Source organism: Erpetoichthys calabaricus, chromosome 5, assembly GCF_900747795.2.
Source record: "Erpetoichthys calabaricus chromosome 5, fErpCal1.3, whole genome shotgun sequence".
NCBI lineage: Eukaryota > Metazoa > Chordata > Cladistia > Polypteriformes > Polypteridae > Erpetoichthys > Erpetoichthys calabaricus.
Window position 1 is genome coordinate 251,368,524 of NC_041398.2, and position 144,179 is coordinate 251,512,702.

Here is a 144,179-nt window from a genome sequence, read left to right on the forward strand (position 1 = left end):
AGGAAGACACGCCCACCTGCCTGAGGACTGTCAAAGGAGGCCACGCCCAGGAAGTGTCCCACTCCAGAGGGCGGGCAGGATGAGGGGCTCCTGGGCTCACTATCTGATCTTCATTACGTCTGATGATTTACACTCGAGTCCTTCACTTTGCCACATTTTAAGGTCTAATTGTTTGTCACATTGGCAAAGTGAGGACCCCATGATGACTCCTAGGTGCTCTTCATGTCTTTCCGTGTGTGCTTTGTGCTGCTCAGGCCCCCCGGAGTGGCCATTTCCAGCTGGGGGGTATAAGTGGGGGCAAGTGGGCAGGTGTTGGGGGCCGCAATGTGATAAGAACGTAGGAAAGCAGCTCCTTGATGTGTCACCTGAATGGGGCACAAGAAGACCACCCAGACTGACTCAGACATCGGCCTTTATTGTCCGTTGCTTGCTCCACAACGTTGAATCCCAACACATTACATTTGACTTTGAATCACAGAAAGTGACAGCAGACCACTCAAAGTGGCCAAATGACAAATCAAAAGCACAAAAGGAACAAAAGTCTGCAGCCCCCTTAACATGACGCATCTCTGGTGCAGCCCACTGCCTCTAGAAGTCGCATCATTAGCTCAATGCACATCACCTGCCAGACCTGAGGGTCCAAGGGTCCTGTGGTGGCCTCAAGTGCACAATGAAGTGAGAAGGACAGGCCAAGGAAGTCAGTGAAGAGCACCAGCCAGGGGGCTTGCTGTTATTTACTGTAACAACCCAATGAGCAAGAATGAGAGGAGCCCCCTGTCACCTAGATCAAAGTCCTCCTCGCAGGTGAACGTCCACAAACCACCACTGAAGCTCCAAGGCCGCAGTGCCAGCCAGACCTCCCAAGACGAGGAGGTGGTGGGCACACCTCGGGGCTCCATGTCCCTTGGCCAGGCTGCTGCATTGGCCTGGTCAGACGGGTTTCATTCTAGAAGGTGCCGGATGTCACCTGTGGCCCTGGAGTGTGAGCTGTGGACCCCGGTGGTCCACAGTAGCATCCCACTGAATGACATAAAGGGAGGGTGCGAGGAGGTGACTCTGTAACCGCAATGAGGCCAGCAGTGCCACCTCTCAGGGGACGCCCCCTTAAATGTCCCACATGCCTGAGTCTCATCGAGGTCCTTGTCACTTAGCGTGTCACTCCTTGACGGCCTGCTGATTTATGGGACGCGTTCTCCAGGTGTAGCCGCGCGTTCTCGTTATCTGTTTAGGGAGGACATGCTAATGCTGACCTTTACCTATGCAGGATGACATTTTAACTGTCGAATAATAGAAACCAAAGTCTGTTACCGGCGGCGATGACCTTTGCTGGCGGGCGAGTGTCACCTGTGATGGCGACTGTCACTCATGGGCTCGTTTCACGGAGATAAGCGGAGAATTACTGCCTGTGATTTACTCCTCACCCCCAATCCACACTCGTTATCGGGGAGGACAACGCACCTCCACGCTGGATGCAGACACAATTTGGGCTCTTAGAGGGATTACTGGAGATTATGAAATGCCAACAGGATGGCAAAATCCGTCTCAGGAGATAAAGAAAGGACTCACCCCACTGACACGTCCACAGGCCGGCGCTGGTACCACCAGTCGTCATCGTTTGTCACATAAGGAGATGAATGGAGTGTAGCGGTGTGCCGAGGACAACTGAGATGTTCACCTCCACAGCCTCTCAAACTGGGCCTTACCAGCCAGCGAGGGAAAAAACGAGCAAACGCCTTGAGAGTCGTTATTGTCATCTGCTAGGAGTGCAGAAGGTCACAACAGCAACAAGACATGCACGACAGGAGGAAGACGAAGAGCAGCCCACACCGAAGAGTGCAAGGAACACAAAGGGACACTCAGGACCCCCAAGAGCCAACAGGCTGCTTTTATTCAGAGTGACCAGCAGGGGGGGCAATGCTGCGACTCAAGAGAGACAATGTAAGAAAAACATGAAATCAGAGGGCAAAGGTCAAAAGTGGGAGTAAACACCTCGGAGCGCCAACACCAAAATGGGAATTGGAAATCAGGAGCAGAGATTCAGTAACCGAGAAGGGCAAAAATAAAGTTCAGCCCACCCAAACTGGGACCTCCTGTAAGCCAATGCTCTGACAATGTCACGCACTAGTGCACCGCAGAGCATTCTGGGAACAGCGGTGCTCATCACGGTGAAATGTAAAAGAATAATGAACTTTCAAAATGGGAACCGATAATAAAGGCGGAGCTCGGAGGGAGACCACAGGTGACAACAGGTGACACCGAGTCACAAACATGAAGCCCCCAAAAGACACCTCAAGTAGGCCTGGACCTTCACTGGCCCACCCCAAAGAGGCTCACTCCACCTCAGTCTGCCCTCAACTGCAACCAGCAGGCTGCGGCCTACAGAGGCCTAGAAAAGGGGAGCTGCCTTTAGAAATTCAAACTACGCACTGAAGTCCTGGACTGTTGTTGTGTTTTAGCTGGAGACCCTCACCTAGATAGATAGATAGATAGATAGATAGATAGATAGAAGTGAAAGGCGCTATATAATAGATCAGATTGCTCGGAGAAAGTGGACACACACACACACAGTGGTGTCGTATTTTAGTGCAGGCGGAGTTTGTGTCCCCCGCCCCCCCTTATGTTCTCCTGTGGTCCTTGTATTTTGTTAGTAGATGCCCAAGGGGCGGGACCACTCATTGCATCACTCCTAGTGACCGCCCACCAGCCCATAAAAGGGCGTCGACTTGCTTGTGGGTCTTTTGAGTGTTTTGGAGGTTTCCTGACTTTCTGCTTTGCTTATTGGTTGTTGTGTTTTTTTGCGACTTGTTCTGCTCAGGTCTGCCTTCTTCTTCTTCCTCTTCTTCTTCTTCTTCGTCTTCTTCCTCTTCTACTTCTTCTTCTTCTTCTTGTATTTCTTCATTCCTTCTTTTATAAAGATTCTCCTTGTGGTTTTCAGGGCTCTCCCTCTCATGAGAACAGATGTTGTTTAAAGGCCTGCTCTCCATCTCGGGGGCCGAGTCTGCCCGAAGCCCCCCAGTGGCCAAGGGTGAGGCCTACACCGGAGCCGGGGGTCTTTTAGAAGGCCTCACTCCTTTTTGTTCTTCTGTGATGTCAGAATTAAAACACAAACTGACAGGGGAGAGAAACTGCGAGAGCTCTGGCTTGTGCTGAACTTTATGAAGGAAGAAACAGAAAAAGTGCAAAGTGAGCACAAAGGGATTTGGCAGAAAGTTCCACCTGCGGCAAAGTAATCGCAAAACACAAAGCACACGAGAACTCAAAGAACTGAAACAATAAAACACATAAACCGTAAAGCAGAAATGACCCAAAAGTCACCGAAAGACACCAAAGAAACTCGGCAATCCACTGCTGTGCCTGCATTCTTGGAGGGGGAGGAGCCTGCATGCTTGATGTGATGGTGGCCCCGCCCCCTCAGCCCCACCCACATATGTAAAGGCACAACACACGACACCACAGACGGACATAACAGACGTGACATAAACACAAAGTCTGAATGTGACGCCATGGTGGGCGAGCAGCAGCTCCTCTGCATCTGCGTCCGTCTGTAAAGACACCCCAAGGTCTGCGGCCATTTCAATGACAATGAGAGATGAAGGTTAAAGACCCAACGTGACGTCACCAAGTGTGCAACTGCAATGGAAAGTGCAGGTGACACCAACAGGAGGGGACAAATGAAAAGGGGAAGGTGACTGGAGTGAGAGAGCAGCAGCAGAGACGTGAAACAGGAATTGGGGTGACATGGAAGAAAAGCCACAACATCTCCGCCTGAGCAGGGGACCTTCAGGGGTCTTCTACTGCCCACCGACCAGGCCGAGTTGAGACCTCGTGGGCCTTCGCGGTTCCTTCTGAGATTTGCTCTTTTGAGGGTTCATTTAGAATGGCGGAGTACATAAAGCTGGCCGGGGGTTTTCATGGCTCCCCTCTCCTCTTTTGAAGTTGACTGAATCAGGACACACGTGGGGGGCTCAGGCCACGAAACCTGCTTCTTGAGTTTCTGGAGGTCCGCTTTGTGTTCTTCAGGCCTGTTTTATAAAAGTGACACCCAGCGGTGGAGGTGACGACTGCTGTCACAGCTCCGGCTGGACCTTCCCTTTGCTGCTCTTAGTGAGCGCCGGTCACTCGCCCTGTGATGTCACAGCGGTCTCAAGTTTGAGTCAGTGTTGCCTTTATCGTGTTAGCTGTGATGGCTCTACAGTTGGGGGGCTTGTCACTTTCTCCCGTGTGATTCCTTTTCAGTGCTCAGTAACTAGAAGTGAAGCCAACGGGGCTCACCTCACTCCTTGGTTCTCCTTTCAGGTCTCTGAGCCCCAAGCCACAGCAGCCATCTTGGCAACGCCTTTGATCGTCCCTCCCCTTCAGGTCTCCCCATGTTGTTCCCCTTTGTGTCATTTTGGGGGCTGTCAGTGAAGACGTGTCGTGGCTGCAGCACATTTACTTACTTCATCCAAAGCGACTTACAGCATTTATGACACAATTGGTTTCATTTCATTTGGTTCTCCAATTGGAGCCCAATCAACTTGCTCAGGGTCACACTGGTGTCAGCGGTGGGATTGGAGCCCACAACCTCAGGGTCTGCAGTCCAAGGCCTTACCCTCTACGACACCGTGTCTTCAGTAGGAGGGCTCCACATTATTGTGCCCTCCTGCTGATACCTACTAGCGGCTCACTGGCTGGGCGCTACAGATGCCCTCCTGGAGGCTGGCAGACGCTCTGCAGCTCCTTCACGTCCCAGAGACGCACCCCGTGTGCTCGTTTGAAGCCCCTCCGGTCCTCTGCGTGTAGCTACAAAGCCCTTAAGCGTTCTTTTATCTCCTGATAACATCTTGTTAGGAGGAATCAGACGCCCCGGAGCTCGAGAAGGCTGAGGGCATCGGAGCCTGACAGCCCGTGAATAACAAATGAGTGACACCCGGCCTTCTCTGGGGCTTTGCTAACAAGAAACGCGAGGCGGAGGGGAGCGAAACAAACAAAGCGTCTCCGAAGGCTCGTTAGGAGGCAGCCAGACAGATCAATTGTGTTCGGCGGCACGTTTGGAATTCGCCTTCATTAGAGAAGGCAGCGCAAAACGACGAAAATAAAGCAGAGAACTGGACCCGCTCTGTGCCCGTCCGTCTTGACGCAGCCTCTGAGGAACCCTTCCCCCTCCCCAATTCAGGACCCCAATTATCCACCCGAACCCTGACACTTAGACCCTGTGCAGGACACAGACCTGAATTCACATCGATGGAGGGACACAATGGAGGTGCACTGTGAGGGTCCGCGGCTCCAAAGAGACCCAATGTGTGAACTCAGCATCTCCTTCTGCACAATCTCAGGCTCGAGTCTTCACTCCATTTCTTTTCTCTTTCTTGCTAGCTGGACTCTGATGCTGCCAACGTGTCTTCAGCGCCCAGATGCTGTGCTCTTTGTCTCCTAATCACTGCTTATCTTCATTCCTGCCACCACCGGGTCAGCCAAGAATCACCATCTGTGTCTCCAAGTGTGCCCAGCTGCACCCATCAGAGATGTCCCACAAATGTCAAGGCCTGAGAGGTTGACACGGACGGCCTGGCTGTGTGTGGAGCCTCATCAGCACAAGTTCATCCGAAATGATCTTCTGGAATGAAGTCAAGTATTTTTGTTTTATTGCAAAATGCATTTCTTACATTATTTATGTTGATTGTTATTTAAATATTAAAATACATTTTAGAATATAAGAGCAGTAGCCGTGTCTGTCTGTCTGTCTGTCCACAGGTCTCTCCCAGTCTGCCTGAGGTCTGACTCTCTGAGGACATTGCGGCTCGTCATTGTCATCACTGTGTCCCCCATACAGCCAGTTGTAGAAATTGTGGAAATCTCCCTGGGAATCTCAAAACGGACAAACATTCCGGCAGATTAGTGGGCTCTAAGGTCAAGTTCGCCTCAGCTGGTGTGATTCACAGATTTAGCTCTTTAAATTGTCTGATGGCCACCCAGAGGTCCACAGGAGACGTCATTTCAGAACGGGGTGGTGGCAGACGGGCGCAAGCCACTTGACGTGTGTCACCAGGAGTGAGTGGAAGATGACGGGAATTCTGTGAGGGCCCTGAGTGAGCCCACGTGTACTCCGCGTGTATCTCAGGGCCGCCTGGTGTGCACATTACTGTCACCGACCTGCAGCTCAATGGCGTTTGAAAGCCACAGCCACCCTGAGTGACATGAGGATAGGGTGGCATCAGAAATGGAGAATGTCAAAGAAATGGAAGACGCCGTCAATCAGTCCTCCTAAGGCAGATGCCATTGAGAGACGAGAAGCACTGGAGGGCTCAAAACCTGCAAATGTGACCTCGGGATTCAAGAAGGGAGACAATCTAGAGCTGTAAGTCCAACAAAATGATGAAAACTATCATAAGAAATAAATTAGAAAATAAGACGATAAGTGGCAGCCATCTTAGGCTTACGAGATGAAGCGTCTCATGGTGACAAAGCAAACAAAAGCTGCGACACAATGGGCTTGGACTTCTGAAAGCCTCTGACGCCATTGACCACCACTGAAGCTGCAGCCACTAGAGGGCGATGTAGTCATTAGCCAAGTGTGTCATCAGCAGCAATAGAGACATTCGAGAGCAATGCAGACTTCAGACACTAGAGGGCGATCAGTCCGAGAGTCCATCAGTGCCACCAGAGGGTGGCAACGTGTTACATGTTGGTCAGAAATGCAAGTAAGAATTTCACTGCCAAATCGACCTTAGGGCTTGTAATAGAAATTATATAGCGCCTTTCAAATCTATCTTTTATATAGTGCCTTTCACTCTATCTATCTATCTATCTATCTATCTATCTATCTATCTATCTATCTATCTATCTATCTATCTATCTATTATATAGTGCCTTTCACACTATCTATCTATCTATCTATCTATCTATCTATCTATCTATCTATCTATCTATCTATCTATCTGTCTATCTATCTATCTATTATATAGTGCCTTTCACTCTATCTATCTATCTATCTATCTATCTATCTATCTATCTATCTATCTATCTATCTATCTATCTATTACATAGTGGACTGAAGTGGAGTGGCTCTGCTGTCACACATGGATGGCAGAGAAGGCCACAGAATGGAGACCACCCCCACATGGACCACCTGCTCCCACCTGACATTTTTTTCCCTCTTTGCTCCATTCAAGGGGTGGTTGGCGCTCCATTTGGGTAGAATTTGGGCAGACAGACAAGTGCTGTAGACTCCTTGTACAAGTCTGGAGACCCCCGTAGCCTACAGCTGACGTTTGTAGGTTGCTTTGGATATAAAGCCCTGCAGTTATCAGTTAACACCAGCAGACTCCGCACATCATGGGGCTGACCGGGGAGCGAGCCTTGAAATTGGTCAGCAGTGACATCACCTCGTGGGACTCGTGTGCTCCTCATTGCTAGATGTGACCCGCTGTGCCACCCTACATTTCTTCCTTGTGCCACCTGTTAGGTTGTCAGGGATGGACCGGCACCCCTTACTGCTTTGTGCCTCTTTGTCGCCGGCCAATGTGGGTCTGCTGTTTTTTCTTCTGTATTGGTCAGTGGCGCCCCCTACAGGCCTAGTGGTCACAGCCCACCATTCTGCCACCCTCTCCTTTTAAGGACTTGCTGATACGCTAAAGGGTGGCGTCCATGTAGAAGGATTTGACTTTTGGTTTTAAATCGTCTCAATGCCAACAGCACGAAACAAGCGAGAAGGTGTGAAGACAAAGGTGGGGCTTCTGCAGAGGCCGATGTTCTCCTTCGTGTGTAAAACTCAGCGTTCCTCTCTGTGACGTCTCGCTGGCTGCACATCTAACCAAATTGAAATTCTGCCCACATTTAGCCGATGCAAAGCTTTCTGCTAAGCCCCTCCATCTGGAGTCCTCAGCTTCTTCCTCTTCATACATCTCAAAATCCCTCCATCCACTTTCTGAATGTTGAGTCCAGCATGGAGCGAGCCTGACCTGGGGACTCGGGCACAACAGCTGGACTGTGCCTGTAGGGTGCGCCAGGCCGTCACTCACAATGGGGGTCACAAGTTAGTGCAATACGGACATGTTTGGGACCCAAGGAGAAGGTGCCAATGTCACAAAGCTAGGAGTTGAACCCATATTCTCACTGCCTTGCCTGCTCCTGTGCCATCAGTGGTGACCTCTTGTGTGGTTCCTCTGCCCACTCCAAACCGGGGTCTTCAGGAAGCTCACTCTGCATGTGAGGAGTCGACCAGCAGCAGAGACGCTCGCTCAACGCAATGCCAAAGGGCACAGCATTCCAGGATGTCTCCATGTCAGACACCGAAGGATCCTTCTCCTCCTGGTTTTGCTCAGTTGTACCGCAGACAAGTCATCAGCAGGACCCGTCATCCTGAAGACCACCAGATTGGCAGGAAAAGTGGAAAAATCAAGAAGTGGCTCACTTTATAGGGCTCAGGGGCCCAATAAGGGGCAGAGAAGCTGAGGGCACACCTGAGTAAAAGTTCGGAGGGAACACAGCGGGTCCGAGGGTAAACTGGCAGCAGACGAGCAGAGCCGGGCACAAACAAACGCTCAGAAAAAGTCCAAAGTGACGGATTGCAGTGTGCAGATCCCAGGAAGGTGTGAGTCACGAGGACTCAGTTGGGGTGGCGCTGCATGCTGTACCCGCATGTTAGGCTGGCAAGGTGCGGGCACAAGTGGCTTAATGACCGTACTACAGTGCCACCTGCTGGTAAATGGGGTGAAGTGCCACACCAGCACACTGATACATACGGAGCGTAATAAACGGTGTCACTGCCTGAAGAGCCATTGGGACCGAGTTGTGCGGTTTGGATTTCGACAAAGGCGCCTTATTCCACATGGGACTCTCAGCAGGCTGCTGTGTTAAAGTGGTGGTCCCGGGTGCTCGAGAGTTAAACCTAACAAACGAATGGAGCGCCCGTCTCCTAAAGCAGCAGCAGGTCAGCCAGGGACTCGCGACATTCCTGGACTTTAAATCTCGGCCTCGTTTCGTCATTCCATAAAAAATGAATGAAGGACGTGTGAACGGCTCCCCCTGGTGGTCCTGTCACACTGACCCCCTCTGTCCCAACACCACCCCATACGCCATGTGCAGCACAACAGGCACCAGTGGCACCACCTACTGGACACCTCGGGGGGAGGTGAGCTGTCACAGGAGGACTTGAGCTTTGAGGTCAGGAAGGACAGACGGGCATCATGTCACCCCAGGAAATGTGACAGTGGGCTTCACTGGGACTGCGGAGTGTGAAGTGAGTGAAAGGGAGGATGTGACAAAGACCCAGCGAAAGGCGCTTGATTAACCCTGAGACTCAGGGCTTATGGCAGTCGAGGTGAGCATAACAATAATGACAGTGCCAATCAACCTCCTGGCATTTGAAAGCCAAGTGCCCACAAGGCCATTCCATCCTTATCATCGAACTTCATCTCCAGCTTGGCACAGCTACGCCCTCTTTAAAGGGATGAATCCCTTTGGATTTCACTGGCCTTTCATTACAGGTGTGGCCTTTATCACACAAAGGAGACGTGGCGCGCCTGGTCCTGTGCCAGGACCTCTCTGAAGGCACACGTGCTGATGGCACTCTGCTCCTGTACCTGATGACATGACAGACAAAGAAAGGCTTTCATTTATAGGAGCCTGCTGGGGATGGCACTGATACAATAAACACTAGAGCCTGCCAGGCATGGTGCCCCAAGAAGGGCAACAGACTGTGGAGTCAATGATAAAGAAAGTGGGCCAAGTGGCATCAGCGGCCACCTGTGCCAGTTGTCACCCTGAGCACCAATCTGTCCTGCTCTACAGCAACGGGGTCAGCAGCCCACCCTAGAGGCAATACCAGCCCATTACAGGGCATGAAGATGAAGGACACCTGTGGTGACCAAAGACTGTGTAGGCTAACAGGGCAGCTGTCACACTGTCACAAAGGAGCCACACCTCCTGACAAGTGGAGGGCCATCGCTTGAGCGTACAATGGGTGTGTCTGCTGCATGTCATCTTTTCTTTGTGTATGACACTGGTGTGACACCACTGTCACCATCCCGTGGGAGTCATACAAGTGAGAATGTCACTGCACTGTGACGCATGACAGAAAACTTAACATCTGCCTGGGAGAACAAACACTACGGAAGTGACGAGCAAAGCCAAGACAATGCTGGAGTGGTACTGGGACAAGTCTGTGGTGGTCCTTGAGTGGCACAGCCTTAAACCCTACAGAACATGTCTGGAGACACCTGAAGATGGCACATCACAGACACTTCCCGTTCAATCTAAAAGGGATTGAGAGGACAAAATGCCAAGAAAAAAAATGGGATAAGCTGCCCAAATCAGGACGTGCCAAGCAGGTAGAGACGTCTGAACTCCTTCTGAATCCACCATAAGCATTTGTGGAGATCGAAGTGAGGACGTCACGCAGGGAGGTGGCAGCTTTGGTCACTATGTCACCTTGGCCTTCACTTCTTAACACAGGACGTGAGTTGAAATCTATCTATCTATCTATCTATCTATCTATCTATCTATCTATCTATTATATAGTGCCTTTCATATCTATCTATCTATCTATCTATCTATCTATCTATCTATCTATCTATCTATCTAGTGCCTTTCACATCTATCTATCTATCTATCTATCTATCTATCTATCTATCTATCTATCTATCTATCTATCTATCTATCTATCTATCTATCTATTATATAGTGCCTTTCATATCTATCTATCTATCTATCTATCTATCTATCTATCTATCTATCTATCTATCTATCTATCTATCTATCTATGTATTATATAGTGCCTTTCATATCTATCTATCTATCTATCTATCTATCTATCTATCTATCTATCTATCTAGTGCCTTTCATATCTATCTATCTATCTATCTATCTATCTATCTATCTATTATATAGTGCCTTTCATATCTATCTATCTATCTATCTATCTATCTATCTATCTATCTATCTATCTATCTATCTATCATATAGTGCCTTTCATATCTATCTATCTATCTATCTATCTATCTATCTATCTATCTATCTATCTATCTATCTATCTAGTGCCTTTCATATCTATCTATCTATCTATCTATCTATCTATCTATCTATCTATCTATCTATCTATCTATCTATCTATCTATCTATCTATCTATCTATCTATCTATTATATAGTGCCTTTCATATCTATCTATCTATCTATCTATCTATCTATCTATCTATCTATCTATCTATCTATCTATCTATCTATCTAGTGCCTTTCATATCTATCTATCTATCTATCTATCTATCTATCTATCTATCTATCTATCTATCTATCTATCTATCTATCATATAGTGCCTTTCATATCTATCTATCTATCTATCTATCTATCTATCTATCTATCTATCTATCTATCTATCTATCTATCTATCTATCTAGTGCCTTTCATATCTATCTATCTATCTATCTATCTATCTATCTATCTATCTATCTATCTATCTATCTATCTATCTATCTATCTATCTATCTATCATATAGTGCCTTTCATATCTATCTATCTATCTATCTATCTATCTATCTATCTATCTATCTATCTATCTATCTATCTATCTATCTATCTATCATATAGTGCCTTTCATATCTATCTATCTATCTATCTATCTATCTATCTATCTATCTATCTATCTATCTATCTATCTATCTATCTATCTATCTATCTATCTATCTATCTATCTATCTAGTGTCTTTCACCTGTCTAGCTATCCATTACATAGCGCCTTTTCCAGGTGTCTGTTGCGTATGTTAGGACTTCTGGAGACGCGAGCAGAGACCGACCCTCAGCTGATGTTGCTCCTGTTGCTCTTGAGAACTTTCCAGAGCGCCTGACTGACGAAGCCCCAGCCCCCGCCCGACAAGGTCATCGCTTCAATGACTGAGATCACCGAGAGCGCGGTCTCCGTTGACCCGCACTCGAGCTGACCAGCGGCGCGGCACTTTGGGGGATTACAGGCGGAATTTTGCAGCTCTGTGGGACCCCGCCGAGGGCTGAGCGAGAGAGCGAGCGCCGCTTTCACAGATACGAGGCAGCGGATCTTCTCCTTGGTAAGCGCCTGATAAAAAGTGCGTGACAAATCAGTTGAGCGATTTATTCATACAGTGCCTTTCATCACAAAATCGCAGGGCACTTGGCGGAAAACAAAATACCCGCGAGATACGCGAGAACGCGTCGACTTGGGGACTGGAAATCTTCAAGGATTTTATTACAGAGACTCAACTAAACAGCGCAAATGAAGGCCCGGGAGGGTAAAAATAAAAGAGGAAGAAACAAATCTATTTTTAGAGTTGACACCCAAAGGTGCAGTTAATCTCCCCGCTTCACGGCCGTCCATTTACCGCTCCACGAGTGCGCGCCTGTCGGGCGTCCGCTCGCAGCTCTTTTGTGCGCTTGCGCGTTCGGCCTTTCGGCTGAGTGAGTGCTCGCTTTGCTTGGCTGGCGTCCAGTCCGCCCAGTGCGGGTTCGAACAATTCCACCCGATTGTACGTGACGGTAGCCTCCGTTTAAGGTTAATTTGGATTCAACGGGCCAGAAAATAGATTTTTTATTGGTTTATTTTTCTTATCTTTCGCCACGTAATATTTACAAAGAGTTTAATAACTTCACCGGCACTTGAAGAATTTATTAACGGACTGACATTGCTGGGCTACGCTTATGTAAATTTCAAACCACTTCGCTTCCCTGTCTGTTTTGAGCCAATCTGTCTTTATGTGAACTTCTTTTTTTATTTAGTCGTTTGTATCTGCGCCTGCGCTCAGTGAAGGGCGCTATACAAAAATAAATTCAATGGAACGATAACGGCAACAAAGGTACGCTAAAGAAACACCTAATGCTGTGAAAGGTGACAAACAGCTGGCATCGGGCGCAAGGGAGAACAAACCGCGTACAGATTTTAATTTCACAGGCAGATAACGATCGAATAATATAAGTATGTGTGTGTGTGGGGGGGGGGGGGGGAGGGGGGGGGGGGGTCTCTAACGGGACCATATGGGGTCTGCATCTCTAAATGTCTCGAAAAGAGTTTGATAAAAAGCAGACTACACTGTGCTGGGGGTCCGTGTCACATCTTACTGAACATGTGCTGATCAGCCACACATCTGCGGGAGACACCGCGAGTCACGTCACGAGAGGAATAAAGGAAGACGTTAGACATGCAGCATCATAGGTGAGACATACATGGAGAGCAGACATGATGGAGCTGGAGAGCAGAGCGACAAGAAAAGCGACATAGATAGATAGATAGATAGATAGATAGATAGATAGATAGATAGATAGATAGATAGATAGATAGATAGATAGATAGATAGAGTGAAAGGCACTATATAATAGATAGATAGATAGATAGATAGATAGATAGATAGATAGATAGATAGATGTGAAAGGCACTATATAGATAGATAGATAGATAGATAGATAGATAGATAGATAGATAGATAGACAGACAGATAGATAGATAGATAGATAGATAGATAGATAGATAGATAGATAGATAGATAGATAGATGTGAAAGGCACTATATAGATAGATAGATAGATAGATAGATAGATAGATAGATAGATAGATAGATAGATAGATAGATAGATAGATAGATAGATAGATGTGAAAGGCACTATATAGATAGATAGATAGATAGATAGATAGATAGATAGATAGATAGATAGATAGATAGATAGATAGATAGATAGATAGATAGATGTGTCACTGTGATTAGCGGTGGACTACAGTTCATGATGATAACCTGTAATATTGTTAGATGGCACGATTTGGACGTGTTGTGAGACGCAGTGAGCCTCCATGAATCCTTGCACTTGATGACATCCTCCCTTCAGACCCCAGTTAGGACTGAATATTGTGCTTCTACCACATGGGTCTTACGTGTTGAGTCTCAGTCCAGCACCTGCTATCCTCGTGATGTTTGCATGTTCTCCCTGTACTGGTGATGGTGTTCTTAAGGGTGATCGGTCACCCAAAGACGTGTATGGTAGCCTGATTATTTATCCTGAATTGAACCCGCGGGTAGCCAGAGGCTTGGAACCCTAACCCAGCTACATGCGGCCAGGAGCCCACCTTTGAATCCCAAAACCCACAAATTCACACAGTAGAAATATGAAGACTTCCACACTCACACACATGCAACAGCCATGTTATCTGAAAGAAAGAAAGAAAGAAAGAAAGAAAGAAAGAAAGAAAGAAAGAAAGAAAGAAAGAAAGAAAGAAAGAAAGAAAGAAAGAAAGAAAACATTAAAGAAGATCATCAGTTGCCGTGTGTCCCATGGCCGTTAGCACAGACTCCAGCTGCCCCGCGATCCTGCCCTGGAAGGACCGGCCGATCAGAAGATGGCTGGCTGGCTGGGGGGGCTTTTAATGAAGAATGGACGTGAGACGTGCAGATGCTGCGATAGTCCAAGTACCGAGTGAGCCCCCTGTGCCCTCTAAAACGGACGGAGAGCGCCATTGACTTTCAAACGCGAATAGAAACGCAGGAGATCTCGAGCCAATTAATATAATCTGACGTGTTAATTGACTGAAAACAACGTAATAGTTAAGGAATTATTATGTTTACATTTTACTACTTAAAAACTGCCCAGAATTACTTTAAAATACATTTTACTATTTCATAAATGAAAATCCGTTGGGGAATATTAAAACTCGCAATAAATGTTGCTTCATTCATTTACTGCTCAATACAAGAAACAATAATTAGGATGGTGATACGTTTGGGGTTCCGTTATAATCACTTATATTAGGCTACATATTAAGTACAGTTTATCATTCACAAAGAATAATACATAAATTCATATAAATTAATAAATGGCACCAGGTTTCTGTCATTTCTGGGGGGCCTTGAGGGTCCACAAACGGATGGGCCTCAATGTCCGGCCCTCCGGAGAGCTCATCGGGGTGCGAACGGGGGTCTTCGTCGGTCCCACTAATAGACTCGCGTGTCGCAGACTCTTCCTTCTGCTAAAAGTGACAACGCGCTTATTGTGCAAAAGATCCGCTCGGCGATAGACGCTCCCCCCTGCGTCCGGCCACATTGTCACTTCGTGTGCCGTTTGAATTTGACCAGAGAACATCCACTCGATTGCAGTCACGCCGCGCTCTTTGTCATATCGCCGGGCTGCTCCTCGCTTAGTGTGTCGCACCGTCCTCGGGGGGAGAAAGCAAACCATCAGCAGCCACTCCGTTCTTCAGACGAGCCCAAATATTGCCGCCTGGCTTGCTGTCCTTTCATTTGCTCTTCCATTGCGTCCCCTGTGAAGGCAGCTGAGTGGCCGCGCTCCCGAAGGCGGTCTGCTCCGTAATGGGATCAGTGAGCTTTTGTTAAAGGTGCTTGTAGTGAGCTGATGAGTGGCACACGCGGTGTGTGGCTGTGGCACCGCAGATGGGAGGTGTGACGAATGGAGAGAGAGAGAGAGAGAGAGAGAGAGAGAGAGAGAGAGAGAGAGAGAGCGAGAGAGCGAGCGCAGGTTACCGAGCCCAAACCGGCAAACGGCGCTCTCGCTCTCTCCGTGTCGCACACCGAGTCTTTCAGACGGACTCTGCCGTCTCGGTGTGCGCTTCGGTGCTCCGAGAATAACAAGAAGGAAACGGAAATCCGGGCTGCGAGCGCATCCCCCGAGCTGAAGGCGCTATGCCGAATGTGCAGAATGCGCTGTGCCCGATGAAAAGCCCGCGATGCTGCTGACATGATGCCCGCCAAGCTCAACAGTAAGTAAGTGAAGGGAGCGCGCGTGGCGCGTCGGCTCACCTGAGGTGCTCGCCGGTGTCCTCGTGCCCAGGTGGCTGCCCTCTACGCTCCCCGGGCTGGGCACGTTCATACCTGCACGTGCCTTGCCCAAGTGGCTCCGCGCGGTGGTGAGGCGCAGGTGTGGGAGTCACGCCTCGTGTGTGCCCCCCGATGAATTGTGCATAGAGGGCACCCGTACATTCCCGGGCTTAATACGAGAAGGGCCCGCGGGGCGCGCTCCATTTGTCAGCAAGTCGCCGTTGCTCCTGCGGACCGACAAGGACACGCGTGGCTGGCCATCTGACCCGTTCTCCTGTTTGTTGACAGGTACAAGTTGTCCCGTAGTTCTCGGAGAAAGTGGACCCCTGCAGCGGCGATGGACCTCGCTCCGGGTCGCTCCAAGTCGGGGAGCGCGCTGCACCGCTGGGTCTGCTGTACTATGAAGAGGAGGCAGAAGCGGGTGCTGCAGATGACTTTCGTGTTCATGGTGGCCTTAGTCTTCCTTCCCAATATCGGCCTGTGGTCCCTTTACAAAGAGAGGCATCTGATGAAGTCTCCGGACGTCGAGGATCAGGTAGGAGTTGCCATTTAAGTTCAGGTGGCGCCTGGTGCTGGAGGGAAGTGGGCTCGTGGGATCGTTTTGCTATGGCAGGGGGTCTGCTAGATCTGCACTGAGAGGTTTTTTTAGGAGGGGAGCGAAGGACTTGGGAACTTCTGGACAGGCTGCGATCCAAAGTAAAGCGCGTGCACGTGAATTCTCGTCGGCGGGATCGCAAAGGCAGCGGCAGAAAGGCAAACGGCAAAGGGCAGCGAAACGAAGGGGTTAACGCGACCCCAGTGCTCGGGATATTCAGGGAGGGGGCGATGTCAGCGGTACGTCTGACGAGGGGGTCATGGGGGGATGTTGGTAGTTGGGGGCTTGTGCTGTAAATATTGAAGTTTCATTCATCTACACTGCGGACAGCAAACTGATGCTCCAGTGGGGAATGAGCTCCATCACAGTAAGGACAGACACGAACACACAAACAAACAAACACAGACACGAACACACAAACAAACAAACACACAAACAAACAAACAAACAAACAAACACACAAACAGACAAACAAACATATAAACGAATAAACAAAAAAATAAACACATACATAACGCGCGGGATCAAGGGCTCGACACCAATTCCGTTCCCATAACCCAACATGAAGGTTACATCCACTTACAGTTTTCTATGTGTCATCCTACGACTTCAACTCCATCAGTGTCACTTTGGGGGCTCCTCGGATTTTCCGTGTCATCTTCAAGTGTTTTATGGGTGGGTGGTAAGTAATACTGAGACCGTCAAACATAACATTAAAGGCGTAACGGACACTCTTACCGTATAGTGGGTGCAATGCCGGCCGGGTGTGCTTCAGACGAAGGCGCGCAGTGACCGCAACAAAGTTGTGGCGGGGCCTGAGGTGACCCGCCGATGACATAGAACCGCGAGCTTCGTGCCATGCCAGTTTAGGGCTCGTGTCCCCCGGTGATTGTCCCAGTAAGAGGCCCGGTAATGTGCGAGATTCACAAGTTCGCAGACAAGCTTTAAGCAGGCGCCTGTCCTCGTGACAAATGCAGCAAGCTGAACGTGAGGACATCCCATTTGGGGGTTGTCGGGTCACTCGCCTGTAGAGGGTCTTTAGGTCTGAGTGCTGAGGGTCTCGGTCGTTTTTTTTTTTTTTTTTTTTTTTTTGCAAGTCCCGCCAGTCACTCACGGCTGTCCCGTTCCTCGCAGGTTTGATTCGCGTTTGTGCGTCAACTTCTAAACATGTCCTCCCACTGCACTTAATGTCGCTATGAATTGAGTCCCGTGCGCCCCGAGAGTCCATGGCGAGTGCTTCCGGTTGGTTCCTGCTGGCTTAGAGTCCAAAACCCCGCTTCCCGACACTAAACGAAGAAGCTGCAGGTTCAGAAGATGGAAGAGTACCGCGCTGACACAGAAGAACGTCCTGCAGAGACGTCTGGACGAGAACATGGCAGGCAGTTCGGCTCATTAAGGCTTTCGGCTGAAGACTCTGAGAAGGTCAAGTCGAGACCAGGAGTCCCTCCGAGGTAGACTTGTGACAGGCAGGTCTGGGGATGAAGACGTGACACTCAGCTTCTCACTGCGATCCCCGTCTCCTCGAAGAAGAAAGGCAATGCGAAATGAAGCTCGCAGCCAACATTGTCGTCCATGCTGAGAGGCCAATGAAAGCCCCTTCTGCACACAGAGACCCTCCACAAAAGAGGCCAACGACGTGAAGCGACCACATCGGCTTTAACTGTCCCTAGAACCGCTGAGGGCCGTTGGAGAAACTCGTGTCACTGCGCGGATGAGCTTTTGATGAGGGCGCCCGACTGCCTCTGTTAAGACCACCCTTGTCCCCGAGTGACAATTAAAGGTAACGGCGTAATCCCTTATGTGCCACCTGCTGCTTTTGTGGCTCGCGATGTGTTGGCATTTTAAAAATGTCCTGAGTGTGAGGTCACCAATTGGGACGCCAAGCTGAAGTCTGTCGGCTGTCACCCGTTAGCAGTCCAGAGAACGTTTGTACTGAACTGGCGTCCCTTCCACTAGAGCTGCTGGGGTCGGCGGTGACCCCCCAAGAGACCTTTTAGACCGTCACCTCTCGCCCCAAAGCTGTGCACCAACCCCACAGAGCCGCTTCGTGTTTTGGCGTCCTTTATAAAATTCAGCTTTTCATTAAAAATCGTGGAACTGAAGATGCTGATGGGGGTCTTCGATGAGCTGCAGGCATCTTTATCTGCTCGTGGAGGGTCGGCGGCCGCGTGCTCGGATTTCTCTGTTGTTTTTGATGCTTTGACGCCGTCTGCTACTTCGCGGATGTGCTGTAACTCGATTTGCAAGTCGTCTTGGATTAAGGAGTCTGCTTAATAATAATAATAATAATAATAATAATAATAATAATAATAATAATGGATAGGAGGACATGTACATATTTACTTATACAGAAGAGGCTATCAGAACTGCAGAGGAGCTCAGAGTGTCCACAAACTTTGGACACCGTCTTGTCACGGGCATGGTGCTCGTCACCAAGATCAGAAATCTTTGGGCAGAACATTTGGACTTTAAACAGAATGTCCAAGCAATATGATTATTATTATTATTATTATTATTATTATTATTATTATTATTATTATTATCTGCGCTATAGTTTATTGCTTACGACGCAGCAGTGAGGCAGAGGCGACAGAAGAGTGTCGCTCAAAGAATGAAGGCACATCGGGGACTACAGTGGCGCTGCGCAATAAAATGACGGGAAATGAAACATCGCGGAGACGTGAAGGACACCTCGGCCTGCTCCCCTCTCAGTTTGATTCGTAGGGGGTCGTGTGCTGGGGTCGACTATCAAATGCATTTCTATTCACTTCTATATTTTATTTGTGCAGCACCGCCATTTCTCATCACAGTTTCTCGGTCTGTTCTGTACATTTTAACCGACTGCTGCTCTCCTGGACATGTTAGTGAAGGGGGGTAGATTGGGGGGTCTCTCCTAAGCCCCAAACCTTCATTTCTGAAGAAACCCGGTAGCGCTACTTCTTCAACCACCTGCTGTGTATATATGAAAGAGCATTGACAGAACACACACACACACACACACACACACGTCACGTGTGTCTGAAAGTCGCACCATTGGACACGCGGCTGTTAACGGGACTGCGCTACGTCCACCTTACCGTAGAGCGCGCGGTCGCGTGTCTGTTGGCTTCTCAGAGACCTCCGTGAGCTCGCAGTCGAGTCTTCGATTGTAGAAGTGCAACCACAGGTGGTCGCCCCGCCATCGGTGGGTTGCTTGCCAAATTATTTTAATAAGACAGCCAGTAAGTTAGCGCGCAAAGATTTACCAGCTACTTCAAGTGGCGACCCCTCTCCTCTCTGGTGGTCCTTCCTTATTTTCTAAATTAACAGTACAATCTGTCGGACTCTTTGTTCGTGTCTTTTTCCAGCTATCCCCCCCACGTTCTAAAGTCCTTCACGTGCGGCTGAGGAGAGCCTCTAAATGTGTAATGGACAGGAGCTCCTGCACTGTTGCTTATTATTTATTTATTTATTTATTGATTGATTTATTTTTTAATCCTTATCAATAGTGAAATTACGTGCTGTTTTGTTCCCCGTGTGGTTCCTGCACCCCTTGTTTGTTCTTAATGACTCCTCCAGGCCGCTCGATGATGTCGACCTCCTCTCTAAGTTGTTTTAACTTAAAGCCTCTGCTAAGAGAATACGTGCAGATGACGCGAGAAGAGGAGAACGAAGTCGTCGCACACAAAGTGTCCTTGTCCTCACAGGTGGCTCAGTGGTATAGCTGCTGCTTTGCAGTAAGGAGACTGTGAAAGATTGTGGGTCCGGTTCCTCCCTGTGTGGATAGCGCTTTGAGTACTGAGAAAAGCGCTATATAAATGTAATGAATTATTATTATTATTATTACAGTGAACTTTCAGCCTTCTGTTGGACCGCCCAGAATGTGCGGTCCGGTGGTGCAGCGCTTGGATCACGTGGCCCGGGCTCCGCCTCTTTGATTTCGTCTCCTCCTCCGAGTTCGGTTAATTGGCTGCGTTAAACGGGTGTCACGTGAGTGGGCGTGGCGTCAGGTCAGGTGACGGTAATCCTCGTGTCTGCTCAATGCAATGAAAATTCGTGTTCCCAGTGGATTTAATTTTTGCTTCTTTTGACACAGTGACCAACCGAAAAAAGAGTCTTTAATATCAAAGTGAGAGCAGATTTCTGCATGAAATACAAAGATAAAACTCAAACTGTGATTGATGACATGTTACGTTTTTACACAATTTAATTCGACCACACTAAATCATCTGCTCTTTTTAAATCAGTTGTGTCTGACTCCGGTCCTGGGGCCACAGTGGCTGCAGGTCTTCATTCTGACCCTTATACCTTAGCAGTTTGTTGCTAATTAACTCTTTTACTTTCATTACAATTAACTTCTTATTTTGGACCCGGACCCTTTAATTGTTCTTTTCTCATAAACAACAATGAGATACAAAACGAGACAACAGATGACCAGCTGCCTGGTGTCCATCAGACCATATCTGATCAAACCACGCACTTGAACCCATCAAGTCTCCCGGGACTGCGGCAGGAGACAGCGGGCCGGCCGAGCGATTTCAGAAGGACCTGCTGATTTGGTGGAATTGGGCTTGAAGGCGCGCACAGGACTCGCTTTTCTGTTTAAACTCACAACGAATCGAGCAACCAGCAACCCGACGTGGTCAGCGCCGAAGTGCAGTTTTAGTGTCGTCACTCAGAGTCCCCTCGTTACTGGTGACGCCAAATCGTCGTTTTCCCTTGCAGCTCGTGTCAGGTGTAGCTGACATCCCAACGCTATCATTGCGACAACTCGCCATATTCGCGTACAATACGTGCGTCAGATTAAGTAAAGTCGGAGCGAAGCCTCACGGAATGACCTGCCTGTAAAATCACAAGACCTGGGGGTCGCGCTGTAATTAAAATAACACAATCGCGTGCCCATTTCAGTAGGGGGCGCCAGGCCCAATCAAACGGGAACGGGAACATGAGAGCCGCAGCGCGAGTTCAGAGTGGCGAAGCCCTTGGACTTCAATCCGTAAAGACATGGGTTCAAATCCCGGTAATGTCGCTGTGTGACCGCGAGCCTGCAGTCACTTCGCCTGTCTGTGCTAGAAGAACACATTCTGCCTTGATGGGCATCGGCTAAGTAATAATTCCTTTGATTTTTGTATAGCGCCCTTCACTGGGTGACATCGAGTTCAAGAGCGGAAGCAGATGTAAACTTTACGAATTATAGAAGGAGTTCACGTAAAGTCGCGGATTTGCTTAAACAGAAAGGCAAATAAAGAGCTCAGAAACTGATTAACGTCAGTGGAGCCCAGCGATGTTTGTCCATTCATTAACTGGCCAGCTGGCATCGAAGGAGAGGAAAGCAGAAACTCAACAAGCAGCTTCAGTGGCAAAAGTACACCTCTGGTGGGGTTTGGCACGGTCAGTTAAAATAGACCCTGAGACCTGCACTGCCTCCAACCTGCTGGGCTGACTAAGACGAGGACAGAGGCGATCGTTCTGCGCGAGCGAACTGGCAGCGCCATTCATCATCGAGAAATCCCGCTCTCCATAACTTTATAACCCACTTCAAGTAACAATAGACAGCCGGAGTCCTGGCCGGCCGCCCCCTGCTGGCCGTTCTACAGTATAAGTCAGCGCCCGGCCTACTAATCTAAAGACAGAATCTTTCTACCCGCAAGGCCTGCAGCATCTCCGCATATTTGAGCGGATTGGTTTGGACTTCGGCGGAGGGGCTGATGCCTGATATAAAAAAACTAACATTCAATAAAGCGCCTTACTCGTCTTATGCGCGCGCTCGATGTCTGCAAGATAGCAGCTTAGTGCTTCACGGAGAAATCCTCAAAGAGGCAAACTAAACGGTGTAACGGACAAGCGTTCAAAAAGTGCGTAGTGTGCGCGAGTTTGACACAACCCAATGGCACTGCCCATGCTGATATAGCGCCTGGCATGATCGCAATTCTGAAAACCGAGTCGGCTCCACATGACGTGAGGTGGGCGTGGGCGGTGGCCCGCCGCGCGCGTGCACGTGCTTGAGGGATGCTAAACTGGCATTTGTGGAGCGGAGGCGCGCTCTCGCGTGAGCTCGCGTCGTTTGTAATTGCGAATATTTTTAAAGTTCACGAAATTAAACAGACTGAAAGACCACCAGCCTTCTGACCGGAGCCTCACTGCGCAGGGTTCAATGGGTCCTGGTGTTGTGTTGTTGTTCGATTTGCCACTTGTCGTCCTGCTGAAACGCATCATTGAGGTTCGATCAAAGACGGGGTCTCTCACGACCACTCTGTTTAACTTCCTTTCAAGTAACCCCGAGGCCAGCAGCACTGGGCACACTTGAATGACGGGACCATCTGCAAGAACGGGAGCAAAGTGACAGTGCAGAGGCGACAGGGTGACATCGAGGAAAAGCTGAACAAGACAGCAGAAGGTGGAGAGACGAGCAGCGGCTGAAGAGCCACAAGACAACGACAAGGCCAGGGGAAGATGGCGAAGGTGCCAACACTTTTGGAGGGATACAGTAAAAGCTTTGGCACAATTACACCAGGAATACGTGCAAAGGAATCTCGAAGAGAATAGGATGGTGGCTAAGATTGAGACTTCTAATCCACTGTGACAAATCTACAAAGGCGGATTTCCAGATGAAATGCAAACTCTCACGTCCATTCGGTCTTCTCGGTTAACTCCGGTAACAGAGCGCCACGACATTTTGGTTTGGTATTTTCGTTCGATTCACGATAAACAAATTCAGAAAAAGGAAAGAAAAGAAAAGAAAAGAAAAAGAAAAGTTAAAGCAAAGCGTGTTGTTGTGTGCCGGCGTGTCGGACTCTCGTCCCGTCCGAGCGGTAACTAAACACAGCAGGAGCCGCAGGAGCGCGAGCGCGCATTTGGGCGGGGCCACTGGCAGGGGGCGGGGCTTAGAATGTGTCGGAACTCGCGGGGTCTTCACTCTCTGAAACTCATGGGTGGTCAACATGGGTGTTAGGGGGCCCGCCATGCAGTGTCCTTTAGAAACCCAGATAACTGATGCGACTTGTTAACAATTGAAAGATCTGATGGCGGTGACAGGCGCGTCTTACACCCGACATCGATACAAGCAGTGAAAGGGACATCCAGCGACAGCCATCCAAGTCAACCAGAGTCTGGGGCCATTTTTAAAACCCATCCCGTTGTACCCAAGAGACCCGCTGATCGGTGACACTGATCAACAATTTGAGACCCGAAGTGCCTCTGGTTAGGGGGCGCCTTCTGAAAGATCAGTGAACGCGTCATCGGACACACGGCAGGGACAACAACTGCAACTGATGACCTTCATCTTTAATGTGTTTCTTCATCTTTCTTTCTTTCTTTCTTTCTTTCTTTCTTTTTTTCTTTCTTTCTTTCTTTCTTTTGATTTTATATAGCGCTTTTCACCTTAAAATATCATGAACTACTCAAACCTTTCATTCTTTCTTTACAAACAAATCCAAATCGACAATGCCACATAAAGCACTCCTAAATTTTATCTTCTGCCCGCCTCTATTAGTCCAGTGCCCATGGAGTTTCTTGAACATTCCTGGCACATAATGTGCGTGTAACGCGTGGGGTTCATGAGATGCAGAGCTCAGCTTGCCCGAGTGACACTTCGCCGTCAATCACCCATCCAGCCCCGCCCTCTTCAGGGTGATGCACACCCACTACCACGTCAAATTAATTTGCATATTTATTGTTTAATTTTGTCACATGGCAGTGCGGACGGGAAAGCGCAGCTTTTGGAAATCGCTGACGTATGAGTGTCACGTGACAAGGCTCTATCTGCAGCTTGATGACGTTAATGCCATTTGTGACCACTGGGGACAGCCGTGTTGTAAGTTCCCCACATTGGTGACGGTCCCGAGCCTCGAATGCCTCTTTTGTGTTGCCATAGTCATGCCCGTGTTTTGCCCGCTCTTTGCGGGTTTTCTCTCCTGCTTGTTAACTTCATGTTTTCCCTACAAACGCGCACCGCACGGACTCAGTAGGTAAAGTTGGCACATTTTTTGGCATTTCATTGACACCAGCGGGAGCTGAAAACTTTTGAAACAAAATCATCGTTTTCAAAAGTAGCTGTGCCAGTATGCAATTTTGCTAAGATGCCAAGCTGGCACTCAATTGCTGAAGAAGCAGAACTCTCAGATGCAGGGATGACACTTTGGGCGCCAGGAGTGCCAACTTCCTATGTGTTGTTGTGATTTGTAAGTTGCTTTGGATGAACGGCTAATATCCGAATTAAAACATCTCACCAAAGTCGTCTTCTGGGTTGGATTTCACTTCCAGTTATTTCAGTTTGAGATGGAAGTGGCATCATTACTGATGTGCCAGAGCTGACGATGCCAATGCAAGCCAGGCTCTTCAAGTGTGTGCTGGCAAGTGGAGAGACCGCTGGCTAAAGCAGCTGGCATGGGCTTTGCTGCTGCTTCTTAGTGCCGCTCCTTCCAGCCAAGTGCTATTGGGAGCCGATTCAAGTTACTTCTGAGTCTCGTAGCATAAAATTAAAATGTCAAAAATAAAACTAAAAATCTACCCACTTATGGCAAACACACACAGGGGTGGCAAAAGTGTGCAGTGTGCCTTCTTCACCCATCATGCTTGTTTTGGTGCCACCCTGTGCCATTTTGAGTCAGAGCAGAGCTCTTGTGCCCACAAGTTTAACGGAGCAGGCAGGTAGAGTGGCACAGCAGTTACGGCCTTGAACTGCCTGCCCAGATGCCACTACTGGCATTGTGTGACCCTGAGGAAGCCACCTCAGCTGCCAGCGCTCCACAAACAGACAAAGTGAAACAAGTGGAACATCAAATGTTAGATGAAAGTGTCAGCCACTTAACTAAACATACGTGGCAAAGGCCTTGGACCACCCTGACACTCACCTGGGGGTCTTCCGTCCCAGGATGGACAAGGGGACTTGTGACAAAGGAGGAGACATGGCCAAGTCCTTCCCTCACTGACACCTGATTGGAGCTTTTGGGCTGAGGGGCTGTTGGATTGGAAAAACTCCACCATTGAGCCTAGGGGGTCTCCGCAGGACACAGGAATGGTGACAGTTTGATCACATCTCACTGAGTGCTGCCATCTGCTGGCTGACTCAACAGACCAATACGCCCGAGGTGGCCCATCCATGACGCTGACCCCTCGGCTTTCTAAACTGAGTCCACAATCACCCGTTGGTCTCCTGCAGACCCCCGGCCGACACAAGGAAACTCTAAAGGCAATATATTGGGGAGCCCCTCAAGCCCCCTCGTTCTCAGAAGTAGCGGTGCCCCCTGACTCAGATGTGGTCCACCTCATTGACTGATAGTTTATTCTTCATCCTGTCTGTGACCCCCGCCTCCCACGTTCACATCACGGTGCACATCTGTCACTGTGTACATGAGGGCAGCGTCACCAGGAGGGCCCCTCGTCCCATGACAGATCCATTAAAGTTGACATATGAATATGTGGAAGCCACTTGAGGTTGGTGTCGGTGTGACTTGTCTCACTCTTGGTGGTCAAAGACTCCAGCAGGCAGCACTCAGGATGAAGTGGGCTTAGAAAATGGACGGCTGGTGGGTCAGTGTGGCTTTCTGGGTGCAACTTAAGCTGATGTCACATTACGTGACCGCAGTGGCCGATCTCCTCACTGGACCGTATCACATGTACTGACTGGTGACGTCTTTCCTGCACAGTTATGCTCGTCCCTTTTTGTGACACCCAGTAGCGTGACGGTGCCAGTGCCATATGGAGGTTTAGCGGATATGCCATCTCTGCCCTTTTTCTGCTCTTTTTAGGACATAACACAGGAGCCATCATGGAGATTGTGAGTGTCAGACCCCCCCGTGTTCCTTATTCCCTGTTACGTCATTCCAGGCATTGGTGGTCAGCACACAAGCCCACCCCACAGCTAAAGGCAAAAAGAAAATCTGTTTGAGGGGCGAGTCGCAGAGTAGTGGGACGTCACCTTAGGTGACTGACCTTCACAGGAGTGTGACACCCGCTGACACCCACTCACTAAGATTGGACCCCAAATTGCTGGACAGGACACATCAAGTGACGTGGCCTTCAGCCAAAGTGCTCTGAAATCCTCTTGACTAGAGATAAGTTCAGATGAATGGGTGACGCCACCTCAGCCAGCCCCCCCAGACCCCCTCTTCAGATGAATGGGTGACGCCGCCGGCTCCCCATCATGCCAGTGGGCTCATTTTAAAAGGTGCTGTCCAAGGTGGCGATGCATTGAGATGACTACACTGCTCTTCTTCACTTTGCCAGGCTTGCTGATTGACTCAGAGCAGCAGGAAGGTGAGACCCCCAGCTGAAGCCTCCCACCATGTCATGTGAATTTGAGTGCTGGGGGCTGGAGGAGAACTTTCTTTCTGGAGGTGAAAAGACATCAACAAAACCAAGGACCTGATTATGGACGCTCTGGGCCTGGTCACTCTAATCAGAGAACGGCTGTGGAGGTGGTCCACTCCTACTGGTACTTGGGGGTCCACATCAATAACAGGCTGGACTGGTCTCATAATACGGAGGGACTAGAGAAGAAAGGCCAGAGAAGACTCTTGGGACACTGAGGTCCTTCACTGTGGTGGTGACATCTTTCCCATCTTCTACAACTCTGTGATGGCCAGTGTGGTGGGCTTTGCTGGTGGGTGAGAGGACCACCGAATCATCAAGCTCATTAAAAGGGCAGGCTCAGTTATGGGACACAGTAATGGAAGAGAGAATGAAGATAAAAGACGGACATCATGTGTCTGGAGCTCCTTCATACCAGTGGTGCTACGCTTTTATAGCGCCTCGCAGGGACCACTCACTTAGCTTTAGTCAAGGTGGAGCTCCATTACTGAACTGGAGATTTCAGGTTGGACATGCCCACCAAACGAAGGGTACAAAGAACACTGCAGGGCCAATTGGCAGCACCTGGCCTCAGGAAAGTGTCAGCCCCCTCATCAGAGTCTCTGGGGTCCTCTCCCCCACCTGGTACTCGCACCGCTGAGCATTCTGGGATCGGAGCTCCTTCACTGACCTTTGTGTTAGGAGTTTGCAGGCCTCCTCCCAAACTCAAGAAGCAGGCTTCGAGGCCTAGGCAGACCAAAAGGGGGGCGAGACTCAAAAAGGGAGGGGGGGCCGTTAAAAACCCCGGAGCAATTGATAGTTTAAATGTAAATTAAAACAAAAAACAAGATGGTGGTAGGAAAGGTAAAGCAGAAGGCACACGACATCCACTAAGCCAACCAAAGAGGAGGGCAAAGAAAGCCCAAAAACTCCAAGAGTGCAAACGTGGTGACGCCAACACCTGAGCCCCCAAGTGAGGCGGTGCAGTACACCAGGGGGCGGTCCTTCAGCTGCAGTGTCAGCAGGCCACACCCCCTTAGGCCCAGCCCTCTGAATAAAGAAATTGATTCAAAGTCACAAACGTCACCTTAAAGGCACAGGGGAGAAGACAGAGACGTCATTAGAAACATGCAGTCGATTCCAGAAGTGCCCAAGGCAGCGGAGCCCTGGCAATGCCATGTCAATTTGGACATGCTGCTCAGCAGAGGGTGGGCACTTCATCTGGTGCCCTTTCCCTTGTGCCAGGCTCCACCCCTGGCTCCTCCTCTTACCAGCAGCCCACTTTGTTGCTTAGCAGTTTTCATTGGGCTGCGGTCACATGCTGGCAGGGGCGGAGCTTTATCTCTGTACCCGCCCCTGTGTTGTGTTGCCAGCCTTTACAAGTCGGATGTTCTGAACTTTTGTTCGCCCGCCTTGTTCCTCACTTTTGTGTCGCTGACTCTCAGTTAGATTTTAATTCTTAGCTGCTGCTGTCTGCTCATCTTCATCGGCGCCCGCTCCATGGCACACATCATAGGGCGACACCTACTCTGCTGATCGCTGGGATTCAAAGTCCGCCTTCTCACTGGAGGGGTCTGTGGCCGCAGTGGGAACTTCATGTGGTATCATCCTATTGCCTGTGCCAGGCTTCACCTCTGGCCCCTCCTCTTACGAATAGGGATTTCCCCAAGCCCCGCCCATCCTAATCTGTCATATGATGGTGGTGGGATGGGCAGGAGAAATGAAAGGCGGAGCTGAACCCGCCAGCTTTTGGGATGTCTTCAGATTTGAACCTTTGGCCGCCTCCTTGGCATGTTCCTCTTGCGGAGTGCTTTGGATTTCTCGACTTTACCCAAACGCAGTTTGATTTTCTTCATCCCTGCTGCCTGCTCTTCCTGATCTTCATCCCCTCCTTGTGATTTTGGCGTCCTTGGGGGTCCTGCTGGGTAGGTGGGGACTTCACATGCCTTCTTGAGGTATCTGCTGGACGTGCAGCATTCAAGGCTGTAGGCCGGTGTGACGTTTGGGGTGGCTCTCTCCTTCAAGAATCATCAGGAAGGGTGAAATGCCAACCTCAAGAAGCCAATAAAGTCCAGGAGGGGATTATGGGGAGCAGGAGTCCACTTTAATAAGATTTATGAGCGTTCAGTCTGAATCTGAATGAGGGCATCCAAAGAACAAAAGACAAGAATCTGAAAAGCAGCAGCACCCCCACCCCAGCAGGGGGCAGCACAGCGTGGCACTCTCACCTGCCTGGACTTCTCGTTTAACTCCAACTGCTGCTCTATGGGCCCCCTCAGCCCCCCAGGGACGCGCTCTCCTTGTGTGCCCGTGGATCTTCTCTTACATGTGCTGGCGCCCCACTATGGCTCAGGCGGCACCCTGTGCCCAAAGCCCATTGACCCCCCCACCGCTCTGGCAAGGCCGCCCTGTTCAGAGCTGAGGATTCTCCAAGGGACTTGGGTGACTCGCTCGAGTCGATGAAGACGTAAAGGTGTGAGGCTCACCAGCAGATCACGGTGTATTACACGGCGGGCCGCCTCCGTTAATTTCCACGTTTTGTCTTCGCCGCCGGCTTACCATTGTGACAAAGGTCCTCGCCGCACAGGAGAATCTCATTATTGCGCTTCACAAGTAGGTCTCCGCCGCCTCACCCGCTCCATTAGGGGGGATTAGGCCTACATTCCAGTTACCGTGGAAACCCGATGAAGCCAGTGGCGCTGATCTCTCCTGCCTGGTGGCTTCATTCGGAGGCTCATGGCATCCTAGTCAAGGCTCAGTCACCCACAGCCAGCAAATCTCCTGCATCAAAAATGTGCTTCAGTTTATAGCGCCTTTCTGCTGCGTTAACAACACCCTGAGGGATCGAGCGGGTGGTCTCGTGGTTTACAGCCCAGGGTCTTCACTCCCCAAACATGAGGCGTCCTCATTTTGGCGTAACGTCGTCCTGCAGATCCTCCTGAGCTGACCACTGGGGTCCCCTGATGGGGTCTTCTTGAGCCTGAAGCCACCTCACCTTTCACCTCCGAGCTCAAACAGGCACAGATCGAGGTGGTCCTCTGTAGAGGAGCGCCCCCCAGGGGTTTTGCTTTTTCTGTCTTCTCATCAGGTGGCCTGTCGATTACGTGACAGTCTGAGGGGGCCGAGCGTCTCCTTAGCTTGGTGATGTACATGTGGTGAACACGCGTGCCCATTCGTCTCATTATGGTCGTTCTGATGCCATCTTGGGGGATCTTCTGCTCTTTGTGCTGTCACGTTTCCTGGTGGTCACAGCCACATTGTGTCACGGGGGGGGAGGTGTCCCTCAGACGTGACATCACAGTGACCTCACCCCACAGGAAGCACACAATGCGCACATACTGAACAACAAATCAACAAAACAAGAGGAACGAAAGTGACGTCAAACCAATAAGCAGAGGAACAATAAGGTGACAAGCGGAATGAAGTCACTTGTAGGACATGAAAAGAAAAAAGCAACAAAAAAACTAAAGAAAAGGAGAAGAGAAAAGAAACAGAAGCAACACAAGGAAACACAACAGACAAAGCTGAGTCCCCCACAATGACAGAATGGTGTGCGGCCCCCCAAAGCTTCTCCTCAAGCAGGCCAAGATCTTCACTGGTCTGTCCAGCTGAGACCCCCCCACCCACCTTAACTCAGCCAGGTCCCCTACAGTCACCTAATAAAGCAAAAGTCCCCAAAGAGTAGGGATCACCGTAAACCCACAGCTTGGATTAAAAGAGCAAATGGAACTTCGACGCTTCATTCACAAGAAACTAAAGAAAAGGAGAGCAGCAGGGGCACGAGGGGTCTTCAGAACGGCAATCCAGAGTCCCAAAGCGTAATCCAAAAAAGCGGGACCCTTCAAACTGAAAACACCCTGGTCACCTGACTCCTGGTATCAGTGGCGTCACCTTTTCAGTTTTTTTGTAGGGTTTGTCACTCGTTTAGGGGGCTCTTGTGACCTCGACTCGGAATCGGACTTTTATTCATTTTTGGATGTTTTCACCACCATTTTTATTTGTGGACAGTTTCCATTAATGTGACATGCTGTTGCTAGGGCAGCCTCTTCTGTTGTTAGGGGCGTGTCTTGAGAAGCTAACAATGGGTTCAAAGGTCACCGCACTGCCATTACTCTCCGGCCTTTTTAGTGTTTTGAGGTCACAGCCTTTTGCTCTTTAGGAGCTTCATACGTGTAGGCAGGCACTTCACAATAGTTAAGGCGAAAGGCGATAGATAGATAGATAGATAGATAGATAGATAGATAGATAGATAGATAGATAGATAGATAGAAATGAAAGGCACTATATAACAGATAGATAGATAGATAGATAGATAGATAGATAGATAGATAGATAGATAGATAGATAGATAGATAGATAGATAGAAAGGCACTATATAATAGATAGATAGATAGATAGATAGATAGATAGATAGATAGATAGATAGATAGATAGATAGATAGATAGATAGATAGAAATGAAAGGCACTATATAACAGATAGATAGATAGATAGATAGATAGATAGATAGATAGATAGATAGATAGATAGATAGATAGATAGATAGATAGATAGGCACTATATAATAGATAGATAGATAGATAGATAGATAGATAGATAGATAGATAGATAGATAGATAGATAGATAGGTGAAGTGAAAGGCGCTATATAAAGGACCCATGTAAAGGGGGCCATGTCATAAATCATTGGGGTCTTTATCTTTCCAAGCAGCAGTACACGTTTTCCTGATCGTGTTTTTCAGCTCGCCACTCTTTGTCTTTTTTTTTCCCGACGGTCTGATTGTCGACCTCTCAGGGGTCAGCGGGGGGGGGTTTGAACGTGTACCCTTGTTCTTTGCAGTCCATTGCCTTGGTCACAAACCCACACTGACTTATTATGTCACAGTGTGAAGGGCACACAGCAGGAGTGAGCCAACAGAGGACGCTGCAGGGAACTTAATAGGCAGGCTGGCTGGCATTATGCCAATGCTGTGCCACCTGGCATCTGGCACGGTGAGTTTCTCTCGCCCTTTCTGCCCCAGACCCTCATGTATTGACCAAATGCTTAGAGTGCCTCTCTCTTTCTCTTTCTCTCTTTTTCTTTCTTTCTTTCTGATGCCCTCATTATCTCGCTCCTCTCGTCTCAGACATGCTGTTGAGTCCAAGGGCCACTTTTGTTCCCTCAAATTAAGAGCCAATTTGTACACACGGTGGGCTCTGAAGATTTCAGTGAAGTGTGTCATTAAGGCCCAGCCAGGCCTCGTGTGTTCAGGGATCAAAGCGTGAAGAGAAGATCAATCAAAGGGAGTGGCACAGTGTGGCGCAGTGGGCGTGTCCCACCTCTAATCACCAGCTGCGTAACGTGCCTTATAGTTTGTGATTTCTGATGAGGGTTTTTAATAAGTTAGGGATGCCCCTTCACCACAGGACACCAATCCACATAAAGTGACAGGCACATGGTCAGCACTCATCACGGCTATTTAAGGGACCCCTGCACATGGAGTGAACAGGCAGTGCCAGATATGGTGAAGTTGGCATCAGGTCTGCTCTTGTGCCCCTTGACTGTTTGTGATTTTTGCAGGCTGAGGGTTTGCTCCCAGATGTTCAGAGCACACCTGTCTCTGCTCTCCCAGGTGGGACATCCGCAGAGTGCCCTAATAAGTGACCCCCAAAGCCACGACATGCCCCGACTCAGACTAGGAGACCCTGCCACATCTGGCACTTCATATCATGTATTTGAGCCCTAAAGTGAAAGGCGCTATATGCAGATAACCATTTTTTAAACAGGTGGGTCTCAGTGCTCCTCTTTATTTAGTTTGTGTGCCCCCATGTGAAAGGCGCTATATTATGAGAAGGACTGACCCGGCTTGGCCAAGTGAGTCAGCTGGGGGGCTCCATCAGGCCAATCCGCTCGGGCCGTCCCAGTGGCCGACGTCACTGCGAGCCGCGGAGTGCCAGCTTTGAAGTGCTCGCCGCTCTGAATGATCGCCCGCTGTTTAAAGCGCTGCCGGCGGCCTCATCGACTAACGAGACGCCACTTAGCAGCGTTTTAGTCTGCGGTGCCCCAAATGAAGCCGCGCATTAAAGAAATTAAAAGGCTAAAATCACTCGGTGAACTTTGGAGCGCAATTAGAAATAAAACGTGGAGAAGAGCGAGCGCGTCCCGGCGTGATCTGCATGCGTGTCGTGGCGCGCTCTTTATCCGGTGATTATATCAGAAGAGGCTAATTATGGCACTTTGATTGTCTCCAAATTGGCCATTAGCAGCTGGCGAGGGCTGAAGGAAACCAAGATGGCTTCAAAGATGCCCACCTCGGGGCTCGAGTGCCAAACCGATGAAGATTGGATGAAGCATCTTATTGTCTGACGTGTCCACCGGGACCTTTATTGTCAGCAGATGGCGCTGTGGATCCACATACAAACCCGACTGGTCCTGCTCTATGCGGGTCCGCAGCCTCTATGATGGACTGGTGTCCCGCCCGGGGTTTGTTCCTGTATTAGGTGATGACCTTCAGTTCAATTCATGGGATTGTCAAGGAATTCACTGGTGAAGCTGGTCACTGGGTCCTGGCTTCAGATCTTGGTGTTGGCACAGTGTGTCCTCTGTCCAGCGGTGCCACCTGCCACACACTTGTGATGGCCTCATAAAAGTCAGCCCAAGTGGTTTTCAAGACAACATGACCAGTAGGTGGTCCAGTGTGTAATGGACTGGCATGCAGGGCTGGTCTCTGCTGGGCACCTCATGCTGCTGTGACCCCAATCAGTGGGTGGGTAGATGGGTGGATGGTGACCACTGACCCACTCCCAGTGTCACTCCCCAGTCACCCAGATTGTGGCCCTCAGTGTCCCACTTCAGTGGCACTTTGTTTTTATAGTGCCCGGCCCCCGCCCTTCAACCCCCTCCAGCCCCTTCTCATCTTGTTTAATTGTCACTTCAGCTGTCACAGTGGCATTGTTCTTTTTTGTCTTTAATATTTTGGAATTGAGTCTTCTGTGAAGTGTTAACCCCATCATCTCTGGCTCCTCACCAGCCACTTTTTATCCTCACCCGTCTCATCCTTACACCCCTACAGGACATCAGTGACCCCCTCATCCCCATCTGTCCCCTGAAGTAGCATGTGGCACAGGTAAGACCGGAGGGAGGACCGCCTGGTCAGGTCACCTTGCTATGTGCAGTTCTTTACCTTCAGCCCAGCTGGACTGGCCACGCCTCCTTTACCAGGATGGCACATGCCAGTGTTGGTAACCGCTGGCACCTACCTAGGACGTTCATTTTTAGTAATCTCTCATTTCATGTCCGCTGATTTCCACTTTCTTCTTCTTCCTCTTCTTCTTCTTCTTCTTCTTCTTCTTCTTCTTCTTCTTCCTTCAAGTTGTCCTGCCTTGTAAGGAGACCAGAGAGCGTGGCAGCCATGGCATGGTGATGGATTGGCACCCCCTGCCTGTCTGATTTGGTTCTACAAGGCCTGACAGATTTGAGCGCCATGAAATCCTCCCAAATGTAAAATTCCTGACAGTCTTTCATTCCAACACCTTTATATAGTGCCTTACAATATGAGCATGCTCAGTAGGAGCTGTAGGGATTAGTGGGCCTGGTCAGGCTGCAGGTGGCACATTTTCTACACCAATCAGCAGTGGCATCTCTTGGCTGCCCCCTGAGCCTTTTGCAGCAGATTGCTTGACCTGTGGGTGGCACAGTGGCAGGAGCTGGCACTTCACAAATCCAGGGTTTGAGGTTCAAATCCCACGGGTGGTCTTCATCTATGTAGAATCTGCATGTTCTCCCCAATCTCCAAAGAGTTGCTGATTGAGGAATTGATGAATCCAGACTGGCCCGCTGAGTGCCAGTGTGCCCGATGATGCAGTGGCGCCCTCTTCAGGGCCCTGTTATTTTGTTTTGTTGACAGCTGCACCATGTTGACTGGCACTTTGGCACCTCACCTGGCATCCAGTGCTGTTGTTTGTCACAATTTGTAAGGTAAATGCCAATCAGGGCACATTGGCACCCCCTGCCCTACAGCAAAGGCCAGCTGAGGTCTGTCCTGCTCGGGGTGTGTGGGTGAACTCTTTAGTGCCCCCTGCTGAGTGAGAAGTGAGGAGGTGACACTTCTGGACTCCACTATGAGATCTTGAGATTAACTTTCCGGCTCGCAGTGGAAGGCGCTATATAAAGTGGGCCTGGCTCTGTGTGACCGTCCCTCATTTTGGCTCTCTGTCCCTGCGGCGCTCAGAATGCGTATTAATTATGGCGTAAGTGACGAGGCTTCACGTCGAGTGCACCCTAATTGAGTGCCGCTGAGTTTATTTTTAGCGAAGCCGCCATGTAATCAGCTGAACGACGGGTATTTTTAGGCCGAGGTGCGCCATGCTAGGCGCTGTTTGTTCACCCACTCGAGGGAGTCAGCCTGCATGCCCACCTCACCTCAAGATGAAACATCCCTGAACAGGCCCTTCTGCCAGCTTGTTTTATATAGCGCCTTGCACCGGCAGCAGTCCCTGGTATGAGAGAGCAGCTCAGTCCTCTCGAGGGGGGTACCATCCACAGGCTGGGGGGGGTCTCCTGGACCCTCATCCCATTTACACAAATGCAAGAACGTGGCAACCAGGGGGCAGCCTGCCCAGCAGCCACTTTCCTGGCCACAAGGAGACATCTGGGATGCCAGGTCGTCCCCACCCCCCCCAGGCTCTTTTGGAAGGAGGAAAGGTGGACATGCATGAGTACACCCCCTGCCCCCCGCCCCTCCATTACATGCTTTGACTGCTTGCCCACTAGGGGGTCCTAGAGCAAGTGGATTACCTTGGTTGGGGTGCCAGCAAGAAGTTTGTTGACCCATTAGACTGGCAGCGGGCATTGATTTTAATTTCTGTTCACACGTCATGGCACTTGTCACATTTTTTTCCTGTTTCAGCAAATCTGGGTGTAGCTGTTAGCTCGGGGTCACACAAGGAGTCGGTGACGGTGACGGGACCACCAACACTCAGCTTTATGTGGCAGCGTTTTACCAGATAGGGGGCTACACTGCCCATCGACAGGCTGAAGACTTCAGTTCCTCATAAAGAGATGCAGCTTAGACCCCTCTGAGTAATGAGACCCTCGTAGGGTCACCTCATGGTCTTGTGAGCTTATGTAGCGCCTTTGAACCTTAGGCACAGTACATGATGTGCAGCGCCTCGCTCAGGACCCCGGACTGAGGTTGTATATATGTAGCGCCTTACACTCTCTGGCAGCCCCATTCCCAGTCCAGATGTTTCTGTGCTTTGACTCCTGGCTGGTACTGGGGGAGCCACACAGTCGGCAGTGCCACTTTTGAACCACTAGGGGGACCCCCCCCCCACCAATTGTTGTTTCTTTGTCTTTTGTTCTCTGATCCCATCTTTTTATGTTTCCACTCATCGTTGTTTTATGGCAGGAAGACGAGCCACGCTGGGAGTGTCATTGTCACTCATTCCCCGCCATCCTGCTGATCCTAATTGAGCAGTTAGTCTGCCACATGGCACTACAGTGAAGGCTTATCACAAATGTGCCTTGCCAGAGCTAGTGCCACTGGTACCACTTCTAGCCGGAGGGTTATGCCACTCCCTTTTTGATTAATTTGGGCACAGGACTTACATTGAAAGGCGCTATATAAGGCTGATTGATTGTCTGAGCTGTCTCCTTTCATTGTTGGTCTTAGCAGGTTGCCACCCTGAGGTGGGCAGTTAGATATGTGGTGAGGGCACTTAAATGCCAAAACAGAACTAACTATACTTTTTCTGGTCTTTCATTGGGTGGGCACTAAGCCAGCAGTCACACCCCTTCATTGCCACACCTCAGCATGATGGCAAGGCCCTTGAAGGACCACCATTGGAACACAGCAGATTTGTAGCTCAGCAGCATAGACCACCCTAGGCCACCCAAATGGCACAGGTACCATGGCTCAGGCCTGTGAGGAAGCCCATGCCATGCTTGAAACACTCTAATGCCCATCCTCCAACACACACACTTTAATAAAGCTGAACAGCTGAGATGGCCACTATGGAGTCTTGCTGCCATTTGAGGTGGCAGGTCCAACATCCGCCATCACCTGCCACACTAATCGTCACCCACCACGGCTCCAGCGCTCCCTCGCTCATTTCATTAGTGTCACTGTAACGCACTGTCACCTGCGACTGCTTAGACAAATAAGTATGACAGGCAGCAGAAAAGTAGTGACAGGAAGACAGTGACACCCCATCGGTCATGCCAGCTGTGTGTCCAGGGAACTCCAATGAGGCTGAGTCAGGATCTTGGAGAGCAACTGATGGAACAGACTGAAGGAGCCGAAGTGGATGGGAGGAGAGTAGTAGGAGTGCAAGTCATGGTGGTCACCCATAAGTTTCCTAACACACTTGTGGTGAGGCCTCACTTGCAGTGCTGTGTGCAGCTTTGGTCTCCAAATCACAAAATAGAAGAAGGACCTGCCAGATTCAGCACCATGGAGAGCAAGTGAGGCGTAAAGCCTGGAGGAGCAGAACCTTCAGCGCTTCAGCAGATGGAGACTAAGAGGTGACGCGGTGCAAGTGTGTGGACCTGGTCCAGTCCGGTCCGTCCCAGACTCAAGCGGACCCTGGCAAAGGGCACACTTCTTACCAAGGCAGAGGAGAGCAGGTCCCAAGTCGACGTTTTGTCGTTTCGGCTCTCTGATTGTTCAAGTGTTGTAAACATCGCCCGATTCCACAGAGCAGCGTCCCCGCGGGCACCGAGGCTCTCCGTACATCAAGTGTCCCCAGGGAGCACCACACATCTCAGGCTGCTTCTCTTGTACCTGAGGGGGGTTTTGAGGCGCTACGTGTGACGTTGTAAGACAAATCTTGACAGTGGCGCCGTTTGTTTACCGCCTTTCTAATAAGAACTCGGCGTGATGTTGAAAATGCAGAAATGTAGAGTGGTAATAAATTGAACTGACAGGGAAAAAATATTAATAATTACCATTTGACATTTGGCAATTCTGCCAGTGTGTGCTTGACTGCTTTTGCTACAGAACTTGATAAGGTTGAGTAAATGCCAAGCCAGCTGACTGGCAGCTCAGCTTTAATAAGGCGCGAGAGACACGCAGCGTTACGTGCGCCAGCTTGTGAGTGTCGGGCACTCAACGCATCCTCGAGGGCGGGGGTGATCGTGTGAACGCGCAGAAATGCTGAGCCCCCTGTAAGTGGAGGGGCTGCCAGCGTCCAGGATGAAGTAATGTTGGGGGGGTCACCACTGGCCTTAACCTGCTTGGGTCCTCACAGTGTGTGTGTGCGGCTGCCACTGCTCGTGCCCAAGCTGCCTGCTGACTGTTATGTGTTGCTGTTGTTGATGGGCACCTTGCTGAAGCCCTTTGAGCCTCAGCGCCATCTCCAGGTGGTCCATTACGGCTGCTTCCATTCCCACACTGAGATGCCCCTGGGGTCTGGCCTGAGCTTTGTGGTGGGCAGAAGAAACGGAGGAGCTCACAATGCCATGGACAGGCAGACAAGTCTCGTCACAAAGCCAAGGGTCTGCTGGGGGCATCTATTCAGGGGTCCACGTCTTTGTTGCCCCCTCACCTTCAGTGCTATCAGCCCGGTGAGGGGCATCGCTCCTGAAAGAGCTCATTTTCTTCTGTATCTGTGCCAGTGATTTCATTTCAGAGAAGTGGAGACCCCAATACCCTGCAGTAGTAAAGTGTGGTCAAGTCCTGGACAGAGGGCACCGAGTGTGGCTGGTACAGTCGTTGTTTTAAGTGGTTACTGGTGTTCACACTGGCACACTGGATTCTGATGTTAGTTTCTTTGTGTGATTATTTTTGCGTACTTTGTGTTGTGTCGTCACTCCAATGCCAATTTGCAGCCATTTTGGCTTCTGAGTGACATCACACAGGTGACACTTTAAAGCCAGCGCCATGGAGGAGGTGTGCCGGAGCCTTCAGTGTGCCAGTCCTCCGCATTGTGACCTTCAGATGTTCCTCGTGTCGTGTCTTAGGAGCTCTGGACGCCAAATGGGCCTGCGAGAAATCCCACACCACAACTCCGACGTTAATAACGAGGCTGTATAACCGCCCCGCCTTCCTCTGTGCTGCCTCTCTGGTGGGATTTGTGCCCATTCCACCAAAAGACCATGTGAGGTCACATGCTGGTGGTGTTGGCTGAGAAGAGCCGAGTCACAGCCCAAAGGTGGAGGTCTGTGCAGACCACTCGAGCTCCTCCAGACACGCTGGCACAGAGACGGGCCTTCTCCAAACTGGCAGCCCACCGTCGTCTCGGTGTCTGGGTGGGCTGCAGCTTCAGCATGGCCTCTCCTTGGAGCCAACAGGCCTAAACCCAGCGATTGACCCTCCTCCAGTGGGCACTAGGTCAGCGGTCCTCCTGGCATCTGCCAAATTTCCACAGCACTCCACTAGGTGGTGCTCTCATGGCCCCTACGCCGCCTCTCACTCTGCTGGGCCCCCTGCGTTGGTGTGAGTCTACAGCCCTGAGATGCTTCATGGTGGGCTTCCACCCCCCCTGGCACACTCACTGACAGCTCAACTGGAAGTGCAAAGTGCTGGGGCTGGCTGCATTGGGAGGTCCGACTCCATTTTTAGTTGGGCACTTGGACTTGTCACCTTGCGTGACTTTACTGTCCTGATACTAATTTTGGGGATTTGTATGTTTGACTTTTATCTGCATTTTGAAATTTCTCTTTTCATTTGGTGTTTTGTTTTATGGGTCCTTTTGAATCTTATGGGCGCTGCCATTCTGTGTGGCCACAGTGTTTATGGTGGCTATGCCCATCACCAGTTACGTGACACAGATGTTGTCTCTCCCCGCCTGTACAAGATGGCAGTGCCCTCCAGGATTCTGGATGATGTGCGAAGTCCTCACTTGGGTGTGCTGGGTGTTCGGTGTCTGAGCTCGGCCCATCTCCATCCCATCATTGCCAGTCCAGGCAGTTTGTCACCTGCTCACAATGGCTGCCCTCTGTGTTATTTCACAGCAGTGACCGTGCAGACTGGAGGAGTGACATCTGATGCCAGTCTGGGGTGACCAGTCCTGAAGGACAAAAAGGAGATGAAGGAGCGTGGCGGGCCACTCAGAAGGATTGTCAAGACAAACGAGAAAACAACGGCGGGCAAAATAGTGTAAACCCCCCACTGTGACAATTCGGCCAGGTCACAGAATTCAAAACGAGGGGTCACTCCAAACTCTTGGCACAGGGGTGACACGGGTGGGGGGGGGGGGGATCGGTGACAACCTTTATTTTTGTTAATTACGTAACCCAATGACTTTGAAAATGAAGCCCACTCATCACGGTGGCCGAGATGGCGTCACCAATCAGGCAGAATGGAACCCAAGGACGCCAAACCGATGACAATAAAGGACACTCCTCGTGTCCTCAGACTCCTTCTTATGGCAGCACTGCTATGGATGAAGCTGGGGGTCCGGGTGGCGTAGGTGGATCCTGGCCCACCCGACCAGCTCTGCGGGGTCTCCACGGCGCCCACTGGAGTTCATCTCATTAGCGGCTCTGATGAGATTAGCCGATGGCTGTCAGCCCCGATGATCTGACGAGCGTCACTTCTAACTTTGTTTCCCGCCTGACTTTATCGCTCGTATTTGATTTCACAAAACTCGTGTCTTTTAGGGGTAAAAGCGCCAGGCGCAGCAAATGCGTCCAATGCATCATTCTGACACCTTTATTGTTTGGCTGGCGCTGCGCACTCGGCTTTTTCTGATATAATAAATGTTTACTGTACTGGCGCTTTAATGAACGCCTCGGGCCACGGCGGAGCTGCACTTGTGGACGCACTCGGGGACGCCTGAGCTGGGGGGCCGAGTCGGGGAGTCACCTTCAGCCTTTGGACAGCTCCACAGACCTGGCAGGGAGCGCAGCGGGTCACTTGATGAAAACACACGCTGGCTCTGCCGAGGGGCAGGCGGGCGTCCGCCTCCTTATTACTTTGTACTTCTTAATAAAGCTGCAGCCCACTGGCACAAAGAGACACTGCCACTCAGCAGAAGGTGGCAAGCAAATGGCGACCTCACATTTCATCTCTCAAAGCTTCATTAGAGTTGAGATAAGAAACATCAGTAATCACAGCGCCCCCTTCAGGCCGCACACACAACGTCTGGACTGGCTGTTTATTGTCGTCATGGAGACCGAAACCAAGAAATATCAGATGTATGGCAGGAAGCCAACAGTCGGACCACCGGACAGGACAAAGTCCCACACACTCCGACTAATGTGGGGGCTCATTTACCAGATCTAAATGTGGGCGCCAAAGTGACACACTGGGACAAGCGCATTAGGCAGCCCTGAGCCAGGTGGCACTCTATTGCAGGGCACATTTGTGGGCACACCACACTGCCAGTTAGCTTTACCTGCTCATCTTTGGGATGTGAGCAGAAACAGAAAAGGCGCCACACAGGCATGGGGACTTCTTGGGGTTCAAGGCACAAAGTGGGGAATGTCAGTGTGAGTGGCACTATATGGGGTGCATGGGCAGCAGCCTTGAATGCTAACAAATGACACGCAGAGGCCATCAAGCTCAACAATTCTCTTTCCCTAACTCCACCAAAATAACAATAAATTCAGGACCCCAAAGTGTGTAAAAACAGTTGTGTGAAACCTGCCCTTGACCCGACTCCATGTAAGCCCACATATTCTTGTTGAAGAACTCATTGCTGAGATCCACCATACTCGTCCTGTCCGTCCTCCGACCTCCTCACCGCCATTTGGCTCCTCAGCTCTCTCGGCCGTTCCTCCTCAGTTGCACTCCATGGTCCTGAATCAGCCCTTGTAGAAGGCTGTCCAAAACTCCACAAAGCACTCCAGATGAGGCATCACTTCTTTAGCTTAAGTATGACCCCCCACCCCCCCTTTTGATTTGTAGTCCACGTCAGGGGTCGCTCTAAGGCTTCTTAAAGGATCCTTGTCAATCTCGTCACCTCTTCATCTCCTTCAGTCTTCCTCTCTGTTACTCTCCATGGTCCTGAATCTACCTGCTTGCTTTCCTCTCTCTTTAGTAAAATGGAGACTCAAACTGCACACAGCACTTCAGGTGTGGCCTCAATGGTGGGTTGTATAGCTTAAGTGAGGCCTTCCTTGACTTGTCCTCCCCACATCAGGGCGCTATATATTCTAACATGTTATGAGCCTTCTTCACTGCTTCAGTCCACTTCAGTTGTCCTCACCTCAGCGTCTCCTCCATTGCCACTCGAGTCACTCACATGATCAGAGACACAAGGATTTGCTAAGCTGAAAGTCGAATGGCTGCAGACCACCGCAGCTCCGTAGTTTCATGGGGGCTCAACCTCTTGATTTACTCGACATTCGTCATTAATTGGGTCAGATGACCCCCCCCACCACCCCAACCCCAACGTGACCGGCGTATCGCGTCACATCACTGTCCAACAATACAAAGTGACGATGGTCTCAGCAGAGTGGGGCTCTGGACGTCTGCAGCTGTGCAAACCATCAGGCAGGCGACGTCACAAATGAGTGAACCCTTGGGAATTCTGGGAAAGATCTCCATGGAGACGGCCAAAATAAAGGACATCCATCACAAAAGTAACGCAGTGTTCCAATAAAACACCAACACATCGTGAAGTCCAAAGCTTGTCTTCCATACCAAGAAGGGGAACGGACCCCAAGCGAGTGACGTCACCTGCCTGTTCTCCAGCTGAACAGAAGTGTTGTGTGACAACAAATAAACCAATCAATCCATAAAAGAGTGACAGTCCAAGGCGAGGACGCACAATGGTGTCACTTGACCGGCAGCCTGTGATTGGCCAGTGCAGAAGCGGCAGGCATGTCATTCTTTGGTGGTCCCGTCTGCCCACCCTGCTCGTGTCTCTTTGCCCACTGGCTACCAAACAATGTGTGTGGCGCCCCTGTGGGGTTGGGTGCAGGTTTCTGTTTGGGATGCTTTGTATAGCGCCTTCTGCAGACAGCTTGACCAGACTGACCGATTTAAACTGCTTGACCCCCCCCGTTCTTCACCCCAGAATGTCCTGCTGGTCACTTCGGGGGCAGCCATCTGCTAAAAGCCTGACAGTCCGGCGTGCCACCCAGTGCCTCTGGTTTTGAACACTCGCGCCCTTTGATTTTGTTGTCCTTTGTCGGTGACCAGTAATTGACATCAGAAGTGACCAGTCAGCATGGACTGGATTGAACTGCTAAAGTGACATTAGGGGCCCTGGTGGTCTTTTCTCAGCCTCTGTGCAGCAGTGGGGAGGTAAGGAGCCCCCCTGGTGGGTTCACTTCCATGTTCAGTTTGTAGCGTCTGTTTAGTGAGTGACTTGCACTTCCTAATTGCAGTAGGTGGGAGCTGCCACCTGGGGGCGCCCTGAGCCATTGTCATGTGCGAATGTCAGGTTGGGTTTGTGGCCCCATAGTGACGTATCTCAGTCAGCTGTGACTTTACCACCGTCCATTTGAAGACAGAACACTAAGTAAGGAGCCCCCGTGTGACACATCCTGTGTGTCCCCTGACTGGCACCCCTGATGCCACCTTGGTCTTGTCTGAATGCACCGTGCTGAACTCCTGTGAATGTGTTAAGGTGGACGTGTGACAAGGACAATGGTCAGGTGTGAGCAGAGCTTCATAATCAAACATCGAAGAACTGAGGTAAGAACGAACCTGAGGTTAGAGCCGAGTGGTGTTTGTCACTTTTTAGGACAGAAGGTGACATTTCACGTGGGGGTTTTACCAAAATATCACCAAACTCTCCAGGTTTCTCCATCGCCAGCCCTGCACACCATCAAGGAAAGACAACTTCAACTGGCAGCTCCATCTTGTGTGATATATAGAGAGAGGGGCTTGGGCAGGGGCACACCATGGGCTTCTGTGCATTACCTCAGAAGATCCTCCATCTGAGGGCACATAGGAATCCTCTGCCTGCCTACCCACCTACTCAAACACCTGCCCACCCGCCTGATCTCCTTTTTAGTGCCCGTCACTCATGGAGGAGCTGAAAGGCTGAAGGGTGGAGGTCCGCCGCTGGGACCACTTGGCTCATTCACTTTGCTTACTGACACTCGGTCCTCATAAAGCTGCCCACCTGAGGTGCTGCAGAGAACTTCTTGGTGGGCTTGTTCACGTGCAGCATGCTGAGTTGGAGACCACCAGCACTTAGTGGGGTCTGTGTGTGTATGTCAGGATGCAGGCGCGATGTTCTGTGAATCTTTGCCCCCATTTGGGGTGCCATGTGCCCTGAAGTGTGGACCGTGATGGCCTTTGGAGAGTAGTGGACCACCTAATCTTTTAGCTGACCCAGTGACTGTCGTGTGAAGCCCCCTGGATCTGAGGGTCTTCAGGTCGTATGAGTGGGAGGTGCCAGTGTGGCTGTGCTGTGACTTTGTCCCACTCTGTGGGATTCTGCAGGCCGTGTGTCGATCAGCACGTGGCTGGATGTGTGGGGGGGCTAACATCAGACATTGGGGGGGCACTTCAAAGCCGTCTGTCACCAGCTGTCCCTATGGCGTTGTGCCTGGAGACTTGGCACTGTGTTCTTGTCTGCTTTTCAGTCTTGTGTGCAAGGCACTATATGACCGGACTGAGTGAGCGATGATGCGCTCGTCTCCTTGTTCTCGTTTTTTCTTTCCTCGTTTTTTGAATGGGTGACCACAAAGAGAGAGGGGCGAGCGGCGCGGCATTGGAGAAGCTGCCACAGGCCAAGGATGCGCCGCCACGGCCCTTTTAATAATTCACAGGCCCCTCTGATTAATGGCGCTGCCAGGCAATGCCCGGCCGACACGTTTGCATTTCTCAAGGTTGCACTTTCGCTTATTTACATCCCCCCCCCACCCCCACCACCACCAAAGAGCTCAGTAGATCTTCGTGGAATGCAAGACGAGTCCGTCTGACCGAATTAGTTTGGTTTTTCTTAATTTCCTGTTTGTTCCCCTCGAGGACCTTCCATCTCTCTCAAGGTCACAGCTGGCAGCCTATGAGACCCCCAGGGTGCTGTAATTCTGGGGTCTGCCTTTTCTCAGCTCCTACACAGTGTCTGCTGTGACCCACTCGGGTGAATCGGGGGTCTGAGGGGTGGATACGTCTCACATATGGGCTCCTTGTGTGCCCAGTGACAGACTGGCATGTGCCCCCCTAGTTCATCCCCTCTATCAGGACTGACTTTGGCCAGGAATAAACACCGATGACTTGACTCCCCTTCTTCTTCTTCCTCCTCCTCCTCTTCTTCTTTGTTCCTCTAGCCGCATGTATAATGGACCTCTGAGCTCTGGCAGACTAAGAGAAGGACAAAACTTCAAAACAAGACCCCTGGCCCCCCATTGAATTGGCATCTACTCTGCTTACCAACCAAGCATCTCCCTGTTCTCCTCCCTCCATCAACATCCGCCTGACGTTTAGCTGATTGCAGTCATCGGCTGCTGTGATGGCATCAGTCCTGCAGGGTAGTAGTGAGAGCTCCACCTAGTGGCCAATCCCTCTTTAAACGGGCAGCACAGTCTCCTCAGAGTAGAGAGGTGGCGCCCCCTACCTGCCAGCCTGTTGTTTCCATGGACCCTACTTGTTTGCTCCTTGAAATAACAGCTTGAGGGAAGTCCACCTGGTGAATCAGCACAGCCTTTCATTCTGATTCTTCAATATAGCGCCTTACCACCTCAGCATGCTCGTTCGACTCTTTAGGAACTGGTGTGCCTGGTCAAGTTGGCAAGGGGCACATTTTTGACCTCACACACCAGTGCCTTCTGTACCCCCAGGCACAAATCAGGGTGCTTGCCATCAGGAACAGGACACCCCACTGATGAGCTCTCCAGGTTGAGGTCCTTGGTGAGCATTGGGCCCATCTGATGGTCCTCCTGACCCGTTTCAATGATGGACCCTCACGTGTTGTTCATTCTTTTTGTATTTTGAACGTCTTTCATTGTTTTACAGTCTGCTGGTCTTCATTCTCGACTTCACTTGACCGCCGTCCTTCATTCCTGATGGGCCTCCTCATGAGCATCGGGCACAGTTGGCATTGTTTTAATGATGTGCCATAGAATGAGGAGCAGAGGCTGCTGCCCATGGCATGACAAGTCACCATGAGCCAGCGTGCATGGACTTGGCACCTGAATCTGAGTCCAAGTGGCAGTGCCATACCCTCGTGGAGTCACCTGTCAGCCATTCCAGGCCTGCCCTGCATACTCGAGTAGCAATGGAGACAAGTGGGACAAAAATAAAAATGATAATCACACAGCTGAGCCCACCCTGCCTCTACAACACCCCCCAGTGTCAATGGCGACACATCACACCCTCCACATTGCCATTCCTGGCTTTAATCAGAAAGCCCCAAATGACCTGCTGTCGCCCCCCACACACACACACCCCACCACTTCTTTTAGCAGCCAGCATCATCAGCAGCTTAGTGGCTGTTGGCTTTGGCTTCACATGTGGGTGGGACCACCAGAAATCAGCAACTCCACTCTGCAGCCCCCTGGGCACCCAATGGGTGCAGAAATGAAAATAATTTAAAAAAAAGAAAAAAGTAGCGTGGGACGTCCTGCACCCGGCATCGTGGTCCTCACTGGTGATTAAAAATGACAACAAAGGCGAGCTGAAGTGGGCATCACGTGCGGCCAAATGAGGGGCTCTGCTTGGACACAATCGGCTCTGTCATGGCACTGGGCAGCCACAGCATGTGGAGTCCTGCTCTTCAGGATGAACGTCAGGGACACTAAGACCACCACTAGGACTGCCGTCATCATCTATCTATTGATTATATAGCGCCTTTCATATCTCTATCTATCTATCTATCTATTTATTATATAGCACCTTTCACATCTATCACACGCACACAGGCAGATGCCACGCAGGACGTGAGGTTTGAACCCTCAGACAGGTGGGTGTCCTCACTTTTTCACATCACCCTGCCCTGCCTGCTGTTTAGGACCCCACCTACAATGACACCAAGGCAGGCCACACCGCACTTTGCCCTGTCCCCTCCATACACATGGTGACATGATTGAGACCCCTTTACCCACACATGAAGATCACGGCTCCTGACGCCTGCTTCTTCAGCTCCTGTCCCCGACCTGGTGGTCCTCGTGCCCCCTTTCAAACAGAGAGCTGGCTGTCAATACGGTGGTCTCTAAGTGCTTGGCCCCCTGCGATTGATAAGTGCTTTGGTCTGCTGGCGCTGATAGTTTTAAGTGTTGCTCCTCCAAGTCCATGTTGGTGGTCTCGCTCTTTTAAGTGCTCCCAGGTGGTCTCATCTCTCCGTGTCTGTCGCGCTGTCACTTTTTTAAATTGATTTCTTGCTGTTTCATTTTGGTTTCTTTCCTAAGTCATGTGATCGCGGCACACGCTGTGAAAGGCGCTATATAAATGGGAGCCAGTAAACTGATGGGGTCTTATCGTGGGACCGTCCCTGTGGTGCCCTCTTGCACTAACTGCTGCTCTCAGTTCGCCCGTATAGTCTCTGATTAAACATTTCTTTCTACACCCACCGCCTTCAGCTAAACAGGGGGCTCTCCTTGAACCATCAGCCCACCGACCTCGTCGCCCCTTTAAACTCGATTTTGATTTCTTCTGGAGACTTACAGTGAAAGGCGCTCTACTGTACCAGGGTGTTCAGACTGGTCATCAGGTTGAAGCGCCAGTCCAGGGTGCCCCCCTGGTTTGTGCCATTTTAAGGCGTCGAGTCCCAAAGCCCCGCGCCACACGAGTGACGGTGGAAGAAGACGCGTGTCAGCGACCCCCGCGGACTCCTGGACCTGCTGATTCGACCACCGCTCTCATTACGAGCTCCGCCGCCGCCTGCAGTTGAAGCTCCGCTCTGATCTTCCTCAGGAGAAAGTTTAGCAGGCGGGCATCCCGTGGGCTCGGAGGTTAATGTAAAAATCAAAGAGTTCAACGTGGGGTCCGTGTAATCCCCCCGGCCCCCCCTACCGATCGGAGCTCTGCGTTCAGCGCTCTGCTGTACCTGGCGGCCGGTGGAGCCGAGAGCGGCGTCTTGGGAAGCATCGGTAATCACAGAAGTCTCTGCCGCCATCCTCCGTGTGCAGGCACGAGCCGCGCGCCCCTGTGGCGGGCACAGAGCCAGGGATGGCAGCCGAGCGCCCGAGTTTCGCTGTGTTGGGCAGCACGCGACGATTCGATACGAGGAAACCATTCAAAGACACTGCGACACGGTCCGGACAGCGAGGGTTCATCAGGCTGAATTACTCGAGGAAGGCCTGCCGGACCCAAAAAAAGGTGAATCGAAATGTGAATTAAAAATCCGACTTCAATCGCGCTCATGCTGCGATTAATTTATAATTAATTATAATTATATAAGTAATTAATAAAGTATCTATCTATCTATCTATCTATCTATCTATCTATCTATCTATCTATCGGATTCGGACTGAAATGGCCCACCAGCACTCGGTGAAGGAGCGGACTGAAGGAAGTAGAGAATAAGCGGAGTGACCGTCCGGGGGCTAAACTGAAGAGTGAAGATCGATTCTTAATGTTCGGATGTGAACAATAGGGGGGTCGTCGCCTGTTGTGTCGCTCCGGTTCTGCGCACGAAGTTTGTTCTCTGATCATTTCGGTAACCCGGTCTCTGCAACGCTACCCTCCTGACAAGTAACTGAAGTGTGAAGCGCGCGTGTGAGCCAACGGGAAAGAAATGGAGCGCTTGGGGTGGGGGGAGGTGGGGATATGGGGGGGGTTAGCGTCCTTAGTACTGAAGCAGAGGCCCCACCGGGGGTCGTCACACGAGACCAGCCTCCGTCAGTCCACCTGCACCCCCAAACCCCAATCCGCACTGAACCTTCGGCCGCACATTCCCTTCGCTGCCTTCGCCTGTGCGCACACCACAGAAAGGAGGACATCAAGTCGATAAACAGGAGGGAGCTTCGTGTCCTGCCGACTTTACAATTAGACTTCTTTACAAGAAGAAAACGTTTAGCTTATCAGAAGGTTTTGGAATAAAAGTTCAAGTTACGTGCTGAGGGTTAAGTCTGCGCTGCGGGTGTCCGGGGTTCAAATTCTGCGCCTGTTTCTCGTCTGCTCTGCACGTGTTCCTCATTCATCTCCGAAGACGTGGAAGTCCAGGGTGTGATCGTGGATTGAACCCAGTGCTGCGTGCCGTGGACTAGACTAAGCGGATTACAGGATTATTATTATTATTATTATTAATTTCACGCCCTTTTATTGCTCTACGTTTATATATCAATAGGCTTAGATCTGCAGGCCGAAGCGCCTCCTGTTAATGCGACCTTCTGCACTTCACCGGCTCGTCTACGAACTACCAGAGGGGCGTGGCTTAGGGGGTCTTGCCTTAAAGGGGCTTCAACTCCTCCGGACAGCACGTGGTTAATACTGCTGCCAAGTCAATAGGCTCTGTACTTGTATAGCGCCTTCGGCAGTGCTGCCGGGGAGTAGATTAAGCAGGTTCGAGGCGATCATCATCATCATCATCCTAATAATAATTATAATCTCCCAGATGGACGTGCGCCTCGATGTTCTGCACTTCTCCGGCTCGTTTGTGACCTTACAATCCTTTACCGAGCGCTTTCTTCAGTGTCCGCCTATTGGCGCTATGCTGATATTATTATTATTATTATTATTATTATTATTATTATTATATGAAAACTCACTCATCCGGACTGAGCGCTCGAGGCTGATCAGGCAGCATCGCCGTCCGTTCCCTTCAGTTCGATTTATTTGTGTATAGCGCCTTTCACCGAGGGCAGGCGCTAAACTCTCAGGTGAAATGTCATTCTCCCCCCCCCCCCCCCACCCCCGTTCTTTGGACGACATTGTCACAAACGGAGCCCCGCACTGCCTGTCCTTTATCGGCAGTTTGTTTGTCACGGAGCCGTGGTGTCAATTCTGAGTCCTCCTTATTGTGCCACCATCTCAAACAGCTTAATGCAAATGAGTGCTTTGGGCAGATGGAGCCCACCCTGGCAGCATGTGGTGAAAGGCAGGGAACGGCGGCGGACAGGAAGCCAGACCTCCGCAGGTTCATCTTTGCACACACACACACACACACACACTCATGCCAGTCACTTTAGAATTGTTACTGTGGCACTGCACACGTCTGCAGGTGCAGGAGACAAAGGTGGTCTGTCTGCCCAGAAGGAAATCTCACAGCACACTGAAACCCCACCATGGGCAGGCAGTTTGAAGCAAAATGCTGACTCGACCAGCTTGGGCACTGCCAGCTTGTCTGTGCTCAGCAAAGAGCCCCATGCAAAATAATCTGAAATGAATTGTGCCACCCTGCGTGGTGCCCGTCTGGGCATTCTATTTATGTATTTATTTCTGTGTTCCGCTCCACAGTGAATGTGGGCACAGATACTATGACAAATTCACTGGCGGACCCCAAGAGAAACATTCGACATAACGAGAGCTCAGTAAAGCCCCCCCCCCCCCCCCCATTGAAGTGATTTGTAACGAATTCTTGAATTATTTCACACCTGCGCCTGCACCGTTGGATTGGGGGTCTTCTGCGTGACACAAACGGACCCCAGTGCTGTCAGTCCGTTGATGAGCTGTCGAGGTGGGTTAGGTTAGGTAGGCCTTATCATCCCAGAGGGATGACGTCTCTTGAGCAGCCCCCACCATGACAGCCCCCAGTATTATTGAGGTGTCACCGCCTGATGAGGTGGTCCCATTGAACTCTCGAAGGGTCTCCATGGTCAGCTGACTTTGGAGGACGCTCGACATCGATTTCCCAAAGTGCCCACTGGAGGGCGAGGCGGTCAGGACAGTGTCATTTCTCTTACGAAGGTCTGAACTGTGAGTGACGTTGTGGCAGCCCTCAGACATTAAGGTGACAGTAAGGACCAAAGATGGCGTCCTGAGTCGTCAGTGGCCCTCAGCTTGGCGCCGTGTGGCCTTGAGGACAAGGTGCTGACTGCTGCTGTGCTTTTCTCCCAAAGCTGCCTAACGATGGCGTCCTTCACTTCCCTGTCATCTTGAATTCCTCTCCGACTTGTGAATCATTTATGAGTTTCCATGTTGAGCGCCTCCTGAAGGTTACGACCTGAAGTGCGGCTTTGGGGAGGAGGAGGCCTTTAATACCCGCCATTGCTGTCTGATTACCGGGCTGTCACCCTAATGGCTCGTGTGACATCTCCTCACAAGCCACTTTACCAGTTGGCCCGAGTGGCATTTATAGCGCCTTGATGAGCCTTCATCACCTGCAGCACCAGTGACATTAAGACTCCGTTTCACCCAGCTGAGTGTGAGGTCCTGGTGTGACATTAAACTGCAGCCGCCCTGCAGGTGGTCCTCCAATGTGCAGGGAAATCTTGGGGGCTGGCGGCAGGACTGGCACTGCAGCCCCCGTATTAAACTTCACGCAGCTCTGAGATGGGACTCTCCTTTCTGCTGCTGCTCACATCATGAAGGGGACGAGGGAAAGCCCGCGGGACCCTCATCTCTGCCAGAACAGTCCAACCTGCCGCACAGCCAATGGGGTCAGGCCTGTCGGGGATCAGAACTGGTGGGGTGCTGAGGCATCGCCCGCTGCTTGGCAGCACACGGGTCCCAGTATGAGGCGGCCCATCCGGTAGGTGTATGGAACGTCTCATCTCTCTGGTGTGACGGCCCCCTCAGAGGTGCGCAGACCTGGGACTCTGTAGGTGGGCACAGCTTTTATTGGTCTGGTGGCTCTGATGGCTGTCACTGCTTGGCGAGTAGCTGTTGCTCCTTTGATGGTCTCTGATGTCACTTCTTTCAATGACACTCAGATTATGTCACTCTCTGGGGTCTTCTCTGCTGTCTCAGTGTCTGCTCCAAGCACGGTGAGTGATGTCACAGTAGGCGGGAGACGTTTAATTTTTAACTTCAGTTGGCAGCTTATGGGTACCTGTAAGGTGACACTCCTCTGGTCGCAGGTGACTTCAGTGACACCACTGGCACCACGAGGAATGTCTCGGTCCCTAGGGGTCTGGTGACCATGGTGAAAGTGGCTCCATGTCCCTTGACTTTGATTACTGATCCTGGTGCCAGCACCCTGAGCTCCATCATTGGACTTGATGCTCCAGTACTGGTGGTGGTGGTGAAGGAGATCGATGACATCCTTGTGGGCAACGCTGGAGGGTCTACCAAAGGGCCCAGTTAGTGACTTCTGACCACAGACATGTTGCTGCTCTGAAGATCCAGCTGAGGTCCAGTGGGTGGCCACCTATAAGGAGGCCGGACTCCAAGATCAAGACCTTACAGACTTAAGTGCGACTGCCGATCCCAATGTGATGTGGGAGACCCTCTGTGACGAGACCCTGAAGGTTGCTGAGGGTTGTTTCATCTCACAGGGAACCCTGGGTATCCTCAAGAGGGGAACTCCAGTCTGTACTGGGAACTGAGAAGGACGGCTGCAGGGGGCTCTGAGGGGACATAAGGAGGAATCTGTGAGCAGGTGACACCTCAGCTGTGGTCCAGTGACCCTCATCCTGCTTACAGAGAAGTCGAAGAATCACGAATCTGCTCCTCGGAGAGTCACAGTCAGGCGGCCGGTGACACTGCACTTGTCACCCTCTGGGGGTCTGTGGTCCTTGGGGTTTCAGGCTGATCCTCCACCCAGTCACGCTGAGATGGCACAGGGGGTGACCAAGCTGAGGGGAGGGAAGGAGGGAAGGCTGCAGTGGTCTGTGGTGTCCACAGTGAACTTCTCTAGGCTGGTGGTGAGGCTGCCCTCCTGGCATTGCATTGCTTTCATGTGGGAGACGGGCATCATGCCAACTGACCACCCACACTCGATGCTGACCCAGCTGTCAGGACAGCTCTTTACCTTTTGAAGTTCTCCACAATTTGGGGTCTTTGGCTTTGAGGGCAGAGTGAATCCTGGCAGCACTGGGCACCAGACACAAATCAGGTGCCCGGGTATTGCAGGCTCGATGCCCACACTTTGATGCATAGAGTTACCTGACCCGCAGGTCTCTTGTGATGCTGGAGGTGACAGATTTATTCACGTCGCTTCATTTTGCCCTCCATGTGAAGATGTTTGGTCGATGCTTGCTTTACAACTTAGAGAGCACTGGCAGCACATGGCGCATGTCTAAGGCGAAGTGCCCACCGCCAGACCAGCCAAGGTTACGGACGTCATTCTGGCTGTCATTTTGAGCTCTGACTTTCTGGTCCCTTGTTGTCACTTGGGGGGGGGGGGGGGTTGTCAGACCTGCTTTGTGCCAACGTGGCTGCTTTTGAGTTTTGAGAGTCTGGCAGCCTAACTGCCACAGCAAACATTTTCAGTCTTCCAATGAAACGCCTGCGTCTGTCAATGACTCCCCCCTGGGGGGCTCCCGAGTTGGATTTCATGACCATCTTTTCAAAGAGGGAGGAGCCCACCTAAAGGGAGAGCTGGAATGTGGGTGGGGGGGGGAGTTGGGACACATTGTAATGCGTGCTGCGTCCCTCCAAAGAGCTCTGGTGCCAGGATGGGGCCCTAGATGACAAAAAAATGTCACAGCCAGCATGTCACTAAATAATCCATCTCCTCCGGAAGAGCGAAGTGTCAGCGCAGACCACCGGAAAACACAGAGAGGGGACGACGAGCAACGGCGCGTCTCCTCATCGGCCAAACGAGCACACAGCGGGTACAATGAGACCAAGAGGCTGTGTGGGTGGGCACCGAGACCCCCTGCTGCTCTGTGCTTTGAGACCCTCGACAGTTCGACAGGCAGGATGGTGGGAAGGTGCAGGAGCAGCACTGAGGTCAGAGGTCAAAGTGAGGAGGCTGGGGGTCTTGTTAGGTTTGCCTTTCATTCTGAAGGTTTGTTTGTTTGTTTGTTTGTTTGTTTGTTTGGATTTCTGAGGCTCTACTTCCTATTCAGGTTTATTTATATTTTGATTGTGTTTTTGGTTTAATGGACGTAAAGTCATTTTGCTGCCACCCGTGATGGCCTTTTGTCTTTCGTGGTTGTCCCCATTGTGATGCCCAGTCGCCTCCATGTTGTGCTGAGCTCAGCATTTTCAAACCAAACTAATCCCGTGGGCCTTTTCCCTTTGCTTGCCTTTTTCTGACCTGGAGTTCTCCTTAACGGTGATCTGAGGTGTTGGGAGGAGAACATTCACTGAAATACCGAATGAGGCCTACACCTCCAAAGTGGAGCCCCAGACTTTCCTGTCTGCAGGTTTCAAACGCAAAATGTCCCAAATGAGGCCTTGCCGCCTAAATCGAGCCTCTCAGACTGCTCTGCGGCCCACCACTCAAAAAAGGAGGAAATCTGAAGCCATGTGACTGAGGACCCCAGGTGTCGGTGTGGCCACTGACCCCCCCCATACGGCTGGTAGGCTCAAATGCTTGCTGTCAAACTCAACCTAGGAGAACCTTAGAAGGATCAAACCTTGTTTGGGTTGACAAGGACATCTGAACCCGTGTCCTCTTTCAGTGATTCCCTATGCGGGTTTAGCACTGAACAAAGAGTGGGACCTCCAACTGGGAGACCCCATTTAACTAAAAAAACAGTCAATCAAAAATATCATTGTGGCTCCCTCTGGTGGCAGAGTGCAGGAATTGCAGACCTCCAGGACCCTCATCTCCTCTGCTGCTGGTCACCTGCCTTTTTGTTCTTCCTGTCTGGAAAGGGCAGAGCCAGAGGTGGGGAGAAGTGACGTCAGTCTTCAGCCTGCTGGTGAACCAGGGTTCAAAATCACCAGCAGTGACCCGGGGATCCTCAAGCTTGACTGAAGATCACCTCCTGAGTATCATTATGGCATTACGGCAGCGATGGATGGAGGGATGGAGTGAATGCTCTTCTCTTGTCAGTAGACTTTCTGTTTCTAGTGACAACAAACAAAGTTTACCAGTCAATAAGATGCCACCTAAGAAGATGCCTGCTAAAGACCAAGGTTTTGGATCATCTGCTCCTGTTGACCCAAAAAGAGCAGTGGAGGCCCCTCATTCTGGGACTTAGGGGTCATGAACACAGACAACAGGGGGGTTTGTACATTTACATTAATGGTGATTCCAGTCAGGCTAACTCCTTGGCATGTTGGCTGGCACTGTGGTGTGGCACTGGATCACCCCCACTGTGATTCACTGTGTGACCCTGACTGAGTCACAGTTGGCAGAGTTGAACCACAGTTGAACCCCCAAACCTCCCCCACTCCCCCCCCCCCCCCCCCCCCCTCAGTTTCCAGTGCACAGCCGAATGTCAAGCCGTGGAGCAGTGAGCCCCCTAGTGGCCTGCCAGTGGTATTCCTTTCATGGAGGCACAGCTCTGGATTGGCTCATTTCATTCTTAATTACGAGTCGCCCTGCTCCTTATCTCCATTACTTTCTACTGCTCATAAAGCAACTGGCGATGGTCTTTGCCGTGAGGAGCCCCCTGACATAATAAGCTGTAGACCACAGAGGACGAGTCTTCATCTCCTTTGTCCCTTCATCTGATCCGAGGTGTCTCAGTGGTGCAGGCAGAAGACCCTCACTGCACCTGAATTTCCATTTCGTTTGGGCTGTTTGCCCGCGGCCGCCTCGCTGGCAGTGCCCTGACTGGTTTCATTAGTGAGATGAGAGCTCAGCGCGTGGCGCCTTTCTGTGTCCAACATGGAGATAAGCGGCAGCGAGCAGCTGTGCTTTTATTAATTGGTGAATTAGGCCGATTCAATAAGCCGCTTTGTGATAATTTAGAGCATCTCTCCTGAGCGGCAGTGGCGGGCAGCGCCAGCATGGAGGCCCTGGAGGAGCGGGCACTCGGTGGCCAGCAGGAGTGAATGATAGTGAATGGTGCCACTAGTGACCCTCAGATTCTAACAAGTCACACCTTGTAAGGCGCTACATCGACCAGCTCCTTGGGCCCCCAGTGCTACGATTGTAGGTAGGCTGATGAGCTTCGAGCCTCCGTCGGACTCAAGGGTTCAAATCCAGCACCGTCTGCCAGGCTGTATAGTATTCTGGTTCCAACTTTGCCAGTTTGGTCGAGACTTTATGAGTTCATCTTGGCTTGCGCCCAGCTCCATGGTCACTGCTCCATGGCCTCTGCCACACTTCTCCGTGGTCCTCAATCAGCCTGGTGGGTCACCTGGCAGTTGCTGTCCATGGTGCTGAATCAACTCTGCCGCTCTTCTTGGGGTTTTCCCTCCTGCTGCTTTGTCTTTCCGCTGATTTGGAGATTAAAACTTCACACAGCACTGCAGATGATGAGGTGTTGTGGAGCCTAAGTATGACCTCCCCTGACTTGTGCGCCACACGTGGGAGTGCCTGCTAATAGCATGAACCTGCCAGTGCAGCTAGCACCCTCTCATAAAGCAGTGCCCTGAAGCCCACCACTCAGTTGTGCTTGTCTTTTTTATTTTCAGGGGTTCATTTTGGGGCTGAGTGAAGGACACTTGTACACCTGGACTGATGGCTCAAAGAGGAAGGACTGGCACGACACCGAACGCATCCGGAAGGAGGAGCTGCGCACAGGTAAGATGCCATGCAGTGCCATGCTGATGGTAGAGGGTTGAAGAAAGTCATTTAATTCTGATACATTTGTCCCGGAGGAGAGCTGGGCACCCTGATAAGTGGGGTCACCAGCAGCAGCAGCAGGGGATTCAGCTCAGTTTACTGTCAGATTTGTGATCCCAAGAGAGACGTCTGCTTTGTGATATCAGGTGAGACGCACAGCTGGGCTGTCAAAGATAACTTTGAATAAATGAATAAAACAGAGCAGGACATGCAACAGATATGACATCACATGGAGACCACCCAAAGGGCCAGAGAACAAACCGGACGTGAACAGGCCACTCAGCCCAACACGTTCACTGACTCCCCAAAATAACATGGAGATGAGCTTTGAGGGTCCCTGATGTCCTTCTGTGCAGCACTACCTGGTCATGTATTCCATGTGTCTGCAGTTCTGTGACAGTTGTCTTCTTCACTATCTGTGTCTCCATGTTGTTGATGTCGTTATCTTCATGGGATCCACTGGACTCGCCCCCCCTCACCGTTTTAAACATCTCCTCCTCTCCTCAAGTCTTTGCACCCCCTGTCGCTCTCCATGGTGCTGAACCAGCCTGGCTGCTCCTCTCTGCACTTTATCTTTTTGTGCTTTGGAGATCAAATTTGGGTCTCATCCAGCTTAAGCGTGACCTCCATTGACTTGTGCCTCACATATCATGGCACCATAGCCCCCTGTTAGCTTTCTTAACAGCTCCAGTCCACGTCAGTCCCCTCACCTCTTAATCTCCATTTGGCTCCAACATCCTCCTTTGTTGCTCTCCATGGTGCTGAACCAGCCTGGCTGCTCCTCTCTTGACTTTCTCGTGTGCCACTTTGTCTTTTTTGTCCTTTCTATTCCTACTTGGCTCACTTCTGCCACTGACCCCTGATGGACTCCACGTCTCACACCACCGGACTCACAGGACCTTCTTCTCCCCGTCGCCCTTTCACTGTTGGTGTTTATGCCAGCTTTCTCCTGATCTTCCCACTGTGCCCTGAGTCCCCACTTCTTCTAGATGGTCAACCGTCTCTTGTATCAAAGTCTTCAGTCATCGCGTCTGCACCACCCTGACGGTCTGCTTCTGTTTCTCCTTCATCCAGTTCCACCATATTGACCAACATGCCCCCCAACACGCCTGTCCTTCCATTGGGACAGTAAGTAAGCCAGTAGCTGACCCTGGTGGAGGACTTCTGCCCGTGCTCTCCTGTTTGGGTCCACCGAATCTTCACCTTCTTTCTGTCCTGGTCACCTTCAGCTTCTGTCCAGGTGGCACACCCATGAGATGCTGAAGTCAAGGAGGTGACGTCGGCTCAGATTAGAAGAGCACTGGTGGGGCTGCAAGGCGCCATATCATGAGATCAGTGGTGACGTCAGGTGTGGAGGTCACATGTGGATCCTTAAAGGTGGGACTGAGATGCACAACTCAAACTCGGGGGCTCGACGTCTGCAGCAGTTCAGTGGCTTTCGTGTCTTTTTTCTAAGTCGATTTGTCACTTCTCTTGTCCTTTTCAGATTTGAATTCAGTGAAGCCATTTTGTGCCACCCTGTCACCATCCTGTTTCAAGGCTGCTGCCTTCCTGTGGTAGTCTGTCTGGGTGGTCCTGGCTGGCTTTGAGGATATTTCAGGTGGTCTTAATGCCCTACACCCTGACCTGGCTCTGTTGGTTGATGTCATTTCTCTTTTCAGGCGTTTCTGTGGTTTGTCATTCACTTTACAGGTTTGTGCTGTGACTTCTGGGGGTGGAGCCCCAGGAGGCGGGGCCGCTGTGATGTCACAACGAGGGTCAGCCCTGCGCCTTTCTGTCCTATCAGACTCCATCGTCCCTCAGCTGTCACTTTGATGCTTTTCTTTGATTTTCTTCCTTTACTTTTTTGGTTACTGATTGGCTCTTGATGGCCTCGGCTACTTTAAACGATTCTTGGTGGGCTTCTCTCATCGAGCCTGAAGTTTATCAGTTCCTCTCTCTCATCAACTTGAACTTTTAAAACCTTCACCTCAGTTCTGGGCCAGTGTGGGCGGCAGACCGCCTGTGGTAGTTGGCACCGTCGGCCTGAGGTGGTCCTGCCTGACTTTCTGCCCTGTGAGGGACTCCTGGCATTGCGCTACACGTGCTTAGTTATCAGCTGTGGGGGTACTTGACAAGTGACAGGGTCATCCAACTGAACCGTAACGGGGGTCAAAAGAGGAAAAACTACAGCACTGTTGTGACCACCAAACATCAAAGTCAAAAGGGTAAAGCAGGAGGTGACTATCTGAAGGATCAGCTTGACCTCTTCGTATTGGGTCCGCAATTTTGGAAGCCATGTAGCGCACAGCGCTGGCCTATAAAAGTCACACAAAGGACATCATGTGACACGACTTCCAGAAACCACAGCCACAGCAAACAAAACATATAGAGACATGAGAAGTCAAACGAGGAGAAACTCGGCCATTCAGAGCACCCAGGAGAACATCACAAAAGGTGCGCAAAGGGCACATCACGTGACACTCCGACAGTGGGTAGCGTTTTGGGTTTCACTGCTTTGGCATTTCTTAGGTTTTCAGGTTTGACCCTAAACTCTCACCTCCATGGCCATGCCCACCATTTTTGCCTGCCATTTTGTTTTGATCCACATTGGCAGCACACAGTGTGCTTAAGTCCAGTTGGGCAAAGGACAACCGAGTGCCAGGATGCCAGCTGCACCTCCTAGGTCAATGAATGCCCCAGAAGCCACCGAGAGAAGACACCGGGAAGATGTCAGCTGTCTAGGGCTCTGGCATGGCTGGCTGACTTAAACCTCCTCACCTGTGGCACCTTTGTGCCCCGACAATGCCCACTGGGTGAATGGCTGCAAGTGAGAGGTTCAGATAAGAAGAGCTCATGCCTCTGAAAGAGCACCTCAGCTTATTTATTTATTTATTACTATTATTATTATTATTAATAATAATATTATTATTATTATCCATCCATCCATCCATTACCCAACCCGCTACATCCCAACTACAGGGTTACGAGGGTCTGCTGGAGCCAATCCCCGCCACCACAGGGCACAAGGCAGGAAACATACCCTGGGCAGGTCGCCAGCCCACCATAGTATTATTATTATTATTATTATTATTATTATTATTACAACAGCTGTCCAACTAACATCAATATATGACTTAGAAGTCCCTGAGGTGCTTCCTTTACCCTCCATACCAGCTGACAGCCTTTGAGCATTATTGCCATACAGGGAGACCAAGGCCTTCTCATTAATTCTCACTATGTATTCTTGTGGACCCCCAAATGTGGCTTCATAAGTTTATGGGGTCCTTATTGTCCTGTGAAAAATCCAATGAAGTTCTAATCTGCTTGTGCTAATCGGGATGTATGTAGCGTGATGTCACTCCCTGGCACTGTGATTAGTGATTGATGGATATGACAGGCGCTAAATAAGTGACAGACAGATAGATAGATAGATAGATAGATAGATAGATAGATAGATAGATAGATAGATAGATAGATAGATAGATAGATAGATAGATAGATAGATAGATAGATAGATAGATAGATGTGTGAAAGTGTGATGGGTCTCCTCAGGGTCCTCATTGTCACATATACAGAGTCCAGTGAAATTCTTCCATGCCTGTGCTGTCTATGATTGTTTGCACAATTGTGTGCCCCCAGGACCACCTGGCATCCATGCCTTTGTGCCCAGCCCTGCTTGAGCTCTACCTTGGGCACAGCAGATTAAACTCTCATGTTTTAAACTGCCAGCCAGTTTTGCCCTGTCATTGCCCACTTCAACAGGACCCCTGAATGTTTTGTTTCATTTGCAGCTTCATGTGCCCTGGCAGGCAGCTCCCTTGGCAGTGGTCCTGATTCATTCGAGGGTAGTTCTTCATCTTGGCAGATGGTTCAGCACAGCTCACATTTAAGAGACGGAGAGGCAGAGATGACGTGGGGCCCCCGTGTCTCCCATTCCCGTCTGTAATTTACAGAGCAAGTCGGAGTGTCAGATGAACTGCTCGTTGATTTATAGCGCCTTTCTCGGCAGGTGCGGTCAGAAAATAGCAAATCTGTGATGAATGTCTGGGCTACACAGTTGGACAAAGACGAGAATCAGACAGGGCAGGAAATGCCCGCCGTCTTGAAGACTTTTCCATTCCCCAGCTGCAGTTTCTTGCTTGTTCGCAGGGATTAGAGACGTCAGGAGTGAGTGTGTAGCCATGAAAAGCGGAGGCTAATCCTGAACTCCCCGTGGCTCCTTCTTTATCTGCTTATGTACTGAGGCTTCCTGACTATTAGATGCGCTGAAAATGAAAGCCTGTAAGCAGAATGTTCTCCAGACGGCATCCTGCGCCCCCCCCCCATCGGCTGACAGGCAGGCATCAAGTGCAGGGGCCGAGGAGATGCTCGTTGGCTGTAATCCAAGAGTGCCCAGGAGTCTCACATAACTGGGCGCAGTGTGCCAGGATGATTGGCAGGTCATCTGGAGAAAGGCCGAGGCGCGTCAAGTCCAATCGGCGTCAAAGTGCGCTCGGCGTGCAGTGTGTGCCGCGCGGAGCTGTCCACGGAGGCAGGTGCTGAAATCGGCTTCGCTGGCTCCCCAGTCACTACGTGAAGCGCTTGGTGTAGCGAGAAAGGCGCTATATTAATGTACCGAAGTACTATTATTATTATTATTATTATTATTATTATTATTATTATTATTGCTAGGACATTTCCTGCCCTGGGGAGTAAAACATCAGTGGAGAGCAGCTGAGGATGAACTGGCCAGCTGTGCACCGCAGATATTCGTAACAAGATGGTGGGCTGGACTCCTGCTCAGTCTGTCTGATCGTCTCCATCGCTTTAGCTGATGTTTTCTTAAATCTTCAGTGGCGCTTCAGTCGGCACTTAGAATTTCCATCACGTGTGTTTCTCAGGTGGACTTTAAATGGGGGCAAACAGGATTTAATGAGTTAAAAACCTAAAAGAGGGCAAGATAGAAAACTTGAGGTGATGTGCTTTATGTGCTCCTCAATGTAAGATGTGGTGCCATGAGCTTAGTGTAAGCAGAAGGTGACGCTGACCAGGATGACGACGATGATGATGATGATGAGTATTAAATGTTAGCAGGAGATGATTGTTCAGTGGTGTAAGGGGGAGCAGCACTTTCAGTTACTTTGTGACATTTTGGGTTTGTTTAAAATTCTTTTCATCATGCGTTACATTTTTTTCTGGAATTTTCCATCGTTTCAGTCATGCCGAATCTGTCTTGAGGAGTATTTAAAGACATTAAAATAGTGTGACATTTTTCACGGATGCCTTACAGAATTCATAAGGAGTCCCAGAAGCACTTCCAGAAATACCCACTAGAGGGAGAAATCCCATCAAAACCCCCAACTAGACACAAAGGCCCTCGTAGAATCTTCATCGAATTAAAGATTTATTCTTCTAATGACAATGAAGGTCAAGAGAGCGCAAAGCTAAAATGGAAGGACCCTTAACACAAACACAATCCAAATCACGCATGGATTCCAAAAGTGAGGTCAACAAATCATGGAGCAGAAAGACGAAAATCCAGAAATCCAATAAACCCAGAGGAGCGATAAACACAAGGAAACTCACCAACTCTGGAGGGCATTCACAACGACCCACCAGGAACAGTAGGAGACCCTCTAGATTTATAGGCAGGGGGCAGCTCCTCCCACAAGAGAGCAGAGATGATTACCAAACGTAACCTAAACATCAATGAAGGAACAAAGGGGACGTAAAGCAGGACCTTGAACCATAGGCCTGGCTGGCACCCTGGCACAGATACAGCAGCGTTAATACAAGCAACTCTGCGTTGTTAACTACATCAGTGCTAGGCTCAGATGACAGGAGGTGACATCAGAGAGACAGTTCCATTATATAGCGCCTTTCCAATGCACTGAGCTCTATCACCATCAACGTGTCACATCCACCTGGACAAAGTGACAGCTGCCAGTCTTGTGCCAGTACACTCTCCATACATCAGCTATTAGGTAGTGGAAGGGTGAGTGAGGGTGATTAGGGGGTCCAGAATGACCAGGGTGTGGTGGGCCCTTCAGCCAGGACATCAGGGTACAAATTTCCTTTTTTTGAAGGACGGTCAGGGATCTTTAATGACCACAGAGAGTCAGGGCCACCATTTTACATCTCATCCAAAGGATGTCACCAATGTTGACAGCACACTGTCCCTGTCCCTGCACTGAGGCATTGGGGTCCACACACAAACCACAGGATAAGCACCCCCTGCTGGCACCAGCAGCCCCTGCTTTCCTAAATGGACTTCAGTGCAGTTAGTGATGATGAGGTATCAAAGTCAGCAGTTTCTGGTGAAGGACACAGAAAGAAGGGTGGGCTGCCATGAGGGTCTACCCTGTGCAATGGTGGGAAAACCCAAAGAGTGAGACGACAAAGAGAAGGTCGTGGTGGTCACTAAATAAAGACAATTTCACTTTCAGAGACTTCATGGGCACTTCTAGGTTTGGCCATCTTTATATGCCATCCAAGGTGAATGTTTGATGGCAGTTTGGTGACAGAGGAAGTGACATCAAAAATGTTTGGTCTGTCCTGGTGGGTAAAGAGGAGACCAGTTACCAACAGTGCCCTTTCACGATCAGTGGTGGCATTGCTGATATTGTCATAGCCATGCACATGTGACACAGGACCTGTTCAGCAGCGAAGACATGTTTGGTGGCACTTGGTGACAGATGGGTTTTGGTTTCCGGTTGATGAACGCTGCAATCATTTGCAATTGTTTGTCGCCATTTCTTCTCCTGATCCTCCTCTTCTCTTTTGAAGGCCCTGAGGAAGGGGGCTGCTCCTGAAGCCTGTCAACCTGAAGGACTCAACTTGGACCCCCACATACCACCGGCCTTCTGTGTGGCACACATCATGGCTTTAATGGACGTGATGGACATGGTGGACTCCGTTGGCGCTCAGATCTTTGGAGGTCCCTAAAGCTTCTGCAAGTGTCGTGTTTTCTGAGTACTCGGCGGTACCCACATCAGCCATCTTCATTAGGTGTGGTGGCTTTAGGTCAAGCCTGGCCTTTGCATTCACATTCAGTTTCTCTGCCCACTCACTTCGGCCATTTCTATTCTGTATAGCGCCTTTTTGCCAGGACTGAAGAGGCTGACCCGCCAGTAATGTTCAGTGCCCTCAGTGGCCCATTCTCAAAACAGTGTAACGTCTGACAGTGGGCACCAGGGGGCAGTACAGTCCTCTCTGCATGACTCCATGCCAGGGCAAAGTGCTTACTGTGAGATGGACTGGCATGGCAGCTATGCCCAGATGGGAAGTGGAGACTCTGGAGCAAATGGAAAGGTGCAGACCCTGGTGAGGTGGATGTCATGACCGGCCCCTGCCTGCTTCTTGGGACCACTGCCTTAAATCTGCCCACCTGTGCCCCCCAGAGGGTCGCCACGCTAGAGATGTCAGCTCTTAAGTCGATTGAGCGCCTCATCTGACCAGCTCGGACCCCTATGATGACTGGACTGTCCTCCTGACTTTTCTCAGCTCTGGCCCCTCAGATGCCCTCCATCTTGACTGACCATCCACTAGCTGAGAATCATTTCTAAGACCCTTTGATCGGTGCCTCTTCTATCGGCTCACATTGCCAGCACAGCCAAAGCTGACTGCCAGTGTTTAAGGACCTTGTCACCGAGGAGTGCCATCCTCAGAGGGGCCTTATTTTTCTTCAGCCCCCCCGTTCTCTTTGGAGCCCTCGACGTGCTGCTGACGTGGCTTTGGCTGGCTGTTCTCTCAGCTGCCTTCAGACCTTCTCGCTCGAGTCATTTCTGCTACTCTTTGGGACACCAGGATGTCCCAACATGTGACATGGTGCTCCGTCTTGCTTATCCCAGGTGTCAATGCATCCAGCGGCAGAGAACGAATTCAAGTGAAGGTCAAGTGACGTCAAATAAAGGAGAGAGAGAGACCACCAAAGAGTTGGGTTGCCAGCCCAAACCGCATGTTAGGGTTCTGCGGTGACCAAAAGAAAAGAGAAGAGACGGCTTCAGAGTTGGAGCTCCGCCTCCTATGGTCGACGCCCATTTTGGTGACTCACCAGGTTTTGAAGCGACCCCCTAGAAGGGGCGGGGCCTCATGGGTCAAAGGGGAAGTGATGTCACTCATCCTCCAGCTGATGTCCCTCTGGACTGCAGCTTTAAAAGGAGGTTGTGTTAGTGACGGTGACCCCTCTCGGCTCACCTGGCAGGAGCCATGAAGGTGTCCCCTTGGCGTACGTGCTGGGCATTGAAAAGGGGTCCTGAGTGTGAGGACCCCTCCGCCTTAGGCTGAAGCTCAAACTGCCCTTCACGGTGCCACTTCAGACTCCTCTGTGGTCATGTGACTAGCTCAGGCGGTGTGCCAGTCTCTGCCACTGCTGCTGCTGCCCTCTACAGGTAAGAGGTGAGAACTGCCGTATGTGAAGAATGCGACTCTCACTGCGCTTGATTGACAGCTTGATTGTTTTTTCTTGTTTTTTTTCCAGCCAATCACACTGAACGATATGTAAATTAGGGGCGTGCCAGTCCACGCTGATCCCTCTGCCTTGTCTTGTAGGTAAAGGGGAGCACGGAAAGCCGTACCCGCTAACAGAGGAGGAGAGCGACGACTTGGCATACCGGGAGAACGGATTTAACATCCACGTCAGCAACACCATCGCGCTGGACCGCTCGCTGCCCGACATCAGACACCCAAAGTAAGTCCATGCTGTGTACCCATGCAGGGGGTGCCCTCCACTTAGCCTGGCACAGCAGGCACTGAAGCACAACTTTGAGTAAAGTGCCACATGCTGGGGGCTGCTTCAGCTCACAGTGGGCACCATGGGGCACTACAGCCAACTAGCAGAGTGTGGCACTGGGAAGCAAATTGGTTGTTGTGTAAAACAGTGTAGTGGAATGATCGTGACGCTGACGCCATGAGTGCCAACTCAGGAGCAGCACCAGCCCATCGAGCCTTCAATGCATTTCCTTCTCCACTTCCATCTTTCCTGCCTACAACTGGTGGCCCCGTCCTCCTCCTCATCCTTGAGTGACACCAGAGGCCACCAGAGGGTGACACTAAACAGGCCCAATGTGTTCTGGCATCGTAAGGAGAGATGGGACCGAAACAGACTGGCATAAGAATCAGAGAGGAGGGCGCAGAGGGCCTGGGTAGGGTGGGCTGCTGTCACTGGAGGAGCCCCCCTTCCTTGAGTGGCCAGACATCAAATCAAATCCAGTTTAATTTGTCACATGTAATGGCACACTGCTGCTAGTAAACACACGACTGGTGACACGTCGATAAACATCGACACGCATGGTGATGCTATTATACGTGCCACCTAGGCCAGGCGCGCTCCGTGTTAAGGCGCTATATTTGCCCGGCTGAGTCTCCCCCTCCAAATGTGGCCCTCTGTAGAGTTTGCATTGCCCCAGGTGGTCCACGTCGGCCCCAGGACCCTCGCCGCTCCCGTCCGGTACTCCACGCATTTCTAATGGCGACGGAGCTGCGCAAGTCGTAATTTATGGCCGCCGATCAGACCTGGAGGGGCCGCATGGACTTCATTCTCCACTAAGCAGTCACATTCGTTTTCTTTAGTGCTGAATTAATTTGGTCCTCATTACGCAGCCACCGGAGAATCCTGTGCCCGGAGAGGAGGGAGCGGCGGGCAGAGCGCCCATCACAATCTCATCTCAGCCAGGATTTATGCGTCAGTGAATTCTCCGAGTCGTAGATTGTGAGGAGTCACATTAATGTGCAAATGTAGGCCATTAGAGGGACACCGCAGAGTCCTCGGGGACCGGCGCTGGAGACGGAGAGCCGCAGTGGCCCACTCTTCAGCCTCATCAGTGACCGCACTCCGCTCGGGAGGACCCTGGCTGGGGGACTTTAACCCACAAGGCTGTGGGCAAAGTGACCTCCTGTGACCCTCAGACAACCTGGTCACCCTTCAGAAAAGAATGACCTGGTAGGCCACCAGCCACCTGACAACTGATAATAAACAGAGCGGGCAGTGGTGTGATCACACGGGCTCAGGGGTACAGTGTGGCACCCAGGGCTCCCGAAACACAGAAAAACACAATAACTCAGGAGGCAGGCTTTGTGACCTGCATGTGCCACCAAGGAGCCATCAACTCAAAAAGGGAGAGGAGAGCAGCAAAAACCCCTGGCCCAGATTAGTGAAACTCACAGTTAAAGGGTTTACTAACTAAACAGTCCAAAAAAATAAGAAAAAGCAAAACAGTGCTGCCCCCTAGTGGCTCCTGTGCCACTCAGTCTCCACTTCAGTTACCGGAACGGACGGCCATTTCTCCTGTCACAGCTACAGGAATAAACAACGTCATCGTGTTGACCCTCAAAGCCCCCTGTGTGACTCTTCACCTGCCACATCACCAGCCGCACAACCAGCTGCAGACATAAATGGAAACTTGGGGGTCCGGCTGACCCTCCTTTGTGCTCCTCAACCCATCCATCTAACACGATGTCTCTGGATGCCAGCATGTTGAGTCCCCCCCACCCAGTGCTCCTAGTTCAAGCCCTGGCCATTCTCCAGGTGTGCCCGCCCCACTCTCGTATCCTAGACGGGTCAATGCACGGACTGACCAGTGGCACCAAATTGGCCTGATGTGAGTGAGTGGACCCCCTGAGTTGGATTACCACCCACATGCCAGGACAGGCATTGGCCCTGAGAGTAAGATGGTCCAGAAAGTGAATGGAGGACAACAGAAAACCAGGAGAACATGGCAGCTGACTGTGGGTCTCCAAGTGCTGTGTGCCACCGTCACGCTGCCCACCTTCTAAAGCTGCTGAAACCTGAACACGCCACAGGCAATGGGGTGGCACACAGTGGAGGACGTTAAACGATAATCATGATGGTGACGACTTCTGTGAGGGTCCTTCTTCACCGTCTTGTTTGCATTCCTCAAGTCAATCGTGAGGTCAGCGGGCACCTGGGGGGTGCGGCGGATTAACTCCGTGTGCCTTTAATTTCATCCTTCATCGTAATTATGATAAATGACTTCACGCACCCCCCAGACCTGCCGTCCCCGTGAGGCTCATTAGAGCTCATGCAAATTAGCGCATGACAATTAGACTTCCAATTTGCATTCCAAATATCTGCCCAGATCTCACACACTCCTAAATACATTAAAATAAACCTCAGGGACACGAGTGTCCCCTCAGGGCCTGACTGTCACGCTGCCTGTCTTCAATGCTGGGCAGTATGGTGGCACAGTGTGTAGTCCTTCTACCTCCATACCCCAAAACCCCTTTCAATGGGTGCCCAGTCTGCCAGGCTGCATCTTATTTGACCGTCCATGTGGCTTTCATCCCAGGAGTCACATCTCATGGTCACCTGGCCAGGGAGAAGAAAGATGGATGGCCAGGGAAGGTGGGAATAGGGGCAGGCATAGCCATCAGGACCACCATTAGCAGGGCTGGGAAAAAGTCTTTGCCCCCATGCTGATCTTTACATTCTGGAATTTTCACAATGAATGCTTCAGACCTTTAGACAAAGTGCAATGATAAAGGAATGGAACTGAGAATTCACAAGGCCGTCTTTATTCATCACCCGTGTGAAAAAGTAATTGCCCCCCAATACTTGGCTACATCAGTTATGTTAAATTTACCCCATGGGACAAATAAATCACTCCCAGTTTGCCTCACTATTTTATAGTGCCTTTCACATCTATCTATATCAACATGTCCTCAGATTTGGTGCCAGTCTTTCCCTTCGCTCTTTTAGCCCACTTTTCTTTCTTTGCTCTTCTGCACCTGACAGGCTTTGCCAGCGTGAGGCGCACCTCTCATGCCCACTCTTTGCCCAGTCCACACCACCACCCCACTGTAGAGCTGCCTTTGTGTTTCTATCATCTGTCCCAGATTTAAGAACATGGAGGCCCATAGAAACAACTGTGAGGAAGAAGAGGAATATGAACAGAGGGGAAGGAGGGCAGAGACGGGACACACTGAAGGGAAATCCCAAAACTGAAAGGGGCATACAGGGGCCAGTGGGGGGCAGGGGGTAAAGAAGACCACCACAGTGCTCTGAGCTTTACAATCTGCAAGACCTGACAAGTATGGATGTAGCTGCCAATGGCCTGGTCAATGAGTGCCACCATGGAGATCTGATTTAAGGAAGCCGAGATTCTCATGGAGCAGCGACTGGGTGACAGTGGTGACGTTTATTTGAGGACAATCCGAGTGACTGTGTGAGCACCAGTCTGTGGCACAGCTACTGAGAGGACTTCAATTCCTAGCAGCCAGTGGGAGTACACAGGTGCCATTGGAGGTGGTCAGATGGCACTCAGTGGTGTGTGTATCACCAAAGTGGCTGCAGTCCCTGCTCGATGTGTGATGCCACTCCTCTGCTTAGCATATTCATATAATGGGGGGTTATTGTACGGCTTGAAACTTCATAGAAGGACAATCACTGACTACACCTAGTATTAGGTGAACAATGGGCTGTGCCAGTGTGAGGAGTGCCATGCCACTGCCAGCAGGTGAAGTTAATTGAGGAGGAAAGGCTCAAAACACCAAAAGAATGACCCATCAAAACCAGCAAGTTGTCAGCCTGGCAAGCAAAGGACCCTCAGACATCACTCTGATGTATCGTGTGAAAGGACCAGTAGGGGGCATCTGCCTCGCAGTAAGGAGATCGGGGTCCTGCATGGAGAGCGACTTGTGTAGTGAGAAAGGCGCTATATAAATGTAAAGAACTCTTTATTATTATTATTATTATCTGAAATTCAGCTTCTCAAGGCGCTATACTAAAGTAAACAGAAGTGAGTTCAGTTATTGAATTCATAAACTCCGCTGGAATTCTGCCCACTGTTGGTGGCTTTAGCAGAGTCATGCAGGTGTATAAATGCCAGATGAGGGCACAGTATGTGGCATATAATCGAGAATTGGGCAGTGCAATGGGCTCACTAAACCAACAAGTCACACTCAAATGACACGAACGTCATCAGTAAAGGACGCGACTCGTTCACTGAGAGACGCAGGCCGGGAAAGTTCAGAAGCAGAACATCAGAAAACTGCAGAGGCCACTGCTTTAATTTCAGAGTGGGATGGTGGGCATGCGTGGCACTGGCATGTGGATTAATGGTCAGGGCGGATGATCTGAGCATCGATAAAGTCTGAGCATATCATGGGGCTCAGAGTGATATGTATAGAAATTGACTTGCTGTCACACACATTGGCATTCAAAGTGATGAGAGCGCATGCCACATAAGGTCTGCCACCACAACATGGAGCTGCTGCACCTTAATGGCCTGACGGGGCCCAACATGGCCGATGTCACATGACGACCTGTGCTCCTTTCATTCATTTGTCTTCTTTAGTCCATGCTTTTGGATTTGCCAATGCTTATCTTGGAATTATTATTATTTGTCACTATGGCTTCCAGGCCTGTGTGCCAATCCTGACTCATGGAGGTGGCATCACAGGGCACCAACGCTGGTCCAATGTGGAGAAGGCAGCTAGCCAGATATACAAACCTCAGTACCTGAAAGCAAACAGGCATCTGAACCAAAGAGTCTGGAGGAGGGAGGCAGCAGCACAGAGCAGTGCCCCTCCATGCCCCCTCAGGTCACACAGCAGGCCTGGTCATCTGTGCCCACTCCTTCCTGCTCACTCCATCCTTTTCAAGCAGAACCCTGCAAGTCCATCAGAAGGAGCTCAGCCACCTCCTCCTCGCCCTTCCAGTTCTTTCATTTTTGTGATTTTATTTCGAAAGGTGGGTTTGTGGGAAGCTCTGGTTTGAGACCCCTCTGTAGAGGGGATGCCAGTCCCGTGTCTTTGGATGGGAACATGTAGCTGGGGTCTCCACAGGTGACCACCCAGGAGAACATGGGAACTGCTTTGATGGTGAACCCGTGTTCAGACCATGTAAGGCAGCAGTGCCCCCATTCTTTGATGAGACTATGAGGTCTAACTGCCAGTTTCAGAGCCCACCAGTGGGCGTATTGCTGAAGTGAGTGCCATGTCCACTTCTCACCTTTTTGTTTTCCACTCCTTAGCTGCAAACAGAAGCTCTACCTGGAAAAGCTGCCCAACACCAGCATCATCATCCCTGTCCACAATGAAGGCTGGTCCTCCCTCCTGCGCACAGTTCACAGCATCGTCAACCGGACGCCCGATGATCTCATCGCCGAAATCATCCTGGTCGACGACTTCAGCGACAGAGGTATGGCCTCTTGATGTGTCGGATTCAATTACTTGCTTCTCTGGATTTGCGCCTGTGCTGGGTGGTCCCGGGGGGGTGGTGCTCTTACACTGAGTCCTCAGCTGGTGCCACTTTTTAAAATGATTGATTTGAACTCCACAGGTGGCTGAGGTTGTCCTGTGCATAGTCATTTTTACAGCATCAAGCGGGTGGTCTTAGCGGCTCAGGGTTTGGCGTGTCAGTCACGAGGATGGCAGTTCAGCTTCAGCTTCAACTCACGGTGTGACCCTGAGTGAGACGCCCCTCTGACTTCAGTGTGTTGAACTGTGGATTTGTACTGGGAAGCACTATGGACGGTATGGACAGTATGGACCTAAAGTTCAAAGGGCTCACCCTTTAGCTTTATAAGGAAAATCCAACGTGGACAAGAACGAGTCACCCGGCCTAGCAAAACCTGACAATCCTCTTGACTTTTTTAACTCCAAAATGACATCAGATTGAGTTTTGAGGGTCCCCAATGTCCGCCTGTCCGTCACTGCTTGGTCACTTATTCCATGTGTTTGTGGTTCTCTGTCTGAAGATGTGTGTGTGTGTGTGAAGTGCCAGCTACCTTCGACGTCTCCAATTCCCTCCCTAATTTAAAACTCTTCTGGCTGTCAGCTCCTGCAGTCTTTGCTCCTCCGTTGCTCTCCGTGGTGCTGAATCGGCGGCTGCTTCGCCTTTTTCTAATAAGTAGATGTGAGCGCTTTACTAGAGGGCCATAGGACTGACTGAGATCTTTCATGTTAGGGGGGCTGGGTGGTCTCGTTACCTCGGAACCTCTGCAGATTTCGTTTTTTTTTTGTTTGTTTTTTCTGTCCTCCCGGCTATCGGACTTTGTTACTTAGTATTGTCTAATCTTATTTTTATATTTTTATTTGTATATTTTTTCGTTCTTCATCTTGTAAAGCACTTTGAGTAACATTATTTTTATGAAAACTTGTTCTAGAAATACATGTTGTTGACAGCGCCTAAGCATAAGCTCCCTCGACTTGCACTGCACACAAAGGGGGCGCTATATAGACACACTTTCTGTTGGCCTTCTTAAAGTCCACTAAAGTCTTGTGTCCTCTGTATCTCCGTCAGATGAGCTCCGCTGTCTGATGCTCTCCATGGTGCTGAATCAACCCCGTTGTTCCCCTTTGGACTTTCTCCGCTGCTGCTGCTGTGTCTTTTTTGAAATACGGTGACCCTGGTACTGCAGATGAGGCCTTATCCTTGTGTTACCTGAAACGTCTGTTCCATACATCATGGACGCCATATCATCTAACATCTTGGTGGCCATCTTAATTGTTCCTGTCCACTCTCTGGATGGAGATAGTGCTGTGACTGCAGCAATGTCATTGTCCTGGGGTGGGTATTTAGATACGCATGGAGGTGTCCCCTAAATGGCAACATAAACTAAATTTTAATGTATTCTGATTTTTTCATTGGGTAGGCAGACGATGTGCTAAACATGAACAGAGTCTGAGCAGCCTTCATCGTCAAGGCTGAAAATCATCCAGGCCAGCAGAGGGCAGCACATTCAGTGTAGCACTTCATCTCTAACGGTATCAAATGATCAGAACAGAAACCCCTTAGAAGCTGTGGCATTCTGTGACACTTGAAGGGTCCACAGGGTATCATGAAGCCCCCACACTGTCCTTGGGAACTCATCAGCCCTGAATATTCTGAAATACGCCATCCACCCCCAGGTTTTGACCATAGGGGGTGTCAGTGTGGCAAATCAGTTGACAGGTCATTGGTGTCACATGTCCAGTGAGATTTTTAGTGTCATTATGTCAGGCCTCTCCAGTGACGTGACAGCTAATAGATATGAAGGGTGCTGTATAATAGAGAGATGGATGTGAAGTGCACTGCTTAATAGATTGTGACCTGTAGGGGGCAATGCAGGGTCCAAAAACCCCAGTCATGACTTCACTGGAGCAAATCCTGGGTTCAAGTAAATAGGAGATCTCCATAAGGCTCTCCCACTATAAACAATTATTCCTCTTTTCTGTCCCCCCCCCCTTTCCTTTTCCTCCTCTTCTCCTCCCAGGTGAGTGCCATCCTCCTCTCATGAACTCCAACTCCCTGGTGAGGTGGAGCGGCTTCCTTTATGCCAGATCTGGGAGTATTTCCAGGGCCACCATCTTGTATGCAGGAAGACCCTCCAATTCTGAAGGAACCTCCTTAAAACAAGGAATCCCCCTCCCCACAGCTCCACCTGGAGGCTCCCCAGAATCCCAGCAGGGCCACCCATTGGAACTACAGGCAGCCAGTGAGTGAGCGTATGGGAGAACCCCCCCACTACGGTTTTGGACTTCAAACCCTGTGGTTGTGGGTTCAGATCCTGCTTCTCACGTGTGACCCTGAGCCAGGCACCTCACCTGTTGGCACTTCAACTGGAAAAACCAAAGAAATGTGACAAATGGTGTCTCAGATGTTATAAGCTGCCTTGGACAAGAGAGGTCAGCCAAAGCCAATCCCAGTCAGCACTGGGCGCAAGGCAGGAACAAACCTTGGGCAGGGCGCCCGTCCACCGTAGGGCACACACACTCACCAAGCACACACTAGGGACAATTTAGGATGGGCAATGCACCTAACCTGCATGACTTTGGACTGTGGGAGGAAACCCACACGGACACGGGGAGGACATGCCAACCCCACGCAGGGAGGACCCAGGAAGTGAACCCAGATGGGTCTCCTTACTGCGAGGCAGCAGCGCTACTACTGTGCCACCGTGTCGCCCTCTGCCAAATCATAAATAAGATAATAATAATAATAATAATAGCAGTATTGGGAGGGCACAACTACCCTGGGGGGGCTGCTCCCTCCATTCACCCTTTATAAAGGCTGCCCAGCCAGGTAAGGTGCCATCCATCCCAGACAGAGTGCAGGCCAATCCGTGTCCTCTTCACAATGAGGTCCTTGTCATCTCGTTTCCTGTGACGTTCTGACTTACGTGAGCCAATCAGCATGCAGCACTTTGACTAGTGAAGGATTAGAAAGGCGCTATATGAGGTACAGTATATGTGACAGGCACTTTATAATAGCTGAACAGATAGGACAGATGAGACACAATAAAACACTAACGATGAAAGTGTGTCGTATAAGAAATTAAGAGATGTGCAAGGCGCTATATAATAGGCCTATGAGGCCCTTCTGTGTCACTGACAGAGTCCGATGACAACTCCACACCTCTGGGATTCCTCAGCAGCCCCTCTCTGTGACGGACATGACTGCGGTTTTCCCAGCATTCCCAGTGTGAGACCAGCCTGGTGTGGTCATTTCTGCTCGTTTCCTCTCAGTGCTCACCGCTGATTTTATTTTTGCTTTTCTTTCATTTTTTGTTTTAAACACGGCAGCAGCTGAAGGGGGCCGAGCCACTGGGCAATGATGGTGGGCTGGAGAAGGTCAGGGGAGGGGACAACAAATATGGACCTTCAGGGGCTTCCTGTTTCAGTTTCCGTCCCTCCGTCTCTCTGTCCGCTTATCCTGAGCAGGGTCACTGGAGCCCATCCCAGTAAGCGTCTGGAGGACGGCAGGACCAGCCCTGGATGGGACATGGGGGCAGCACGGGGTCAACACGCACACACAGGGCACACACACACATGGCACACACACACAGGGCACACACACATGGCACACACACACACACACACACACGGCACACACATGGCACACGCACACACACAGGGCACATGTTGTGTGTGAAAAGACAGTAAGGAATCCCAGTCACTGAGGGGGACGTTTTCCAGGCCCTATTTGGGGGTCCCTCGCCTTCCTACTCTGCTGTCCCAGTCCTCCTCCTTTGGTTTTCCTTCTAAAGCCTCAGACGCATAGCCTGCCCCACTTTACACATTTTGGGTGGTCTGTGGACGCGACTGACTGCCGCCACACTGCCCACCATGGACTCCAGCCAGTCACACACAACGCTCGCCCCAGCAGTGACCGCCATGCTGGCTTCTTGTGACAGTCCTGCAGGAAGCCCACACTGAGCCCCCCAAGCCATCAGACGTCTCTGGTGGACGTTTTTCCCCCGGCGAGTGGCTTTGGCGGGAGGCGTCTGACGAGTGTGTGACAGGCTGGACTTGATGGTTGTCCTTGTCTGCCAGCTTTCTGTGACAATTCGATGAGCTGTCAGATTTGTGAGCCGAGTGAAAGTGGCAGACAGCGGTGTGGGGGGCTCGGCTGGGCCGACTGGGCCGCCATGTCTCAGTTTCTCTTAATGGTCCGCCAACGTCTCCCACTGTGGTCAACACACAGCAGCTCAGCTAACATTCCTCCTAATCGGTCACTCAGGGGCAGAGGTGGCCCACTGTCCTCTCCCAGTATGTGCGTGTTGTCGCCCCATTGTAGACCCCCGTTGGACCGCTCCCGGTGCTGAAGGCTCAAGGTTAATGTACTCCATGCGTCACTTCTGGGACACCAAGCCTGGGGGCAAATGGACCAAAGATGTCACCCACTCCCAAAGTCCTCTCTGTGCCTGCTTGAAGGTCTCACAGTACTCTGTCTGCCCCCCCCCCCACCACAACAACCAGAGCCACTCATCGGCTTGCGACTCTGCTCAGCCCCCATGGCCTCGTCTGCTACAATTTTGCCAGGGCTCGCAGACCGCCTGAGAGTGACCAGGATGTCCCTTGTGGCTCATCTACAAATGACATTTTGTTCCATCAGAAGGTGACGTTTCCACTGACCATTAGAGATGTGGAGATTTGGTGTGACCAGGAGGAGGGGGACGGTGCATTGAGACCAAACTGAAGAGCGCGACATGAAGTCAGGGACAGAAGTGACAGGACGACCCCCAAACGAGCCACCGAGACGTCTGGCTGGCGACTGAGTCGTGTTTTGTCTTCTTGTTTTTATCTGCAGCCTTAATGGGACACTTTGGGCCGAACGACTTCTGGGACATTTTTGTGTCACCGTAATCAGGTCACGACTTCCAAAGACACGGCCATAACAAACAGCATGTGTCCTAATGATGGGTGCCCACCTGGCATCACCTGGCCATGCTAGAAGGGTCTGTGATGTACTGGTCTCTGCCCCCAGTGTGACTGCAGACCTCCCAGACTTGTGCTTCTCTCATGTACCAGTCACACCTGCCACTCCACTTTAGGACCACCACAAGGTGTGGATTTTGTCAGCTGTGAGGCTCCTCATGCCCCCGAGCCTCCTGCTCTGTGTGCAGCCAGACTGGCATGGAGTGTGCCACCTGAGGTGACCGTCCATGCAGGACCTTCTCCACCTACCGCTTCTCCATGCCAGCTTTTCAGGTGACCCCTATCAGTGGTCTGTTTGCCTCACTCGTTTGTGCCCATCACAGCAGCAGCACCTGGCAGATGCCAACCTCACCTCTGATGCCCTTCAAGTTGAGTCCAGTGGGGTCTGGCCTAGCAGACCTCCAGTGCTTGGGGTAACATGTCTGACCTTCTTGTCCTCATCTCTCTAATGGGTGGGGCCACACAGCGACAAAAGGAGCCCCTCGTGGGGCACCAGTGGGCCTTAAGCAGTGCCCTCCCAGCAGGCCAGGATAGAACAGGCCATGAACTGAAAGTACTACAGTGGTGGCATCACAATAGATGGCATGGCCCCTGCAGCTTGACCTGGGGGTATTGTTCTGCTTGTCCCTTCAGCTGTCCTCTTGCCGGACCACTCCAGTGACCCCCCCATCCAGTGTCACCTCGCAGGCCCGCTCTCCAGTGCCTCCAGACAGAGTGGCAGACTGCCCTCAGGTCGCTGTGCCCACGAGCTGCCTGGCATGATTATTCGTCTGGATGGTTGGCTGAATATTTCAGCTCCGTGACAGGCACCTGCAGCTGGCGTCACCAAAGTGGTCCTCTTAGAGCCGCTGATTGCACTTTATGGGGTCCACTGTTTCTTATTAATGCAATGGCTGTTGGAGTGACGGCCATCATTCTCAGGTCTTCTTCACCCTGTTGTGACAAATGGCCTATTTAGAGAGGACTCAAGGGACACTAAAACGTGTGAAGAAGAAGAAGAAGAAGAAGAAGAGGGAGGGCAAGTGCTGCCCGGTGGCTGTCCTCCATGGGCCACAGAAGGGGTCACTGCAGAGGTGTGGGCTGCCATGGAGGACCTCATTGTTGAGCAGAACCCTGGAGAAAGTGAAGAGCAGAACAAGAAGCGTCAAAGCATTGGGGTGAATGAGTGCGGACCACCTTTAACTACATGGCTGTGCCAACAGCTGTGAGCTGTGGACCACCTGAACACCCCGCCTGTTAGACCAGGCGTGGCTACAAAAGATGTGACAGTCGAGCAGCCACCATCTTGTCACCATTTGTGTAAGAACGGTGGACAGAGGTGATGAAGAGTCTAATCGAGGGCACCCTTATGTCACAAGTCCAGGGAGGTCACACGAGTGGAGTCACCAGGCTCCATAATTCCATACAGTTCTTTATCTCTTTATATAGCGCCTTTCATTGAGAGCTGTGACAAGTTCAGAGGTGACTGATGACAGATAAAGACACAGATGAGTGAAAACACACACAACGACTGAGGACCTCAAGACAAGTTGGCATACACTGTGCCCGCCAGTCTCTGCCATTGAGATTAGCGCTGAGCTGTGGGGGAGAAGAAAAGAAAAAATCAGTCAGCAGTGCCAGTGGAGGTGTGGGGGGGGGGTCTGCAGTCAGGTAGAAGAGACCCCCGCACCCTGCTGGGCATTCCACCGTAGCATCTCTGATGACTAAACCTCCCAAGGCTCCAGTACCTCAGGTGACTCTTTAATGGGCAGGACCATGTGGCGCCAAGTGGCACAGCAGGGCACTGAGAAGACAACCAGATGGCGGAGGCTCGCTGACAGTTTATGAGGGTCACGTTACTCGTATTGTTATTTAGATGACTAAATGACGGAGACGCAGTGGGCACAGCTAGGCAGCAGCTCTGATCAGGGTGTGCCACACACAAAGGGGCATCTCCGGTCCTCAGCTTCGTAACTCATCCTCCTCTGCCATTTCATCTTTAACATTCCAGCACGTGGAGATCTCGGCGCACTGTGCTTTGAGGGCACTGATAAGTTCAGGAGGGCAAGCGGGTAACATCACAAAAAGAAGACTCCATGTCAGCTTCTGCTCGATGCCCCCCAAAACACACCTGCATATGCAGAACATGCCTAAGGGGGTCTTTGAAATGCCTGTCACTTCTTCACTGACTTCTATCTGCTCAGGTGCCAACCAGAAGGGAGGTCTTCAGCTGCCCATTCCACTGGACCATCTCTTATACCCTTTGACAGTTCCTTGTGAGGACCACCTCCAGATGGCACCAATATGGCGTCCCCCAGTCTCAAATGCCTGTTAGGTGTGACCTGCACATCAGAGTGTCACAGTCCTCATCTGCCGTTTCTCAAGAGGAAAATGACCACAAAGTGACAACAGGGGGCGCCTCAGAGCGCAGAACACATCTGCTGTTCCATTTTGCTCCCACACCTTCTCCCACTGCAGCAGCAGCACAACCCTTGGCACATTCCCCTCTGCCCTTCCCCAGGTGGGCTTTGGCCTCCTCTGTTCCCAAGTCCAACTTATCTGGGCTGAGGCTGAGGGGCTCCTTTTCAAGTGTGACTTGGGGGTACTTCAGACACGTCACTACTGGGATCAAGAAGACAGGGGAGCCTCCTCCCTCCATTGGCACCCAAGGACCCCTGACGGGGTGGCTTATTGGAACCTCAAGTCTCAAGCTACCTTGTGGGTGTCCAAATGGGAGACCCCATAGGAGGGATGCTACTATCTGGTGTACTTTGGGGGACACACGTCTCCCTCTGTCCATCCATTATGGTGGCCGCCTGAGTGACACGCCACCCAGTTTAATTACGGGTGTCCTGCTGTCCTTTAATACTAAGACACGAGGGACAGTCCACATGGTGTCACCCCTGACTGGCCACCCTTGTCACCCATGACTGTCATGAACACATGGGTGATAGCGGGTGCTGAGGGTCAGTAGAGGAAACTAAAAACAGCCATCAGAACCAAAAGCCAAAGCAGGACAATGCGGTCAGGGTGACCGTCACAAAGACCCCAGAACAGCAATCACCATGGAGACGCCTTTATGAAGCGAAGAGCTGGGAGGCTTTTAGTAGCAGCCTGCTGCTGGGTGGGCGGGGCTTGATGACCTTTATACCACATGACCGGCAACTGACATAGCAACTGTAAACAATAAACTCCAAAGCAAACACGAGCAGCTGCTGCAGGAATAAAGATACGAAAAATCAAAACACGAGAAGACAAAGGCATCAAAACTCCAAACATGGGGTCCACAAGCTCACAGAGCACAAGTCCTGAACAGAAGACAGTGGGGTGCCTGGCATACCGAGTGCCACCTTCAACGCCCACTGCAGTGTCCGCAGCCCTAGGCTAAACAGGAGCCCTGCCAGGATGCGATGCCACCAGTAATGATGGAAGTACCAAGATGGACAAATGTGAGCTTTGGTCAGATGTCTGAGGAAGCTGAGGTGCTTCTGGATGAGGGCAGACTTGTGTTGTGCCCACTTCAGCTCATCACTCCAAGATCGGTTCACCCAGGGTGCTCTGCCTCCTGCTTCCTCGAGTCTCTGCCCAACTCCTTGCAGATTGTTGTCCTGGCACCACAGAATCAGTCAGTAAAACCATCTTATATTATGGTGGTGGTGCCATCAGCTAATTAAATAATGGAATGGGCACCATGTCTGGGCACACAGTCAAAGCAAGGGGCTCAGCACACTACCCTGGGCTGTGCCCCTGATGAGGGTTAACAGTGAGGATGTGATGCTGCCAATCCCCCCAAGCTGACATCTGCCCACAATCTAGTGCCAGTGGGTGGCACTAAACCAAAGGGTTTGCTGGTCAGCTTGATGGCACAGCAGCCTACAAACAGGACTGGCAGAGCAGTTTGGATTATCCAGCTGTGCCAGGATGGTATGGATCACTGGAGATATCTGTTGACTGGTGGTGACGACGTGTATTATGGGCATGAACCTCATTTCAAAGTCCTCCTCGTGTCACATACAGAAGCAGAAAAGCAATAATCACATGAGTTGGCAGGCCATAGAATGATGGGCATCTTGTTATGGTGTTCAAAGTGGGCACAGCCATGGTGAAGCTGGGCAAGGCTTCATTTTGCAGTCCGCAAGCATCTGTGAGTGAGAACTTCATGTGTGGTGCAGAAAAGACAGCAAATGTGAGCAATGAATTAGACATAAAGCAGATGGCACAAAGGGCACAGCTGGTCAGACAATCACACATTGCACTTCCTCCTGTCACATCCAGAGGGAGCCAGTGCAGTCAGGCCAGTCAGCGCTGAATGCCACCCAATCAACCCATAGACAGCTCGCCCACCTTCTTGCCAGTCTCCATTGGCCTCAACAGGGTGCCATCTTCTGCTCCTGGGACTTAATGCCAACACCCCTTCGGTTCTGTTTCACTCTTCAGGCACCCCTGGTATGATTATCGGTTACCCTTTTTAAGTGTATGGGCATTAAGTGCCCCCTTTGTGCCCCTTCTACACCTGCCAGCTTTGTGTTTTAACTTGTAGGTCCACAGAGGCGAGAAGGGGCCACTAGGGGGCGTCCAGACTGTAGGCAATAAGGTCTGGGCTTGGCTGGCAAAGGTCAGAGGGCAGGCCTGGGTGCCAGGAATACAATACTCACACTGGCTTGTGGGTGGCCAAAACTATTTTTAATACTGTTGACCCAATGGTGGCCTTAGAGTGACATTCAGCTGAAAGACAGCAAGCCCCCTGAGTGCACTGCTGCCCCCATAGAAGACAATTAGCTTCACTGGCACTCCTCTGCTTTTGTTGTGGCTGTTGTGTGCATAAGGGGGCAGCATAGCAAGCTGGCAGTGCATTAGAGGATGGCAGGGTGGCACAGCAGTTAGTGCTGCTTCCTCAGAGCTCCAGAGGTCTAGACTGCCCAGTCACTGCCCTGTCACTGCCCGCTTCTCCCCACGTTTTCATTCAAGTTCAAGACTGGCATCATGCCTTGGTGCCTGCCCTGAGCCTCTGTGCTGCTTTAAGTGGGTTGGAAGAATAGTTGGCACCAATCAGGACACAAGAGTGGCATACAGGGCAGATGGCCTTATAGGGTCATTAGGCCAAACAGCCTGGTCTGCACCCTGGGTGTAGGGGGCACCAGTCCCTCCTTGCTGCCCTAATATCTGCCCAGACTGGGTTTGCCAGGTGTCACATCTGCCATCACAGCAAATATTTTGTGCCTCAGATGTTAGGCAGTGGTGGCTCCTGTCCAACCTTGGTGACAAGTTGTGGCCTCACGCTGACACTTTATGTGAAGGGTGGGGAGACTGGCGCTGGGGGGCACAGGAGAGACTTTAATGTGAGGAAGTGACGAGAGGGGCTGATGAGTGTTATGGATGTCACTAAACATCAGAGGTGAGTCTGCGTTACGTCTGATCAGCTGTTCTGGTGTATATAGCGCCTTGAAGCCCTCAAAGACACTGCAGTTTGCCACTTTCTAGAACTCGAGCCCTTAGCGCTTTGTTTGCTTCTCTTTCTTTTATTTCTTTTCTCATCTCCGCAATTTGCCAGACCCCCAGCTGAGATCTGTGATGAGCCAATCGGCCCGTCCTGCTGAGCTCTTGATGGGGTCTTTGTGGTCCTGCGCTCTCATTGGAGCTCAGCTCACTGGAAAACAGCAAAATGGGGGTCTCGCGCTTCATGATGGGAGGATTAGTGCTGCTAACATTGAGGACGAGAGAAACTCAGGGAACAGCTCAGGCGGAGCTGAAGTCGGACATCTGAGGGTCAGCGGGAATTCAGGATGAGGGGACAGCGGGGCAGGAGATGTGGCAGATTAGACCTCCGCGTCGAAGAGGGGGACAAAAAGTCGGAGCATGTGTCGGGCTGATGTGCAGGTGACAAACACCGTGACAATCCACTAACCTCGATGGAATGTATATAGCGCCTTTCACAGTGAGCAGAACTGCAGCACCACGAGGGTCCTTGAGGGGAGGCACTTGATTGTCCCATGAAAGTGACCTTCTTTAGCCCTGCATGGATCGGCCACCCTGTCCCTGTCAATTCTGCTCATTATGGGATGGTGCTGGTGACAATTCAGCATCTATAAATCTGACGTAATATGTGGCTGTTATTTCTGCATTTTGAATGTAGTGCCTGTAATATCCCTTATCTGCCTATCATCATCTGACTATTTATGAATTATATAGCGCCTTTCATATGTAACTCAGCAGATAACATATCTTACTGTCTAATTTAGTGCCTTTCATATCTAATATAAGACATTTAACGGGTCGCAGTTATAGCGCCTTTTCTGCACATCTGCCCATCAAGTCGCACCTTTCATCTCTTCTGACGTACGTATTATATTGTGCCTTGTATATTGTTACATATTATAATGCCGTCTGTCTAGCAGAGCGCCTTTCAAACTCATCTAATGTGGTAAACTTCAAGAAGCAGGAGAGCGATAACCACGTAATTAAAGAGTCCATGCACCACCATGATGTTGTCCTCTTCTTCATGGGGGACACACTGGGTGGCAGTGCCTGTGCCCGCGCTCTCTCTTATGTCACTGGCTCGTTTTCTTCCCTCTATCACTCCTTTACAAGTGCGCCTGCACTTTCTTTTCACCCCGGTACTTGGTGACGACCATGGTGGTCTTCCTCTTCTGTCACCCTGAAGGTATCTGAAGCTCATTATGAAGTAGAAGTTAAACAGCAAAGTCCCCCAAAGCCCCCAACTGACGTCTTCTGACATGCACCTCCTTTGGACACGCCGGTTAGTTTACCTGAGCTTTAGCGCACTTCTTCTTAGCCCCGGCGGCTATTTGCATATTTCCCACAATTCTCTGCATTAGCATGTTTATTTGCATCCCAGAATTCCACGCTGCGTGAACTGCTCGGTTTGTTCCCTTCAGTTTGCTTATCTGATGGTTCAAATGAAGAGGAGCAGATCTAATGGAGCCCCGTTTCTATCTATCTATCTATCTATCTATCTATCTATCTATCTATCTATCTATCTATCTATCATATAGTGCCTTTCACTCTATCTATCTATCTATCTATCTATCTATCTATCTATCTATCTATCTATCTATCTATCTATCTATCTATTATATAGCGCCTCTCAAGTGTCTCTAATATTGTGCATTCAATATCTATTTGTCATATAGTGCCTTTCTACTCATTTCTCCATTTGTGTTTCGTTGTCCCCACTGTCACGTTGCTCGTGATGCTGATCTCTGATTCCTTCAGTTACTCGATTGCTGTAGGGGGCACTAGTGACGTATCACCCACAATGCAGCAGGCCGGGATGGATGGACGGGTCTCGAGCCGGGAAGACCACATGGGGGTCTCAGCGACGCCTGTCTGGGACTTTAATCTTTAAATTTAAGAGTGAATTATTATTGAACGAGTGACCGAGATTGAGACTTGGACCAGAAGGTGACAAGAGCCTAGGGGGCGACAGCATGGCCTTTGGTCTAGAATAAGGGGCCGGCCAAGTGCCGCCTGACTGGTGACCCCTTGTCGCTTGTGGTCTCTGCTGCAGGGTCAGCGCCGGACTCCAGGGAGCCCCCCAGTGTCCTGACAAGGGCAGTGTACTTTTGGGAGTGGGGGGGTTTGTTGATTCTGACTTTCTGTGAAAATCCCGTTGAGATGGTGGTCTCCACGCCGGCACTTCTGATTATTAATTTATGGGGTGCATTTCGTGTCGAGTTTTGACATCCTTTGATTTGCTTATTAATTTATGGATGTGTTTACATCCTTCAGTAATTAATAACAACCTGCTTAAACCAGCTGAGGGGCACGGGGGGGCACAGGGGGGCTCAGAGCCAACCCTGGCCTCAGTCCACCAGGGGGCAACACAAACACAAACTAGTAGGACGTGAGAAGAAGACCCCCTGACTGTGGGGGGCAGCCGCTGTGACCCCTGTGCCATGCTGTTTAGTACGTCTACACGGGCAGCGACTGACGTCCCGCCATTTTCTGAACCCGTTTCTCAGTTGCCAACCCGGGCAGGACATTCAACAGTTGGGTACAAAGCAGCCAGGAGATGCCACTGAACCTCCGCCTGAACACAAAAATGGGGCGCAGAACTGAACCCAAGTCACTAAAGCTGTGAGGCAGCAGCGCCACCCACTGATGGCAGCCTTGGCATTAATTATCTGTTATAGTGCCTTTCAGTGTGACTGTGAATGTGTCTGTCAGTTTCTTTCCTGCCCGTCTATCTGTTATATAGCGCCTTTCACATACAGCCACCTGTACACCCAGCTTACCTGAGGTGTCCACTGACATTTGTCATTGGAAGTGTCACAATTGTGCCTTTGTTACTTTTCCTCACTGACCCAAGTCATCAGAGGACGTGTCCCAACATGCTGCCCGTGCGGTGGTCCCACGTGGCTGGTGGTCCGTGTCCCTGCTGTGTTGCTCATTTCAGCACCTCATGTGATGGCTGCCTATTGCCGTGTTCTTAGCTGGGGTTCTGTTGGTGTGCTGGCAGATGGCAGCATGTTGTTTGTTCCTCTTCTATAAGCCGTGACGATGCCCCTACATTCCTATCAATATTAAGCCCCCCTTGCCATGGGGCTGGCACTGTAACACAAGCTGCCTCACAGGTCCAGAACGAGACTTGAGTTTAGACTCTTGCCCACCTATGTGGAGTTGGCGTGTTCTCTCTGTGTCTCTGTACATTTTTTCAGAGTCTGCAGATTAACTTAACTAACAGCCTGGTGCCCATGTGTGTGTGTGTGTGCCCTGCAGTAGGCTGGCATTCAGTGCAATGTAGTTGAGTTTGGGCTTTAAACGAGGTTAAGCAGCTCTGAGAAATTAACAGATGGACAGTCGTCTGTTTATCTTTGTCTGCTGGTGAAGCTTCCCTTGATCTGATGCCCTCCTTTGTGCTCCTCTGCCAGCCTCTGTGATCACCTGATTCCTCCCCTCGGTTTTCATCGTCGATTTCCTCCTTTTATGTTTTTAATCTGTCGTTCAAATCCAAAGATTCTCCCTCCAATATCTCGGTGTTCCTCCAGTGCCCATCAGCTGGAGGTGGGTGGCACTGGCAGGGCTGGCACATGACACTAGTCCTTTTAGCTTCACTTCCTTTAACTCTCATGCTGCCATCTCTTGGTCATTTGCCTCTGTCACAAGTCACAGGTGTCCCCTCAGAATCAGCTCACTTGACACAAAGGGGGAGCCTGAGGATGACGAGGTGCCCTCAGCCCTGAGAAGAGAGCGGCAGACATGCGGCTGGAGACCTGTGAAATGGTCAGGGCAGGAGGATTGGGCATCAGGTGACATTTCCTACCATTCCACCTCCCAGCAAACAGACGAGGGTCTCTTCAGGTGGCAGTCAGTCAGGGCAGGCAGATGGCTGAAGGTGAATGCGGAGGCCAAAGAGGACAACGGGATGCAATGGCTGAAGGAGGGGATGCTGCCATGTGTCACTCGCTTTGGCCTGATGTGGGCAAGGGGACATGTGCAGGGGTCTCTACTAAAGGTGCCTCCAAATTCCCATAGTATTCACATTCCTTCATTTTGCTGTGCATTTTGGATTCCAGGGTAAGGCGCTATATCATACAAACATAAATATGACCACACAAAGACATGGGCAGTAAGTGGAGCCCCCTGGTGGTCCCAAGTCTCAAATGTAACGTGTGACCCCGACTGAGTCAATTCACATGTGCAGTGTGGAACTCCACCTCTCCGTGGAAGGGCACTTCATAAAATACAGTCCTGCCATGATGGTTAATCTGTGCCACGGGCACTGACTGCCAGCATCATCTTCACATTGACCACTAAGAGGCAGTGTGACCCACAAAGGGGCCATGCCATGCCCACTGTGGAGATAACACCAATGCTCACACTGCAGAAATTAGGATACCCACAAGGTGCCAGCCTCTGGAAGATGCTATATAAAGCTTGGAGTTGTGTATGTCCATGCCAGTGCTTACTCTGTCCATATGCATTGGGATGGTGACTGCGGGTACAAGGCTTTACTGAGGGGGACACGCACATGTGACTGTTGGCATCATGAGCTTTAGAAGAGCAGTAGGAGGCCTGCGTGTGTCAGCAGGTGAGGGAGCCAGGCTGACCTGAACACTGGCACAGCCACCTATCGCACGTTTTAACAGCAGGATGTCTGTAAAGTGCCAGCCTATTGAAAGGCGCTCTATAAAGCTGGCAGTGCTTACCTCGTCTCTATGTGCATCGAGGCAGTGGAGTCCGGGGTACAAGCCTCTGCCACATATTGGCACTATGATCCTAAGAAAAGGAGCAGAAGGCCCCGTGTGCCAGCGAGTGACTTACAGACTGGCGCAGCCACCCACCGCATGTTTAATTCATCTGCAGAGCTCGGCCAAGGGAAAATCCTGCCAGCGTGTTTGTGAGATGTCTGCGTTTGAGAGACAGCACCTTAATGACCAGACAGGCCTCCGGTAACCGGTGCCACGTCACCTGTCACAAAGCTGTCACCCCGCCATAAGTCGGGCAGATGGCCAGTCCAAGCAAATCTCCGCTTCGCTTTTGTCTTCATTGATCAGAGAAGAGTGGCTGCCACAATCGCCGCCGACCCTCACGAGTCTGTGACCTTGACGCTCCACTTTCCTGAGAAGCTCTTTGGATGCCGAGTGTCAGGGTGGCACAGAGGTTAGCACTGTGGGTGTGGACTCCGGGCGTTGCTCCCTGTGCCCGTCTGCATTTTCATCCCACACCCCAACAGAGGTGCTGCTCAGACTGATTTGCCATCCTGGGACGTTGATGTGGGCACCTCCACTCTGTTGGCTCCTGCCCTGCACCCAGTGCTGCCCAGTTAGGCTCTGATGCTCCTGCACCCATGAACTGGACTAAGCAGGTTTGGATGTTTGATGAGTCTGCCCCCCTAAAGGAGGATACGTGCAGTGCATCATGGGGTGTTTCTTTGGTGGTCTCAGTCAAAGGAAGGCTGTGTCATGTGCCCCTCTGTTCCCTTGGCATTGGTAATCAGTTATTACTGGGGTCCATCCAGATGCCCTTGCTGGTCACCTCTCATGATTTGGTCACAGTGGGCTTGCGCACTTTCTCGTCATGCCATTTTGCCCACTGCCTCATTGTGTTCATTTATTTGCCATTGTGCCATTGGCGCTAGAAAGCTGGGGCAACAAAGACAGCAGGATAGCATAGGATAGGAAAGTGGCAGAGTTAGACCACAGGTGGGCAACTGGGTGCCAGCAGAGGGCAGTAGTGTGAGGACAACATACATTAAGGGACGCATTGGCTTCAGAGACATCAACTACTGAGGCTCTGGGCAGCCATCTGAACATCAGTGATGGGCTGCAGGGACACAGGGGTCCACCAGGGGATGCTGTAGCATTTATGATGACCCCCTGATCTAAAAGGCCATCCCTGACCAATCTAAATGGACTTAAGGGGGCCTGAGGGACAAAGGGAGGCAAAGGAGCCTTGGATGTGGGGGTCACAGTCCAGGAAAGGGTGACCCCCCCCCCCAACAAAAACATTCACAAGGTGCCCGGGCAGGACGTGAACCCAAAACTGTGAGGCTGCGGCACTAAACACGCCATTCTTTCGTTCGCTGTTCTAGGCGGAGGAGCGCCCCCTGTTGGCGACAGATGGAATGGCTTTCAAAAAGACGGTGAGTCCCGCGTCTTGGCCCGGGTGGGTGTGCCACGCGTGGAGACGGTCTGGGCGGCGAGAGGAAAGGCGCTTGATAATGAAAATGTCCCCGTAATTATCGTTACACAAAATGAAGAAATAAAGTGAGAGAAAAGGGGAAGGCAGAAAAGTCGACGTGACAAAGAAGATGAGGCTCGGCGCCCAGGGACGGGGCGGCGAGACTAAAATTAGAAGCTGGAAGCCCGCAGATTAATTGCCTTTCACAGCCGAGCTGCTCCATCACTGCAGCTGATGAATGAGCAGCAAACCCCGCCGACTTCACCGGGCAAGAAGCACGGCAGGCGGCGCGTGAGCGTGCGTGTGCGCGTGCGCGTCAGCGCCCCTACATTCCGAACAGACAGGCGTCCGGCAGCCCACCCGGCCCGACCCACCTTGCACCCCAAATCCCAATCGCACTTCCAGTCTGGAGTGGCGCAGTGCCGACTGGCACGAGACGCGCTTTGTCACTGGCGCTGCCCGCCGCTGGCCTCCCGATTTATGGGACAGCGCGAGTCACTCGCGCGGAGGTGACGAGGGACCTCGGGGGTGGGAGGGTGCGGGCACAAAAAAAAAAAGCTTTTACTGCCAAATGATTAAGAAGGACCCGAGGAGTCGGGTGACACACGGTGACACGAGACATCTGAAGTGCGCGACGAGATGTTCATTTACGAGCAGCCTGAGCCGGGCCTGGGGGTCGTAAATCAGGGGAGGACGAGGACGCTCTTGAAACGTCCGGCGCTCTCAGGGGCTTCTTTCGTTTTGCTTCTCTTTTGTTTCGGACGATTTTCTACAATTATTTAGTACTGTTATTTTCTTTCTTCTTTTGTATATTTTATATAGCGCCTTTCATCATGAATAATCTTCTAAAATGTCCTGTCATTTTCCAAACCGCTGTCCTGAGCAGGGTCTCGGGGGCTGCTGGAGCCTATCCCAGCTCGCATAGGGCACAAGGCAGGAGCAAACCCTGGACAGGGTGCCAGTCCATCGCAGGGCAAACACACACAAACACACACAGACACACACACACACGCTCGGGCCAGTTTAGGATCACCAGTTCAACTCCACTCAGGGATGACCCGGGATGCCAACCCTCGTTTCTTTACTGCCAGGCTGCAGAGCTACCACTGCGCCACCCTGCTGCCCTTATTCAAAAATGATGTAGCATCACTTCTTCTTTCTTTGTTCCTTGCATATTTTCTATAGTGCCTTTAATGATAGACAAGATTAGAAATGTATTGACCATTAGTATTTTCTTTCTTTCTTTCTTTCTTTCTTTCTTTCTTTCTTTCTTTCTTTCTTTCTTATAGCACCTTTTGTCATGGACTGTCGCCCTGGCAGACCCCCATGACCCTGTTCAGGACTAAGTGGGCTAGACAATGACTGACTGACCTGTCGTCCTGGTCAATATTCCGAAGTTATCTCTCCTTCTCATTTTCTTTTCTTTCTTTATTTTTGCACCTTCCTATGCTGTCCTGCACATTTCTCTCAATACCCTAGATAATACCCAGCCAAAAACTCCTGCCAGTCCTGGGGTCTCCAAGGCTGGTTGCTTGGACAGAATCGTTGGATCATTGAGGTTCAGTGGGATCACCTTAGGGGGTTCAGCCAGCCTGCCAACTTGCTGCCAGCCACCATCCCTCACTGGTTAGGATGTCATCGATGCCCTGGGGTTTGCCCTCTGGGTCCACTACATCCCAGATACCATCCAAGACACCTGACATGCCCAAGAATAGCAATGGGTGCCTGACAGGGAGGAAGGTGACGCCTGCAGCTGGTGGGCCATTAGAGTCCAGCTGATACCCCCAGAGCCAATCAGATGGCACATATCCAATGATGTTTAGCTGCCTTATCTGCAGTGATGTCACGTGACTGCCCAGTTGTTTCCATATTTTGCACACACCCCCTTTTTTGTGGGCGGGGTCATGGTGACTATCCAGTGGCTGTGTCATGTGGGGAGGCGTGTCATAGCAGGACTGTCTCTCAGGTAGTGACAGAAACTTGCAGTTTGATTGGCTGTTCAGCCGAACCCCTGAATCCCAGAGCTCCAGAGGTCTGCAGCTGGACCCCTCATGAATGGGGTGCTATGACAGTCCAGTCCTCCTTAAGACCCAGTAGTGTGGGGACACATCACGGCTCCTGGTGCTCTGATACCTTGGGGGGGGGGGGGGGGTGCTGTCCTCTAGGGACCCTTCACTGGGCTGGGATGCAGCACCATGGAGGATGCCATGGCACTCATTTGTGTTTCTTCAAGTCCTTCTTATTGGTGTTCAAATCCAGTGGGACTCAATGCGTTTCTTCTCCATTACACCCAGCTTCTTGTTGCCCTAAACGTCGTCACTTGCCATTCTGTTCTCCTTTCTGAGAGTGAAGACCCTGAGGAGAGACCCTCACAGAGCACAGCTGGGTTGGATGCTGAGAGCGGTGACCACTCCCATGTGAAGGCTGACTCAGATGACAGGTGATATGCCAGCTCAGCCCAATTTGTCCCTTAAGGCCATGTCACATTTCACGACTTTACCAGCAGTTTTCATTCACAGCCTGAAAGCGGTCACCTAATATGACGTCCCCAGTGACTGAGACTGACTACTTGGTGACAGGTTGGACTTTGTGTTTATTTGGTGGCAGATCTGTGTGACAGCTGACAGGAGATGATTGTACAATGTGTATGGTGGAGCGACGAGGAACAAGGAACACGCGTGTGTGGCACCTCGCGGACAGAAGAGACGCGCCATCTGTCTGATGTCTCGTGTTTAACATACCACGACAGACGGAGAACTCACCGCGCCCATTAACCCTTCGTAGAGCGCAGGCTCTGAAAGGCAGCACGCTATTGGCTGTCACAAAAAGAGGGCTGCAATGTCGCCATGCAGGTGTTGAATTTGATATGGCCTCTGGACGAGCACATCTGACCTATCCAATGTGACATCAGCTTTAATGTGCTGCCTTCTCTGGCCTGCGGGATGACAGTGTAGTCTGTCTGATAGACAGGAGGCATCATCCAATCAGATCAGACCTCTGCACTTTAAGAGGGAGATGATCCTCGTTAAGCCACGCCCCTTTTTCACCCAGCAGGCTGTCCCGCCAGCAAAAATGACTTCCACAGCAACCCAGCACTGCTCTGGACACACCGGCCACCATTCCAGTTCCCGTGTCACATGTGGCCACCTCACCTCCAGCTAGTAACTGTCACTGTGCCCATAGAAGGACAGCAAATGCTGGGTGGGGTTCATGAGACTGCCGGCCACATCAGCCTGACTTCATCACCACATAGAGATCACCATCAGTGTGGAGGACGTTCACCAAGTCATCCACAGCGTGTGTCATTTAGTCTGGGGGGCTGGCATGCGTGACTGGAGTAGTCAGTGAGAAGGACACAGCGGCCTAAGGGTGTGATGAGGCATGTGGACTGAAGACGGGCCGACCAGTCACTGTGTCTCTGTGACATAGCGTCTTTAATAATAAGAAAAATTATGCACGTTATTTATATAGCGCCTTTCTCATGGAGGATTACATCCTTAGTGGACCAGCTGAGAGACGCCTGCTGCAGGGTCGCTGCTCAGATGGACGACAAAGTGAAATGCCAGTGGATGCCAAGAGCAGAGGTGCCATCTTCTCACAGGACCACCTGCCTTCTCTCTCACTTCAGCTTCTTGCCATTTGATTTACTAACAGGAGTTGGACTTGAACTGGGGAGACTGGCATCAAAAATCAGACAATGAATGCCACGTCACTCATGTGGACCTTCATGTTACAAAGCGCTGCGGCGTCCTCCTCGTGCATCACAACACCCTAAAAAACGGGAGCGGCTGCGGTGCCTCTGCGGGTTCTCGTCTCTCACTTCTTTTTATATAGCGCCCTGACCTGCAAGCGGGCTCATCTGAAGGATTTTTTTTTTGTGTGTCTCTTTTTCTCACACACCGCCGCGCGACTTCAGTGTCACCTGCTAAAGAGCCGCTCGCCTTCACCGACATGGCAAGAAACTAAAAGCCAACCTGACGGAGTTCAAAAAAGACAGCATCAACCTCAGGGCCCCCGGCATGACACAATGGAGCCGACTGTCACCGCGGAGTCACCGGGGCCACGACACGCTTCCGCCCAACTCCCCCGACGTCGCGTCCAGATGGATGCTGCACGTCGCGCAAATTTGTTTGCATCGATTCGGGGACTTTTTCATTCCATTACCGATTGACATCCTGCCATCATTTAAAATGCCATCCGCTCGGAAAACGTCACCTGTGGAATCTTAACGAGCGCCGCGGCCATCGAGGGGACCGAGAGAGGAAGAGGCGGCGAACTGCTTTGAAGGACCCGGAGGGAATCGAACTACCCGGCGATCTGATTTGAACCGTCAACCGGCTTAACTGAGTGTGAGGAACGCGAGAAGAAACTAAAAGAAGTTAATGACGACGAATTAAACTGCGCGTGCGCGAGGCACAGGCTTCATTACGAGGCATCTATCTATCTATCTATCTATCTATCTATCTATCTATCTATCTATCTATCTATCTATCTATCTATCTATCTATTATATAGTGCCTTTCAATCTATCTATCTATCTATCTATCTATCTATCTATCTATCTATCTATCTATCTATCTATCTATCTATTATATAGTGCCTTTCTATCTATCTATCTATCTATCTATCTATCTATCTATCTATCTATCTATCTATCTATCTATCTATTATATAGTGCCTTTCTATCTATCTATCTATCTATCTATCTATCTATCTATCTATCTATCTATCTATCTATCTATCTATCTATCTATCTATTATATAGTGCCGTTCACATCTATCTATTTATTAGGATGACTTCCTCTGTTTGTCTTCTGTACCCATTGTGCCCACATGCAGACATTTGACAGGATCAGCGTGTGCCAATTTGACTTCCAAAGATGACCTGTCAAGAGCCAGTAGAGGTGACAAGGTGGCATTTGGATGGCAGGATAAGTCAACCAAGAGACAAGCATGCGCGGACCTGAAGCTGCTAAATGTACGACCCGAAGTGCGCGCGTCGTGTTGTAGTGCTTTAGGTGGCACTGTCAATCACCCAGTCCAAAGATCAGGTGGCAATGAGCCTCAGAGTTGTGCCCATTAGAGATCCTTCAGTTGCACATCTGTGACACTTGCGCCGGAGGGTCCGCGATCAGGACTGGCCCCCTGGTGATCCTGGAGGGTCCGAGTCTGCTCCTTCTTGTTATTTTTTTTATGGTGACCTGTCAAAAACAAACAAACAAACACACAAAATGTCTTTTATTGAGTTTCATTGAAAGCAGAAGGCCAGGCGGGCACCTCTGAATGGCCGCCGATGGCTCATCAGGTGTGGCATTGTGGCTCAGTGCTGCCCCCTGTGGGTCACTTTGTTGTATGCCGCTGCATTGAGAGGGAGGGGCTTTATTAGGATTAAGGCCTCTAGGGGGCGGACGCTCAGGGCTGCGTTAGGTGGAGAGCAGTGAAGATGACCCAGCAGTCGTGTATTTCTATATAGCGCCTTCCTTTCCCAGTATAAATCTCTTATTTACGGGGCTTGACATTCCCTTTTCAATGTGTGATCATACAACAGTGGGGGTGGCAGATGTGTAACATTCTCCTTATTTATAGCGCCTTTCACCGTGAACGTCATCATTACGGGTACATCACGTTTGTGTGGCTGTGACTCTCATAGCTGCACACCAAGACGGGTTTCTTTCAGACAGTCCATAAACTGCCTTTCTCGATGGGCACCACACCAAGACACTTAACAGGAAGTGTCACAGATTCAGTGGAGAGCCTGTGGTGGTCTATAGTGCCTTTCACAGAGAACTCCACTCCGTGACCCTTCTCCGCACATCTTTGGGCAGCTCACAGAGGACGTCACCCACAATCTTTAGTTTTGTAGTTCACCCCCACAACCACTAGGGGGCCATCAGCACACTTCGTGTTCTTTGATAGGGCAGAGCAGCTGATTGTGAAGCCGAGTGGCACAAGGGGTTAACGTGTGTGTCACCGGTGGGCAGCCTGAGCGTCCCATCAGATGCCCACCTAAACCGCAGTGGCCGAGCCCTCATTGTGCAGAGTCGCCTTCTCATGGTGTCGCTTTGCCCGTCGTCTGCAGGACAATATTAACAATCTAAATGTTGTCACACACAATGAAGCCAGCGGGCCACACGGCCCCGTGAACAACGGATGGCTCGGTAATTGGGTGTGACGTGGCTCCGGCCGCCTGCCCGCACGTCCCTATTCAATTTTGCTCGTCGTAAGTTGATTACTTCTCATTCCATCCCACAAATTTCATTACATGAAGCGAGTCGAGTGCCGCCTCTGATGTGATTGTGCCGCTAATTAAAGGCCTCGTTATCTTCCCCTCGTGTCGTATCCTGGTAACCCCACGGGAGCGGCCACCTCATTCAGCAGAGGCACTGGAAAGCCCACCGTAATTAAGTGTAGCCTGTGCCATCTTGGCGGGCACCGGCCTGTCCCCCTCCACCAGCGATGTCCATGCACGTGCAGGTGATGAGTCATTGTGCGGGGTCTCCAAGGCCACTTAGGGTGTTGGGTCATATCACAGCATCGGGCCACTTGAGTCACGGCCAGGCTGCCTGTGGAAGATGGTTGGCACCATATAAAAAGAGCTGCCCTGCAAGCTGTCCCCATATCTGCATAAACCTCTAGGCACCAATGCTTGAAGACCTCCAAGAATTCACGGGTGACCTTTCACTTATCACTTATCCTGCCAGAGAATGAGGGCTGCTCGAGTGTCCCTGAACATAACAGAAAGGCACCACGTCAAGTGACAAATGCCAGTTAGACGCTGAGTGAGGTTCATCACTGTGCTCACAGCGCAGGACATGAAGATGTTTTATAAAAGTTGCAGTTTGAGTCCCCACAGTGACGTCAAGTGTGACCTGTGCGCGTCACTTAGCCTTCCAGGGCTGACAGTTTATAAATAATGAAGGCCATCGTCGTGTTCCTGTGACAGGCTTGAAAGTGATGGAAAGGCGCTATATACTGTAAACAAAACTTATTAGCGGCTGAAGCCCCACCACGACGCCATGTGTGTCAGTAGCTGAGACAGAAGACGTATGGAGGCCATTGTTGTATTCCTGTAAGGTGTGGTGAAAAGGCGCTATATAAAAAAGTCACACTAGCAATTAAACACCCACCATGGCTGCACGTGTGTCCATAAACAGACTCTGTCAGTGCCAAGATGCAGGGCAGCTATAAGGTACCCACAGATGTAATGCCCACCCTGATTTAATGACCCACCAGTGCTGATATTATGGCAGTATGACAGCCATTACTGTGTACTAATAGTTCCCTGAGGACATTTGAAAGGTGCTTTATAAAATGACAGCCCCCACCCATGACTCTCTGGGCAGCTCTGGGTGAATGCCCTTAACTGCTTGTGCCCACCTGGGCATGTATAGGGCACCAGTGCCCCCCCTCAGACTCCCCTTGGGACCCTTCATTAAGGCTGTCATGTTACCCCCAGAGTCACACTGAGAGAGCCCACCAGTGCCCCCCCCCCATCAATGCCAGTGTACCCGAGACTGAGCAGGCACCTCAGATGATGAAATGACACATCAAGTCCAAGTTACGGACGTCCTCTCACTGCGTTTCCATGCGTCGTGAAGCTTTTGTGTTGCCGGGGGGTTCATTGTCATTCACGTTGGGGGGGGGCACTCCGCTCGATGTCCATTACAGCTTAATGCAAACCGGCCACTGTGACTCCAATTGATATTCATGAAGCTTCCGACGCAAACTGCAGAGTCATCAGAAGTGAGTGGCGGAAGCCTCAATTATCTCGTGAAACATGTGACTGGGGGGGGGTGGGTGCAAACCTGAGACGCGGCTGGCAGTCCCGGCGGGTGTGTCGTATGTGACGAGTCGTTAAACACGGTGGCTCGGGGGGTGACTACCAGTGAGGGAATCAAACCCACCGAGTGGGCGTCGGCTAATTCAACTTGCTATGCAAATCAGGATTGTTTATGCATAATTTATGATAAGCAGATGTTGACTGTGTGGTGCATGGAGCGCACTGACTAACCAGTAGAGGGCACAGGTCTGGGTGACGACGGGGAGCTCCCTAGTGCTCATCTGAATATATGAATATATATATATTTATATTTAGAAAATAGTTTTAAAAAAAACAAAATAAAACCGTGAAGGGTTGGGGTCTCAGCTGGGGGAAAACCATTTAATGACAGACAAATTAAAGAGCCACGTCTCACAAGGGCCATGAGGTGACTCGCGCTCCTCAGTGCTGTTACTGGGTGGTAGGTAGAGGCGAGGGGAGTCGGTCGTGGCATCAGTCCTTGGGTGGGACCCCCCCTGTCCCCCCCTGTCCTGGAATTGAGAGTAGGAATTGCAGTTCTGAGTGGTGTGACCCTCCCTCTAATCCCCCAGTGTCCCCATGTGTCACCTGTAAAGACCCCAAATACCTCAGATATTGGGTTACAGAAATGGATCAAAACTACCAATGTGTGCCACACTAGATGTGCTGGCCATCCAAGATGGGTTGATACCTGAGTGACCGACGTAGACCTCCACCCACATTAATGTCCGGGGTCTGCCTGGTTTCTCTTTCTCTTTTATATGCCATTTGGTCCAGGATTCATAGAAGCAGAGCTAATGTTTGTGAGGCGCCACCTGTTGGATCACAGAGGCTCAGTAAACTTGTGTAAGATGGCAGATTCCCGAAGTCTGTCCTAAACTCAACTGGAAGCCAGCGTCACGACTCCAGGACTGGGGTGATGTGGTCAGACTTCGGAGTTCTTGTAAGGATTCTTGCTGCAGCGTTTTGAATGAAATGAAGTGGTGGCACCAGTCAGTCCTGGTACAAGTGCTGGCACGGACTCGGGTCCACAGTCACTTTTTAGTGTTCCAGTATTTTTAGACTTTAGATGGTGTGGAGATGATGCCTAAGTTGTCTGTTGTGACACGTGCAGGGGGGGGCCATAGGGGCGGAGTGCCAATGTCTGTGAGAGATGCTAACCAATGAGCACTCATCCAGACCTCCAATACACAATGAGGCCCCCCAGGCACCCTGGACAGCACAAATCAAAAGGGGGCTCACGCTTGTCGACCCACAGCAGAATGGAAGATGGCAGCTGAACTGGTAACACCTGGGCAAGACTGCTATGGGCACCAGCAGGACATTAATGGGAAGTCGAGTGGTTTGGAGATTTGGAGTCCTGAGGCACTTGTGGAGCCCGTCATCGCCTGCTGTCCCTCATCGTGTCACTTGACGTCCTCAAGTCAGAGACGAGGAGATTAGCCGATGAATTGCCAGCCATACGGTGTCAAACCCAACATGGCCGATTGTGATGAGCCACCTCAGCCAATCGAAACGAGTCTGGACCTGCGCGTCTGATGCTCTGTCATTTGTAGGAAATTCCACATTTGCAGCTGGCCGTTTGATCCCGACGATGGGCAGAAGAGAAGGAATGGGCATGTGAAGTGTGGGCTATGGACCAGTTTGTGCCACCCTTGACCCTCCAGTCTTCTCCAGTATGCAAATCATGGTTAGATGACTTGACGGGCACCGTGATTAATGACGGACATTCAGCGAAGCGCAGGCTTGACAGGCATGAACGGGTCACTCTGTAGAGATGGACAGGCACGTGGAACGTTGTTGGGCCTTTGGGCGTCTGACTCTGAGTCGCTGGCATCAACAAGATGTCTAAAAGCCACAAGCTGTGAAGAAAGGTGCAAACAGCAGCTGTGCAGGATATAGAGCCTTTCACCCAACTGCTTGGCACATGCTATTGGTTCACTGTCAGGTAAAGGGGTGGCTTCATGCCACACTGCCAGCCCCTGCTTGGGTTAGAACTCACAATCTCGTTCTAAGGTCGGCACTAGACGTTGAAGCCTCTCAGGGCTCCTAACTGGTGCCACCTCTGGGAAGGTCTGCCATGGAGGCTCCTTGTCACTTTGCTTTGGCCATTTGGAGTTTGTTAGGTGAGCTGGTGACACTAAACTGTCTGAGCGAGGGGGGCCCTGCGATGGGCTGGCATCTAAGCTCCAGCTGTCTGTGATTCAAGCAGCTCTGAGCATGGGAGAGTGCCAGGGGGCACAGAAACAGGAAAGACCTCATTTCCAGGTCCCCTCCTTCTCCCCCCAGAATCTTTGAAGGGGTCGTCCTTGTGTCTCCCACTTCTGCCCACTTCTGCCCGCTCTATTTACTTCTGCTTGTGTTTTGTCTTCTGTCAGGAGGGTCTGCTCTGGTCCAGCAGAGCCCCTTTGGGTTCATTGTCAGATGACTGTCTGGATGGCAGAGTCACGTCCTGCACCCTGGGTTTGAGGTGTACAGGGTGGGTCAGTCCACCCCAAATACAGACAGACCAATTGAAGACCCTCATGTGCAGGGGGGCAGCTGTGGCCCACTGCTTAGACTCTGGCATCCCCTCTAGTCCTGGTCACTGTGACCCATCTCTGACCCTCCATCAGCCCCAGCAGGATGAGTCCTTCACCGAGAGGCCGGCCGCTCGACGGGCAAATAAGAAAGCGTCGGGACACGAGGGTCGCCATCCAGAAATCCTGCTGTGATTAGGGCCTGATAGGGAGATGAGGCGGCGGTAATCCTGCCAGCCGGAGGTAATTATCTGCCAATCTCCACGTAACGAGCTGGTGATCCCCAAATCCTGAAATAATCACCTCATGATCTCCGCGTAATGCCCTTCGTTCTCTTTATGGAGCACAGAGCAGAACTGAAGAGACCTTAATGAGATAAAAGAGATGCTGAGAAATTGTGACCTCATCGACGAGTCAAGGGACCGATCCCTGAATGCAGCCCTGCTAGTGTCACACGGAATGCGACACACATTCCAAAAGGTGACATAGGGACATGGTGACACTTCCCCTGCCACCCCACCTTGAGTGGTGATGCCAGCTCTGGCTTGTCACAGTCAGATGACCCTCGGCATTTGTACAAACTATCATAGCGCCTTCATGTTCAGGAGAACCCCAGGAAAGAGGCATCCCCCACGGACCCCCACATGGCTCTCCATGTGCCCTCTAGGAGTGACTATGAATACCACCCAGTGGTCCATGGGCACACTTTCCTTAGCTGGCCTGAGACAACCCACTTAGCAGTATTCATTAACCGGGAATCCCTGATCCTGCCAACTATGCCATGCTGATCTCTGAAATCTCACATCTTATCTGCTGACATGCCAGCATTGGGTCACTGCCAGGGTTTGCTTGTGACAGTGACGAGTGCCCCATGTCTTCTTCACTTCGCTGAGACTGTGAGTCTGTCTTTAATTGTAACTCTCCTAAAAGATCTGTCAGACAAGGAGGGACCCATTAAATCATGCCCAGTGGAGGAATGGCCGGGTGCTTACAGTGCCAGGAAGTCACCTTTAAAAAGGAACGCAGAGTACGAGAGATGGTGACACACCAGAGCCCACCCTTACCATTTACAATCCAGGGGTGGGCCTGGGGAGGGCGAATGCTGGAGCTCCGCCTTACTTTAGAAGAGGGAGCTCCGCCCACCCCTGGCTGTCTCTGTCTCAGGCTCCACCCCCCCTCTCTCTCTCGTTCACCCCTTTTGCCCACCCAGTGCACTTTCAGCCCTTTGTCTTCCTGGATGTTTTCAGGTGGTCCCATGTAGAGGGGGTTGCTTTTTCCAGACTGTTCTGCTCGTTTGGCTGGTAGGTGGGCAGGTGGGAGCAGATTGGACTTTTACACTTTTAAGTGGTCACTTCTGTGATGTTATACTGGTGGTCAGTAGTGTAGGTTGGCCACTCTCCAGTTAGTTTTGCTAGGAAAGGGGTGACAGAAACTCGATCACCTTCAGGATTGTCAGAAGGTCTTAGTTCACAGCGGTCCTGCCTGGTGCTCTGGTGGCCTCCCACCTGAGTTATCGCAACCTCTCTGAACATATTCCAGGTGTCACGCTAGAAACAGGTGACTTCCCAGGTGACCTGCCATTTTGAGCTTCTGTTCTTGTCTGAGCTCTCTGAGAAAGGCGCTATATAAGTGATAACCCATTGAAAAGAAGCTCCGTTGTTATTTGGACCCACAGATGCATGTCCAGGGTGAGCCTGGTGAGCAGCCATGCAGGATCAGGGTTCAAATCCATGCATCTGAGCACTGGCAGAAGTGTCACATACGATGGCATCCGTGACACTGTACCTGCATTCATGTCATTGCAGTCAGTGTTGTGCCTGAGGATGTCATCAACATGCCATGAAAACGAACAACAAGGGACAGTGAGGTCAGGAAGAAGCCAGAAAAGGGCACTAAAAGGGCACTCAGATGAGCCCCTAGGGTGACGGGCCAGTGTGTGTGGTTTTCATCTTGTTCTGGTTCATCTGATTCATTGATTAATCGATTGATTGATTGATTGATTCTCCCTTACTCCCCACCCCTTCTGTATGCTGCCATCCAGTGGACAGTCACCATATTGCCAAACTCCAGTGACTGTGGCCCTTCAATGGCCCTTCTCTGTTCCTCAGTGGGGTGTCCTGAGTCCAGGCAGCAGCAGGCCACTCATAGCCCACCCAGGCCCACCCTTCGCCATTTGTACACGGGGGCTCGCTGCCCCTTTGGTGGTACCATGAAGGCACTTGGCACTCCAAATCAACCTTTCTTCTTTGTTTCCCTTGCAGACCACCTCAAGGAGCCCCTGGAGGAGTACATGGCCCGTTTCCCTAAAGTGAGGATTGTAAGAACAAAGAGACGAGAGGGGCTTATTCGAACCCGTCTCCTGGGGGCCACAGTGGCGACAGGGGACGTTCTGACCTTCTTGGATTCTCACTGTGAGGCCAACGTCAACTGGCTGCCACCCCTGCTTGGTAAGTCTGGAGACAGGGTGGCTCTCTGGGTGGTCTCTCCGTTGAGCCTGTCTGCCCGACCCTGATGGTCCACACAGAGTCCCACCCTGTGCCTCCCCTACCTGTAGGTCACTTGCCTTTTTGATTTGGTAGGGAGAGATGAGAAGAACTCAAAGTCACCTGCGCTGCCCTCTGGTGGTGCCAGGATGCACTGCTGCCCTGGGCCTTTGAGCTCAGCTTGATAAACCAAAGCAAACACAAGAAACAAATCAACAGAAACGGAGGAATCCTTAAAGCAGGGGACTGACATGGCATCTTATGGGTTAGCCATGCCATTGCTTTAGGGTGGCACCTCTGCCAGGCCTACCCGTTGACCCAGACTGGCACTCTGCCAGTAATGCACCTGCACAGCAACACCCTGGTCTGAAGGGGCATCAGGTGGTCTTATCTGCTCTACCTTTACCTATCTGACCAATCGCACCCCACATCGTATCATCTCAGCTCCAGAGGCCCGGATTCAAATCCTCCTCCTTGGTGGTTGGTGACTCTGAATGAGCCCAGCGTGGCAGTGTGTGCGATTGCCCTGTGATGGACTGGCACCTCACCCACAGCTCTTTCCTGCCATGTGCCCAATGCTGTGGCCTTGGACGTCCATCTGCGTCAGTGCTGACCCCTCACTGCTCCTTTATGCCACTCCTGAACTGATGCCCCTTCAACACAGCGCCCCCTTCTGTTATGAACTCAAAGCACACCAAACTGGAGGAAGGAGGACAGGTGATCAGGACTTCAATAGGGGGCACCACAACCCCAGCTGAGCTCTGTGCCAGGGACCCGCAGGTCCTTTATTGGAAACCATTGCTGTGCTCATCCAGATTGTCACTTTCAGTGTTTGCTGTGTCACAAGGCAGGAAATCTTAAGACTGCTATGAGGTGGTGTGACATTGTATGACTGTGGGTGCCCACTCTGAAACTCAAGCAGCAACGTAATGCTTGGTGCCTTGTGAGGGGGCCGACTATACAAGATGGATGTCTGCGTTTGTACCTGTGGTGAAAGACGCTATATAGGGCACTCTACGTGGCGTCAGAAAGCACAGGTCAAATGGCACCTACAGCCACATGCTGGTGGTCACCTCTAAAGAGTTGTGCCCCTTCTGAGCAGCAGGTGATCACTGGCACCATATTCTTAATTGTGACTGATTCCTGCCTCTGTGCCATCCTGTTCTCAGCCTCAGGATTTGGGACTAGAGCTGAGCAGGCAGGGGTTCAAGGACGAGTAAAGGCGCTATAAACTGATACCCAGTTGGCTCTCACAGCCAGAGGCCACAGGGGCATCGGGTTCAAGGCGGCCATCCAGTACTTCACCACAGGGCCTGCTCAGACACACACACCCATCAAACTCCTACTGGGTCTCACATGGGCACATGGAGATCATGCAGATGCCACCTAGATGGCACCAAGCAGCTTAATATCAGACTGCAGGGTTCAGATTCTGGTCCATGAATTGTCCCTAAGAAGTCGTTAGAACTGAGCCTGGGTGACTGGGATGAGTGTGGGCATGTGCTCTGTGATGGGCTGGCATCTCCACTTTGGTCAGTTCTGCCTTTGGGGTTCAGACTTGTGGCCCCTTAAAATGTTTTACAGGACAGGGCACCATAAAGGCGCTATAGTCCAAATCCAGAGAGTGTGCCACATAGTGCCACTGGCGTCTCGTCAAAGGCCAGTGTGTGGTCAGCCAGACGGTGTCTGGCTACATTGACCAGCATTGTTCTTATTTCTACACCCGCCCATCCCAGCAGCTTTAATAGAGAACTGACCAGGAGGGGGCGCTCTCGGCCCACGGCTGGACGGACACTGAGCCCCTGTGTGTCGTTTCTGTTCAGATCAGATTGCTGCTAACCGCAGGACCATCGTCTGCCCCATGATTGACGTCATTGACCACAACCACTTCGGCTACGAGGCGCAGGCCGGAGATGCCATGCGAGGTGCCTTTGACTGGGAGATGTACTACAAGCGAATCCCGATCCCGCCGGAGCTTCAGACCGCTGATCCCAGTGAGCCATTTGAGTAAGTCATGCTTGTTCTAATGTGGGGGGTGGGTGGGGGGTCTCTAACATCTGATGCCACCTGCCGTGAACCCGGGCTGCCTTCGTGCCACCCAACCAGCAACACCGGGTGTCTGGCTTATGACCCTGACCCTCAATCAGAGCCACCCTGACCCCTGTGCTTGTGACAGTCACCTCCCGAGCTTCACGAGGCGTCACCATGGCACTTTATTGACTTTCAGCACCCTGGCAGTGACAGGTGCTACATGGGACTGGCACATCCGTAGTAAGTATTAAAAACACTACAATCTGTAACTAGACTGTCACTCTTTCTTACTCCTGATATGGCGCCTTTCCGGGCAGACCAATACCAACAGGCTGTAAGCCACAGAGAGAGAAACGCGCTGACTTAACAAAGGACAAGACGAGACAAGAAGCCCACACCACAGATGGCTTTGGAGGAGACATGGGAAGGTGGGCTTGGGACTCAACCCAAACTACTGCACATGTCCCGCAGTGGACCACACCCCATGCAAAGACCCTGGCCGAGGACATGTGCATCTGGAGGGTCTCATCTGTGCTTCTCAGTGACCCACCACTCCCACACTTTGACCTCCAGATTTATTATCTCTTGAGTTTTATGGAATGCCAGCTGGTGTTGGGATTTGCTGAGAAACGTGCCAACTGGACCACTGGCAGCACCAGAAGCCCCTGAACAGGAAATGTTTGGAGGGGTGGACGGGGAGCAGAGGGATTGGCTGGAACAGAATTGAGGTAACAAAGGGATAAGAAACTGTTATGATAATGAAGGGGCCGTCTTAAACTGAAGGGGTGGAGCTGCATTGAACTGAAGAGGCGGGGCATTGATGACTTTGAGGGTGGAGCTGTGATAAAATTAAGGCATGAGGTTGTGATGGCAATGAAGATTGGGGCTGACATCACCTGAAGGGGTGGAGTTGTGATAGAAATGGGGTGGAGCTGTGATGATAATGAAGATCATCATAAACTAAAGGGGTGGGGCTACATTGGACTAACGGGTGGAACCTGAAGGGCTTTGGCTGTGGTGGCATCAGCACTGGAGCTGTCATGTTAATGATGGGGCAGTCATAAACCAAATGGGGAAGGGGCTGTCAAAAGAGCAAGGGGTGAGGCTGTGATGGCATTGGGGCAGAGCTGCCATGATAATGATGGGTGGAGCAAGATTAGATCAAATGGGTGGAGCCTTAAAGGACGGTGACTGTAATGACATCACTAATAAAGAAGGAGTAGTCATAAACTAAAAGGGTGGAGCTTGAATGAGATAGTGAAGAGGTAGTGATAAAGGGGTGGAGCTCAGATGACATTGAGGTGCAGCCTGCATATTAATGATGGGAGGCCTTTAAAATGGCGGTATGGATCAGTCAGGGCGTCATGGCATGAAGATGTGATGATGACAAAGGGGTAGTCATAAACTAAAAGGTGGGGCTGTCATGAACTGAAGGGGTGGGGCTGTGATGACTTTGAGGGGGTGGAGCAGTGATGACATCAAGTACTGAGCGGGTAGCCCTAAACTAAAGGGGTAGCTCTGTCATTAACAAAAAGAGTGGAGTTTGAATGACAATAAAGGGGGCGGTCCTAAGCTTAAGAGGTGGAGCTGTTATGATAATGAAGAGGCAGTCATAAATTGAAGGGGCAAGGCCATGATGGCAGAGCAGGATGGGCCCTCCATGATGTGAGGTGCCATGACAGTGGTAAGCGCTACCATCTCACAGATGCAGAATGCCAGCCTAAGCAGGGTCTGTGTGGAGTTTGCATGTCCTCCCTGTGCCCAGGTGGGTTTTCTTCCCACCATTAAGAGATGTGCCAGCACAATGAATTGATGAGTCTAAGATGGTCCCATTTAATCATGTGAGGGGTGTGTGTTTCAATGTGCCCTCAAGTCCACTCCAGGACTGGTTGTCCCCTTTGACCCCCCCAAACCGGATAAGTGGGTTACTGATGGATGCCTGGTCCCCGCCTGTTCATTTCCTTGATGTGTAACGTGACTTACAAACAGCACCATGAGGTGACCTTCATGTTCCTGCAATGGCATGTGAAGTGACGTCACTGTGTCCTGAGGTTCTGTGCTGTCATGGTTTTATATAGCGCCTTTCTCCAGATCACACAGGTCTAAAATAAGCAGTGGCAGGTCATGGAAGATGTGGCTTACCCTGCAGTGTCGTAACAACAGGGTCACGGTGGCATGTGTGTCGTGTCAACTCGAGTTTGAGCTGCTGTCATGTGACTGTCCTCACTTCACTGTCGACAGCCCCACCTAGTGGGGAGATGAGGTGTGGTAGACATGGTGACCCCCAGTTCATTACTGGTCCGTTAACATGCGGGGGCGCCGTTGAGCATGCCAGGGCTGAGGGGCAGCTCCTCACTGCCCATTGATTCATGCAGGCTTTACATTTCATTAAGATGAATAAGGCGACTTACAGATCAAACAGCCGGTTATGGTGGAGGGAAAAACTCGTTAATAGCCCCCCGCAGTGGATGGTGGGCTCGATGTACTCAGTTATTACCATCAAGGCAGATTGGCCATCTGAAGTGCCAATGAGCTGCTCATGAAATGCCAGTAGGTGGGCATGGTCAATGAGGTATGGTCAAAGCACCAAGAAACACTTTACTGTATATAGCGCCTTACATTGTGCAGGCCCTTACAATAGAGCAAGATGTCAAGACAAAGGCACTGAAGTGACAGGGCAGAGTTGGGCACAACCCAATGAAGTGCAATTGATGACACCAAAGTGGCAGGGCCTTCACCCTGTCAGACTGGCACCACATGCTGGTGACACTGGGGACTCACACCCATGTCACATACGTCTCACTCCATTTCACTATTCAGTATTGTGAGTTTAGTCGTGCAGGCAATGAAATCGAGAACACTGGTAAGTTACAGGGCTCCAGTGATCAGTGCCACCCCAGCTGTGTTTCTTAAGATGCCACTGGGCACAGCAGGAACAGAAGTGATCATTTATTACAGATGAAACAAAGGGGACATTGTGTGACACGAAGCTCCCTTTCATTTGTGGCTCAAGCAGATCACATCAGGGATTGCCTGGCAAGGTCACTTCAAACAAGTGGGCACCCTGACTTCAGAACTCTTTCTACGTGAATGCCCAAAGTCGGCCCACCGACCGCTAAGACCAAAACAAAATGAGACCCTAATGGAGGATCAATGCTGCCCCCCAGTGGGAGATCAGCGCCACTGCAGACCTCAGGGTCACAGGTTTAACCACCAAAGCCTGAACCCGGCCAGAAGTGGAGTAGAGGGCTGATGTGAAAGGCGGCGCTATATAAAGCAGGTCCATAGCACCCATGAACTTCTCAGCTGACCCCAAGCTAGCCACTTTGACAGGGTGGTCTCTAATGAAAGGCGCTATATTAAACCACACCCCTCCATCTGTGACAGTACCAGCCTGTCCATCTCGGCTCCACCAAACTGAAGTGGCACAGCTCAGCTCAGCCACATTGAGTGACCCTCACCTTGTCCTCACTAAGCCTTTGCATGGCACACAGTGGACACGTCACCTTGGCTCCAGGTCCGAGTGCTATGAAGACCTCCAAGGTCTTTGTTTTTTTTTATCTTTTCATGTTTTGTGGTGGAGCTGCCAGCTCTGCCACTGCAATCACTGGACAGGCAGCCAGATGCCAAATGGGCATCCCAACTGAGAACAGGGAGAACATGCAGACCAGAGGGGTACCCGCTGACCCCCGTGTCCAGCGCTGGTGTAGGATGGTGTAGTTGGCCAGCTGGTCAGCCTGCTCTCACTCACTCGGTCATTCATTTCCAAACTTGGCTCACTGGTCCACAGCCTGCTCTGGATGGGATGCCAGTCCCCTAGTGTCCGTACCCACGGTCATCCACACCAGGGCAGTTTAGAGTCCCCTGGAAAGTCTCTGGATGACGATATGAAGAAAGACGAGGAGGCCAAACAGGGCCGGCCTTGAACCGGGACACCGCGGGTATGAAGTCCCAGTGCCACCCCCTCAAACTCTGTTCTACCCTTCAGGATGGCACCAAACTTTTATAAATGTGCCCGTCCTGAACCTCTCACTAATGACACACTTTATGTTCAGACAACTGCCTGTCAGGAAATACCAGCCCACTCAACTCAAGGACCTCCCTTCCAGAGTGCATTGTGCCAGTCTGTGATGCCCTCTTACAAGGGTCTTTCTTCTCCAATGGGGGGCCCCCATGACTGTGAGTTATGAAGAGCCTTTGTTGGAGGTTGGTGCCTGTACTGTCACCTGTGTGGCACCCGTGGTTGTGCTCTGTCAGCTCATTTTGCCCCCAGCTGGTGACAGACCTCCATGCCTCATTGAGATGCCAGGTGGCGCTCTCACTGTGTTTGTCTCTCCCCTCCAGATCACCCGTAATGGCAGGTGGACTCTTTGCTGTCAATCGCCTCTGGTTCTGGGAGCTGGGGGGCTACGACCCAGGGCTGGAAATCTGGGGTGGTGAGCAGTATGAGCTATCATTCAAGGTAAGTGCCACCTCAGCAGTGCCAACGTCTGTCTGTCTGTCTCTGTGCCTGCCTGCCTGAGTGCTCACTTTGTCTGTCCCCGCTCGATGCCCCCTGCTGTTGACTTCTCTGTCCTTCACTGCATGGTGACTTGAGGTGACAAAGACTGTCTGTCTGCCTGTCCTTCAAGTAATAAACCAGTCAAGTGTCACCATGAGTTACATTGTCCCCCTGACTCAGAAAGGCACTATATACAATACAGATTGAGTGACTGTCATCTGTTTGTCACAGTCTCGGTCACAGGGCGCTCTTTCTTCATTCACACCAGTATGTACACACTGTGAACACTAGGGGGCGCACGGTGATTAAAGGACTCTCCTAATTGGACACAATGACCCTCAGGTCGGTCTGCCCATTCGCTTTGTATGCAGACCCTGCTCTTCCTCAATGCCCAGCACCCCCTCCCAGTGCAGCGCTGGCACAGGTGTCATTCCAGGCTATGGGCACATCGATTTGCTCTGTCACACGGCCAAGCAGTCAAGTGGCATTTATTGTCTTGGTGACACGCCACCCCTCTGCAGACTTTTCATTAGGCGACTTTGTAATTGGGATGCTGAGCATCGTGTCTCGTCTGGAAACCATGGCAACGGGTGGCCGAGTTCATGCGTCCCCTCCCTCGTTTTTTTCTTATTTGTTCTGCTGATTGATTTTTCAGCGTCTTAGTGACCTCGGTGGCACCACATGCCCGCTGCGCCTCTCCTCTCTGCTTTAAATAATTTGTTTCCTTTTGTTGTGCGATTTACACCGGGAACAACGTCCAGCGAGGAATTGGATGGCAGGTGGTCCGCGTCCTGATTCACTAAACATAAGATCATGGGAGGAACCCAGTGGCTTGGAAGGATGGGCATCTGGATGGGCACATGCCATGGTGGCAGAACTGGGGGCAGGGTAGGGGTAATTGGGGCAAATCAGCCGAGACCCCAAGAGGGTGACAAGCACATCACAAGAATTTGACAAGAAGGACCACCCTGGTGCTTAAGCTGCAAGCGTAAGGCGAGACCTTGTGCTTTCATACAGCGCCTTTCCATCGCAGGGCACATTTGATAAAATTGAATTTGACCTTCTGAGGAAGACGAGGAGTGTCAAGTCAGGGATTAGACCCCCAGAGCAGGTTCATAGAGCGCCTTTCCATAGTAAACAGCAGCCCAGGTTTGACTTACAGAGAGGGTCCCTGCAGTCACACACCTTTATATGGCGCCTTTCCACAGGAGATGCTAGCCTGGTGTGACGTCACGGTGTTCATACGAGGTGCAGAGTGGAATGTTAGGGGGTCCCGCAGGATCCCACAGGCGGCCAGTGGTGCAGTCAGCTGCTTTCATATAGCGCATTTCAGTGGTGAGCCCAGGCTCCAGTTTGATGGGACAATTCCTTCAAATCCCAAAGGGAGTCACTGGTGGGCACTGTAACCATAGCCAAGGTGTTCCATATAGCGCCTTTTCAGAGTGAACACCAACCTAGGCTGTTGCTGTATGGGCATCATTGTACCTGCACCCTGAAGGGTATGGGGGGTGGCAGGGCCAGGTGACTCATTCAGGGGTCACACCGGGGAACAGCAGGGAGGACTGCCAGTGCAGTGCATTCATATAGCGCCTCTCCATAGTGAACCAACACCCAGTTTATTACACTTTGTTATCATTTTCATGTACTCAGTGAAAGGGCAGCTCAGCTGATTCCCTAAAATCACAGCGTGAGTCAGCGGTGGGCACTGAGACTGCAGTCAGGTGCCTTCATATAGCGCCTTTCAGTGGTGAAGGCCCACCTCGATTATTCCAGTTTGTAGTTCTGTTTGTACAACACGAGTGAACAGCAAGAAGAACTGATGATGAATCATCTGGCAAGGTGTGAGGGTCACCAAAATAAACGAGTCATGCAGGGTCCCAAAGCCTGTCACCTTATGAGTTACAGTCTGGTCCTCAGGGGGCCACACTCTCGGTCACCGTCAGGTGATTAGGAAGTTGTTGGGTGGCCTGTCCTCGTTACCCCCAGACGACCGCCACTCACTGTCCAGTGTCTTATGCACAGGGACCCCCAGAGTCTTCTCCCTTTAGTGAGCCTGAAATGAGATATTGTCGGCCACTAGGGGCGCTAGCTCTTTTGTAAGAATTCTCCTTCTTTGCAGTTTCACGGCATTTTGGTTCTCAAGGATTTTATTGTCACCTTCTCTGAGTGCCATCAGTGCTGTGGTGACAGATGATGACAATTTTTTTACATAATTTAAAGAGACTGTTGTTGTCTAGAAACTCTGCAATTACATTTGGTATACCAAGCAGATGCCCAGAGTACAAGCAATTGCTTGGGGCAAATTTGCCATCAGTTAATGTGCCCACCATGGGTGATGGAGAGAGACCCTCTTAGGCATCAGTTTTACATGCCAGTGTGGGTGCTCTATAGTAAAAGAGAGGCTGTGCCATCTCTAGGCTGGAAGCTTGGGCATGACCTTGGCTTGTAAGTGTATTCCAGTAATGGCCACAAGGGGCCAATGAGGGTTAGCAGTCATGGAGCTTCTCGAGGGCCCTCTGACCAGATGTTGGGGGTCTCTGGCCTCAGAGAGATGCAGGCGTCTGTGTGCTGAAGTCCACTTTGATACTTGGTGTTCTCCCTTTGCTCATCCCTGCCTTCTCGATGGTGGCTGCCCCTCGAGGATGAGTGTGTAGACATCCTGCTGCCCGGCGGTGGTATCATCACCCTTCATTATAGCGCCTTTCACGGGCAGTCACTCCCAGAAGGCACTTTGTAATGAGGGCGGAGCCTGTAATCATCTGATGTGAATGCTGGCGCTCAGTGAGTTTATCGTATGAAATCGCTGCTCTGGGTTTCCATCTCTTGATGAATTGACTCCTAGATAAGCACAGGGGGAGCAGACATCCATTGGGGGTCCAGAAGACCACGTCCTTTGGATTTCTGATGTTTAGCTTTGTTTTGTGTTTCTTCTCATTGAGGGTCCTGCTGCTCAGTCCACCCAGATGAACCCCCCCCTCCAGCCCATTTGTGGGGGCTTTAATAGGTCTGTAGAGTGGTCTGCCCCCAGCCTTTGTAAGCAGTGATGCACAATGAACAAGGAGGGTAGGGCTGTGCCCTCTGCTGGGCACCCTGTGTTCACCACACCACTTCTTGATCTAAGTGTGCCCCCTGCTGGGTGACGAGAGGATTCCACGTGTGAGTAGCTGTCAGTCAGTGGGCTATGAGGACTTGACCCACTGCCCCCCCACCTCACTGGGCACCATGAGCTCAAATACGCATTTCATGCAAGCCTGCGGTGTGTGGGCTCGTGTCACTCAGTTTGCCAGCAGAAGTGAGTCAGTGCTTATCTAAGGGCGCCCCCTACTGGGCCACGCCAGCTCATGCCACCTGCTCATTTAGGCCCACTGCTTGTGAGCCAACGTGCTGCTGCTGTGTCGCCTGCTTACCGTCTGGGGCATCGACCACCAGAGCCTGGCATTGACGTTATGGCGTGAACATCTTCTGTTTCAACAGCCTGGTGGCTCAGTCGGTGGTCTGTGGGGGCTGCGGTGACGTGAGTTAGCCCAGTAAATGCCCAGGACCTAACAGCCTGGCAGCTCTCTCCCTTCATCATCTTCATGCCTTCATGTTTACTGACAGCAGCATGGCCTCCGGTCTCCTTCTGTGTGCCAGTCCACTGCCCGTATGGTGTGCCATAGTGCCAGAGCTCACTTCACACTGCCCCCTTCTGCCCACAGGTGTGGATGTGTGGTGGCAGTATGTACGACGTGCCTTGTTCCAGAGTGGGACACATCTACAGGAAGTACGTGCCCTACAAGGTGCCATCGGGGACCAGCCTGGCCCGAGTAAGTTATGTCGATGTCATTACTGGTTATGTGCTGGGGGGGCTGGGGGGGTCACAGGACACTCAATCTGACACTTTAAATCCATCAGGTGGGCTCCTCCAGGCCACATCACAGACGAGGGTGAGGGGGTCCATAGGTGCATTTTGTGCGGAGCAGGCGAGACCCCCTCACATTGCTGCCCCCTGCGGTCAGTGCACTTATTGTCAGCTCAGTGTACAGAGCAAACTCAGAAAGCCACCACGTAGCAGAGGGCACACAAATCGACTGGCAGATTGGTGCCATCTGTGAGCCTGCAGGCCACTAGCTAGGGAAGTGACCTCAATAGCCAAAGGTGTGACGGTGACCTTTCATGGCCATGGACTGGATAGCAGCTGATGTCTGGTCATGTCCTGCGGCCTGCCATCCCAACAAAGAGGCTGGCATGAGCTTAGGGTGGGTGACGACTCGGCTGGAATGAGTGCCAGTGGCACACACCCTATTATCTTGATCTGATTGGGTAAAGTGATGGGTGATAGTCACTGGTAGAAATGGCCACCAAGCCAGTGCCAAGGATGCCTGTCACTCCCATGTGCTCCCATGTGCTGGGTGGGCACATTCAGGGTTGGCTTTAGGGCAGCTGTGGTGACACTGATAATACAGCAGCCCCTTTAAAGCCCATTTTCATCACAGCGGCTGCTTACCCGTTTCTCTGCCCCTGCTGTCAAGATGCGGCTTGTCTCACCTATGGCACAGTCTGAGCCTGGGCACCTACTGAGTTACCCTTTACCGCTGTCTCACTGTGAAAGGCGCTATAAACAGCAAAGTCCATCTGGCCAACCCCTGGAGAGACCAAACTCCATGTGAGCTCAGCCCAGTATGCTGCTCTTGAATGTTGCCAATGCCCACTGCATGCCCGCCAGCTGAGGAGGTGTGGCCCGGGGGGTCACTGGGACTGCACTGTGCCCTCTGCTCTGCGCCCTGCTGGCATCTTCTGCACTACTCGCTGATCTTCCTCCTTTCTACTGCAGAACCTGAAGCGAGTGGCTGAGACGTGGATGGACGAGTACACGGAGTTCATCTACCAGCGGCGGCCGGAGTACCGCCACCTGTCCACGGGCGACCTGTCGGCACAAAAGGAGCTCCGCAAGCAGCTCGGGTGCAAAGACTTCAGGTGGTTTATGGCAGCAGTGGCCTGGGATCTGCCCAAGTACTACCCGCCGGTGGAGCCCCCCCCCCGCAGCCTGGGGAGAGGTAAGCAGTGGCAGGCTGTGGCTGAACTCTGTCTGGTGTGTGTCTGGGCACAGAAGGGCAGAGGCTGGCATGCTGACCTTTGGCTTGAGGATCACATCAGCAGTAAACCAGCTGGAATGAGGTCTTGGTGGGGAACTCAGAAGAGTGAGGTGTGTGACGTTGGTGTTAGCGGTGGGATTTCACTCGGCAACTGAAAAGCTCTAAATGTAATATAGCGCCTTATACACCCTCAAAGGAAGGACCTTCCTAACCACTATTGGGGTTGGTCCTGGGTGGGCACAGAAGAGTCATCACCTCGCCAGCTTGCTGTCCTTGTACGGCTTTGCATTCGTGTCACACACTTCATGGCGTATTAATGCATGCCCGCTGTCCCACCTCGCCTGTGCAGCCTGGTGGGTAGGTGACGGCCACACCAGCACTTTCGGTGTTCATATGACGCATCACAAAGGTATCACATGTTTTTTAATTCAGCCCAGTGCTGTGCAAAGCGCCCATACATCCAACAGTGAGATTGGCAGCCATTTTCTCCCCATTATAAATGTTCCCACTAACTGGCATCCCCTCCAGGGCAGGACAGGTTCTGCATTGCCATGTGCCACTCACCAAGCATGGCCGGGTTAAGCAAGTCCATGGGGTGGCATTGTTAAGCATGCTGATATATGAAATATAAAAAGGTGACATTGTGGCACAGTGGTGAGTGCTGCCACCACAAATATCCAGTGCCCAGGGTTTAAATGCCACATCCAGTTATCACCTATTATGTTTGTGCCTTTCTGCCAATGACAACACATTTGAGTTGTCGTCCAGATGTGTGTGTGTGTGTGCTGAGCCACTGTCATGTCCTACACAGTGCCACATGAGGTCCTCCACTGGGCACCGCCATACAACATAAACATCTGGAGACTTCGGCTTTTCTTCCCATCTACTTTGTGGCATTTACTGTGAAAGGCGCTATATGTCATCAGAAATGACACTTTTCTTTGTGCCAGTAATCAGCAGATGAAGTCTCTCTGTAACTGGGCACACACAATGGCAGGCACCATCCATAACACTTTGATGCGGCAGTGCCATCCCATTAGGCCAACTGCTCCTTATCTCGTTTGTCAAGTCGGAAAATCAATAAGCGAGGAAGAAGAAGCGAAGAGTGGAGCCGAAGGCTATGCATCTGAGTGGCTGTGAGGCACTTCATCAGCACTGTCACCACTTTGTCACAACCCCTCCAGCGTGTCACCAGCTCAGCCAAGGTGCACAATGGAGGTGTCATTTGGGACACTGATGTGGCGCCATCTACAGGAGACACCTTGGCTTGCAGCTGCAGAACAGTAACATGGGAGTCTGCTGCAGGTCAGGAAAGTGGACTGCCCACATTTTTATAGTGCCTTCTAACAAGTGCCAATGCTCTTTGGATGGCCGTGCTGCCCATCCGTCCATCCGTTGTCAGTTCAGGGTCCTAAATCTGCAATCGTTTACTTTATATAGCGCCTTGCACATCAGCAGCATCACAGTGTGTATTACAGAGTGCCAACCCAAAACCACCAGGCTAAAGGGTCAATCATGTGCCAGCCCACTTTGACACTACACTGGCACCATTTTAGTGCAAAGATGGCAAAGCTTTGCCACCATAGTCTCCCCCTTTAAACCCAAGGGGGTTGTCGATGTGGGAAACCCACAGTTAAGGGGGTCAAGCAGTAAACACTGAGTGACCATCAAAAGCGTCCCTGGCTGCCAAGCCCACCATAACTTGTCACTGGGTCCTCAAATGTCAAATTTCAAGTGTCCACTCTAAAGATTCCGCAGCTCCACAACTCTTAAAGCACAAGAGAAGTCAAAGTCAATGGGATGGAGAAGTGGCATCAGTACCCGCTTGGCACCCTGACTTCAAGGGTCTCTGGCACAGCCCTCAGCCACTGGTTTTATTCCTCCATCAGGGTGGTGGGTGTCAGGGCCTGCCCAGGTATTATCGGGTCCAAGGAGCCATTCCACCCAGATAGATGGGCCAGACCATCAAAAGGCACCCTTATGCCTACAAGACCATTTTAGGGTCACCAGTTAGCCTGACACATTTGAATTTGGAGGGTCTGGGGGGACAGCAACATGGACGCAATGTCTACAAAGACTGTGACCTGGAGCCACTGTGCCACCCTCTCACTGGATATACTGATGAGTGCCAATATTATTGATCATTAATGAGTGATTGGTGCAATCCCTGCCCATCTTTCTTGAGTGATGTGTACAGGCCACGCCCATATTTCCCAGTGATGTGTGAAAACCCCGCCCATCATTTCTGAGCAACATATGAGATCAATGAGTAAATCCCACCCATTAATCTTGAGTGGCACTTGCAAACTCCACCCATCAGCACTGAGTGATGCATGTAAACCCTGCCCACCGTTATTTAGGGATGTGTGCAGACCCCACCTTGGTGCCACGGCCCACCTGCCTGCCTAAAGTTAAGTCGTCCCTGATGGAGGATCGCAGGAATCGTGGGGTAGAGAGGTCCTGTCATCGGATTGGCTGGCCCAGCGCTGTTCAGCTGTAGAATGGCCAGTAGGGGGAGGTAGCTGGATGGTCCCCAGGACTCTGAACAAATCCAAATCCTATTATGGGATGTCATCTCCTGTTAAATTCTGCTCCGTACTTGTAAACTTTTTATTTGGATACTGCATTGAGGATTTGTTCTGTTCTGTGTATTGTGTTGTAGTGACCCCCCCTTTATTTGACACCCACTGCACACCCAGCCTACCTAAGGGGTCTCTCTTTGAACTGCCTTTCCGGAGGTTTCTTCCATTTTTTCCCTACAAGGGTCTTTTCTTTGTCTTCTTAGAGAGTCGAAGCTGGGGGGCTGTCAAGAGGCCTGTTAAAGGTCATTGTGGCACGTCTTGTGTGATTTTGGGCTACACAAAAATAAATGGTATTGTAAATGTTACTTTGCCTTGGCAGCCCTTTTGCCTCCTTTGCCCCATGTGCCATCTCCAACAGAACTGACACCAAAAGACAGAGGCAAATGGGGGCAGAAAAGAGACATGCTGGAGCTGTGGGCACCATCAGTGGCACTCTGACTCCCCAGGCTGCATGGGCAGAGCCATTAGCCGTGGCGCCTGTCCTGAGGATGTTGGCAGGTCCTGTGATGTTGGAGCTTGGCTCAGTCTCGGTCGGCGATGGAGGATTAAAGTGGCCGCTCGGCGAGGTCGGCTCACATTCTGTCTGGCCAGCTTTGCAATTTGCCTCTGAGCTCTTCAGCCTGCTCTGAGGATTCTTGCCAGCCTTGGTGGGTAAAGCCCCTTATCTGCTAAATGCAGTGCTGGCCTTGGCGCCCCTAAGATTAATACCTGAGGGGCTTTCCCTGATAAAGTCGATTATGTTCAGCATGGGATGGGCGCTTTATCTCCAAGTAATCCTGACCTCCAACCATTACGATGATCCGTGTGGCCATCCAAGGCGGGCAGCCCCCTACGCTGGCAGGGAGGCCCAGACAGCACACGATGAGTAAATGAGCCCAGTCACAGAGGTAATGAAGCACTTGACAGAGTCAGTGATTTATATAGCCGCCTTTTACAGCACACACCAACATTATATAGCAAGTGCTGCCATCTCTGCCATTGCCAGGATATGGTGAATATCAACTCTGAAAAAAGGTGCCAGTCCATTGCAGGGCACACAGAGAGCCCAAACTGGAGTCTTTGAGGTGAGGAAGGGAAACTGTAAAACCCAAACAGGAAGGTGCCAGGCCAGCGTTTGAACCCAGGAGCTGTGGGGCAGCAGCATGGACCCCTGTACCACTGTGCCACCCCACGGGGACATCAGTCAAGTCCTATTTCAGATGGCACTGGCCACAAAACGGGCAGCAGCTCTGGATGGGGGTGCCTGTGCCTGGCGATGCCAGCTTGGTGGTGACTGGTGGTCCTACTGGTGTGGGGATGGAGCAGGAGGTGCCCACTTTACAAGGTGCAGCCTTATCAGTGTTATATAGCGCCTTTATGTGCTTCAAGCCACCACAAATTAGGCACATGCACTGACACACACACTGACGCTGATGCACAGGGTCATCACTGCACAAGCCCACCTACACACACACTCCGCCACACTGACACCGCATCGCGCATGGATACACACAGCAGCAGACCCCCCCCCCACACACACATTGTCCTCCCTCCCACCGGCTCTCATTCCCGACTGGCACACCCCCCAGACCTCTCGGACCCCCCCGCCCTGCAGTTTCGGTCCTATTTGCCCTTCCTCGTCTCCTCCGCTGACGGCGCCGCCTTTTGTCCCCCGCAGATTCGCAATGTGGCCGCCAGCCTGTGCGTTGACAGCAAACACGGGGCCACGGGGACTGAGGTGAGGCTGGACGTGTGCGTCAAGGACGGCTTGGAGCGGACCTGGTCACACGAGCAGGTAAGGCGCGCGGGCGCAGTGACATCTAGTGGACGGTTGGAGTATTGCGCGCAGCGCCGGCTCACGAAGACGCCTGAGGATCGTGGAAGGCAGGACGGGTGCGAGCGTTGGGGGTGAGGGGGGGGGGGGGGGGGTTTGGTATTATTCAGATTGGGGTGATGGGGGGGGCCTTGAAGTCGAGGAGGTGGTCGATGCAGTGTCCCGATCTGACAAGAAAAGAGCGGGCATCCTCTGGCAGACAGGGTGGCATTCACTGGACCCACTCTTGCCTTTTGTGGGGAGTGCAGGCTGTCCCTCTTGCTGCATTTTGTCACTTTATAGCGTTCTGCCAGTTTGGAGTCGTGTGGCTCACCCTCAGGATGCCCTTCAGGTGGCTAGAGGTGGCAGTAATGGGCACAAACAGACTGTCACTCTCACTTTCTGCTAACACGTGGCAGTGACATGTCACATGAGATGGGAAAACGGACTGGACAGACCAACTTGGCGGTGGCCCCAGGTGTAGGAGGGGACCAGAAGGCTGCCATCGTCTCGGTACACAGATGTCTGTGTCGTGTATCGTGCCTTGTAGAACGAGCAGATGGTAAAAGTAACCATTGTGTTGTTCCAGTTGAGCTATCGTCACCCCACTGGTGTGTCTGCAGTATAGCGGTCAGCACGGAGGATGACACCAGTGGCCTCAGGCCTTGCCAGGTTCCTCATATTTCATGTCCCATCTGGTGTTACTTATATAGTGCCTTGCCGAATGTGCCCACCAAGTTTTCTGAAGTTCTGCCCTCCTGGCACAGTATGATGCTCTCATTTGCTTTTTTAAGCACTTTTTGTCTGTGCTACAGTGAAAGGCACTATATAAAATAAGCCAGAGTACGGACACAGAGGGTACAACGAGAGGGGCCACAAGTGTCTCGATGTGTGCATGTGACCGAAGCCCCTTTGATGCCTGGACATCCCTGAATCAAGCGCCTTTCACTGACATGCCACTCTTGACCAATGTGATGTTGTCACCAATCAGATGTCATGTCGGTTAGGACTCTTTGGCGCCCCCCAGTGGCTTTGTCCCCGGTGTCCCTCCTATTTATTGTGACCACCCTACTCAGTTCCATTGATGTGCCAGCCTCTCCTGTCACATTGAGATGCCCCTGATCTCCTTTTGGCTCCTTTTCTCGCAGGCTCTTAGAGGTTTGTCCCCTTGTCCCCTTGTCATGTTTTGCCAGTTGCCACCCTGTCCTGTTTCAGCTGAGCCACTCAGCCTCGTCATGCATCTGCTTTTGTGCTACTGCCGCTCCATTGTGACATTTGGGGACCCTGGTGTGCTTGATAAGGCCCCCTAGTGGTGAAGGGGACATCCTCCCGAGTCGCAGCCCCGATAATGAAATGTCCTTCTTGTTTTCTCTCAGACGTTCACCTTTGGCTGGAGAGAAGACATACGGCCTGGCGACCCGCTGCACACTAGGAAGTTCTGTCTTGATGCCATCTCTCCGACGAGCCCCGTCACACTGTACGACTGCCATGGCATGAAAGGCAACCAGCACTGGCGATACAGAATGGTAATCTGGGTGATGCTGGGTGGGCGACTTTCAGAGGGCCACCACAGGAGCAGGAATGACAGCAACAGTTCTGCCATCCTGTATTGTCATAACATGACCAGGGCAGTGTGAGGCACCGCTCTGGAGTTGAAATTAGGGACTGAGAGCCACCTGAGAGCCACCTGAGTGCCACCTCAGTGCCTGACAACAAACCGCAAGTCGGCACCCCAGTGGTCACTCGAAGTGTGGCAGCTGGTCAGTCGTGTGGCGTGAAGCACCGGTCAGCACTCCTTAAGATAAAGAGGGGGAATGAAAATTACAGTCATAGCCACTAGGGGTCTCACTCATACTGACATTACCTCCTCACACTTTATACACTTGTACACAGTTCAGGGTCTCAGCCACTAGGGGGCCTCAGCACCAAACTCCCACATGTGACATATCACAGTATACACCTGAGTGTTGCAGTCCGATGTTGTACCACTAGGGGGCCTCATTCACACACTGATATATGCCAGTTTAGTTATAGTAGTGGGCGGCACGGTGGCACAGTGGGTAGTGCTGCTGCCTCGCAGTTGGGAGACCTAGGGACCTGGGTTCACTTCCCGGGTCCTCCCTGCGTGGAGTCTGCATGTTCTCCCCGTGTCTGCGTGGGTTTCCACCCACAGTCCAAAGACATGCAGGTTAGGTGGATTGGCGATTCTAAATTGGCCCTAGTGTGTGCTTGGTGTGTGGGTGTGTTTGTGTGTGTCCTGCGGTGGGCTGGCACCCTGCCCAGGATTGGTTCCTGCCTTGTGCCCTGTGTTGGCTGGGATTGGCTCCAGCAGACCCCTGTGACCCTGTGTTCGGATTCAGCGGGTTGGAAAATAGATGGATGGATGGATAGTTATACTGTAGTAGTAGGAGAAGTGCTGCCATGTCCACTGCTGTCCAGCATCCCAGCCACTAGGGGGCCTCACTGCATGATATATGCATTATGTCACAGTTGGCACAGTCTGAGCCTCACTGCCAATGACAAACCTGGGCACACATACCATCTTTTGATAAGTGACCACTAATTTGTCCAGTAGGGGGCACACTAACATTCACACACATGTATTAGGTCAGATTTGACACACATGCAGGTTGTTAATATTCAAAGTCGAGACCACTAGGGGGCAGCACTACCTCAATGGCAGACATTTAGTCAGACTTTACAAAGATGTGCTTCTGGGTGTCTGACAGGCTTTTGTCCACCAGGGGGCCTCACTAAGACCCTAACACACACACACACATCAAGCTGTCCACAGTACAGAGTCTTAACCCTGTGGGGGCCTCCCTAAACCACTGGGTGGGTCAGTGTGGGGTCTTACTGCCAGTTTGCTAGTAGGGGGGCACACTAGCATACTGACATATGCATTAGGTCAGATTACAATCCGGTGTCTCAGCCATTAGGGGGTCTCTCTGTGCCAGTGCCACACGTGTATCCTCATACCCCCCTCAGATCAGTGTCCAAGCCATTGCCACCATCATTTATCCACCAGGGGGTCTCACTAGCTCAAAGACCAATGTGTGACGTCAGACTTGACACACATGAGCCTCAATATCCAAAGCCAGTAGGGGGCACCACTGCCTCAATCGCACACATTTTCTTAGACCGCTGACTGGCTTTAATCTACAGGGGGGCTCACAGAAGGAGGGGGGTCACTACCTCTGCTCCCAGCTATTTGACAGGTTGTACCCCTGCCCAGAGAACTGACTTGTTGGCCCACATTTCGGTCCCTTCATGTCCCCGGAGGCTGCCAACATGTCGGGCTCTGACTCAGGGTCCTGCAGCTTTGTCTGACTTCTGATTGGTTGATGACCTGACACATGAACCCCCCCCCCCCCCCATCATTATCATCCTGCCACAGTTTGATATGCGATCTTTTATTGGTGGTGGTCCTCCGTGCCCACACACATCATCTTCTCGTCTCTGTGTTTAGGACCACACGCTGTACCACCCAGTGAGCAACAGCTGCATGGACTGCAACCCCCTGGACAAGAAGATCTTCATGCGGAGGTGCGAGCCGCAGTCGCAGACCCAGCAGTGGATCTTCCAGCACAGCAACGCCTCCGTCCTGGAGAAGTTCAACGAACTGCGCGGTCCGTGAAGCCGGCGGGCCGGCGAGACGCACAAAGACCTCCCGGCGCCTCCGGGCCTTCGTGAAGCCGGCGAGCTCTGAGAGAAGCGAGCCGATGTCCGACGATCGCGCCGATCCAGACGGCAGAGGACGGACGGACGGACAGACAGCAGTGAGGCTTTGCACACGGAGCGCCGCTGACGACGTGCACAACTGACGGCGGACTCTTCTCGGACCCTCGTGTCCGGGTTCAAAGGAGCAGAGGATTGCGGTTTAATAAATAAAATGATACCCGAGTGTCACATCAACGGCTCCATCTGTCTGTCCGGCTGTCACGTGTGTCCCCCCCTTAATCGGCTCAATGCCAGTGGCCAGCTGACTGTCCCTTTGTGAGCTCATAGGACAGGACGGAGTCAGTCAGCGCCACTTTGTGGTGACCACTAGAGGGCAGCACACCACAGGAGGTTTTCTAATGGTGACCTCCACCCACTTATTTACAGCTTGGTCACTCTGGGAGGGCACAGGGGTCACACTAGTCGGAGATCTCCAGGGTGCTGCTATATGGTGGGCTCAGCTGGCAGACGTGTGATGCCCACTCACTGTGTTTTAAGTTCAGGACCCTGAAGTGGTCAGTACAGCTGTGTAGTGTCCCCCATCACCCAGGGTGACCCCCTGCTTCACTTGGACGCCCGTAGTGCCCCTCGTCCCTGGACTTTTCTCTCCATATTAATATTTAACTAACTGTCAAGACGATGCCATCCTAATGTGTTTGCTTTGGGGGACATGAGGGTCCATTTTATAAAGCGCCTTGTGAAGGTGTTTGACGTGGAACAACAACAACAACAACAACAACATTTATTTATATAGCACATTTTCATACAAAAAGTAGCTCAAAGTGCTTTACATAACGAAGAAAAGAAGAATAAAAGACAAATAAGAAATTAAAATAAGACAACATTAATTAACATAGAAAGGAGTAAGGTCCGATGGCCAGGGTGGACAGAAAAAACAAAAAAAAACTCCAGAAGGCTGGAGAAAAAAATAAAATCTGTAGGGGTTCCAGGCCACGAGACCGCCCAGTCCCCTTTGGGCATTCTACCTAACATAAATGAAATAGTCCTCTTTGTAGTTAGGGTTCTCACGGAGTCACTTGATGCTGATGGTTATACAGACTTCTGGCTTTTAATCCATCCATCATTGTTGGAACATCATGGTGCTTTGGGTAGATGGTGGTGGCACAAGCCACCACCAATAGGACACCGGAAAAGGAAACAGAAGAGAGAGTAGGGGTTAGTACAAATTTTGAATGAATAGTTATTATAATGAATTGGATATACAGAGTGTCAGGATTAAATTACAGTGAAGTTATGAGAAGGCCATGTTAAAGTAATGTGTTTTCAGTAGTTTTTTAAAGTGCTCCACTGTATTAGCCTGGCGAATTCCTACTGGCAGGCTATTCCAGATTTTAGGTGCATAACAGCAGAAGGCCGCCTCACCACTTCTTTTAAGTTTTGCTCTTGGAATTCTAAGGAGACACTCAGTTGAGGATCTGAGGTTGCGATTTGGAATATAAGGTGTCAGACATTCCGATATATAAGACGGGGCGAGATTATTTAAAGCTTTATAAACCATAAGCAGAATTTTAAAGTCAATTCTGAATGACACAGGTAACCAGTGTAGTGACATCAAAACTGGAGAAATGTGTTCGGATTTTCTTTTCCTGGTAAGGATTCTAGCAGCTGCATTCTGCACTAACTGCAAACGATTGATGTCTTTTTTGGGGAGTCCTGAGAGGAGTGTGTTACAGTAATCTAGCCGACTAAAGACAAACGCATGAACTAATTTCTCTGCATCTTTCGATGATATAAGAGGTCTAACTTTTGCTATGTTCCTTAGGTGAAAAAATGCTGTCCTAGTGATTTTATTAATATGCGATTTAAAATTCAGATTACAATCAACGGTTACCCCTAAGCTTTTTACCTCCGATTTGACTTTTAATCCTAATGCATCCAGTTTATTTCTAATAGCCTCATTGTATCCATTATTGCCAATCACTAAGATTTCAGTTTTTTCTTTATTTAATTTGAGAAAGTTACTATTCATCCATTCTGAGATACAGGTTAGACATTGTGTTAGCGAATCAAGAGATTTGGGGTCATCAGGTGCTATTGATAAATACAGCTGTGTGTCATCAGCATAGCTGTGGTAGCTCACGTTATGTCCCGAGATAATCTGACCTAATGGAAGCATGTAGATTGAGAAGAGCAGCGGACCCAGGATAGAGCCTTGTGGAACACCATATAGAATATCATGTGTCTTTGAGTTATAATTACCACAACTAACAAAGAATTTTCTCCCTGCCAGGTAGGATTCAAACCAGTTTAAGACACTGCCAGAGAGGCCCACCCATTGACTAAGGCGATTCTTAAGAATATTATGATCAATGGTGTCAAATGCGGCACTCAGATCTAAGAGGATGAGAACAGATAAATGGCCTCTGTCTGCATTTACTCACAAGTCATTTATTACTTTAACGAGTGCAGTTTCTGTGCTGTGATTTGTTCTAAAACCTGACTGAAATTTATCAAGAATAGCAGGTTTATTGAGGTGCTCATTTAACTGCATAATGACTGCCTTCTCTAGAATTTTACTTAAGAAAGGCAGGTTAGAGATGGGTCTATAATTTTCAAGAGAAGAGGGGTCGAGATTATTTTTCTTAAGTAGGGGTTTAACTACCGCAGTCTTAAGACAGTCTGGGAAGACCCCCGTATCTAATGACGAGTTTACTATGTCAAGAATATTATCAATTAGCACGCCCGATACTTCTTTGAAAAAATTTGTTGGTATTGGGTCAAGGACACAGGTGGAGGGTTTCATTTGAGAAATTATTTTATGTAAATCAGGTAAATCTATCCTAGTGAAAGACTCTAATTTATTTATTATGGAGTACTGGGGTTTCGGGGGATCCTTAGTGTTGGGGAGATATACTATGTTATTTCTAATATCATTAATTTTTTGATTGAAAAATACAGCGATAGCCTCACAGGTTTTACTGGAAGTACTTAGGAGGCATTCCTTTGAGTTACCTGGGTTTAACAGATGATCAATTGTCGAAAATAAGACTCTGGGATTACTAGCATTGTGATTTATAATCTTAGAGAAATAGCAGCGCCTCTCAAGACGGACTGTGTTATTGTATTCTGTTATTTTAACTTTTAATATCTCATAGTCAATAGTTAGTTTAGTTTTCCTCCATTTACGCTCAGCTCTACGGCATGTTCTCTTTAAATCAGACACTCTTTGGGTCTTCCAAGGTATAACAATGCTAGAAGATTTTTTAACTGTCTTTTCAGGTGCAACTAAGTCAACAGCAGCCCTCACTTTAGTATTAAATCTTTCCACCTTACTATTTACATTCTCCTCGCTATTATAGTTGGCACTATAAACGGACTGATTGGTTAGAATGTTTGTAAGTTTTAAAGCTGCTGATGAGTCAAAGAAGCGTTTTTTAACAATATGCTTCTCATGAGTGTTTTCTATCATTATTTCTATATTAAAAAGTAGAAGAAAATGGTCTGAAAGACCCGTATCAATGACCTGCTTTATATCAACTTTTAGTCCTTTAGTAATTACTAAGTCTAACGTATGACCTGCTTTATGTGTAGGCTGATTAACGAGCTGTCTCAAATCAAAAGAGTCCAGGAGGTTCATAAATTCTTTTACTTTTTGGTCACATTGATTATCTATATGAAAATTAAAGTCGCCGACTATTAAGAGTGCGTCATAGTTCGTAATTAAGATTGACATCAAGTCAGAGAATTCCTCAAAGAAAGACGCGTTGAATTTAGGAGGTCTATACACGGATAATACTAGAACGTGAGAATCTCCCTGAATAATAATGGCGAGATACTCGAAAGACTTGAACTTACCAAAACTGATATTTTTACATTTTAACCTGCTAGAGTAAATGTTTGCTAGCCCTCCACCTCTCTTTCCTTGGCGATCAGCACGAGTAAAACTGTAATCTGGAGGCGCAGATTCGATTAAAACAGCTGCGCCATCTGAGCTAAGCCACGTTTCACTTAGTGCAATAAAATCTATTTTTTTTTCACTAATAATGTCGTTGATAAAAAACGTCTTGTTAGTTAAAGCTCTAATATTTAATAGTGCCATATTCAATGTTTCGGAGGAGCAGAGATGAATACTATGTGCGTTATTGATATAGGGAACAGGAATTAAGTTATTTTTATTAGCGCCGCTCTGCGTGTATTTTTTATTTAATCTATGATCTGTTTTTACAGTTTTAATACATTGTTCATCTAAAGTACTAACTTTAATTAAATTATTGGCGTTTTATGCCGTATTGCCTAGATTTTCTATGTGCATTAAGATTGGTTATTACAGTATTTATGTTGCGCACTTTTATGGAAGATTTTTTTAAACAATTATCATGACCAAACACAGGAGTGGCATTTCGGAAGGGGTTAAAAGCAGAGATAGATAGTCAAGATAAACGAATTACCTTCGATATGTTTTCGGAGAGGACCCGGGCGCCGAAGCTGTTCGGATGCAGGCCATCTCGCTGAAGAAACGCGGTCTTTCCCAAAAGAGGTCCCAGTTGTTAATGAACCCCGATGTCTTGATTCTTGCAGAAGCCCTGCAGCCAGTTGTTTAAACCAAGCAGACGACTGTAGTACTCGTTTGATCGTCTGACGAGAGGGAGTGGACCCGAGATGAATATCTTTGCCGATGGGGTCCTCTCCTTTGTGTCTTTAATTAATGCAGTGAAGTCTGCCTTGAGGATCTCCGACTGTCGGTGCCTTATGTCGTTTACGCCAGCATGTATAACAATGGCTCCAACTGCCCTGTTCTTGTAGATCGCCGGTGCACGTCTCGTCACATCTTGGACACGAGCACCGGGAAAACAAGAAACAAAAGATTTTCTATTAGGGCAAGTGATATTGAGGTTCCTAACAATAGAATCACCTACCACAATTACATCACCAGGAGCTGAAGGCGAACTGTGGACGCTTAGAGGGTCAAACCAGTTCTGGGTTACGATGCTTGCCTGTACCGATGGAGGTGTTCTGGCCTTGGACCCCCGCCTGCATAGCTGAAATACACCGAGGTCATCATCGGTGTCGCTCCTACGAGGCGCGGGGGTGAAGGTGACTTGCGCGGCACAACGCGGGGTTGATGTTACGCCGATAACAGATGGCGAGGACGGTTTATCCAACAGCCGAGCCTTCAGATCTCTGAGGTATCTTCGTCTGGACAGAAGAATCTGAATCTGTTCATCGAGTGCCTGGAGTTCCTCGACTACAGTTGCAATGCGATTCACCTCACTGTCGGCCATTGTCCGCTTCTGCTTTGCTTCCGCTTCCGCTTCGTGCCCAAGAACAACACTCTCCAAATGATAGCCACTCAGTCAACCAGTCAAGACACTCTAGAACTCCAGGGCACCTCCACATCCACGTCTGATGCCATCGAGACCTAAACTGGAAATGAGGCTGTGGACTGCCCCCTGGTGGTCTCATGTTGTATAGCGCCTTTCCACCCAATGAAAATGCATTCTTCCATTCGGCCATTTAATCAGTTTATAGAAACTACTGAAGGCTGTGCCACTATTAGGTGACTGATGACAACATCGGTGGAATGGTGGGCACCAGAGAAATTCTATGGAGATGTGCTTAATTATTCATCAATAAAACTCAGCTTTGAGGAAATGTACATCCATAAAGTGTGGCACATCGGCCCCTCCAAGTACCTGGGTTCAAGTGCCAGCCTCAGTCCAAAGACCTGCATGAATGACAACTGGACCCATGATTACGAGTGTTAGTGTGCCCAGGGACAGACTGGCCTCCTGTCCACGACTGGCATCACCCTCATGGAGAGATTCAGGAACCAGATGGGCATCTTAGAAAATCAGGATAAGAATGAAGGGCGGCTGTCCTGCCTTGTGCCCAGAGCTGCCAGAATAGGCTCCCTGTGCCAGGGCCCGGAGCAGGTAAGATAATGGAGGGATGGTCAGGTGCCCGAGTCCTGTGTTGTATTTCAGTTGGTATTTCCTGTCCCTTTCTTGACTTTCATCTCATAAATGGATACCTTTACAGTGCAGTCAGGGGGGTACAGCGGGCACCACTTTGGAACGGTGTCCCTGATTTTCACACGTCTTCACTTCCGTCGTCTTCTCCTTGCTTTTCCATTCGGTGAGCAGCACAAACACACCTGTGGGATCTTTATGAGCCACTTCTACCTGGATAGGTGACAATGACCTGATCTGTCAATCACCTCGGAAGTGACATCAGGACCGAGTGGTGGCATTCAGACTCCACAAAGGTTAAAAAGGTACATGCTTTATATAGTGCCTTTCAAAGCGGTCAAACTACTGCCATACTGCCATTTGGTCAGACTGGCAGGGTAAACTGGCAGAGATAAATGATGCCAACATTGACATTTTATATAGTGCCTTATCATCCGAGTCGAGTCATATGACATGCAGGGGCAAACCGAGAACAGGGATAAAGCCTTGAGGCTATATAGTGCCTTTCGACAGTGTGCCAAGGTGCTGCTGAGTGGGTCACTAAGGGTCACTGATGGAGATCAACCTGATATTCTGGTGATTATATAGCGCCTGTCCGCAGTTAACTCTCTTCCAACGGTTTTTATAGCTCTGTCTCTACTGCTGAAGCGGCCCCTTCTGGAGGAGCTGTGAGCTGTGCTAAAGGGCAAAGAGGGCACCCATAGGGCACAACCAGAGGGCACAGGGCGCCATTGGCACATCTGTGCATGTCACGCAATGCAAATCTCGGTGATGTTGACCGTTATGAGCCACCAGGGGGCAGGCTGTGCTGACAGAACATTCGGGCGCCGCCGGTGTGCCAGTCGTGGAGGGCTAAGTGGCGGATCAGAGCACGTGACAAGTTCTCAGGGTCAATGACAGACAGACAGTCTCACCCAGTGAAGCGACTTCATCTTCAGTGTCCCCTACAGAAAGGCGCTATATAAAGTGACAACCCATCCGTGAAAAATAAGGGGGGGGGGGGGGGCAAAGAAATTAAAAATGTGCCGCTTTGCTCCGCAGGCAGTATGAACACAATAACGCCATTTATTTGTGATTAGACCGTCACCGTTACGCCACAACTCGGGCAGCCTCGTTTCCTGGGGGTGGGGGGACACTTTGGAGGGCATTCACGTGAAGCTTGGAATTCCTGTCTGTCCCGTAGCCCCCCCGACTCCTGGCATAGTGGCCAACACTTTATGGGCATCTCTGGTGACTTACTGGTGTGCCAAAGTCTTTCGTTACGTGGCAGTGACCGACTGATACTGGTAGCCCCCATTCCGAAAGTCCTGGGTTGTCAATTTAGTTTTTTCCCCCTTCTTCATCTTCCTGAGGACGCAGCGCTGCCTTTTGCACACAACGTGAGCGGATTGAGTCCGCCGAGAGGCGAATGGCCCTGCAATGCCAGCGGTACCCACAGGGGGGCCTCAGAGCTACACGCCATTAATGCGGGGATGCGGCGGGACGGGCGGCCGGCGTCTTGGAAATTCCAGCAGCAGAAAGTCGCTAGAAATCTCTCTGTCATTGCAGCCCAGCTGTGGGACATTTTGAGACCTCCAATCCCTTTAATTTGACGGTTCAACACCCCTTCAGTGTCCTTTTTTTTAATTCCCACCCATCAAAATGTATCAACAGCGTCGGTCCAAACGAAAGTCAAGGAACTCCTCAATGGAGAGCCATGCAGGCTGGACGTGTGGGCCGGATTAAGGAGGGCGGAGGGTCCCTGGGCAAGACACATTTTTGGGGGTCCACCTACACAAAACCCTCGGAGTGCTCCACACATCAACATCCAGTTCTCAGGGTCACACCGAGCAAAGTAAACCAGTGCGACGGAAAATGGAGCTTATTGAGGCGAGCTGCCTGAGCTTCTGTCTTTAATCCGCCATTCCTGCACTGAGGACCCTCGCAGACCAGGGTCTGAAAAGGCGACAGAAGAAGTGACAGCGGGGACATCAAACACAGCCGACACCATTCTGTGTATCAACAAACACTAAAGTTTGCATTTCAAAGTCCTGGAGCACATCGGCATCTAGTGACTCGGTCAGTCCTGCGCCATTGTGGACACGAGCGTCTTCTTCACCAGCCTCAGTCTGGAGGAAGACCACTCAGCACTTGCAGGTGTGCCAGGTAAAGCCAGGTGAAGCTTCGAGGGAACGACTACAGTTGGGAAGACGTCCGGCAAGTTTGTGTCCTCTCAGAAACTCTGGAAGCTCCGGAGGGGATGAGCCGCCTTTGAACCGGACAATCGGCTAAGCACTGCGCCACCGAGCCTGGCACGGGCAGAAGGAAAATCATAAGTGAAATGGCACAAAGAAACACAAAATAGATAGATAGATAGATAGATAGATAGATAGATAGATAGATAGATAGAGTGAAAGGCGCTTTATGATAGATAGATAGATAGATAGATAGATAGATAGATAGATAGATAGATAGAGTGAAAGGCGCTATATGATAGATAGATAGATAGATAGATAGATAGATAGATAGATAGATAGATAGATAGATAGATAGAGTGAAAGGCGCTTTATGATAGATAGATAGATAGATAGATAGATAGATAGATAGATAGATAGATAGATAGATAGATAGATAGATAGATAGATAGATAGTGTGAAAGGTGCTATATGATAGATAGATAGTGTGAAAGGTGCTATATGATAGATAGATAGATAGATAGATAGATAGATAGATAGATAGATAGATAGATAGATAGATAGATAGATAGAGTGAAAGGCGCTTTATGATAGATAGATAGATAGATAGATAGATAGATAGATAGATAGATAGATAGATAGATAGATAGATAGAGTGAAAGGCGCTTTATGATAGATAGATAGATAGATAGATAGATAGATAGATAGATAGATAGATAGATAGATAGATAGATAGAGTGAAAGGTGCTTTATGATAGATAGATAGATAGATAGATAGATAGATAGATAGATAGATAGATAGTGTGAAAGGCGCTATATGATAGATAGATAGTGTGAAAGGTGCTATATGATAGATAGATAGATAGATAGATAGATAGATAGATAGATAGATAGATAGATAGATAGATAGATAGATAGATAGATAGATAGATAGTGTGAAAGGCGCTATATGATAGATAGATAGATAGATAGATAGATAGATAGATAGATAGATAGATAGATAGATAGATAGATAGATAGATAGTGTGAAAGGTGCTATATGATAGATAGATAGTGTGAAAGGCGATATATAACTGATCGATTTTGCTCGTAATCACGTGGGTTTGGTTGCCCGCGCAGGGGTGTCTGGGTGTTTGGAGGTGCGCTTTGAGTTTTCCTGCACGTGTTTGTGTTCCTGTTCTTGTTACCTGAGCTGGCATTGGCAGATGGCAGCAGTAAGTGATATCTTTAAGTTAATTTCCGTGTCGTTGTATCAGCGATTCTGTAGTTTAAAAGAAAAGAATTAAAGGCCGCGGGTGACTTCAAAGCAGTAAAGACTCAGCGGTGCGCAGGTCAGTCGTTGAGACCCCCGGTGAGGCACAAGGGGCTGTAGGAGCAGATAAAGTTTGATTGATTTGTGTATTTTAGGTTGGACAGTCCTTAGCGGTCCAAAGGTAGAACAGTTAAATGGTGACAGCGTTAAGATTTGTTAATATGGAGGATAACAAAGAGTCTGAGAGGAGATCTTTTAAATAAGGAATAAGAGGAACGCCAAGTGAGGAGACACAGAACCGTAAAGTTCACCTCACAGATGGACAAACATCAGTCAGCTAAGAGGAGGACAGAAGGTGTCAAATAGCCGTAAAGTTAAGGCAGTTTTACTAATCATAAATCACAGTTTAATAACGAGGTCAGTGCAGTGCCAGTCCTGTTGGATGTTGGAGTTTTAAGATGATGGTTTGGAGGAGCTAGTTGTCTATGAGGGTCACATCTGCAGGAGATGCCAGCTGATCCAGCACCTCGAGCTCAGCAGAGGATTGGCAGACCTGGCAGACCTGGCCCAGGTGTCCTTTAGAGAGATAGTGTACACCTCTAAGGTGGCACAGGAGAAGGTTTCAGACCAGACAGGTAGAAATAGGTGGGTCACGGTCACAAGGCGTAAGGTAAAGGGTGCACACTGTCCAGGGGCATCAACCCCAGAATTAGCTGGACGGTGTCTCTGATGATTCTGAGGTGGTAGGCAGGGAAGACGAGCCCCAGTGGACCACCTCAAAACCAGTTCCCAAAAAGAGAGAGGTAGTGACAGTTGGAGACTCAATCATTAGGGGGACTGAAGCGCAGGTGTGCTCCAGAGAGAGAGAGAGAGAGTCTTGCACAGTGAGTCGTCTTCTGGGGGCACAAGGGTGGGGACCCCGCTGGAAGGGTGGATAGACTCTTGGCCAGAGTGGGGGTGGGGCTAGTTGTCATTGTCCATATTAATAAAGATAATAATTCATTACATTTATATAGCGATTTTCTCAGTACTCAAAGCGCTATCCACACAGTGGAACAAATGACATACTTAAGGGTGGTCTGTCAGGTCTGTGCTCCAAATTCAGAGTTAGGTGCCAAGCTGAGGAGCAGAACTGACAAGGTGGTCTTCTCTGAAGTTCTGCCTGTGCCAGTCCTGGTGAGACTGAGGAGATTAGAAGACGTAACGCGTGGCTCAGATCTTGGTGCAGGGTAGAGGGGTACAGAATTAGGGGGCATTGGGACTCCTTTTGGAACAGATAATAATAATAATAATAATAATAATAATAATAATAATAATAATAATAATACATTTTATTTATATAGCGCCTTTCCCATGCTGAAGGCACTTCACAGAGTTTAAGATAGAACAGCAGGGTATACAGTATATAGCGTTGTACAAACCAGATAGATAAATAAAGAAGATTACGACAATGAATTCAGAGAAAAGGCCTAACAGACACCATAACTGGTGGTCTCACACACACACACACACACAGGTCACATGAACATCTTGACATGGAGGTAAACTGAGAGAAGAGTAATGAAGTCAAGTGGAGCTAAAAGACAAACTGAACAGACGAGTTTTAAAAGACTTCATGGAGTCGGCTGATCTCATTAATTTCAGGATGTCATTCCAGAGTCTGGGCGCTATACAGCTGAAGGCCCTGCTGTCACCCATGGAGTGTAGATTAGTGAGGGGCACAACAAGATGGCCAGAGTCAGAGGACCTTAGTGGGCGGACAGGCACATAGTGATGGAGAAGGTCACTGATGGAGTTTGGCGTGAGGTTATTTAAGGCTTTGTAGGTTATTAGTAGGATTTGATATTCAGTCCTGTAAGACACAGGGAGCCAGTGAAGACGGAGCAGGATGGTGTGATGTTCCCGCTGTTGGTGGTCCGTGTCAGGACTCTTACAGCTGAGTTTTGAATAAGCTGGAGCTGTGATATGAGATTAGATATAGTATAGTATACAAGTAGTCGGCCGCAGGTGTGACTGGTGAGAACTTAGAGAAGGAGCTGGATGGAGTGGGAGAACAGGGATAGATATAATCAGATGATGGATTTATGTTAGTTGAATTATTTAGATCTTTAATTTGGTTACAGAAAAAGTGGAGGAATTCCTCACAGACTTCAGTAGAAGACGTAGTTGGGCCAGATGCGGGTTTGATTAGTTTATGAACTACTACTATTATTAGAGTCATAATGACTACATGGCATAGGGAGAGTGAGCAGTATTTTACTCGGTTATTCTTCTGACTTACTATGTAAGCCAACAGTAAAAACCACTTTGTATGAAATTTTTTATGGACACTTGTTGCCTGTATGATGGGTTTTGCTTATTAGGTGTACTGCAACTATATTCCTAGTTTATATATTCTAACTAAATTAAACTGTAACATTCTCTTATTTTAAAGGGAATAAATATGTGATTTAATTTCTTTTTTTGAGGAGCTGAATGGTTTTAAATTTTTTTTTATTTTTTCTATTTAAGATTACCTTGTCCTCTGCCTTGTTTATGTATTTTGCCTTCATTCAGCACCTACTAGGAGTGTTTAAATTTTATATGTAAAGATGTGACATGTTAACATTTTTTTCTATAAATCGAGATATAGGTGATCAGTCTACTGTTAACAATAAATTGTAAATGTGCAAAAAAATTTGATGTCACTACACTGGTTACCTGTGTCATTCAGAATTGACTTTAAAATTCTGCTTATGGTTTATAAAGCTTTAAATAATCTCGCCCCGTCTTATATATCGGAATGTCTGACACCTTATATTCCAAATCGCAACCTCAGATCCTCAACTGAGTGTCTCCTTAGAATTCCAAGAGCAAAACTTAAAAGAAGTGGTGAGGCGGCCTTCTGCTGTTATGCACCTAAAATCTGGAATAGCCTGCCAGTAGGAATTCGCCAGGCTAATACAGTGGAGCACTTTAAAAAACTACTGAAAACACATTACTTTAACATGGCCTTCTCATAACTTCACTGTAATTTAATCCTGACACTCTGTATATCCAATTCATTATAATAACCATTCATTCAAAATTTGTACTAACCCCTACTCTCTCTTCTGTTTCCTTTTCCGGTGTCCTATTGGTGGTGGCTTGTGCCACCACCATCTACCCAAAGCACCATGATGTTCCAACAATGATGGATGGATCAAAAGCCAGAAGTCTGTATAACCATCAGCATAAAGTGACTCCGTGAGAACCCTAACTACAAAGAGGACTATTTCATTTATGTTAGGTAGAATGCCCAAAGGGGACTGGGCGGTCTCATGGCCTGGAACCCCTACAGATTTTATTTTTTTCTCCAGCCTTCTGGAGTTTTTTTTTTTTTGTTTTTTCTGTCCACCCTGGCCATCGGACCTTACTCCTTTTTATGTTAACTAAGGTTGTCTTATTTTAATTTCTTATTTGTCTTTTATTCTTCTTTTCTTCATTATGTAAAGCACTTTGAGCTACTTTTTGTATGAAAATGTGCTATATAAATAAATGTTGTTGTTGTTGTTGTTGTTACAGAGAACAGAACCCTTGGGTTATCATGGCCACTTTCTATTAGATAGATAGATAGATAGATAGATAGATAGATAGATAGATAGATAGATAGATAGATAGATAGATAGATAGATAGATAGATAGATAGATAGATAGATAGATAGATAGATAGATAGATAGATAGATAGATAGATACTTTATTAAATTCCCATACTCCAGCAGCAGCATACTGATAATAACAATATTAAATTAAAGAGTGATAACAATGCAGGTATACAGACAGACAATAACTTTGTATAATTTTAACGTTTACCCCCCCGGTGAAATTGAAGAGTCACATAGTGTGGTGGAGGAACGATCTCCTCAGTCTGTCAGAGAGCAGGATGGTGACAGCAGTCTGTCGCTGAAGCTGCTCCTCTGTCTGGAGATGATCCTGTTCAGTGGATGCAGTGGATTCTCCATGATTGACAGGAGTCTCCTCAGCGCCCTTCGCTCTGCCACAGATGTCAAACTGTCAAGCTCCATGCCTACAATAGAGCCTTCCTTCCTCACCAGTTTGTCCAGGTGTGAGGTGTCCCTCTTCTTAATGCTGCCTCCCCAGCACACCACCGCGTAGAAGAGGGCGCTCGCCACAACCGTCTGATAGAACATCTGCAGCATCTTATTGCAGATGTTGAAGGACGCCAGCCTTCTAAGGAAGTATAACCGGCTCTGTCCTTTCTTATACAGCATCAGTCCAGTTATCATCCAGCTGCACTCCCAGGTATTTATAGGTCTGCACCATCTGCACACAGTCACCTCTGATGATCACGGGGTCCATGAGGGGTCTGGTCCTCCTAAAATCCACCACCATCTCCTTGGTTTTGCTGGTGTTCAGGTGTAGGTGGTTTGAGTCGCACCATTTAACAAAGTCCTTGATTAGGTCCCTATACTCCTCCTCCTGCCCACTCCTGATGCAGCCCACCATAGCAGTGTCGTCAGTGAACTTTTGCACGTGGCAGGACTCTGAGTTGTATTGGAAGTCCGATGGCTGAACAGGACCAGAGAAAGTCCAGTCCCCTGTGGCGCTCCTGTGCTGCTGACCACAATGTCAGACGTGCAGTTCCCCAGATGCACATACTGAGGTCTGTCTTTAAGATAGTCCACGATCCATGCCACCTGGTATGAGTCTACTCCCATCTCTGCCAGCTTGTCCCTGAGGAGCAGAGGTTGGATGGTGTTGAAGGTGCTAGAGAAGTCCAGAAACATAATTCTTACAGCACCACTGCCTCTGTCCAAGTGGGAGAGGGATCGGTGTAGTATGTAGATGATGGCATCCTCCGCTCCCACCTTCTCCTGGTATGTGAACTGCAGAGGGTCGAGGGCGTGGCGGACCTTTGGCCTCAGGTGGTGAAGCAGCAGCCACTCCATGGTTTTCATCACATGTGACATCAGGGCGACAGGCCGGAAGTCATTCAACTCACTAGGATGTGATACCTTTGGGACTGGGGTGATACAAGATGTTTTCCAAAGCCTTGGGACCCTCCCCTGTTCCAGGCTCAGGTTGAAGATGCGCTGTAGAGGACTCCCCAGCTCCAATGCACAGACCTTCAGCAGTTGTGGTGATACTCCATCTGGACCCGCTGCTTTACTGGCACGAAGTCTCCTCAGCTCTCTGCTTACCTGCACTGTTGTAATTATGGGTGGGGATGTCTCTCCTATTCTGGTATCAGCAGAAGGATGGCTAGAGGGTGCAGTACTCTGAGGTGAGAGTGAGAGTGGGTTAGGGTGGTCAAACCTGTTAAAGAAGTTGTTCATCTGGTTTGCTCTCTTCATGTCTCTCTCGATGGTGGCACCCCGTTTCGAACTGCACCCAGTGATGATCTTCATCCCATCCCACACTTCCTTCATGCTGTTGTTCTGCAACTTCTTCTCCAGCTTTCTCCTGTACTGCTCCTTCGCCGCCGTGAGCTGGACTCGGAGTTCCTTCTGCACACGCTTGAGCTCATGCTGATCACTGCCTTTAAAAGCCCTTTTCTTCTGGTTCAAAAGGCCCTTGATGTCACTTGTAATCCATGGCTTGTTGTTAGCATAGCAGCGTACAGTTCTTACTGGAACTACAATGTCCATACAGAAGTTGATGGAGTCAGTAGTGCAGTCAACAACCTCCTCAATGTTCTCACTCTGTGACCCCTGCAGGATATCCCAGTCTGTAGTTCCATTCTCTCAGAGCCTGCTGAGCCTCAGGGGACCACTTCCTGAATGAGCGTGTGGTTGCAGGTAGGACCCTCACTCTTGGTGTGTAGTGAGGCTGAAGCAGAACCAGGTTATCATCTGCTCTGCCAAGTGCAGGCAGCGTCTTTACCATCTGCATACAGAAGGTCAATAGTCCTATTTCACCAGGTGTTACAGTCCACATACTGGGAGAAGGCAGGTGATGTTTTGTCCAGCGTCACATGGTTGAAGTCTCCAGTGATTAGCAGAAGCACCTCGGGGTGCTGCGTTTGAAGTTTAGCAATTTATTATTCTACCATAATGGCTGTTCTTGGCAGCAGTTTGTGCTTCTCTGTAAGGTCTTTGGTGGTCAGAGGAGACCTGGATGTCCATGGTGAGGTCAGTCTTACATGACATTATCTCAAGGCGTCAGCCAGCTGCTTTCATAGATCACAATTCTGAGTTATACCAAGGAGATGAATGCTTAAAGGAAACCTCCTTATGTTTTAAAGGAGCTGCTTTACCTAATGCTGAGTGACGGGCTGAGTTATAGAGGACCACAAGACTATCTAGTGTTGATGGAATAGGTGAAGACAGAAGAAGATCAGAAATGGATCCAGCAAGGACAGAGGGACAGATATTTTGAAGGTTTCTGTAAGAGATTTGTCGTTTACAGGTAAGAGGAGTGAGAGATAGTGAGACAGTGACAAGTGCTGCTGTATGGTCAGAGAGTCCAAATCAGTGCTGTGAGTGTTGGCCACAGATAGTCCAGATGTGCAGATCAGGTCCAGTATATGACCACCAGACTGGGGGTGAGGGGGCGGGGAATTAACATGTGGTGTCAAGTCAAGACAGTCCAGTAAGGATAGGAAGTCATTTCTCAGTTTTGATGTGGGGGTGTCAATATGGATGTTGAAATCACCAAGAAGGATAATTCTGAGAGTGAGAGCTCAGGTGGGTCAAGAGTTCAATCAGATCAGATAAGAAGGGTGCGTTGTATTCTGGGGGACGATAAAGAACAATGAGAGGGATGAGACCTGATTCTGTTCTTAGTTTAAGAGCCAGACACTCGAAAGACAATGGACAGTCCATGGGGACTCGTTTGATGTTTAGCTCCACTCTGACAATCACTGCGACTCCACCGCCTTGTCTTGAGCTGCAGAGCTGTGTGTGTGGAAAGTGTAACCAGGTGGAGTCGCCTCGTGAGAGACGTAAATTATTTCGGTTTTTGCCAAGTCTCCGTTAGACACAGAATGTCAAGTTTGGTGTCGGTGATGAGTTCTCAGAGCACCGATGCTTTGCCATTAAGAGACCTGGAGTTAAACAGTGAGATGTTAGTTGATGAGGCTTCTTGTTGCACAGAGCGGTGATCGGAGTTTATGTTCACGTTATGTAAATTCAGCACACTGACGCTTCTGTTTCCAGGGCTGTGAGTAGGACGGCGTATTCCTGAGCAAATCCTGCTGGTGGTCTTTTCATTCGCAGTCCGGCGGTGGTGGTGACCTGACCTGTGATGTACGTATTTCAGGTGCTGCAAAATACCGGCATCCTTTACGATGTTCCAGTCAGACCATTTGCTCTGAACAAACAGTTTAATAAGAAGGAGTCTGTCATGAGAGTATTTTAGTATGACAGTGAGTGACACTTACAGTATCTGATAGCAGTGGAGAAGCAGAAGAGCCGGTGGGACAGGTGGGGTGTGGTAGGGCAGGTGAGTGGCGATAGCAAGCAGCAGAAAGGATAGCAGAATGGGACCTGCTCCACTGTGACAGGTTACATCTGAACTGGGGGGCACCAACGTACTGGGGAGGCGTATGTGTAAGCTAGTCAAGGACTGGGGGGGGGGGGCAGGGAGTTTAGGACAGGCCAGGGTTAGATCTGTATGGACATGGAGGGGCAAACAACGGTGTTCTTATTTATCAAATCGACTCCAAAACGTACAGAGACGTGCTGACGGGACTCCATCATCACACACTGAACTTCAATATGGTGTCCCGCAGCACTCAGGACTCGGACCCCTTTACTGTTTCACCTCACAGTCTTCCACTGGGATCTCTCAGTAGATAACATCAGGCGTACGCAGAGGACACCCAGTTCTACTTTACTGTTAGATCAAATGAATCTTCTCTGATGTCGTCTTTAATTAGTTGTGTTAGTGAATTAAAGGAGTGGATGGCTGACAACGACTCGTCTTTAAACACTGGAGGGAGTGACGCTGATCACAACAATATCTGTCATCACGTAACTCACTTGGAGTCTCCATTCATTTTACTGAATCAGCCCACAATCTCAGTCTGCTCTGTGACTCCAGCAGGTCATTTAAAGAGCACATCACAAAGTTCTCCAAATCAGGTTTCTTCCATCTTAAAAATGCTGGGAAATTAAGGCGCCTTCTAAATAAAGAGGATTGTGAGAAATTAATTCTAGTAGGACTGACGACTGCAATGTGGTAATCACTGGATATTCAGACTGTTCTTTATACAGCCGCCAGTTAATCTGCAAGAGATATTACAAGAACAAGAAAATACGAACACATAACTCCAGTCCTCACGTCCTTACACCTGCTCACGGTGAAGTTTAGGGCAGATTTCAAAATCCTACTTTTAACATCTAAGCCTTAAATGGCGGAGGTCCGGCTTACTGGGCTGAACTTATCATGACTTACAAACCTGAGCGCGCATTAAGATCTCAAGATGGTGGTCTGCTTAGGAGTCCAAGGATTAATAAAATAACAGTGGGAGGTCGAGCTTTTAGTTACAGGACCCCCTAAACTGTGGAGTGGTCTGCCTGCTACTATAAGAGACGCCCCTTCGGTCTCAGCTTTCAAAGACTCACCACTTCAGTTTAGCACACCCTGACTAGAGCTGCTGATTAACTGTGCAGACTGTCATTGGCACTAAATCATCAGTAACATGGCAGTTCTAATTCGTTACTCACCCTCACCTGCTCTGTTTCTCTTCTCGGTACTCAAATGTGCCACTTGGTGCCCACGGCCCACCTGCCTGCCTAAGGTAAAGTCGCCTCTGATGGAGGATCACAGGAATCGTCATGTAGAGGGATCCTGTCATCAGATTGGCTGGCCCAGCACTGACTCACCTGTAGAATGGCCAATAGGGGGAGGCGGCTTGATGGCCAAGGTCTCCAGGACTCTACACAAATCCAAATCCTATTATGGGATATCATCTACTGTTGAATTTTGCACTATACTTGTCATATTTCTATTGTATTGAGGATGACTTCTGTTTTGTTCTGTATATATATATATATATAGTGATGGATGGCCGGGACCCATGCCCAGCCGGGATGCCCCTGCAGCATATGTTCCAGGGGAGCAAGCATGGGAAAGACAACATCTCCCCCTGGCCTCCAGATGGCAGCCTCCCTGGGTTGCTGTGGTGCCCCGGACTCCCACAGGGCTTCATGGGAGTTGGAGTTTTGTGCAGCCCTGCTGGGTTCTGCAGGTGCCGCCAGGGGGTGCTGCAGCAGGAGCTGCTGGACCCTTCTGGGCACTAGTTTCACCACACCTGGAAGTGCAGCTGGATGTTGGCAATCAAGCACCTGGAGCACTTCTGGGTACCCAATAAAAGGAGCCAGCAACCACCATTCAGGGACCAGAGCTGGGTGGAGGAGGACGAGGTTGCCTGGGAGGAGTGCTGGTGCAGAGGAAGAGTGCTTGGTTGTTTATTTGTTTGGGGACTGTGTTGTGGCTTTGGGGATTATGAGGAAGACGAGCCACACAGGTGAAGAAAAATAAACAGTTTATTTATGTTACATGTGTCTCCGTGTCCATCTGTGTCGGGTCAGGCGTCTATATAGCACCTTTGTTACAATATATATTTTGTTGTTCCTTTGTAAAAGTGACAATGACAATAAATATCTATCTATCTATTATATAGTGCCTTTCACTTCTATCTATCTATCTATTATATAGTGCCTTTCACTTCAATCTATCCATCCATCCATCCATTGTCTCCCGCTTATCCGAGGTCGGGTCGCGGGGGCAGCAGCTTGAGCAGAGATGCCCAGACTTCCGTCTCCCCGGCCACTTCTTCTAGCTCTTCCAGGAGAATCCCAAGGCGTTCCCAGGCCAGTCGAGCATGTCCTGGGTCTTCCCCGGGGCCTCCTCCCGGTTGGACGTGCCCAGAACACCTCACCAGGGAGGCGTCCAGGAGGCATCCTGATCAGATGCCCGAGCCACCTCATCTGACTCCTCTCGATGCGGAGGAGCAGCGACTCTACTCTGAGCTTCTCACCCTATCTTTAAGGGAAAGCCCAGACACCCTGCGGAGGAAACTCATTTCAGCCGCTTGTATTCGCGATCTCGTTCTTTCGGTCACTACCCATAGCTCATGACCATAGGTGAGGGTAGGAACATAGATCGACTGGTAAATTGAGAGTTTTGCCTTGCGGCTCAGCTCCTTTTTCACCACGACAGACCGATGCAGAGCCCTCATCACTGTGGACGTCGCACCAATCCGCCTGTCGATCTCACGCTCCATTCTTCCCTCACTCGTGAACAAGACCCCGAGAAACTTGAACTCCTCCACTTGGGGCAGGATCTCGCTACCAACCCTGAGAGGGCACTCCACCCTTTTCCGGCTGAGGACCATGGTCTCGGATTTGGAGGTGCTGATTCTCATCCCAGCCACTTCACACTCGGCTGCGAACCGATCCAGAGAGAGCTGAAGATCACGGCCTGATGAAGAAAACAGGACAACATCATCTGCAAAAAGCAGTGACCCAATCCCGAGCCCACCAAACCGGACCCCCTCAACGCCCTGGCTGTGCCTAGAAATTCTGTCCATAAAAGTTATGAACAGAATCGGTGACAAAGGGCAGCCCTGGCGGAGTCCAACTCTCACTGGAAACGGGTTCGACTTACTGCCGGCAATGCGGACCAAGCTCTGGCACCGATCGTACAGGGACTGAACAGCCCTTATCAGGGGGGCCGGTACCCCATACTCTCGGAGTACCCCCCACAGGATTCCCCGAGGGACACGGTCGAATGCCTTTTCTAAGTCCACAAAACACATGTAGACTGGTTGGGCAAACTCCCATGCACCCTCCAGGACCCTGCTAAGGGTGTAGAGCTGGTCCACTGTTCCACGACCAGGACAAAAACCACACTGTTCCTCCTGAATCCGAGGCTCGACTATCCGACGGACCCTCCTCTCCAGGACCCCCGAATAGACTTTTCCAGGGAGGCTGAGGAGTGTGATCCCTCTGTAGTTGGAACACACCCTCCGATCCCCCTTCTTAAAGAGGGGGACCACCACCCCGGTCTGCCAATCCAGAGGCACTGTCCCTGATGTCCATGCGATGTTGCAGAGGCGTGTCAACCAAGACAGCCCTACAACATCCAGAGCCTTGAGGAACTCTTGGCGTATCTCATCCACCCCTGGGGCCCTGCCACCAAGGAGTTTTTTGACCACCTCGGTGACCTCAGTCCCAGAGATGGGGGAGCCCACCTCTGAGTCCCCAGGCTCTGCTTCCTCATTGGAAGGCATGTTAATGGGATTGAGGAGGTCTTCGAAGTACTCCCCCCACCGACCCACAACGTCCCGAGTCGAGGTCAGCAGCACACCATCCCCACCATATACAGTGTTGACACTGCACTGCTTCAACCTCCTGAGACGCCGGATGGTGGACCAGAATCTCCTCGAAGCCGTCCGAAAGTCGTTCTCCATGGCCTCCCCAAACTCCTCCCATGCCCGAGTTTTTGCCTCAGCAACCACCAAAGCCACATTCCGCTTGGCCTGCCGGTACCTATCAGCTGCCTCCAGGGTCCCACAGGACAAAAGGGACCGGTAGGACTCCTTCTTCAGCTTGACGGCATCCTTCACCGCTGGTGTCCACCAACGGGTTCTGGGATTTACGCCACGACAGGCACCAACCACCTTGCGGCCACAGCTCCGGTCAGCTGCCTCAACAATAGAGGCACGGAACATGGCCCATTCGGACTCAATGTCCCCCACCTCCCTCGGGATGTGGTCGAAGTTCTGCCGGAGGTGGGAGTTGAAGCTACTTCTGACAGGGGGCTCTGCCAGACGTTCCCAGCAGACCCTCACAACACGTTTGGGCCTACCAGGCCTGACCAGCATCCTCCCCCACCATCAAAGCCAACTCACCACCAGGTGGTGATCAGTTGATAGCTCCGCCCCTCTCTTCACCCGAGTGTCCAAGACATGTGGCCGCAAGTCTGATGACACGACCACAAAGTCGATCATCGAACTGAGGCCTAGGGTGTCCTGGTGCCAAGTGCACATATGAACACCCCTATGCTTGAACATGGTGTTCGTTATGGACAATCAGTGACGAGCACAGAAGTCCAATAACAAAACACCGCTCGGGTTCAGATCAGGGGGGGCCATTCCTCCCAATCACGCCCTTCCAGGTCTCACTGTCATTGCCCACGTGAGCATTGAAGTCTCCCAGCAGAACGAGGGAGTCCCCAGATGGTATGCCCTCTAGCACCCCCTCCAGGGACTCCAAAAAGGGTGGGTACTCCGAACTGCTGTTCGGTGCATACGCACAAACAACAGTTAGGACCCGTCCCCAACCCGAAGGCGAAGGGAGGCTACCCTCATGTCCACCGGGGTAAACCCCAATGTACAGGCTCCAAGTTGGGGGGCAATAAGTATACCCACACCTGCTCGGCGCCTCTCACCGGGGGCAACTCCAGAGTGGTACAGAGTCCAGCCCCTCTCAAGGAGATTGGTTCCAGAGTCCAAGCTGTGCGTCGAGGTGAGCCCGACTATATCTAGCTGGAACCTCTCAACTTCGCGCACTAGCTCAGGCTCCTTCCCCTTCAGAGAGGTGACATTCCACGTCCCAAGAGCCAGCTTCTGTAGCCGAGGATCGGACCGCCAAGGTCCCCGCCTTCAGCCACCACCCAACTCACACTGCACCCGACCTCCTTGGCCCCTCCCATAGGTGGTGAGCCCATGGGAAGGGGGACCCACGTTGCCTCTTCGGGCTGTGCCCGGCCGAGCCCCATGGGTGCAGGCCCGGCCACCAGGCGCTCGCCATCGAGCCCCACCTCCAGGCCTGGCTCCAGAGTGGGGCCCCGGTGACCCGCGTCCGGGCAAGGGAAAACGCCGTCCAAAATTGTTTTTCTTCATAGGAGGTTTGCTTATCTATCTATCTATATTGTATTGTATTGACCCCCTTTTTTTTTTGACACCCACTCCCACTGGAGGGGGGGTCTCTCTTTGAACCGCCTTTCACAAGGTGTCTTCCATTTTTTCCCTACAAGGGTCTTCTTGTCTTCTTAGACAAGGACAGGGCCTGTTGAAGCCCACTGTGGCACTTCTTGAGTGATTTTGTGTTAAATAAAAATAAATGATATCTCTCTAATATAAAAAAAAATCCTGGAGAGAAACAGAAGGGCGTCGAGATGCGATCTTCATGTTAAGATCACAGAAGACAGTTAAAAGACCCGCGAGGACCTTAAACATGAGACTTTGTGCCAAGAGATTGACCCAGGAGGACCGTCTCGTGATGACGTAGAATATAAGATTCTTGCAAGACATGCCCTACTTATGATCTATCAAATAAGACAACGGGCAGCAAAACATTCAGTCGTGTGAAGGATTTGAGCACACGCAGATCCAGGGTGTCAGTGCATATAAAGCGTATAAGGACAATACATTATAAATGAAATGTTGACGACTAAGTGAAGAAGAAAGCAGCTCGGAGAAAAGAGAGTCAAAAGTGTTGGAGAGAAAAAACTCCAACACTCCAACTGGAGAGATTCTGAAGGACTGGAAAATGTCAAATATCATCCCATTATATAAAAAGGGTGACCGGGCAGATCAGAGCAACTAGAGGCCAGTAAGCTTAACGGGCATCACAGGAAAATTAATGGAAGGAATTACTAAGGAGAAGATGGTGCAACACCTGGCAAGGACAGGACAGTCAGCATGGGGTCAGAAGAGGGAGGTCGTGTTTTACTAACAGGCTGGAATTCTATGAGGAAGAACAAAAGGATACGACCAGAGTGGAGCAGATGAGATGATTAATGTGGACTTTCAGAAAGCATTTGATAAGGTGCCACATGAGAAGGTGGGCATCAAACTAAAAGAAGTGCCAGTTCAGGGTGTGGGTGCAGAATTGGCTCAGACACAGGAAGCAGAGGGTGATGGTGTGAGAAACCTCATCAGAATTGAGTGATGTTAAGAGTGGTGACCAGCAGTGGGCAGTGCAGGGGCCGCTGCTATTGTTAATATATATAAATGATTTAGATAGGAATATAAAGAACAAGCAGGTTAAGTTGGCAGATGATACCAAGATAGGTGGACTGGCAGATAATTTGGAATCCGTTATACAGTATCATCACAGAAGGACTTGGACAGATTGGTGGACAATTAAATTTAATGTCAGTAAATGTAAAGAATTACACATAGGAAGTAAAAATGTAAGGTTTGAATACACAATGGGGGGTCTGAAAATCGAGAGCCCACCTTATGAGGACTTAGGAGTCATAGTGGACTCTAAGCTATCGACTTCCTGACAGTGTTCAGAAGCCATGAAGAAGGCTAAGAGAATGTCAGGTTATATAGCGCCTTGATGTGTGGAGTACAAGTCACAGGAGGTTCTGCTCAAGCTTTATAACACACTGGTGAGGCCTCATCTGGAGTACGGTGGGCAGTGAGGGTCTCCATAAAGACACAGCAGCACCAGAGAAGGTCCAGAGAAGAGCAACAAGGCTGATTATTGGGGGCTACAGGGGGTGAGTTAGGAGGAAAGATTAAAAGAGCTGAGCCTTTAGGAGATGAAGAGGAGACCTGACTGAAGTGTTTAAAATGATGAAGTGAATTAGTCCAGTGGATCAGGACCGTGACTTTAAAATGAGTTCATCAAGAACACGGGGACACAGCTGGAGACTTGTGAAGAGCCAACGAGCTTCACACAAACATTAAGAAGATTTTCTTTCCACAAAGAACGACAGACACTTGGAATAAGCAACCAAGTAGTGTGGTGGACAATAAGACTTGAGGGACTTTCAAAACTCGACGTGACGGAAATAAGTGGACAGGACTGGTGAGCTTTGCTGGGCTGAATGGCCTGCTCTCGTCCAGAGTGTTCTAATGTGAAAGGCGCTATATAATAGATAGATAAAGGGATTTTCAGCAATTCAAAGTGAATCTAAATCTTTACACGTACAGACATAACTTCACATGCTCACAAAGTCCTTTTTTTACACACACTGTGTATGCTGTGATCAGGTGAAACAAACCAGGGATGCCAGATGAAATGTTGGGGTGCCAACCGGGTTACCCCATCGAATCATAACAACAATAAAAAGGTCAGTGCCCACACCATCAGATTAGCCCAAAGGTATGGCACTTCAGTGGCAGCTCGGTCACCAAAGAGGTCCAAAATGAACACCTCCACCTGAGGACCCCTCATTTCTATGGTGCCCTGAGTGAAAGGGTGAAGCCACCACACCGTCCTGGGACGACTTGTCATAACTGGAGTGGAGAGAGAAGAGACGGTCAACACCAGCGTCCCCTCTCGTCCCAAGGTGGTACACACAATGCTGAATCCATTAGTTAGGGTTTCCTGACAGCCTACCCTTCTTCATTTGAGAGGCCGATGGCCGTTCTTCAGCGATGTGCTCCTCACCACCACACATTTAGCAGGAATCTTCACCTCTGAAATGCCCACCGCCATGTTGTTTCCACCTGACTGAGGCCCACAACTCGTTTTCAGTGCACACGTCGGATGTTCTTTCCTCCAACCACACCAGTCAGGAGTTGGATTTGTTCTCCTTGGCATAAAGGAGGTGATTGGGCACAAAAGTCAGATGGAGGGACAATGAGAAAGGCAGGTCACCACCCTGGGTAGACAGGGGGCCAAGACGCATTGCGGAAGGTCCAGAGTCACATCAGGGTGGTCATCAATCAGAATAA

The 144,179-nt window shown here is 50.3% G+C and overlaps 1 protein-coding gene across 1 annotated transcript; it reads left to right on the forward strand.

Moving 5' to 3' along the window:
* Positions 1 to 15,080: 15,080 nt before the first annotated feature.
* On the forward strand, positions 15,081 to 119,403 carry galntl6 (polypeptide N-acetylgalactosaminyltransferase like 6). Its single transcript, XM_028791147.2, is given in 14 exon segments — positions 15,081 to 15,701; positions 16,048 to 16,294; positions 55,805 to 55,913; positions 64,467 to 64,605; positions 69,908 to 70,074; positions 99,275 to 99,460; positions 101,320 to 101,503; positions 105,872 to 105,989; positions 109,727 to 109,834; positions 110,842 to 111,039; positions 111,041 to 111,064; positions 115,343 to 115,459; positions 116,854 to 117,003; positions 118,947 to 119,403. Coding segments are annotated over 13 exon segments (1,866 nt in total). The 5' UTR covers positions 15,081 to 15,701; positions 16,048 to 16,096; the 3' UTR covers positions 119,115 to 119,403.
* Positions 119,404 to 144,179: the final 24,776 nt, after the last annotated feature.